This window comes from Alosa sapidissima, chromosome 3 (genome assembly GCF_018492685.1).
Source record: "Alosa sapidissima isolate fAloSap1 chromosome 3, fAloSap1.pri, whole genome shotgun sequence".
NCBI classification, from domain to species: Eukaryota; Metazoa; Chordata; class Actinopteri; order Clupeiformes; family Clupeidae; genus Alosa; species Alosa sapidissima.
The window spans coordinates 21,286,550-21,430,728 of record NC_055959.1 but is presented as its reverse complement, the minus strand read 5'-3'; the positions used below and the strand labels follow the sequence as shown (position 1 = coordinate 21,430,728).

Sequence of the window (144,179 nt, the reverse complement as noted above, 5' to 3'; positions counted from 1 at the left end):
TTACAGTACAGTGGGAGAAGGTGGGGTCTTGATAATGAATGAATGAGGAGGGATTCTACAGATGAGGCTACGCACTTCATTAATCTAGTTCCTTATTCTCAGATTAAGTCCCTGGAACATTCCAGAAGATGTCTGAGGAGAGCTCCAGCATCTGTGATTGGCAGGATGAGGCCTCAGAGGGGAATCAAAGCTTTGGCTCTCGTCTCCCAGATCTGGGTTGGAGATGTCAGTTTTCTGGTCCTGCTGTCTGTCAGTAGTACGCGGTTGCTCGTCTTCCTAATGATCTCTGCATTCCTACTCATTTCTCATCCATCCATTTTATTTATTTACTTATACTTTAAACCTTCTATCTGTCCATCCAATGACCTATTTATTTACAAGTTTATTTATCTTCCACCTGGTGGCCAGATGTCTCTAGTCATATCAATGGCATGACTGTGTCGCTCTACCACAAATGTGTCTTCAGTGGAGCCACAAGGGTCATAAATAAGATAGGAAGGCAGATGAAAGTCTCTGTTCCAGTGCCGTGGCTGTCTTGCTCTCTATCTCTTCCTCTCTCTCTGTATCTCTCTCTATCTATCTCTCTGTCTGGCTTTCTATCAATTCTTCCACTCCATATGCACCCCAATGCCACTGTGAATGACTTAATTCCAGTTCAACTCTTAGGGAAATTTGGCTCTATCTGTGTTTGGGTGTGCTCATTGTAGTATGTGTGCGCACATCTGATCTCTCTCTGTGTGTGTGTGTGTGTGTGTGTGTGTGTGTGTGTGTATGCATGTGCATATGTCTCTGTGTGTGTCCTGCTGTGCCTCTGAACAGTTGAAATGTGGGAAGAGTACCCCGCAGTGAGCTAGAAGATTGGACCCAGGAGAAGAGAGCACGAGGGAGTGAGTGAGGGTTGAAAGAGAAGAACGGAGTTGTGAGAGAAAAGGGAAAGTCTGTGTGACTAAGGACGCGAGTGTGTGAGTGACAAATTGGACTAGATTTGATCATTCCCTTTAATGTTTACCCACATACTGTGTTAGTAGGTGGACACATTGACAAGTTATTTTCATTATTATATTTCATCTGTTCATCTATTCAATCTGTTCTCACAATGATTGTGTCTGTGGCTGCTGATACAAACACTATATGGATATGAACAGTATGTGGATGCTGATATGTAAAGGTCAGGTTGATGTGAAAGATTGCTAGTGTCTCTTTGTGGAGCCTCTACAGACCTAGTTTGTTGTACTATCCATATGGGAATTGCTTGTGCATGTACAGCCCTGTCCACTGCTAAAACCTGAGTTCATCTCTAAGTTTGGCTTCAGCACTATTAGCCTTTAGTGCAGAGAAGATTCTGCACCCTGAGGAGCATAGCATGAAGTATGTGCACATAAGACATAAACCCTAGGAGCAATTATGGGGGATAGGGGCCTGCCTCAAGGGTTCAGCAACTGTGTAAGTATTTTTTTTTCTGTCAGATGCATCTTTTTCCCTACATGCATCAGAGGATTCAACGATATATCAGTTCAGGTTAAGATCCCACACAAATGACTTGGCTAATTCACTACCCATGTTAGAGCCCTTTCGGTGAGAGGCTGGCAGTAGTTGTGTGTGCTCATCCAGCTGTGCAGAAGAAAAGCCTGACCAGTGGGGGAGAGAGAGAGACAGAGAGAGAGCTTAAACACCCTTCTCTCTCTGGGACTGATCTGCCAGAAACAGAGGCAAAGAGAGCCTGGAGATCTCTCTCTCATTCTCACAAACACACACACACATTCACTCATTCAATCTCTCTCTCTCTCTCTCTCTCTCTCTCTCTCTCTCTCTCTTGTCTCTATCTAATCTGTCCTGCCAGTCATAATCATCCTAAATGGCTCCACACTTAATCAAAGGTGCTGGTTCGCCCATTAAGATATTCCCGACACTCAGAGAGATCTCCTCCATTGCACACAGGAATCCTGTATCACCCCCGGCTTCGAAATAAGGATCTTCATGTTTCAAGCTGCCCCCCATGCTCAACATGGCTCCCCTCTGTTGTATGCCTGCAAACCACCCATCCATAGGATCTTACAAGCACACCTCCCTGGTTCACTTTACTTCTCTGCCAGGCTTTTGAATTCCCGTCACTCAAGGGAGCAATCCCAGCGTTGACAGCACTCAATCACTCACAGGATTGATGGCCCTGTGGACTGGGGCAACGCGTGTTTGCATTGGCCACCTTAAAGAGAAAACAAATACATCTGCAGGTCAGACTGTGTGTGTGTGTGTGTGTGTGTGTGTGTAGAGGGTAGATGTTTAGACATTTAGAGCAGCAGTTTAGAGGGCTTAGAAGAGAAGTGATTGGTATGAGGTTGGCTAGAGGTGAGGTGTGACAGCTAGGGTAGTATAGCATTGCATAATGGTCTTTAATGCTACAGTGAGGTTTACTCTCAGATATTCATAAATTCATACATATATACACACTAAATATGCATAATATTGAAGTATAACAACCCCGGGCTGTTTAAGCCATTATGCTTTCAATTAAGTCCAGTACAATGAATAATAAATCATTGTATCAAAAATATTTATCAAATTACACACACACACACATACTGTATAAATGCCAATGGACCTGGATAAAACCTCATCTGTGATACAAGATCTCTTGATCTTATCTCCAAAGTATCACCAAACTGATCTTTTTTAGTTAGCCATGAACATTAGACTGAGAACATTAGAGAGTTCATCTGCAGTGCTGCTAGAAATAAATGAGTCATAGATCTAAGCTGATAAATGTAACAAAGGTGTGATGAATTTGGAAGATTGTACTGTACTGCCTTTCCGATATGCTATCTCTGAAAAATGAGGCTACTGAAATGCTAAGCAGTGACTTGATCCTTGAACTTTTGACACTTTTGTCCTCATATCTGAATTTATATCATAAAGTCACTTAAAAAATATATATTAGTTTTTTTAGAAAAATAAATATTCAGTAATGTAGAGTACAGTACTGCAGACATCCATATTTAAAATTCTTCTTCAGTCATTCATCAATCCAAGTGTCCTTTCTATCTGCGCCTTCTTGTACTTCATTGCTCTGTTAGCTTCATAGTGATCTAAAGGAAATTTGTGGTTTTACAAATTATTATGAATAAGAAGACTATACATGTGTGAGAGGACTTATGGAGCGGTGAGATTGGGGCAGCAGATACTGTAAAACTTACATCTACTAGAGAGAAAGAGAGAGAGAGAGAGAGAGAGAGAGAGAGAGAGAGAGAGAGAGAGAGAGAGAGGAGAACGGCCATTATAAAGTTCCTGTGGCAGCAGTGGTGGAAGGCAAGTCCCTCTCATCTGCTGGGCTGACAGAAGCAGGAGGCGGCGAGTGCCACGGCCCACAGCGCAGCACCAGCAGCCCCCTTCAAAGGCCCTAAATGCGGCCCCCTTTATGGAGCCGTGATGAAAGGAGAGTCAGCGGCGTGCAGGGGACAAAGAGAAAGAAAATTAGCAGCAAGAGTAATTTGCCTTCCAGCTTCCAGAGGAGGAGAGGAACAAGGGATGAGGGAGGGGTAGAAAAGAGTGGAATGGAGAAGGGAGGGAGGGAGGGAGGGGGGTTTCTTTGAAACTAATTGATTTGGGTCTAATGACATTGAAGAATTATGATGGTTATCAGCTGGTTGTTGGAAATTAAATTTCCTCATATTGCCTCCCCCTGCAGTGGACCGAGATACGGCAGGAGGCCTGGACAGAGAATGACAGGCTGTGTCCACTCGGTGCGGTCTGGGACCGCCTAGTTACACACTCACCAGCTGGCTGAGCATCCCCAGCCTGATTTCAACAAGGGATCAGTGGGATCTGAAGCCTTCTGGTCAGCTGGCAGGATCACTCGGTGACCATATCTGGCCATTCCACTGCCCAACTGGCTTGCACTTTGGAAAGGAGAATGGGTGGTAATAAACACTTTGACAAATGCACGGTTCACTGCCTGATGTCTTATGGTTCACTGGTGAGTGTTAAATTAGGGGTCTGAAGGAAGTGTTTATCTATGTGAAGCATTCAGAGCGTTTCAACTTCTTGAATCTCCCCTTGGGGGTCAAAAAAGTATCTATCTATCTATCTATCTATCTATCTATCAATGCTTAAGGAAGACCATGACAAAGTAAAGAGAGTGAGAGTTTCTTACCTTTCACTGGCCTCACTCCCTTCTTCTTTCTCTCCCCTCCACCTCCCCTCCTCCCTTCCCTCTCTCTTCAGCAAGATGATGAGAGTCGAGCAGGGGCGACTGCGTGATGAATCATTAATCCACCACATGGGAAATAAGATTGCCCACCACCACCACCACTACCCCGTCCCTCTGGTCATCACTCCATCCATGGTCTTTCTCCAGCAGCACCATCTCCCCCCTCAGCATCCCACAGCCCACAGCACAGACACAGATGGGGGAAGTAATGATTATGGAGAGTCAACAGTCCTGGTGACCCATACCGCTCCCAGGCATGCAGAAGCCAGCACAGAAAGCAAATAAGAGGCAGAAAAGGTCACAGCGCATAAAAAGGTCACAGACTCTAATCTCTGATTGGTTCTTTGCTCTTTCTGAATTCTCACAACTGGTTGGAGTGTCATGAAGTAATCGATAACAGTGGCTCCATGCCTAAGTGATAAAATTGTTACAACCCGGTCCAGAAGCCTTGTTTCCTAGCCTGTGACTTGAGATGCCTTTGCTGCTCCAGTCCGGGTTTTCCTCTGCCTTGGGTTTTGGTTGACTGACAAGGGAGGCTTCCAATCACCTGTGTTTGCTCTGCTACACCTGCTGCCACTCTCCTCGTCAGCCATGGCTTTTAAGTCATGCCATGTGGAACACTCTTTGCCAGATCGTCACGTCTTTCAGTGTGGATTCTTGCGTTGTCTCATGTTCTTGCTGGATTTACTGTTTTTTGACCAAGGATTGTTTTTGGACTTTGTGATTTTGCCTGAAAATCACAAAGTGATTTTCACTTGAGCCCTGCCTGTACTGCTGCCTGTGCTTTTTTCACCTACTAAGTTGACTCTGCCTACCAAGTGGTTTTGCCTGGCTGCCTATTTTTGTGTTCTTCAACATTAAAACCTAATTAACCTTTAATCAGCTTCTGAGTCTGCTTTTGGTTCCACAGTCCCTTACCTGGCCTCACCGGCCCTGAAAAAAATATGCCAAAGAAAAATGCTGCCAGAATTGTTCAGCTCATCCTTTATTTTTTGAAAGCAAAACCCTCTCCTCTCTTCACCATTTCCATTTAGTGGAGAATAAATGGGAAAGCTCATGAAGTGCCACTCTCAACCAAACCTGTTTCAGTAATGCCAATGCAGTAGCTTCTCAGCTGGTTGGGGCACAATAAATATTAAACTGTGAAGAAATGCAAGGGAAAGTAGATGGTGAAATATCCAGAGAGGTTTACACTGATGGTGCTGCAGTGTTGGGAGCCGGTTAACGTTGTTCTTCACCGTTACTGCACAGAGTGCTAAATCATTGACAAACAATGCACATTGTGTAGCAGCTGTCCTTGTGTAGTGACCCTGATCCCTGAAGCGCTAAAGATAACCGCTTCTTTCCAACGTCCACTCCTCTCCCCAGATAAGAAATCACACAGTCAGATGCCATAGACCAACAAGAGATCTGGGCACCTAGATGCAAACAGAGTGGCTGTGACCTCCCTCTCTGTGTCACTCATTGTTTATGTGTGTGTGTGTGTGTGTGTGTGTGTGTGTCTACTTCTTCTTCTGTTTCATAATTTGTAGCATTGAAAGCGAGGACAAACCACACAAGTAATAAAGATGAAGCACTTACACAGACATTTGACGAAAAAAATGGGCAAAGAGAGAGGAGTGAGGAAGAGAGTGAGAGAGAGCGAGAAAGATACTGAGGTAGAGAGAGATAGGATGGAAGAATGGTTTAGTATCCCGCTGAGAATGCAGGAGCTTGCATACATTTTTTCATGGCACAAAATTGCAAGTGTTCCAGTTGAGCAGTGACAGTCGGATGGCAGGGAAATGTAATAGCCAGGAGCGAGTGGCATGGAGGGGGGGGGGGGGGGGGGTAGAATATTGAATATAAATTATTTTGTGAAACGTTTCTTTGAATGAATGACACAGGCCATGATGAACTACTGGCAGTGGTCACAAAGTTTCCTGGCTGCCTGACTGACTGGCAGGCACACTGGCTCCCAGGGATCTGAGAGACTGTGTTTGCACCTCCTCAAGGTGTGTAAAGAACACACCGTGCAGGTACACAGCTGTAAAAGGGCAAGGTGATCTCTGGGCGATGTGCCCAACCTTTGTAGGGGCCGGCAAAACACCCATCACCCGGAGGATGAACAGTTCAAAAGTTGCAGCCGTGGATTTGACAGTGACAGATTCTGGAGGTTGAAACAAACTGCCACGATTTACCACACAATGTGCGTGAAAGACCTTAGACAGTATTCTAGGTGTACTGGAGTGAGACAGGCTGACTCTTTCTGTATCTTTAGCTTTTTCAGCTTCTACTTCAGTTCACTCCAGAGACCCCCAAGGTTGGACTTTTCCTTGACAAGCCATTCATCATAACATAACTCACTTAAAAGGTTTAAAACTACAAAGTACACTTTTTGTCTCCACAAGAGCGACCCACAGACAAATCCAACATTTGATGAAATCAACATTTCATCACTTGTGCAGTCTTTGGATACAGAATTAGCTGCTGATTCAGTTTATGGATGGACCAAATAAGAAATAAGAAATACCATTTTTATTATCTTGACCATCTCATCCCCACAAACAATACGCTGATGTCACACTGCAACATTCCGAAACAAAAACGAGGCTGAGGGGGGAAGCTGACAGGGAAACTACACCAGGCGCGTAACTGAAGCGTTCCATTCACGTTGGGTCTGCTGCAACAATTATCTTCCACTATAATCAATGGAAGTAGCTACACCAGACATGACAGCGGCGCGTACGTTCTAGACCAGTCTTCTAAAATGTTTTTTACACGTTGCGAACGGAACGCTTCAGTTATGCGCCCGGTCTAGCTGCCAGGTGAGTCTCCCGCTGTAGCGCAGTGTCTGTCAAGTCAAACTACAATTTAGTAAAGCTTTTGGGTTTTACAGAAGACCAATGCACAGAAAACTCAAATAAAGAGGTGTTGAAAATTCACTAAACAAACGGGATTCCAGATAGCAGAAGAAAAGCAGCTGATTGCCGCCCTGTGTGTTTAAATCTCGTGATGTCATACACGCGACACAACCCAGAAATTCACAGGTGCCTAATTAAATAGACTACCACATGGGAGAAGAAGCTAAAAACGCCATGGTAAAAGTTTGCTGGAGGACTTACCACTGCGGACAATCCGTGGAAATTTCATGCAGTAGGCCTACTGACCAATTATACAAAGACTGGAGAGGCATCCGGTAAGAGACAGAACTTAAGTTGCTCCTGCTGCTACCGGAATAGTTATTGCATGTGTGTAATTTAATTAGAGTATCGTTTCGTCGTCAATGTGTTTGTGACTTAGCCTGGCAATATCCAAACTCATTCACAAAGGGAATATAGTCTGGTAATAGCCTGAATGCCAGCTGAACTTAGCCCCGCCCACAACATTTGAGGTCGGGAAGTTCGGTCTGGACTTGTTCCGTTGTGGAGCAACTATGCCTGAACCAGAGCTGTTTAGACCAATCAAATTGGGCTTTGTACGATGATGGACAGGTGAGCAACAGTGCCTCTATCACGTCATCTGAACACGCTTAGGTTGATTTTGTTTGTAACAAAAACACTGTGACTAGAAGCTAGACAAATGGCTTCTAACTGTACGTACACACCGCCGCCGACTTGAGCTTCCAAAGAAGCTCTGGTCGCCCTGTCAAGGACGCTTGTCAAAAAAGTCCAGGGAAGCTTTGGACGCTTTGGCCGCTCTGACATGACAGCATTTTACGTTCGATCATGTTCTATCTTAATACTTCCGTCTGTTCGATTGGTTGCTGGTCGTTGGTCGCTGAACCGAATCATAGCTCATTACCATAAAGTTGACTGACTTTCAACTTTCTGCTTGACGCTCAAGTCACTCAAGATGCCCAAAACGCGACGCCGACGGATTTGACGCTTCTGGCAGCTGAGAGAAACCGGCTTCCATTGAAAATTAATGACTTCCTGACTCTTCCTGAAGCTCAAGTCGGCGGCGGTGTGTACGTACAGTAAGACCCCATATGGAAAAATGCATATAATTTCCATGCAGTTTGGCCTTTCATTTCAGGCATTTGTGGAGAAGAAGGATGGTTTGTGTGTTCTTCCTACAGCTCACAGTAAGCTATTTTGTTGCTCTGGGGGTCGTTTCTAGAAAAGTTAGCAATGACGTTGCTCAACCACCATGGTACGACGCAACTTGCGACCAAATGACATTGTTACACCTGTTTCCAGAAAGCATCGTACCTGTGTCGCAATTCGCTACCTCCAACGTTCGAACACCGTAGTTCCAACAACGTCGTTGATGATTCAGCGATACATTTCATTGGTGGAAACAGTGCCAACATGTAATACCCCACCCCCTAGAAATTTTCTGTTACGGCCTATGTCAACATTTTTCTAATTTAAATCAAGTGATTAATGCTGCCATTGTCATTGCCATCAGCAAGCATATAAAACAGTTAACTTAAGCTGACCAATATGAGCCATAATTATGTTAAATATCTATGTTGGAAAAAAAATATAGCCTGCACGAATTACAAGGTATCACAAATTTTGTTCACTATCTCGTGGCTTAATGGCAGCGCGTCAGCACTCTGCGCACACGACCGGAGTTCGCATCATATCTCTCCTTTTCACTTCTGAGTAAGAGTAGGCCTATGAGACACAACAATAGGTTTTCACCATAAATATTTATGCATATAGTTACTCTACATCGAGAGACCAAGAGGTACAAGACATCAGTCAAAAACAATTGAATCTACGTGTCACACTAGTTCACCTGCAGGTAGCGAGAAACAAGAGGACAATCTCACATCATAAGAAAATCGAACCTACAGCGCTGGGATAACAAGGCACCTGCTTTAGCCACTACACCATTTATCACTGTACTGATTTTTAAGAGTCTGTGAAGATTATAATACTAGCTTATCAAAAAGCAGGGCAATACTCGAATTAACATAAATAGCAAGAATGAGCCAAGTAGGGGAGTCAGTCTCTTAATCAAAATAAAGCTACAGGATAGATCAATCATTGAGTTACGAGATACATCCACTTCGCAGATTTTGGTTAGGCGGTTGTGATTTTTGGTTAGGCGCTCCGGACACCAACAGGAACTACCAAGGAACGACACAAGTGCGACTGCCTAGGGACAGTAGTTCAAACGACCAAACTTTGCGTCCTTGTTTGTGTTTGAGAGTTCAAACTACCCTTTCTAGAAACACCAAATCCAAGAACGATGGAGCGAACTACCAAGGTTGCGACACAAGTTAGCAAACGATGCTTTCTAGAAACGACCCCCAGGAGCAGTAGTCCAAACGACCAAACTTTGCGTCCTTGTTTGCAATTGAGAGTTCGAGCTTCCTTTGCTAGAAACACCAAATCCAGAAACGACAGAGCGAACTACCAAGGTTGCGACCTAAGTTAGCAAACAATGCTTTCTAGAAATGAGCCCCTGATTGGTTAGGTTTATCCAATTGAGTGCAGAATGCAGCCCATAATTACGTCCCAATGGAACAATATCAGACTCTGACTAGAATTTAAGTATGACAACGTCAGGCTAGTCTGGTAACTCTCGATTGTAACTCTTGCATCACGCAGGCACTAACTTTTAAATAATTGGTCCAGCCTAACCAATCACATTGATCAGAGATTCCTAACATTAGGCCTCCTACTTCGCCTAAACTTTACAAACTGACAATAAACTGTACCAACAGTCAGGAAACAATGTATGTGGGTCAAATAAATTTCTTCATTTTTCCAAATGCATTTTTGACGTTTGACGGTGTTGCTGCTTCTGTTTATCACTATAAGTTTTGGTTTCATCTTCCCCTCTTATCGATGATTGGCCTGACATTTTTCTTGTCTGAGGGAAACAGTTATGAACTATGGTGTTCCAGACTAGGGCTATTTCCCAAAATCGAGCATCCTTCCTTGATAGAATGCTTCCTTGAGAGTCAGGTTCTACGAAGATGAGGTTGGAGGGTTCCCTAGCGTTCTCAGACTCAGACTAGCTAGTGTGAACGTGCACTTCACCGCGGTCCGTCTGAGTGCTTCTGCTTTTAACTGCACGCTTCTGTTTCAGTATTGGCAATGCTCCGATGCATCGAGAACCCGAGATCAATACTGATAAAAGGATACAGTAATTAGATAGAGGGTTACATCACGGATATAGAAGGAAAGTGCACTATCTCAGTAAACGTCAAAATATGGTCCAACATCTTGCTTTACTTTGACAATCCACTGCCGACAGATGTCTGTCTCTTGGAAAATGATGAAAAGATAGTTCTTGGTTCTGTTGTTGATAAGAACTACATCTGGTACACAGCAGTAAGCCGTTACTCGCTTCACTCACAGCAACTTTACAAACTTTCTCACACCTCAGCCCACCCAATGGCAACCATGTGACATAAGCGTATAGCCCTTAATTCACTACACAGTGCACTCTATAATGAATAACCATCATTTAGTTAATCACTATAGTGCACTATGTAGTGGAGTTGCTTTCCCAAATGATGGTGGACAACCTAAGACACACCACACCAACCTCTCCTGCCCTTCACTGCGGGGTCTGGTGTGAAATCGGAGCGTGTCTCGCCTGTCGCTTACAATCACCTCCTAATTGCTCCACAATAACACCCAAGCCTGGGCTGAATCGCCATTAGCACCGATAGCAGCCCGCCCACACTTTCCTATTAAAGACGCCTCATAGTTTATTAAAATTAAATGGTAAAGTAAAATGGAAAGAAAGTGAGGGAGAATGAAATGTGAGGATTATGTATGAGACATTGTTTATTTTACCCCCCCAACACAGTGTCCTAGAAGTTTCACTGGGCCCTGCTGTGGCTATACAGGAATCCTTAATGAGCCTTTACAGAGTGGCCTGGAAGACCATTCATTATTCCATGCTGCTGACTGCTCTAATCTCCACTGCATTTTTGTTTTGCTTTGTTTTTATTCTTCATTGCCAAGGAGCCACTGGCAGGGATATATGTACTGCATTTTAATTTGTTGTGGAGGCAGGGAGGCGATCCATCTCTTCAATCCAGGCTGGGGTCTAATTGAAGCCTGGGCTAAACCGGTCTGCGCTAGGCTGGGCTGTTGTCTGCGTGAGATAATGTATGAGGCCCGTTGCCTTCTAACGTTACTGTTATAAATTAATCAGCCGGCTTGTCACTTCATCATGTTCGAGCCAAGGTTGTGTGCTCAACATTTAAATCTTTATCAAGAGAAAAAACACCCGGGCAAGCATATGATGATACATAGTGGTGTCAGACGGGTGCTATCCTTAGCTGCCCTGTGTGTTGGGTGCAAGTAGTGCACTGCTTGTTAGGGACAGGACAGCAGACAGACACACACACACACACAGACACACACACACACACACACACACACACACACATACATGTGAGCACGTGGACATGGATTTTAACTTGTGCTATATATCTCTCTCCCTCTTTTTCTCTCTCGCTCTCTTATGTTCTCTCGGCTGCCAATATGTCCCCATTTCAGAAGTCATCCAAGCTGATAAATGACCTTATTCTCCACCTTTTCCAAACGCAGTGGGAGATGAGATGCCCTGAGGAGAAAAAAAGGGGAGATCCTAAATGCTGTGCCTGAATTATGACTCGTGTGGACGCTTCTGGTGTGTGCGTGAGCGCGTCTGTGTGCAGTGCCCCACACCTACACTTGCAATCACCCAAGAAAGGTGCCCCAGAGGGTCATAATTGGAAAGTCATGCTTTTGGGAGGGTCTTGGAGACGAAGGCTAGCATTTCTCTAACACTGTTATCTCCCTGCTCTAACAATATTATCAGCTTTCCTAAACACGCTCACCCGCTGACAGGGGGGAAGTCGCCATAGAGATGCAGCCCATTCCACCTCCAGCCCCAAAATCGATGCTGAATCGATGTTGTCAGCTTCACTGTGTCTTTGTGTGTGAGCAGCATCTGTGCCTGGCTGAGAGAGACGTATCAGGCCACTCAGACCTTTCAAGCTCAAAGCAAAGCCATTTCTCCGACAGCTCTCTCTGTTTGCAGGATTCAGTGGCTTGTGGCTTGGTCACGTTCTCTTTTGTCATTTTGCTTCTGATTCATTGAATAGAATGCCACATACTGTATTATGAAGATTTTTTTTGTCGGATACATTTAAGTTTAGGAAAATGAGGGGCCAATTTTTAGTGTAGAGAGTATTCTGTTCAGGAAAAAAAAATGTGAAAGGGTAGGGAAACACCTTCACATGGTAGAGAACGGCTTGCAGGAGTTTTCTTTTCTTTTTGTTTTTTTTGGTGTGTATTTTGTCTCTGATGGCTGTTAACCTCTACCAAGCCGCTGGGGGAAGGCTCTCTGTGAGGCAAAGAGAAACAGAGAGAGAAGGAGGGAGAGAGAGAGAGAGAGAGATGAAGGGATAAAAAAAACTGGGCCAGGGTATTCCTGAGGAGGGAGAAGTGCGCAGTTGGTTGCAGCAAGCAGGGCTAAATTTGGGGAGGGGTGTTAATTTTGGCCTCTTCCCCTGTCTGCAGGACCAGCTTGATTAATGTGGCTCCTCGTCACTGGTAGCTGGCAGAACCAGGACAGACACATTCAGTTCAGCCGCCATATTCTTCCTCATCTCTTCAACCCCACCCCCCCCCCAAACACACACACACAACACTTCCTCTCTCTTGGTCCCCCTCTCCTGGTTTCCGGAATATTTCCTGCTATACGACATCCTAAAGCACTGAGAACACAGAGGATGCTTCTGTAACCTGTGCTGTCATGCCAGGGACCCATTTCCCTTCCACTGCAATTAGCCTATGACGCGCACGCACGTTGTGTGAATGCTGCTAGGGCTTTCTGTGAGAGTGTCTGCATACACACGATCACGGGGGTTAATTAGACCGTCGGCACAACTCATAAAACATCATTATCACGGCTCTGTGTTGTCCACATGCTGTAAAGCACAACGATGAGGTCAGAGATTTCTCTGAGCCACCACCACCTCCACCCTGCTATCTCTCCCCTCTCCTCCTCCCGACAGCCTGCCAGTGTTGAATGGTGGCCGAGCTAAAGTCCCTACACTCAGGGGAGCAAGCACTAGAAGCTTAAGTGTATTTACAAAAATATACAAATTGGTTGGTTCCACTTTAGCTCTGTGTGAACAGTAAATTCATTTCTTACATTACATGTTGTGAATCTAAATCTGCACTCTTCTGTGGAATTGTCTTGGGAGGGCCTGTGTTCAATGCAACAAGAAGCAAGATTTTTTATGAAGATTTTTTCATAGAAGAAGAAGAATGATAGAAAGAGACAGAGATTTTGCATTCTAAAGGTAAAATGTTGGACTTTTAGGAATACTGTGCGCTCCACCCCCTCTGTTACCTCTTCCCTTCCAGCATTAATAGGCTTTTTTTAGGGGGTTGACATCCTAAGACACTGAGCCACTTTACATTTTAATTTGAGCATTCAAACTACCCAAGCGCTCTACCCAAGCACTCTACCCAAGCGCTCTACCCAAGCACTCTACCCAAGCACTCTTTATTCAATTCCCCCTTATAAAATTAATCGGCATGTGCCCCCTATTCATCTTTGCACGGCCACAGCCAAACACAACATGGGTAAGAGGTAACTGCTTTCATGGAGCTCTGGCTTCCTCCATGTTTCTCTATGTATGCCATTACATACCAGCCCATTCATTCATAACCAGGCAGTCTCCCCTGAACGCCACGCAGCCTTTGTGCCAGACTCCCTGTTGAGGGCAGTCTGTCCGCTCAGTCTGGGAGAGGGGCAAGGGACCGCGGCACACCATGCTGCTTCTTCCCCCAGCGTGCATGAATATTTAAACACAGACTGTGGGAAAGCAAGAGAGAAGACATGAGAGACGACGCCTGGTACTGCTGACAACTGTGTTTGGAGAGGGCTGGCTGGCTGGATGGCTGATTCCCCGTGTGAGCCATGGGAAGCCCAGACTAAATACGATAGATTTTAGATTCTCTGTTGTTTGTGTGTCTGTCTGTCTGTTTATTTGAGTGCAGACTGTTGTGTGTGGGTGTGTTTGCAAAAGCAACATACAGTACACATAGCCACAGACACAGACACACAGCCACACAGCCACACACACACACACACACACACACACACACACACACACACACACACACATCCAAAGAGAATCAAACAAATTGAAGAATTCAACAAATACATGCCTCTGGCTCGCCACTGTACTTAGCCAAGACATTAAACAACTGAAACACGATGGGGACTAAACAAATGAAACCCAGAGCAGCAATGCCACTGAGATATGCCTTTTAATTAGCCTGCTGCTGAGCAGAATGGGCCCTGTTCCACACCCAAGATCCTCTGCTAAATTGTGCGCTGATGGAATGAGAACATTTAACCATTATTAATGGCAACCACAAACCTACAATAGCATCTTTAAGGGATGAACGCCCAGTGAGTTGGCAAGTCACTATTCTGTCGCAAACTCTTCCTTGCCAGGTCACTACTTTCCCATGTTGTAATCCCAGCATTCTTTTTTTAAAAGGTCTCAGCACGACATTAATCTCTTTCTTTTCTGTTTAGATGTGTGTTTAATGCTTTTGCCGTAAATATACAGCAGGTTGCCAAGATGTCGCTTTGCTCAGGTGAGCTGTTACAGATCCCGCAGCGAATCACGCCGTTATTAAGTCAATAACTTAGGCAGTAATTGAAGCAAGTAAGCGGCTGCTGCTGCTTTAGCACCTGTAGGGGCTGTGGCAGGTTAGAGGTCTGCTCCCATCCATTCCATTTCCTCAACTGTGGCTCGAATTAAGAGCTTGCATCCCGCGGCAGCCATTCACAGGCTAAAGTAGCCTGTGGAAATGGAATTATGAGGATTAATGTGCGCGAGCTAGCTGGGCACCTCCACTCTGTGGGTCACTCCACTCCGCTGTGAAGACGAGACGGGGAAACGTGGTCGGGAGTGCCAGGTGACAGACGGGAGTCTGCCCCCAGGGTACAGTTCATTTGCAGCGCTGACTGGAAAATGAGGAGCAGGAGCAGAGCTAGCTGTCAGCGTTTAGCAGCTACTCAAGTGGCTCTTAGCCTACCTGCTAGAACTACTAAAGTTCACCCTAAGAAATGAGTTTGGCTGACACTCTGTAATGTCCCCTGTTCCACCACATTTGCATTAGCAAGTATTTCATGAACAGGTAATTCAGAATCTGTACCATGCGCATGACTTCATACAAGAACCTTTTATATCAAGCATAGGCCTACAAGATGGTCAAAACAAGCTAAATCAATATTGCTTCAGAAATCACACTTGATTACATTGTTACAATCTATTCATATTCCAATCAGGGATTTCTTACCCAATGTAAATGCCATGCTTGTTTGATATGAGTTCCACGGTAGAGAGCCAGCATCTCATTTATCTGACAACATGAGCTGGTGTAAATGGAGCAGATGGGTCCATGGGGAGGAGAAGGAGTGGCAATAGCCACAGGGCATACAGCATGAACCACAGAGCCCAGGGACTCACACACAGCAACCTGCAACCAAAACACATTGCCGGAAGGATATGTGTTTGTTGTTAAACATTTTGCTGTAAACAACAGCAACAAAAATAGTCTTGTAAGAGTATTGTAGACTCTCTCTCTCTCTCTCTCCTTAAGAGATGATGACATGTAGAGACAAGCTGCTTCCTTTCAGTCTATCACACATTTGGTTCCTGCCTCTATTGAAAATCATGCAGGTGGAAGTGCATTAAGTAAGCACAAGAGGTTCCGGAACTTGCTTAGACTTAGGAAAGAGGTGGGATACACCAGACCTCATAACCGGGATATACTGTATAGTATAAACTGTTTATTACGGGTTACTCATCAGCCTCCTAATGCACCGAGGTGGCCAGAAGAGTTTGGTCCAGACTTTGAAAAGATGGATAAAGCTTCAGTTAAAAGGCAGGTACAGTGGAGTATGGTTCACATGGATACAGGCAGGCAGTCATGATTGTCTTGTTCAATAAATGAAGAGAATTGTGTGTGCTGCTGATCATGTAGGGTTGGTCCAGGTGCCTGTTTGGAGAACCCATAAACAAAGGTAAGGTAACAGGTAGGGATGTAACAGTATGAAAATGTAACCTCATGATTATAGTGACCAAAATTATCACGGTTTTCGGTATTATCGCGGTATTTTTAAAAGTGTGTTCAATATATTCTGAAAGCACTGATAGGCCTACACTCGGTGAAATAGTTTAAAAAAGTGTCCTTGGTCATGTTTAATTGGCTATGTACTTATAGCTTAACTTAACCTATCATGACTTAGAGTTTGCTATTTCTGTTATTTGGATCCAATGAGTGAGACCAAAGTAAGTGTTCAAAATAAAACCGTAGGTTACTGTATTCTCCTAATAACGTGAGTGGTGAGTTATAATGAGATTTCAGAATGTCTATAATAAAGTTCAATGTATTGGGTTTTTTAAATATACATAGTCAAATAGCATGTTGTGGCTTGTTTCTTTAAGTTTGGTTTAGCTTTGTACATACCCTTGGTTGTCATCTCCAAATACAAAGAATTAACCATATATACTCTCCTTAATGTGACAACAATTAAGAAGGTTCATTAGTTCAAAGTTCTTTATTGTTCAAACAAAACTTTTAGTCCTCTCCAGGTGTTCTTTCCCAAAGTCTGTTCCTCCTTGAAGCGTCTCTTCTGTGGTGTGTCTTTCTTTCAGTGGCTAGACAAATATAGCTGCAAGCAGCAATGTGGGGGCCAAGCAGTGCGCTATAGCAGGAATGGAGTTGCCATGGCATGAGCAAACACTCACAGCAAGTTTAGTTGCAATTGGATAAAGAATGGCTGAGAAATAAGCTCATTTACTTTGTTATAGTGCCCCTAGAGGCACAAATGAGACCACTTTCCTTGCATGTCCTCACAATCAGGTACTTTTTCTCTGTATTAAGTTTGGACTTCATACATCAAAGCGTTGCTGAGATACAAGCTCACTTCCTGTATTGCAGCGCCCCCTATAGAGGCCAAATGATGCCAATTTCCTATTGCGTCATCACCATCAGATACCAAGTCCCTGTACCAAGTTTGGATTTCATACATCAAAGCGTTGCTGAGATACAAGTTCACTTCCTGTATTGCAGTGCCCCCTATAGAGGCCAAATGATGCCAATTTCCTAGGGCGTTATCATAATCAGGTAACATGTCCTTATATCAAGTTTGGACTTTGTACCTGAAAGCGTTGCTGAGATACAAGCTCACTTCTTGTATTGCAGCGCCCCCTATAGAGGCCAAATGATGCCAATTTCCTAGTGCATCCTCACAATCAGATACCAAGTCCCTGTACCAAGTTTGGACTTCATACATTAAAGCGTAGCCGTGATGTTAGCCCACTTCCTGTTAGTCGGCATCGTCGGAGGTCCAATATGGCGGAAAGTGACGGGATAGGGGTCGATGAACTCAGGATAGTCCATAGATTCAGACGCTACCTGAATTGTGAAAATCATCACGGTGAATTGTGAATTGTGAAAATCAGACAAAAGAGTCAAGGATCACACGCATGAACGCATGTCCAGCGTTGAACTGGTGGTGGCGCTAGAGTGTTCTATGTATATGCATAAAAATTGCTGTGAGTGATTGGGACAGTGTCCTGACTAATGGTATCGAGTTTTGTTATGTTAACTCAAAGTGTCACGGAGATGTTAGTCCACTTCCTGTTTGGCGGCTTCGTCACCGTATTTGATTGGCTGTCACGGGCAAACAAAATTGAAATTGAAAAATCTGGCAAGTATCGTTTGTGCGGCTCGGGCAGAAGATCATCTCCGCCAAGTTCCGTGAAAATCGGATGAAATTTGTAACCGCTGAAACTTTTTGTAGAGTTTGGACTAAATCCAATATGGCAGAGGTCCAATATGGCGGAAAGTGACTGGATAGGAGTTGATGAACTCGGGATGGTCCAAGGATTCAGATGCTACCTCAATTGTGAAAATCAGACAAAAGAGTCAAGGATCACGCGCATGAACGCATGTCCAGCATTGAACTGGTGGTGGCGCTAGACTGTTCAATGTATATGCATAAAAATTGCTGTGAGTGATTGGGACAGTGTCCTGACTAATGGTATCGAGTTTTGTTATGTTAACTCAAGGTACCACGGAGATGTTAGTCCACTTCCTGTTTGGCAGCTTCATCGCCATATTTGATTGGCTGTCACGGGCAAACAAAAATTAAATTGAAAAATCTGACAAGTATCTTTTGTGCGGCTCGGGCAGAAGATCATCTCCGCCAAGTTCCGTGAAAATCGGATGAAATTTCTGACCGCTGAAACTTAGAGAGTAGAGTTTGGACTAAATCCAATATGGCGGAGGTCCAATATGGCGGAAAGTGACGTAATAGGGGTCATTGAACTTAGGTCGGCCCAGGGATTCCAACGGTGCCTGATATGTGAAAATCGGACGCACCGTTCAATGGTCACATGCGTGAATGCAATCCAGGTTCGACCCATTGGTGGCGCTAGAGTGTTGGGCATAGAGTTCTGGAAATTGGTGAGAGTGATGATGGGACAGTGTTGAATCAATGTGCCAAATTTCATAACTTTAGACCCAGCGGTTCAATTTTCGGCCAGATTTTGACCTGTTGGTGGCGCTAGATGGCTGGGTTTAGAGGTCCGCAAATGAGTGTGAGTGGTCAGTGGAGTGTCCCGAAACTTTCTGCCAAAAAATCTGCACTTTTTAGCCAGGCGTTCTATGGGCTGCCATAGACTCCAATGGCAGAAGTGTAATAATAGGAAAAGCTAGTAACTCAATGGGTGCCTTCGCAGCTTCGCTGCTTGGCCCCCAATTAGGAGTGTGGAATAAATCCATTAAGAATTCCATTTTTCTCAACGCGCGAGCTGAAGCACACTGCACATTAAACATTTAACACGCTGGGTTGAATGCTGTGGTATTTAACCACATAAATAATGTATATTTAATTAATATATATATATATATATATATATATACACGTATATTTGGCCTCATAAATAAAAGAAAAAAGAAAAAAGTTGTGTTATCTGAAAAATGCATTTTAACTGCAGCTGAAATTAAAGTGGAACTACTGCTGGAGTTGTGTTGTCTTGTAGAAGTGCACATAACATGGACCCTTCAGTTAAGGACTAACCACTGTGGAACTATAGGAGCTCAAGGGGAAACTCTATACTCAATCCCAGGTGAGGCCTGTGCAACATATTCATTCTAATCCAATATTTACAATTAGCTCTGACATACACAAGACCCTGGTGAGTAAACATTCTGCGGTTTGTACACGTCTTCACAGGTTTTTTTTTAGCACATCTCTCTCTTATTCTTTCCCTCTATTTCTCACACTCTCTCCTCTAAATTGGTAAACATTATAATGTAATAAATAAATAGAGTAAATATCAGCCAGCATCTCTGCTCATTTGGTTTGAGCCAAGCTGACTTCTAATCAGTGTGCGGCTTGGCCATCCTCAGCCCTGCAGGCAGGGAGAAAGTTGGCCTGGGACCGGGGACCAGTGCTGGGTAGTGAATTATGAAAATCACTGATGGGTGAAATATGAACATCAATCTTGTCCAGGGCCTGTCTGCTTTTATAAATTACTTTCGTAAAGTTCGACTTCATGTTGGGAGACATGGTGCTTGGTTCAGTGCTGCTGGCATCCAGCACCCTGTTTTTATTGATGACGGGAGTCTTTCCTTCACTTCATTATCCTAAAGACTTGCTTGAGATTATCAACAGTCTAGCTCAGAACATGAATGGTCAACCAAGTAGGAGGTGATTTACTTTGTGGCGTCTTTTTGTTTAATTTTCACAAAGCCACAAAGTAAATCATCTCCTACTTGGTTGTGCTTTGAAAGACTGTCAAAATACCTGACAGACACACACGCATGCACGCACACACATGCACACAATTAGGATCACATGCCAGAACTGATATGTGAGGAGCGGAGTGGGTATGTTTCATCTCTGGAATAGAGAGTGAGTGTGTAGTGAGATGAAACAATGTAAAAGCTCACAGAGAGTAGTCTATAGAATACCAATTTTCAATAGTTTCTGATTCAGATCAGCTTTCCCATAGTCACATTGATTCAGCACCTCCTGCAGTATTTTTCAGGGTTTCTTAGCAAGAGAAGGTTATGAATTTTGAAACTTTGAAGAGGTCAAACCAATCTATCTAACTGAAATCTATACATAAGAGTCGGAGCACCATAAGTTGTTCCTTTTTTGTCTTCTTTCCTTTTTTGTCCCCTCTCAGACATGACGTGGAGATAATGGCGGAGTTTAGCCCATCACTTTCAACAGAAAAGGAGACGTCGCCCGGCGATATAATCTGCCCTCGTGTGACGCCTGTCGTGAGCTGGAGAGGCTGGAGGGGTGTGTGAATAGGGGTGAATAAGAGAGACCTCTGCATCCTATCCTGCGGGAGCTCCTCTGGAATGGAGTGCGTGGATGAATACGTCTCATCTTCCTTGGCACCACTGATCTGCTCAACAAGTCAGACAGTCAGACAGACTCATCTGTCATGACGGGTAGTTGCCCCCACTGGGATGATGCACACACATGCTCACACACACACACACACACACACACACACACACACATACACACACAGAGAGAGAGAGAGAGACAGACACACAACTACAACGGCAGACGGGTGGTGTACACACTCACATAGATATGTAGGGCACATGTTGATAACTCCACAATTCCACAACCTCTGTATGCATACACACACGCACATGCACACTCACACACAAAATGAGAATGCAATTGTTTCCCTTTCTGACATTAGCTTAACAGCATCCACAGAGGGAAACATTGCATTGTCGAGCTGTTTCATTCAGTGTGTCATTAAAATGTTAAGAAGATATGCTATGTTCAAGTATCTCATCAAATCCGCATTGAATTCCCATTTCTCTATATAGAATCAAGGGTGCTCTCAAGCCCCAGCTACAGTCACTAATATTCTCCCTACATATACGAGGCACTAGAACTCGGGTCAATCGGCCAACGATAAGGGTAAGAGATATGGTGAGGACAGGATAATACAAGCCAGTTCATGATCTCTACACTGTAGGGTGGATAATGCCCCCCACAACCCCTTACCCCTCAAAGCCCATGGGCGTAGACAATGCAATATGACAGCCTCTTTCTTCTGGTTCTTTTTTTTTATGCCAAGAACACTGCCCACGGACTCTGAAGCCTACAGAGCACTGAGGCGTGCTAAAGGTCCTGGAGCTTTGTCTTCATGGTGGGGGATTGTGATGTTTTTTGGCTTTTGTGTCAGTGTGTAAGAAGTGGAGCAATTTACTCCGATGCAGGAATGAGGAAGCGTGTTGGGGTAAAGGCCCAGCGTCATCGGTAGAGGCAGTGGATAGAGGCTCTCCACTGATCAAACACTTTGATGTGGACTGAAGTTTGAGAAAGAGAGACAGAGAGAGAGAGAGAGAGAGAAGCCTTTACAATAAGAGGCGAGGTAAAGAAAAAGAAAAAAACGAGGTCTAGAGCTTTGGCTCTCATTATTTCCGACAGCTGTCTGAGGACCACGCTCGGTTAGAAGCGATCACGTAAAACCATTTGTCAGACTGGCCAACGGCCGGGCGAACAAGAGCTGGAGAGATAGAGAGAGAGAACAAGAGGTGCAAACTACACAAATGAACGAGTGGAAGAGAGGAGAGGAAGAGAAGTGGAAGAGACAGACCCGCCCCGGCTCCTAGAGCAGTCAGCAGTAACGGTAGTGCTGCACTTCCCTCCCCTGTCAACAAATATGACAAATGAGCTCCCTGTCTCCTACTCCAGTGTTCTACCCTGAGGAAGGGAAGACACCATGAAAAGGAATGTAAACACACACACACACACACACACACACACACACAAAGTCTGCCAGTGGCCACCAGTTCTTGGAACGAAGGAACGTTCCACCGCAGTCCGTCTCTGGCACTCTGACAGGGCACCGGAGCCAGCCTAGCCACAGCTTGCTCTGCTTGGTATGCACCAACGGCAACTTGGCCGCCATTTCATTTAATTTCTCCCTGGTTGTCCCCCCCCCCCCCCCCCCCCCACACACACACACACACCCACACGCTCCTCTCTCTCTCTCTAGATGGTCCTCAATCACTCAGACCTGGGCAGAGATCCAGCAGTGATGGTGGAAGGGTATGGGTGCACAGGAGCTGAAGATGTGGGGGTAGATGGGTGGGGGCACTGATGCGTTGTATTAATGTGATATGCCCGCCGATGGCCGGCGCCGTTAATATTATCACCACACCGCTCCGTCGGGCAGGGAGATTGGAGCCCTCACTCCTCCGTCCGCTCAGCCGTGCTGATCTCTCCATCATCTGCAAAATGAAGCCGGCACTGATGAAGCCGGCACTGATGAAGTCGGACGCGCGGCGCGGTCACGGACCGGGGGACCGATAGAGCGCTGTGAATACAATGTACCAGGAAATGAGGCAGAAAGCTGATCTAAAAAGCATCTGAAAATCAACAGTTATTTACCGTCAACAGTGCCAGTGATGGAACGTGCCATGGTCCGTGGAGAGGAGGTAGACAGTGCCAGTGATGGAACGTGCCATGGTCCGTGGAGAGGAGGTAGACAGTGTAGGTGATGGAACGTGCCATGGTCCGTGGAGAGGAGGTAGATAGTGCCAGTGATGGAACGTGCCATGGTCCGTGGAGAGGAGGTAGATAGTGCCAGTGATGGAACGTGCCATGGTCCGTGGAGAGGAGGTAGACAGTGCCAGTGATGGAACGTGCCATGGTCCGTGGAGAGGAGGTAGATAGTGTAGGGCTTCTCCTTCTTTTCTCCAGCCTCGCTCCGTCACTGGATACCTACAGACTGCATCCTTTTCCACTCGCGTCACTCATGAAATGTACAACTTGATTTTCTGTCCATTGATGGATTAAGCCGAGAGCTTTTTTTTTCTTTTTCTCAATGGAAATCCCCATTGCAGTTCCCTTTTAGTGCAGGACTAGGCTTAATCCATGTATGGGGAAACTGGCACATGATGTGAGACATTAAACACTAGTAGTGTCAACTATTCACCAGGCAATGAGAAACATTCAAACTCAACTTTACACACTTCACGGGCTTTTAAATCAATTTAATATACGTATGAGATCTGCCTATCTCTATCTCCAGATAAAATCGAGAATAGCCACAACCCCTTAGCCATAATCCCTAGTCTCCTGTTCCACCAACTGACATGAGGTTTGGTCATGTATACAGACCTTTAAATGTCAGACGCAACTCAAGTCATTATGCTGCTTTTCTGTTTAAAGAAGCCTTCTCCCCTCTCGGGTTTTCCCAGTAAAATGGGGCTGGGACTCTTGCCATAGCTGCCAGAACACAACCCATCAAATGAGCTCCTTTCTCCGCATTCTCTCCAATCACGCCTGGGGTCTGTCAAGACTCTGTCAGCATCACCAGTGCCAGGGAATTGTATTACAGCTGCCTAATCCACTCCTGAACAACGAGAATCTTACTCTTTTCCTTTCCCCTTTCTTTTTCTTCTCTTTAGCTTGCTGTTGTTTTTGTTCCCAAGGGATGACAGAGCATATGTCAAGCTGACTTATGAACTACCAGCAGGGAGAACATGAATGAGCTGAAAGAGGAGGCTATTATCTTCACTCTCCAGTCACTCTCTGTGTGTGTGCACGCGTGTGTGTGCATGTTTGTGTGTGTCCTGACTCTTACAGGCTGTAGAGAGGAAGGAACATCTTGAAAATTATAGAATGCTGAAGCTGCAAGTTAGATAAGCCAGCTGCTGATAACAAATGTAACTTATTTGCAGGTAAAAACCTTGAGTGCCCCAACCCTGTGATCTTCAGTTGAGCTCTCCATCCCCTAAGGGCCAAAGTCTGAGACTAAAGTTAAGCATTTTGTTTTAGATATTTCTGAAGGGAATACTGAGGTCATTTTTGCCTGTATTTACCTGTAAGTATGATTCAGGGACTGACCACAACAAATCAACAAATTACCTAGTATGCTTACTGGGGCTAGATGTTAGAATCCCTTGTTAATTCAGCACAAACATTGTTGTTGATGTCGTCCTCTTGGGCAGGGTTGGGGGATGACTGCCTGGTGCCTCCAATACGATACATCATCAGTTGTGCACCCCGGCCTCATTGGGTGTTTCAGCCTTTTTTGTCACAATACACCTTCACCCTGAGGATGGCTCACCGCAGGCTGATCAGACCTTGGCAGCCCATAAAGTCTCCTTCCGCTTCAGCCATAGCCAGTGACTGCTTCTTTCGGCAGCAGTTGCAAGGTCTTTTATGGTCTTCCAGCTGAGCCTGTCCTCTGATTCCAACCTCCTTTAGTAGCCTTGTGGTGGAACTAGCTGCAAAGCCCCTGCAGCCCACTTCCACTGGACGCACGTTTACCTTCCAGCCCCGGTCCTCTGCTTCGGCAGCCAAGTTTGCATATCGCAACCTTTTCCTTTCAAATGCCTCATCGATGTAGCCTGACCCACATTAAAATGTAGGGTCTGGGCACTCACCGTTGGCAGTGCTCAGTCCGAGGGGCAGGATGATTGGTTGTCCCATGCGTTTTCCTGCCAGCGGAGCTAGTTGGCTAGTTCAAACTTTTGCCAACTTAAAAAAAGCTTAACTCGTGTCACGCTGTTCACCAACAGCAACATCCATCTTCTTTGTTTTCAAGTAGCAGGGAATTCAAGCAAAACCGTTGCAACTCTGCCATCAATCATTATGTTAAGCCCGCCTAACGTCTCTATACACAAAGTGATTGGCCCTATCGAAGTTTAATTTTTCCAGCTCGCAAGCCAACGGAGAGTTGCTAGACTAGCCTGGGCAGCAAATTACATTACAAGAAATTGAGAGTCTGTTTCCAAATCGTACACATTAATAAAGAGATCAGGGATAAGTTCATATGAATGTATAAGGTATAGGTTGACATGAATGAGGACTATGTGTTTTCCCCCTCTGAAAACTAGCCAGGCAAACTACTTTTCATCATGGCTATAATTAGCGTGGGAAATTAGCCATCGGTGTAAGCTGTGCCTTGCTCAATTACACATAATTCTCGCCGGTGTTGGCTGGAGCAAATTTGTCGTGGTTTGGTGCGCCGAAGGTGACGGAAGTTCCGGGGGCATCTGTTCAGTCCTGTCACTGGTGCCAGGGAGCCACTGAGTGGACATCTGTTCACCGAGTCAATCAAGATGAAGCATCAGGCCTGATTTAGCAGGAGACCTACCAGGAGTCTGGCCACTGGGAGATATCGTGCGGCGGGTGATAATGGCTGATTCACATCACACATGTGAGCAACGATGAGGTACGATAAGAAACTCAACGAGGAGACTACTAACTTACTTACAGTTGTGTGTGTGTGTGTGTATGTGTGTGTATGTGTGTATGTAAGTGAATTCAATGTCTATTATCTACTGGACCACAGTTCATCACACACACACAAACACACACACACACACACACTGTGTGTGTCCTCTGATCCTCCTGTGTGCAAATGATCAATACCTAGACAATTGACAATTACCCACACCATCCCTGCACAAACATATGATCTTCAGTTCTTCCTGTGAGCACAGAGGCTCCTTACACTGGTCCTGCTCTCAGAGGGAGGGACGGTATGCCACGTACGGCACGGTATGGCACAGTGCGGAACGGTATGCCACGTACGGCACGGTAGGGCACAGTGCGGAACGGTAGCCCTGGCTCCTCTGAGCGGGAGGGTGGTGTACAGTACGAGGCTGTGGGCCTCAGAGGACGAAACCCAGATACTCCGGTGGTGATAACCTGTATATCAAGCTCTCAATCTGCCATGTACCGAGGCAGGGAAATAAATTGCCCTCATCTCCAGGCGAGTTCTCTCCTCGTTTAAGGAAGGAAGGGAAAGTTAGAGAGAGAGAGAACGAGAGAGAGAGAGAAAAGCGAGGGGTGAATCCTGCCCGCCGGTGAAATGGGGCCATGCGCAGGCAAGCCATTAGGGAGCTGAGGCTACGGCAAGGGCACTGGACCAAAAAGCAGAAAAGGGAGAGGGTGTTGAGAAGGCAAGAGGAGATGAATCACACACACATGCACACACACACACACAGTGTTTTTTCTACTCATTTTCTCTCTTTTTCACACTCATACACATATGCACACACAGATACACACACATAAAAATGATCATACACACACTTAAATCCACACTGCGGTACTCTGGCATATGCCCTTGGTGCTGCATGGCCGTGTTTTTGACTTTTGGGTGGATCTCTGCCCAGGTTTGACCTGTCTCATCTGATCCAGCATGGAGGTTCTGTGTTGACAAGCAATCAGCGCAAATTGGACAGAGTCTGGGATGTCATTGCTGCCCTCGCCCTCCCTCCCTTCCTCTCCCTCCCTCTCTTTCTCTCCTTCCCTCCCTTCCTCCCTTCCTCTCCCTCCCTCCCTTCCTCTCCCTCCCTCTTTTTCTCTCCCTCCATCTCTTTCTCTCCTTCCCTCCCTTCCTCTCCCTCCCTCCCTCCCTTCCTCCCTTCCTCTCCCTCCCTCTCTTTCTCTCCCTCCCTCTCTTTCTCTCCTTCCCTCCCTTCCTCTCCCTCCCTCTTTCTCTCCCTCCCTCTCTTTCTCTCTCTCTCCCTCCTTCCCTCTCACCTCCAGAGCAAGCTATTGCCCCCATATAGCGAGGGTGCTGGGCCAATTCCAAAGTGTCCAACAATTATGGACTTGTCAGTACTGATCTCCATCAGCAAGTGAGTAAATGTGTGTATGTGTGTGAGAGTAAGTGCCTGTGTGTATATGTGTGTGTTGTATGTCCTTGTATATGTGTATCTCTAGTCCTTTTTTCCCCTCACTCTGTGTGTGTGTGCATGTGTGTGTGTGTGTGGGGGAGGACACAGCAGGAATACTAATGGGTCCTGAATTGTTGTTAATCAGGAGTAGGCAGTGGTCACCTCAGCAGCACCGTAGCACTGCTTAGAACAAAGAGATGGACATATTTTCACAGTTTATTTTTTTTTCTCTCTCTCTCTCTCTCTCTCTCTCTCTCTCTCTCTCTCTCTCTCTCTCTCTCTAACACACACACACACACACACACACACACACACACACACACACACACACACACACACATACATACATATACATACACATATACATATACACATACACATACAGATGAACTTTCTTATAAACATAAGGATGCATACAGTACAAACATGGGAAAACCGAAAAATCTTGCGTGTTACAGTAGCTGGGAAGAGAAGCACACAAACATCAGCATCCAGGATGTGGCAAACAGACAGCATCACCACCACTATCTTAAAGCATCAGCTGCACTTCATACGGATGCCTGATACTCGCCTCCCAAAGCTGGTCCTCTATTCACAACTACTACAGTAATTGGCCAGCAAGCACCTGGTGGCCCGAAAAAACGCTACAAGGGAAACATCAGAACAAATCTAAAAAAATTACACATCAACAATGCAAACTGGGAAGACACTGCTCGACGCAGATTCATCTGGAGAAATAGCCTGCAAGAAGGTGCCACTTTGCATGAGGACCAACTCCAACAGGCTGCAAAACTCAAACAGCACACTCTTAAAACTAATCTGTGTTTTCAGTGCAATCTGTGTTGTCCCTATCAAGACACAGAGATTGTTAAAAATCGACGCAAGTTGTGTTGTTTTCAATGCAAGTTGTGTTATTTTCAACACATATTGTGTAACAAATAAAAAAAGGAAACATCACTAACTATGTTGTCCCTATCTGGACACAGAGGTGTGTTAAAAAACAATGCAAGTTGTGTTGTTTTCAAAGAAAATGCAGCAAAGAAAAGAGAGGTTCACCACCAAACAGACCCCCCCATACCCCTGGCACCTCACATCCATCCCCACACTGCAAGAAAGCTTATGGCTCCAGAATTGGCCTCTTCAGCCATCACAGACACACAAGATGGACACCCTAGGAGGACCACCATACTAGAGTGATCGCCGATGATGGTGTGTGTGTGTGTGTGTGTATGTGTGTTTGCGAGGACACAGCAGGAATACTAATGGGTCCTGAATTGTTGTTAATCAGGAGTAGGCAGCAGTGGTTACCTCAGCAGCACCTCAGCACTGCTTAGAACAAGAGATGGACATATTTCTCTCTCTCTCTCTCTCTCTCTCTCTCTCACCACACACACACACAAACTTTCTTATAAACATAAGGATGCATACAAACATGGGAAAACAGCCTAACACATAAACTCAAACACCCATTTTATATAGTCACCGTCAAACACACACCCACAGAACTAGAAGAATGAAGAAAGAGAGAGGAAGAACGCAATAGAGAACAAAAGAAAGGAAGAAAGAAAGAAAGAAAGAAAGAAAGACCACAGTGAATCTGCCTGCTGGCTCTATCTTGGCTGTCCTTCCCTACAGAAGATCAAGATCTCCACAGACAGCAGTAGAGGCAGCAGTAGCAGCGGCTCACCCGTGTGCGTATGGTTTGGGTTTGGGACTCGCCCCTCTCGCTCCCGCTCAGCACTGCGTCCCCTTTCCTTCTTCTCTCCTAATTAGAGCCAGAGCCACATCCTCACAGCCACTTCCCTGTAGGTGAAGACTCAAAGGAAATTTCTCCAGCTAATAGGCACATGGATCCACTTTGTTCATAATAATGTGTTTTCACCAAGCAGGGGCCTCTGACATATTCTTTGAGAGAGCGTGCATCAGAACAGAGGCTTCTGAGGGTGTGAAGTGTCAGCCGGGGCACCAATAAACCCCAGCCCAAATTAACTCTAACAGGATACGGCTGGTCTTTATTAATTCATAAGCCCCCACAACAAAGCTGCTGCTTTTTTCTCCACGGGTCAGACTTTGTTTTCCATTGTCACACTCATTTTAGAGATGTTTTTGTCAACAGATGCGGAAGGTGAACAAAACACTGGAAATGTGCTGCTTCCTTTGAGACTATGATGGTCAATAGAGATGCAATTCTGATGAGTCACCATGTTGGGTATTACTGTCACATCCAGACAAACACGATCGGTAGCGGTAATCACGGAGAGACTCCTACACTTAAGCAGGCTAATAACGAAAAGCCACCGAGGCCCTTTTAAAGCAAGCACTGATTAAAAACAGTGTTTCATCTGTCAGTGATTCTTACGGCCTGCCTCGCTCCCTTTTCATCTTCAGGCTCGATATTGCTTCTGAAAAAAAACACAAAACCAAACTGTCATCCATTACCCAAACTCTCATCAAGCAGCCTGGCTGTTTATGTCCTATTAAAGGAAGTCACTGTTTGTAAGCAGACAGGAGAGAGAGGAGAGAGAGAGAGAGAGAGAGAGAGTGAGAGAGTGGGGGAAAGAAAAAAAGAGAAAGTGAAAAAGAAAGTGTATATGTAGGTCTCTGTGTGTACATGGGCACATATTTCAGAGTGAGTGAGAGTGCAGGACTGTGTGTGTGTGTGTGAGAGAGAGAGAGAGAGAGAGAGAGAGTACAGCAGCACAGTACAGCACACAGAGCCCCAAGGCAGCAGTCCTGACACTGAATTCTAAATAGGATGCAAAGCCTACATAGCAAGTCCCAGAAAGCTGGTGCTGCAAATTTCTCTCACACACACTCTCTCTCGTTCTCTCTCTCTCTATCTCTCTCTCTCTCTCTCTCCCTCCTTTCTCCTGTTGGACTTCTGCCCAACAGCACGCATGTATGGGCAAGGCGAAGCAATGAATCATAATCTCCTGTTTCTCCTTCACCTACTTTCGCCTCCATACAACTGCTCCAAAGGTCCCCCACTGCATTCACCTGTTGCTCTTCAAACCCAAGCCCTTGAATAACTTCCTCTTTATGTAGCCTTCAGGGTGCCCAGGTTGCTCGGCAGCACCTAAATGGTGAAGATATACATTGTTCCGTTCGTTCTGGAATGGAAGTGACAGCACAACAATTACAGTACTGTTGCAATGCTTTCTTATCATTTGCTTTACGGTCATAAAGCTTGACTTAGGATGACGCACATTGCCCAATTAAAATTTCATGGCTTGGTCTGTGTGTTATTGAGCTGCCCTCAGAGCTGCCCTCACTCTCTGTGTGAGGGCATTGACTCGGTTCAGGTCAGCCTAAGAAGACTGAAACAGGAGTTTCACAGTGGGGGGGGGGGTTGCGGAGTGTGTGTGCGCTGTGTGTGTGCCATGTGAGTGTGCTGTGTGAGTGTGTGTGTGTGCTGTGTGTGTGTGTGTGTGTGTGTGTGTGTGTGTGTGTGTGTGTGTGTGTGTGCGTGTGTATGGGGGTTTGGAGTGACTTTCCATAGGTTTTGCGTGAAGCCTGTAGCTGCTGAAGAGATAACAGTCCCTTGCACTCTGTAGCCCATAGCCTTCACACATGCGAGAGATAAAAATGTAGAGAGAGAGAGAAGAAAAAAGGAGAAAGAGAGAGAACAAGAAAGCTAAATGTGAGATAGCAAGGGTGAGCGACAGAGGAAAAAGAAGATAAAAAACAGAGTTGTTGGTAGAGAAAGTGACAAGTCTGAAGACACTGATAGAAGGAGAGAGAGAGAGAGAGAGAGAGAAGGGGGCATGAGCGTCACACAGAGCGTGGTGTTTTATCGTCCGTCTGCAGATGGTCAGCCTGTGGAGCCGCTGGCGGTGAGCCCTCGCCTCCACTCTGTGCTGGAGCAGATTACTCCAGGCACCGGAGCGCGTGCTGATCAATGAAGCCTTCAATCAGGCTCTCCCCTCTCTCTCTCTGTCCCTCTCTCTCTCCCTCTTCAAATCACACGCTGGTGTCTTAAATGCTGCGGGGGTCGGCTCATGTTGGAGGGGGAGAGTTTGTGGCTCGTGCGGAGATCGGCAGTCGAACACCTGGCGGCTGGCGGACAGTGTCCGTGACAAAGCCTGGCCAGCCTGCAGCCCCAGCGGGCCAGATTAAATGGAGCAGGAGCATTTGTTTATTGATGGTATATGAGGCTCTGTTTGGAGATGTTCAACGCGAACATGAAATAGACCACTGCGTGCGACTGAAGTCATGTCCTTGAGAGAGGGAGGGAGAGAGAGAGAGGGAGAGAGAGAGAGATCGTTTATGCCAGGAAGAGACTTTGCCATTTATTATGAGGAATGACAGGTGGTGGGACATCTCTTCCTCCCAGCTCCCTAACTGTGAAATGGCCCCCAACCCTTTCCGCAGTGGCACCTCTAAAATTAGAAGTGGAGGACCTCGCATGCCTTCCAATTAACATACGCCCTCCCTGTCGCTTTGCGTTAACATTGTCATCATTACATAAACATGAGGCCTGCTACGGCTAGCCTTAGCATATAGCAAGCAGAGGGCCATGCACCGTTCCCTTTGGTTCCTTTGATAAGACATAAGCAAACAAAACACTCTTTTGTGAATAATGTTGTGAGAAGCAGTGTGTGGCTCATAGACACCACCTCTTGTGGTATAAGAGAGAGGTGAGCAGTGTCACATACAGGTAACCAAATTCAGCGTACAGAGTAGAGTGTGTTCTTGATGGTGAAGTGGATCAGAAGGTTGGCCTGCATAGGAAAATATAATACTGTTTTTCAATCCAGTCACTGGATAGAACCATCCATGAGTCTCCTTTTAAAGCAAGATGCATAGCGCATAGCCGAGCATTAAAGCTGCAGTTGGTAAGTCTGACAGATTGAGGGGACTTAGCCAAAATGTTGAATGTTTTACTCTCCTGCCCCTCCCCCACTACCACCGAGCACCCTCTCATCGAGTTTGTGCTCGTCAGTGCGCACCAGATTGCAATTGACAGTCAGATCTCACACAGCCCTGCTCTGATTGGACCAGAAGAACCGGGAGCTGTGGATCTTTGCAAAACAAATAACAGGCTCTTGGTGGAGATAGAAGTGCAGGTTTTTTTTAAAAAAACTGGCTGATTTATGTTGTTTTGTCAGATAGTGCCATGTTTTGAAAAATGTCCCATTTGGATTTGTGCAGTATATTCATTTCTAGTGCAGTATATTAATTTCTAGTGCAATACTGTGCATGCCAGGTGTTGCAAGTCAGTGAAGCAAAGGAGACCCATATCATATTACATTTGAGAGTTTTGAGAAACTGCTGCACAAATGAAAACAGGATTAGTCAGAAAATGCAGTAGCCATTAGAAAGCATAGTGTTGGGGAAAAAACAGCAGCACAGTTTACTACTATTATGGACTTATAAAGAAACATTACTGGTGGCAAATGCATTGTCTTTCCTGAGGGGCCAACTACTACCATTTCCCTAGGTGTGTACTGTGACTAATGTCCAGCCAATCATGACTTCTAGATCTTACCCACAGCCCAAACATCAAAACAAGCATGAAGGCATGTTGTAGGAGGAATTGCTGCAATGCAACTGCACAATATGTGTCTGTACAGACACACATTTTTGTTTGCGTGTGTGCCTGTAGATTTTGTGTGAAACTGAGGGAGGGGATGCAAGGATGTAAGGAGTTCAAAGGGGTGATGTGCTAGAGATCTGGTGAATAGACAAAAAATGCTTGCGGGTCTAACATCAAGCAGGTCGCATGAAAGGAGACACCCCTTCTGAACTCATTTGAAGTATACAATAAACCAAGCAGACCTGGTCGTGTCTGGTTGAGGGAAGAGCTCGGTAATCAATCAGAGCCAATTCAATGCAGCAGATTGGGCAGAGAAAATGGTCTGGGATTCGTTGTGACTCCTTTTCATGATACTGATCTTGATCTTGCCAAACAATAAATGAAAATATTTCCATTTCTTTTGCAATTCTAGAGATAGTCCGTATTCCCTTTGTTCCACTGTATTAGTATCTATGATATGGCCTCTGGTTCTGAAAAGAAAGAAAAGACTGTTGAGTGAAAGAAAAGTGTCTGTTGAAAACACAAAACACTGTGGCTGCCGACACTGTTGATACGATCACTTGCTTTGTCTCTCCAGACTGGTTTTAACTACCAATTCTCTCTCTCTCTCTCTCTCTCTCTCTCTCTGTCTCACTCTCTTCCCCTGTCTAGGAATGGAGAGAAAGAAGAATAGTCCCCTCTCCTAATCGATCAGCACTATTCCAACCTTCTTCGAAAATGAGCCTGCAAGGTGGAATGAGGCGGTGTGTGTGTGTGTGTGTGTGGTGGGGAGTGGGGGAGCAAAACAAGAACACTAAACATTATTTCCTCTGCCTCCTCACCCTTCTCATGACGAAAGCAACACAGCAACCCATCCTCATTGATTTTTGTTGACTTCTGGGAGGTTTTGTGTTTCTGTGTGTGAGTGAGTGTGTGTGTGTGTGTGTGTGTGATGGGGGTAAGGGGTGTGTTTGTTTTTGTGTGTGTGTGGGGGGCGGGGGTCTTAATGAGCCATTTTTCCCCTTGCTTCTTCTCGTTAATGGAATGTGGATTGCATTATGGATCATATGTTGGACATGAATAATGTATAAGTCATAAGCACTCCAGAGACAGAGAACAGCGATGAGAGCGAGAGAGGCACAATAATTCTGAGCGATTGTTTGATGGCGTTTTCTTTCAGACCTGGGCAAAAACCTAGGTGACACATCGCTGATTGGCACGCCTTGGGAATCCATTACTGGAGAGACAGACTGGGGCTATTTGCCCTGAAGCCAGAGTGTTAGAGAAGGATTCTCACAATCAGTAAACATTGGAGAACCTCTTGCCCAATGCCATTTGAATGAATCTCTTTTCTGTTCTTGTCAGAAAAGGAGGTATGCATATAACAAAGAGAGGGACCCTGAGGGCAACATTTAATGAAATCCAAAAAGGCATACTTTTAACATTCAACAGGAAAATGAAAGCAGTCACTTTTTTAATCAAAACTTGGTGACATTTATATTTTCCTGCCGTACAGACAAATAGCAAAATGTGCTATGCTTTCCAAGACATTCTGTTCCAGACAAAGGATAAAGCATATTTTATAAAGGTCCTCACTATTCCTCTGATATATGTCTGTGGTGTGTTTTGGCAGTAACAAAAGGAATTCTTGATTCTTGACCGAATAACTTGATTTCCATGTTTTTGGAGAAAAATAAACAGTTGTATTATATGTGAAGGGATTCTTTTTTATAAGAAGTTTGTTTTTTTTGTGTGTGTATATACACACACACACACACACACATAATATTGTGCAATATCAGTTGTACATTTGTAACACTTGTTGCACCCCCCAAAAGGCAAGGATTGTTTCTCAAATATTATCCCGACAAATATTATATTATACAGGTGTATAAATGTTGGAAAATGAACGTTCTAAAGAATGGAATCTTATGTTAGAATGTTCAAAAACCCACACCTTTAACGATAACTATAAACTAGATGTACCGCAGAGTGGTACAAAATATGACCACCGCCCAGTCCAGCACATTTTTTCCACAAAAATAAATCATGCTGAAAGGCCTATATGATTCTAACTGTCTCACTAAATTGCATTATCCACACTCAATTCTCACTGGTATCTGCTAGACAACAAGTACCAAAACATGATTAGTTCATAGATTTCACATGTAAAATTGATTTTATACAACCCCACCCCCATCTTGCCTGTTCATAATTCTGAGAAATTCTTGAATTGTGTGCATGTGTGCGTGCACACGTTTATGTTTATGTGTGTGTGTGTGTGCGTGCTTGTGTGTTTGTCTGCGTATGTGTGTTTGTGCATGTGCATGCATGCGTACATATGTCTACTGTGTGAGTATGTGTCATACGTATGATTACTGTGAATGTATGTGTGTGCGTGTGTATCTGTTTATGCACATGTGTGCACGTGGAATGGCTTAACATGACCCCTGGAGGCAAACATACGGAAAAAATTGGTCATCCTAGGCCCTACGGTTCTCAAGATATTCACAGAAAACTGTGTCTGCCCTACCCTCCTTTCGGGGGGTCCAGTCCAGCGGGGGGGCTACAGATCAAAACGAAAAACGATGGTTCCATGCTATCCATATGGGGTTACATGCCCACTAAGTTTCGTGTACCCCGGTCTTTCAGTGTCCCAGGAATCCTTGTTGGTGTACGGTCACTAAATGTACACATAAATTATTTTATTGTAAGGCCCCCCATGAACGAAAGTTCACAAAACTTGGCATGCATTCGGAAGGTGTCATAATGATCCTACACTTTCAATTTCGTGCAGTTTTGACCATGTCAGCCAGAGATATTGTGATGAAAACACCTAATTTTTTGCTTTTTCATTTTTAACTAGGTGGCGCTATACATGAAATAAGTGGTAATGGGATGGGATGACATGCCCCCTTAAGACCAACATACATAAAAACGGTGGACCTCCTAGGCCCTACGGTTCTCGAGATATTCACAGAAAACTGTCTCCGGCCACCTACAGGCCAGTTGGTGTATAGTAACATAAATTAATTTATTGTGTGGCCCCCCATGAACGAAATTCCATGAAACTTGGCGTGCATTCACAGGGTGTCATAATGATCCTACACTTCCAATTTCGTGCAGTTTTGACTATGTTAGGTCACAGATACCTGCGATTACAACACCTCATTTTTTTGTGTTTAACTAGGTGGCGCTATACATGAAATGAGTGGTTATGGAATGGGTTGACATGGCCCCTTGAGATCAACATACAAAAAAAATGGTCCTTCTAAACCCTACGGTTCTCGAGATATTCACAGAAAACTGTGTCTGACCTACCCTACTTTTGGGGGGTCCAGTCCAGCGGGGGGGCTACAGATCAAAAACGATGGTTCCATGCTATCCATGTGGGGTTACATGCCCACCAAGTTTCGTGTACCCCGGTCTTTCAGTGTCCCGGGAATCCTTGACGGAAATTTGGACATGCGAAAAAGAAAAAAAAAAAGAAAAAAAAAAATCTGACTAAACCTATATGACCGCCGCTTCGCTGCACGGCGGTCATAATAAATATCGTTCTCATTAATATGAATGACGACGTTCACACATAAACTATAACGATAACGACATGAAGAACGATATCATTGGGGATCACTTTCAGAGCGATTTTCAGAACGATAAAAAGCTAATAACCAATCAGAACCCATTGAATTTTAACCACATTCATTAACACAAGGAGAGATTTTGTTTATTGTTGTTCAGTGTGAACGCTTTTATCGTTATGCTTATAGTTATCGTTATCGTTATTGGTGTGAATGGGCCTTCAGTGACTGACAAGGTTACAAAAGCACCCCTCCACCTCCAATACAATCAGTATCACCTGCAAAGACATACTGTCTTCTTAAGATCATGATGAAGCTTCTCCTCAGAAATTCATCTTAAATGAATATCTTACCCGGAGTGTCTATTTACACCCCTTGTACGAATAGCCTTGGCCATTAATACACATTGCTGTGTGCAACGGGGTACGAATAGAATTCACTTCTAATTGAACCAGGGTACGAATATCAAACACTGCTAATTGTACTAGGGGTGCAAATAGCCTTACCCTATATTACCATGTATTTATTTCAAAATATGAGTACAATTTCAATATTGCCCACTTTCATAGACTTTCATGCAAGATATCCAAATATATGTTGGGTGCCACATATACTTGCATACATTCTTGTACTATATATTTATTAAAATATAAGCTGGATGCAGCTGCATATACAGTATGTAAGGGGAAATGGCCACTGAAGCAGCAACTGGCACAACCAAGGTCACCACTACAGCCAATTACTCCGAGCTCCACCAGTTGAATCCACGCTTGTAACGATTACAAAAGAACAAACTAACCTTACCCATATGTCACACGTCATATCAAAGACGCACCAGGGAGAAAGACAGAGGTGGGGTAATAAAAAACGTTCAGAGGTGGGGTAACAAAAAACGTTCACATTTCTCAACTTCACAGCTATTCTTTTGGGAAGGTGAGTCACCAGATTCAGATTTCCAAGAGGCCATTAGTGTGTAACGGTATCTTGCCCTCCAAAAAACAGACACTTGAGAAGGAAAGGTAAGAAGAAGAGAAAGATTTAGAGGGGGTTGTGTGTGTTGAATACCAGAAACAGATCAAGAAATAGTGAAAAAATGAGATCCCATTTGTGATGCTCAGCTTTCAAATTGAAATACCAACAAGTAGACTCCAAATGACTGCGGCACTGAGAAATAATTTGTGATATTTCTTCTAGCTTGAATTGAAAATCCAATTGAAAATCCCCAAATCCTCATGATTGCAGCTTAGAACTCTCTGAGAGGTTCAGCTTGTTAGACTGTTTTTGGCTCTTAATAACACAAAAATATCACCACAAATCCACTGGTGTAGTTATTTGATTATAACAAATGCTGACAAAATGTCATGAATAAACATTGTTGTCTTGTCGATTTCATCTCTTCCTCTGTACTTCACTTAAGTGTAAGTCAGAGCAAGTGACAGAAATCCACCATCACTGACTGCAGAGTTTTCTATGTTTTCTCAGAAGTCAGGACAAGACTGATAAAAGCCTTCTCTAAGAAATAGATGCTGCAATCATGGTGCACTCTCAGTCATCTAAATAATAACATACATTCTATTTAAACAGACAAAATCTCAACAAATTACCCACAGCACACACGCACGCACATACACACACACACACACACACACACACAAATTAGCAGCTCTTTAGACAGCCAGTACGTTTGACCCGTTTTCTCAGAAGATTCCAGATGTGGGAGCACTGATGGCTTGTCCTCATGAGTATCTCAGGGACAGAGAGACATGAATGGAGAGGGAGGGGGGATAAAACACATGGGAAGGGCTGCACATGCATGGGAGGATGGCAGGGGACTGTTTACTCTTCAGGGGTGCCATCATCGTCCTCCACTGCCATCAGATGATTGACAGAGGCAGATGCTCCTGTCATTGCATGCGCTGCACCATGTCCTTTTCAGAGTGGGAGAGTGGGGAGAAGGGTCAGCCCAGATCAGAGATGCTAGACAATAATAACTACCTTTAGGGACTCACACACACACACACACACACACACACACGGCTCTGTAACCCATCCATCAATTATAATGTGTTAAGAAGGACTGGAAAAAGCAAGTGAGGTAAGGTAAGCGGATGGTTACAAACATAAACATGGTCAAATATTTTATGTTAGGGGAGGATTTTACTCCAATATCACTGTATTTCCTATAGGTATATGTAATTATTGCATTACTCAATGTTCCCAGTCATACCTAACTGCAATGCGATTACAATAAGTAATAACTATGTAATTACAAAATCACACAAATTCACAGTAAAGATATAATATTGTCAGGACAATCATGAAATGTTCAACTCAACGCATGGCAGATATGTGCAAACATTAGTTCAAACATCCTGGCATTTGATGTTGAGACATCTGCAGTGTCATTTGAAATAAAGCCTTTTGTGTGCCCTTTCAAGCAATAACAGTAAAAACATAATACCTGAACCATCAGACAATGTGGAAGCATTTTGTTTTGTTTTGGTATGGTGGCTTAACTTAATTTAGTACACAGTTGTTTCCTTTCAAATTCTCACTTTTTGAACATGTACTGTATCAGTATGGACAAAATTGAGTATTCATGTTCTGCGCATAGATCTCTATAATCTTTGGTTCTATTTAAGATTGCAGGCCATATGAATTCAATTATTTTTTTTCAGTAACTTGCTACAGATAGTGAGATCACCACATCACTTTTTTGGTACTTTCACATCCATTGTCATATTTTTACAGTTTTTTGCCCCTTTGTGAAGAAAATGGCCTCAAGCAGTTTGGCAGTTGCGCACATCATTATGCATTGAGGAAGCGACTCCAACTCCATTTTCAGGATCTCAACAAAGGCCTGTTAATGCAAGGATCACACAAGCATCCGAGGGCACTGAACAAAGATGGCAGGTTATCTGTTTTTACTCTTTCTTTCTTTCTCTCTTTTTTTAATTCAAGACTCTGGAGTGACTGAGAGGCTGAGTTGGAAGCTGACAGCACATGGATAAGCATGAGCGATGGAAGACGCTATGTCTCACGACATTCCAGTGGGAGAAGGGGAAAAAAATAGTCACATAGGCTTATAGTTAAACATTCACATTTGGGACAGCGAAATCACAGGACGTGTGTAACGTCTCGCCTGAGGAGATGTGAAGAGAGGAGAGAGACTGCAAGCTGACAGAGGATTTAGAGACTTCTGTCAATGGCAGACAGGGCAAGGCCGGGAGAAATTCAGCTCATCCCGTGCGTGGAGGCAGAGATCTGGGGGGACGCACTAGCGCGTCAACTCCCAGTCCCACAGACAGGCAGAGATGAATGGGGTGAGCTGGGCTGCGGAGGAGAGAGGAGGGGAGAGCCTGTGGTCTTACTAAGCCTTTCTGTGCATGGTGATGGGGGTAGGGAAAAAGGGAGAAAATCATCAGCTGTGTTAAAGACTTTCATCAGCCCACATCCAGCTGTGCAGCTGTATTCTACATAACGAATACTGAACAGAAATCACAACAACATTCCATAATCAAGCCATCAGCTGGGGTGGCAAGCTGACATGACACTGATGATATGATTAATGTTTGGCGACTGCAGCATGATTCTGCTTGCAATTGTGCTTGGACCATTGCAGGGAAAGAACTCAACATCAAAAATTGTCTTTATAAACTTAGCATTGCTGAGTTTTCAGGTGGCCAGCTTGTGACCTAGCCAGTGATAGCTAAACAACTGTGAAGAATTCCACCAACTTTATATCCAGGTAATTACACATCTATTAGGAGAGTGACAATGAACAGGCTCTAGCCAGCAGCTGGAGAGAAGGTAACCAAAGAACATTGAATCAGAATCAGAACATTGTTACAAAGGCAGTCTTCCCATTTTACAGCTGCACCCCAAACCAGCAAGATTAGCTCTCTGTGACTGATAGATACATCATTTATCTTTACCAGGGAACAGCATTATTGGCTTCTTCGGGTAGGATCAGAGGCTGTGCAATGTTAACTGCTGTAATCAGTCATTTCCCAAAGAGATCTGGAAACATTAAAGGGAATGTCCCATAATTCAGCTGGTGTTCCTTTTAATGCTGTAGCTTAACCCTTAGAACCCTAAGCTGTTTTTAGGGCATTTTCAGTACCTTTATTCATAAGGATTTATTCTGGTCATTGTAAGTGCCACACACATACATATTACATATTGTTTTTTTCAGCAGAGTCTAGGAAAGCCCCACTCCTTCTCTGTCATGCAATAAAGGTTTCATCTCCCTGCAAAGAACAGTTCCGGGGCAATGTAACAGAGAAGAAAGGGTGTGTTTTTTGACGCACTTTGCGTCAATCAGGTTCTAAGGGTTAAGTACTGTCCGGGCCCCACTGGTTGCCAGCGTGAGGTGAAAATGAGGTGGGGAGAGGGGAGCTACATCCCCCAAAATGCACGATGGAGGAACGTGTAAATTGAATTTAATGATTTTTACCACTGTGGACAGTTGCAATCATCCAGCAATTCACACACACACACACACACACAAACACACACACACACACACACACACACACACACACACACACACACACACACACAACTCTAAGATAGAGTGCAGAAAAAACAGGTGAGAAGCAATAAGCTCCATTGTCCTCAAATATCTCCAAGACGGCTGGTCGAAGAAATTTCCTCACAGCAAAACCAGCAATTATCTCCCAAAACACAGCAAGCACGAAGCTTGTGATGCACTTTGCCGAGTAAAATGCCAGCTGCCCTGCCATCAATCAAGCAGGTGCTGACGCTTTCAGGCAGACTGCGGCACTGAACCCCCACTTTGATCTGACCTAGAGAAGTATCTCACAGGTGTGTGAGCACAGCTCGCAGAATCACGCTGTCCTCGAGCACTCACACTCCCGGAGACTCCCTTCACTTGTTTTATAATGAAAGCAGAGCCCTCGCTACTTTGACTGCTTAACTTTTATTTCCAAGATACGCAGTAATAGTACACACTGTTTGTCACGTCCTTGAAGGGTGAAGTATTATCTGACATTCACAGCTCCAAGCAGCTCTCCTTCGTCCTCTTCATCATTCTCTCTCTCTCATCATTCTCTCTCTCTTCCTCTCTCCCTTTCTCTCTATATCTTATTTCGCTGTCATTGTCTTTCAGATCTTCTTTCTCTCTCCCTCTCTCTCTCTCCCTTAGACACTCATTGTGTTTTTTCTGTCATTTTATGTCCGCCTGTCCCTCCCTGACTGAAGTAAGACACATTAAACACTTCTACTGGGCGCTGTGTTGAATTACCCCTCTCCCAGACTCTTCACAGCAGGCAAAGCAGCAGGGGCCCGGATGCCATCCACTCCACCTGCGGCACCAGTGTGAAAGACACACACACACACACACACACACACACACACACAGAGACACACACATACACGTTCACACACACACACACACACGCACAGACAAACAGACACACACACACACACAGATACACACAGGGACACACACACACACATACACACACACACACACACACAGAGAGAGAGACACACACACACACACACACACACAGAGAGACACACACAGAGAGAGAGAGAGAGAGAGAGAGACACACACACATAGAGCATTCCACGCTCACTTCACACACAGAGTTCAGACCAACCAACACTGTGCTTCTCCCCACTAACTCTTGGCCTGACGACAAGGTCACCCAAAATGAGTATGTTAAAAAAGCGATAATTACCAAATGGGATCTCAGATGGAGCTTGGTGAGTTTTTTCTTCACAGTCGGCACCATAATTTCAAAACCCAGTCAGAAATAAAGGGAAACTGTAGAAAAGGCGCAGAGAGATCTATAGCTAATATAAAGTTTACAGTGTACAATAGGCTAAGATTTATTAGTTTAAATGAAATTCTAGGATAGAAAAGCTCTCTCAGAATCTTGTAAGGTTAGTCCATAGTGTATTGCAGATGGTATGACTCAAATCATCTATTTTATCTCCAGCACTTTAAATAGTAAAGACCCTTGTCATAAAACTTCATCTAAAATTGAGTCTGTCACTCTCTCTCTCTCTCTCTCTCTCCTTCGCTCTCTTACATAAGCTGAATTTCACAAAGCGAGGGTTTAGAGAGACCGGAGGTAATGGAAATTCCCAAATCCCTCAGAATTCAAGTGCGGTGGTATCCTTTAAAGGGCCTATTTAAACCAACGAGCCATCGAGCCCTCCATCCTCTCTGTCCACTGCAGCGGCTCCCCCTTCTATTTTCGTCAGAGGATGGAATCTGGGACGGCTTCTGCTCTGCTGGCCAGCGGCTGAAAGCCCCCTCTGTCGTCACAATGTGGATTTCCAGGACAAAGCCCACAGCACACACAGCAGCCGGTGTGGTTGTGTGAGGGAGAATGATAGATGACTGGCCTTAGAGGGATCGGCTAGCAGATGTTACTGACTGCTCCCGAGCAAATGACTATGCTGAAGGACCATTTCTGCTCATTCTGAATGCAAGGTTGGTCATTCTTTTCTCTCGAGGAGAGGTTTTATTTAGTGCATGGCATTGATTAGACCCACGATGAGATATGCTCATCAGTCACACATTTACACAGTTGGAGGCCAGACTGTAGTAGACTCTGAGCCTGGTAGCCTCTACAATACCTTCCCAGGACGTACATGAACATATTATTTATGCTGAGCATAAATAATACATACCCTTTTTTGTCTGCATGATACACACACACACACACACACACACATGGTTTGGCCCCTACATTGGCCTTGTCCCTTACCCTGGTGCTTGCGGAGCTGAACTGCCCAGGCTGTCCATCCCCAGCAGCCTGTTTGCATCAAAGAGGGCATCCTCATGACACTTCCACAGCGAACAGTTGTGGGAGCAGATGGCTGACCAAAGCAGCAACAACAATGAAAAGACAGACAAATGAAGAGAGAGAGAGAGAGGGAGGAGAGAGACAGAGAAAAAAGCTACACATGCAAAAACATAAGGAGGGCACATCAAACTGTCTAAGGTGACTTTGGCACTCTAACTTTTTCCTGGGGTAGATAGCATTTTGATAGAAGGGGCTGATGTTAGTGTGTGTGTGTGTGTGTGTGTGTGCGCTGGGCACTGTAAATGGTCTGGAGCTGGGGAGGGGGGATTACTGGGGAAATGTTGACGACATGCAGGTTTTGTGCTGAATTATTACTTTACCTCCCTCAGTGGCCTGCCGTTGCCTACCATAAACAAAGCTTACTTTGCATCCAGCACAGGAGCACACACAAACACACACACACAAACACACACAGAGAAACAAACAAGTCATTACCTGCTCTCAATCTTGCCAATTTATCCTGTATTATTGAGTAATGAACAGCAGACAGTGTGCATGACTGTGCTCAATGTTTGTGAACATTAAAGTAAACATAACATGGTTACAATTACCTAAAGCATAAAGCACTCAGGTGTTCTTTCAACACAGTTCACCCTTTCAAATGTGAGAATAAACCAACCACAGAGTTCAGTACATTTGATTGAACATTTTTGGCAAGGTCTTTAAAAAGTTGAATTTATTTGATCTGAGCAGAAACTCACTATATCAAAGATGCCTATTGTCTTAGTATCACTGACAAGCCATGTTTGCTGTAATTTCACAAGGCTTACAGATGTCCCCTCTGAATAACTGAAACTAAACAGTTGGTTAGTACAGAATAGGACACCTCCTGAGAAGGGAAAAAACGATGTTGCTGCTGGAAGTGGTGTTGGTGGACAGCTAGTAGGAAGGAATCTTCCCTCTGACTAAATATCAATCTCAATGCCCCAGTAATGGGGACACTGTGCTGTGGGAGATGCCGTCCTTTGGATGAGACGTTAAACTGAGGTTGTGACTCATTGCGGTCATAAAAGATCCCATTGCACTTAAAGGAAAGAGTGTCCTGGCTAATCAGCCAGTGTAATTGACTCAGTCATTCACTCCCTCTCTCTCCACCACCTCTCTCTCCACCTCTCTTCTGGTTCATATTGACTACCATCACTCAGGTAGGTGCTACACATTGGTGTTGGTTAGTGAGGTTCCCCCCTCACAGTAAAGTGATTTATAGTAGATGTCTTGAGAAATAGTTATATAAATGTAATGTGTTGTTTTGTTGTTGCTTCTGGTCAAATCCCTGATGAGTGTGAATTTGCTGACTGTCTCCATATTCTGCCATTCTCTACCATGAAAATGAGTCAATACCTCTTTGCAAAAGATAGATAGATAGATAGATAGATAGATAGATACTTCCCCAAGGGGAAATTCAAGGCCCCAATAGCTTAAGACATCACACACAACATACGCTACAACATACAGTAAACAGGATGATACAAAAACAAATCCACATGACTAAAGGCCCATTCACACCAAGAACGATACCGATAACTATAAATAAATATCGTTCTCGTTAATATAAATGACGACGTTCACACATAAACTATAACGATAACGACATGAAGAACGATATCGTTGGGGATCACTTTTAGGGCGATTTTCAGGACGATAAAAAGCTAATAGCTAATAGCCAATCAGAACCCATCGAATTTTAACCATCACATTCATTAACACAAAGGAAAGACTTTGTTTATCGTTGTTCAGTGTGAACGCTTTTATCGTTATGGTTATCGTTCTTGGTGTGAATAGGTCTTTATAAGGACAGTAAAAAATACTAAGTCAAGGATCCACATGAATGTACTAAACATGAGGCGCTTGCAGTGACAGGGCAGGGACTGACCCTAACCCTGTGTTTCAGTATGCAGTGGTAAGGTGCTCTATGAGGTGTGTGTCATGGTGGTAGTGCAAATAAGTCCAGCAGTGCAACAGTGCAGGGATAAAGTCTAGAGACCAGCAATAAATATGGACAATATGAGACCAACATTAAATATGGACAATGTATAAGAGAAAAATGTAAGCATAGTAATAAAACAGTTATAGCAGCAGTGCAAGGATAGGTTTGAAGTAATAGGGTATTAGCCACTGGTCAAGTATGAAGTTAAACCACACTCCAGACTGGGAGTTGTGGGCTAATATAGTAAATATAGTATTGTAAAGTGCTAATTACCAACCATTTTGTTTGAAAATTCTAAAACAACTATGTTTTTTAATACTTCAAAATAACAGTTGCTAAATGAACCTTACATTTTTCAGTAGCCATAGGTGTGTAGATTTGAATAAAATCTAGTTTGGTTCTTACCAGGGCTTTTACTGACTGAAATATCCGATTTTGTTTACCACGCTCATTTAGTGCTGTTTAGTGCTGGGCCTATTCCCAACCTTTCTCACGGCACATCAGCGGTTAGCCCGAGAATTTTCATCGCAGCTCAAAATTCCACTGGAGCTCCAAGCGGATTTGTACACGCAGCCTTACAACACAGTTTACAGCTCTTCGAGTCACGGTAAAATGTAATTTTTGGTACATAGCTAATTTAGAGACACTTATGGTGTGGGTGCTTGTGTTTCTTTAGGAATCCGCTGTCTTGGTTTGTATAGAAATGAATATTAAGTGACACATACACGTAAGAGGTTGGAAATACGGGACAGTTGGTAATATGTGACGTTCCGATAACAGTGTAGACAGTGTAAGCAGTAACACAGTGGGCCAGTGGACAGTCAGTAGCTTACACAACATTGTCAGGGGCGGACCTGGACACTTTGAGGCCCAAGGCAAAGGATTCCGAGGCCCCTCCGAGCACCCCCCCACACACACACACACACACACATACAACAAATATTTTTTGCCATAGATGACAATCAAGAAACAGTAGTAAAAACCTTTGAAAGTATTACTATGAATGGTGTGTGTGTCTGTCTGTGTGTGTGTGTGAAAGAGAGAGAGAGAGAGAGAGAGAGAGAGATAGAGAGAGAGAGAGAGAGAGAGAGAGAAAGTGTAGGCTAGGGGTTTGGCGTTTCTGTGTGTGAATATACTCTATGTAGCTATGTACTGTATGAGAGTCTGTCCGTGTAGGCTATGTGTAGAAGAGAGGGAAACGTTTCATGGCTGCTGTCAATCGCTCAACTCCACACCTCACCAAGACCTCGTTCAGACTAGCTAGTTGCTGCTATGGTGACAGGAAGCGGACCTGCACTGCAGTCATTTGATTTTATGATGAGTTTATGAGCAATCATGAGGCAAAATATTTTTTTCCAATCTTTATTATGGATTAGAATATATTGTTTGGATGCTGTGATCATTTATTTAAAAAAAAAAAAAACGATATGGGGATGACGAGGCCCCCTGGTGGCCGAGGCCCCAGGCAATTGCCCGACCATGCTTAATGGCAGGTCCGCCCCTGAACATTGTTATAGGAGGTCATGGAAGTGTAGAAGAGGGTGGAGAGGCAGATAGACTATGCAGAGAAGAGTTGTATGGCCCTGGGGACAAATGACTTCCTCAGTCTGTCAGTTGTGCATGGCAGTGAGCGTAGTCTCCAACTGGTCAAGTTCTTCTGCTTAAAAGAGAGAACACAGCAATGGCAGCCTTTTGCTTAGCTTTTTCATTGTCAACCAATTAACCATTAGATTACTATGGTTTTGTCCATTTGTCCATTTAATCTGACACAGAGCATATTGCCAAAATTCCTGAACATTTTCAAAGACTCCAGGTTTGTTTTTTCCCTTGAGGCTCGAGCACTCTCTGTACTCCAGAATGCCGATGTAGGTTATTGTATATGTGTGAATGAGCAACCCCAATTAATTTCAGTATTCGGCACTTACGCACCCAGGGAATTGAACCACATATTTTAAACAGTGACATCCCCATGGTCTGCCAGTCGGGTCACAAGACTACACAAGAGAGAAATGGTTTACCTCCTAAGAGGCATGTGATCTGTTTGCCATGGGATACGTGAAAAGATTGGCCAACTTGAGTCATTTGAGGAGATGCTTTCGTTCACCTTGCCCTGACATGAGTTTTGTGAAAATTCTAGATGGGCGATATAGTGGGTTAGAAAGAAATGTTAAATGCATATCCCATTTGCAACAAGGCTGGGTTTCTGAGGGGGCTATTATGCGGGCGTTGTGGGCCCAATTAGTCCAAGCTCAGAATACTGATGCAGATGGACCTCTTGTGGGGCATTCATTTAAGCAGCAATTGATTGTAATTGCTCTAAATTAACCAAATCATTTACCTTTACCCATGGCTAACTATGACCACCTTCTAGAGTCCTTGCACACACACTAAAGTAGCATACATAATATTGTAGCATGCATAATATTGTATGTAATCATCTTAATGCAAAGCTCAGTCATCATTCATGTATAATGAATGAATTATTATTATTAATCTGTAACATTTGTAGAGAAGGCATTTATATTTCCAAAGTCTTATGTCATCTCTCAGCTCATTTGACAGTAGAAAACAGAAAGGGTATAATTTATTAAAAGTTAAGCCTTCATTTTTCTGCTATATATTAAACATGGATTGTACAAGCTCTGTGTAACAACGACAGGGAGTGATGATCGCAACCATCTGTGCATGACATCATGATGATCAAATGTTCAAAATGAACCACCTAATGCACAGACCCTCATTCTATTGGATGAGCCAGATCTACTGTACCTAATGTACAGACCCTCATTCTATTGGGTGAGCCAGATCCACCTAATGCACAGACCCTCATTCTATTGGGTGAGCCAGATCAGATCAAAATTCCAGGCAGCTTCATTAGACATCCATGATGGATGTCTCAACTTTTTCACCGTCATCTCAGGTAACTAACATCTCTTGGTTAATAAGTATTTGTAATTTGGTGATTAATTGTTGTTCCCCTAAAGATGCCAGCTGCAGCAGCAACATCAAAATCTGCTGCTGCAGCTGCTGCAGCTGGCATCTTTAGGGGAAAGTCCGTAGTCCGTAGGGAAAGTTTTGACTAAAAACGGTAAAATCGAACTTTCTCAAAACACATCCGAATGACATGATTTTGATGTCAACTCAACGTATGTACTCCCAATCATCCGTAAATTGATCTAAAGTGCATTTTACTCCGGATAATTCCTTTAAGGGTTTATCCAGGCTAGGCTCCAAACGCCCTTCATACATTTGGCCCGGTATACTTTACTTGCTTTTAGTGTTGTTCCATTGGTTATTGCCTGATACTCAAAATACTGTTAGTCATTAAGTTGATCCATTATTCAGAGAAAAAAACAGTCTTTCTGTCCCTCCCTCTTTGCGTACAGGGTTGGGATCTCTTAATGTCTCAAATCTCAGAAATGCAATAGCATTGTGGAACTCATTAAACCAAAGCCTTGCCCTCTGAGTACTAACTGTGTGGGTGTGTTGCCATGGCAGCTATAAGAGGAAACATACTACATAACATATGCACTGACTACAAGGTCTACTTGAACGAATGAATAAATTAATGACTGAATGTTTTACCCCAGCTCCATTTCAGTACCATGTGATCATGTTAGAGCAGACCAAAGGAGAAAGTCATTCACTAAACCCCTTTCATAGGCACCTAGCTAGGTCATGAAAAGCTGTCTAAAATGGCAAAAACCTCTAGACTAGCCTGGGTTTTCCCATGCTGCTTACGCGCACAATTTTATTCATGCTGCTAGGCAGCCTGGGGCCTATTGCACAAAACTAGGATAAGAGATTAAGCCGGGATATCTTGGTTATCCTGGCTCAATTTATCCATGATCCAGTTGCACAAAAGCGGGATAGGGGGCAGCAGGATATGTTATGGTATAAGTTACCATGGTGATTTATTCTGTGGAGCTAGCCTGCTCCAGACCAGGCTAAGTTCCAGGATCTATTTAATCTCATCCCTTATCTCAGTCAGCAGTCACCACAAATGGACACCAATAGTTATTCCACTGCCCACTAAACATTGTTATCACATATAACTAGACCCACTGTCATTATTTAAACGTTTGTGATCATTAATTAACTTTTACATATCGCCATTCCTGACCTGTCATGCGACAATGTGACGTCACGGGAGTGACGTCACATTGTGACAAAACGGAGTGACAAAAAACCATTTTGCGCGTGGTGGTCGCGGTGCTAGTTGCAATATTCTCCTAAACAGAGGTGTTGCTGTTTGTTGCTGTTGTGAAAAGGCTATCGCTACCTACTTCACACCGTAGAAGAACCAATGAAGCCACTCTAGTTGCCATGGTGAATCAGTGAATCTGTGATCGGTGGCGGGGTCTATTTAAGTGAGCCGTGAGCGCGCACTTATCCAGGATAGGTTTCACCTGGCTTGATGAATCCGTGTCTGCTCATCCTGGCTTGCTCGTTGTGCAACCAATTAAGCCTGTGCACTCTTGTTTTGGATTCATTGAGCGCAGCTCAGTAATTTATCCCGGATGTCTTAATTCTGCTTTTGTGCAACAGGCCCCTGGATTCTATGGACTTTGTTTTCACCTCAACAAAGGAACTAATCACAGAGGGAGGGCAGCAAGACGATGACGACACACCAAAGCCGTTATGAGCTATGTACAGACGCATTTAATAGACATTCGTAGCGCCCAATAAACGGCTCTGGGCATTTGTAAACCACATTTCAAATACGAGAAAATGAATGTCTAGTTCCCAGACCCCATCTCAATGAGATGAGGTCTGATGTTAGCCAGGCTACCTCTAGACAACAATAAACAAGAGATGTTTCCTGGCTGGGTGAGCTGATGAGATGTCAATGGCACTATGGGTGGATCAACTGAGGTTCCTGGTCTGGCTATTTCATCAGGACCTCCCACCTGACAGACCTCAGATCAGCTCTAGGCTGTTCAGCAGGGCGATAGAGGCTGAATGACTGGCTGGCTGACTGACAGAGGTGATCCACAGGCGTTCTCTGTCATGGGCGTCTCATGGTGGGAGGGTTTTCAATTCCACCCAGCCTCTGCACCTTCTTGTGGAGGACAAATGATGCTGTCACCACAAAGCTTTAAAACAGCCACTGAACATGACTAGGATGAATGTCCAAACAGTAGCAAAAAAGTCTCACTTCACAATCCTGTTGGCATTCATGATATGATCTCTCAGAACTTCAGGAAATATTTTTTACTCAAGAATTATCCATGAAGATTCATTCATAAAACATTTGATTATATCCTCATGTTTTTTGAGTTTACATAATTCAGTTGACGGGCCTGCATGGTCTGTTTGCTGCCAGGTGTGAGGTTTAGAGCTGTGCCATAAGCTAACTCACCATGTCCAGGCCCCACAATCCTGGTGTGACTGACGTGTTTGAATTATTAATCACCGCTGTGTTTTCATACCACTGTGGAGAGCGGAAAAATCAATTCTTCTCGCATAACACTGGAGCCTCTATTTCCCTATTCATCGCAAGGACATTTCTAGATGGTATTTATTATCTATTATATATAATTACTGGGAAATCAATGAGACAACTGGTTTTGCAAGGGAAAAGAAAAGTGGGATGGTTCGGAAGGGCCCCTGTCATGAATGAATGCATATTGTTGTACAAAATGCATTCTGTCTTTGAACGCTTGGATGATGCAGTCACATACTGTACAAGACCACATGTTGCCATGATTAGAGACAGGGTGTGAAATAAAGGCTTTAAAATGCTTTTCACTGTCTCCTTGATAATTCATTTGTCACGTTTCATCAGAAACAGCATGAGACCTTATGCAGGAACACAGGGCACAGAGAGCCACCTCTCCTCTGTGGGCCTGGATGTGATCAAGCCCAATAACACATCAAGAATGTTTCCCTGAGATCCATTTCCCCCCCAAAATGCCGCAAGCATATGTCATACCACAGAGGATGCGCAGAGACCTCAAAATGCCTCGGAGTTCAGTTGTCGTGGAGACGACATAGATCAGGCTGCCATGGTAACTGACCCCTTGGCGCCAGAGCGGTGTCTGTAGCCACAGCTGAGAGGCAAGGTCCTGAGGGCTTCTATGTGATAATAGAGAAGACCGTTTGTGGAACGAGGGGGCAGGCCAAAGTAAGGTATCTCTTTTCAGAAATCTTTTGGTGGGTAAGAGAGCTAGGATTCAAGCTGACAAAAACTGTGAACAAAACAGTTCATTTAGCAACATAAAAACATAAAAGATTACTAATGGAATGAGCCCTTTTTTGGTTTTTCAACATTAATCTGCTCTCAGAGAACATATCAAAAAGATAATTCAAACTATGGTCTGATTTACATCAAGTTTGTTCACACCAAATAAATCTGAAAATTAATACTGGGATCTTGCCACCCCTGACCACAGAGGTGTGAAATCCTGTACATCTTTGCTATTCTCATTATGTTTTTCATCAGTCGAAGGCATTTTCCAGATTACAGAGATTCTTTTGCGTTCTTGGTCATTCTTGACAATGTTTTACAATGCCTCAGATCACTTCCTAAAGGCCCTTGTACAAGAACCGCAGGCTAATCAGTCATGTTGAGGCCCTCTGTGTTCGGCATCTCCTCAGCTCTGAACATGGAGGGAGAGGCCTTGATGTGGATGATGTCACGATTGCAAGGGCCTCCTCTGATGATCAGAGGGAGTTAAACTGCTGTCCACCACGTCTGCAGGGTCCTTGATGGAACATTACTCAGGGGCCGTTTATACGAGAACGATTGCGAAGGAAGACGACAAAATATTTTATCATAAGTGCCTTTCGTTTACACGGCGACCCCGCCATTGGGGGTGGAAGACGCAAAAATCTGAAGACTCCTTCCAGAGTGTAGAGTTTTGAAGACAACCCGGGTTGCGTCTCCGTCTAAAGGGCTAAACCAAAGATCCTTGATTACCTCTCTGGCTAAACTGTCAAATTAGAATGTCTGCGCGTGACGTACCGGGGTTCTACAGTATATCACCACCACCCAGCGGTCTGGAATGCATATCCAATTGAATATCACATACTCTTGCGTCTTCATATAAACATATAAAAGATTTCCCCCTGAGAATGCTCGTCTAAACACGAATAAAAAAATGAAGACGAGACGCCACTTCTGCGTCTTCTCTTTTCATCGTCACCGTATAAATGTAGCCTCAAACTGTTTCTCTCTCTTTTGCTGTCTCTCTCTCTGCACTCTGCCTTCCTGTTACTGTTTCTACATGATCTGTGTCTTGCCGTAGTCTCTCAGTCAGATAATAAACACAACACAGACACGTGCATGTCGTTTCTCCTCCTCTCCAGGCACTGTCTCTATCACACGCTCTCTTTTCTGTCCTTCTCTCTCTCTCTCCCCCTCCACTCTATTTGTGTTTCTCTGAGGGCTTAGACCTTTGCCAGTAATTATCCATGCCACGATCACGGTAGAAATTACCAGCAAACCCATTTTATATATTTTCTTGAGGACGTGCGTTGCAATGATAAATGCAATAATTAAATTGCCTTTTGCACACTCACCTCTGTGATAACATGCTTCAGAGCTCCCCCCTTTAATATCAGTCCTGCCACTGATGTTAGGGGTACATTATGTGGAGGTTATAGTTACGATCACCCCCAATGGTTCGTCCAACTACAGCAACAAAATGACTTTATTCTCCTGAAAGCCCAAGTGGAAAAAAATCTGAAAGCCTATGCAATCCATCAACCGAACCGATATTACAGTTTACAATTAGATTATCTCTATGTAATCAAATCAGTGTCTAGCCATAAAGCCATATAGCATCAGCTATACATAAAAACCAAGCCAGCATTTCTATGAAAAATGCCTATGTCAGTGTAAATATGTCACTTACAATGACAAATGGCCCAGCATCTAGAGCATGCTATCTCTGATCAGTTCATCTTTGCTTTCCAATGTGCCTGATAAACTCTTTCCTCCTATGGAAATGGCCCTGCTTTCTGTACGATGGCGCAGTCTCCTCTGGTCCAGGACCTTCACTGAGGAGGTGGGACGCCTCAATCTGTCTGTTTTTTCTCTATATGAAGTGTCAAAACAGCCGGCAGGTGGCCAAACTCCATAACCTCCTATACGTCAGCCCTGAGGTCACTGTTTGTCTGTCAGCTGTGACAGAGGAGCTTGCCCTTAGATGGCCTGTAGGTTTGCTTTTGTCAACAGCATCACAGGTCAGGGAGGCAGAGAGACATATGTTTGAGATGACATAAGGACTGTGGTTTCATGGCCTTGAGGACTTCGAGTGGTTATCACTCCAGAGAGAAGTGGACATGCATATAGGAATATTGATGTTGAGCTGATAGAGCACTAACGTGAATCTGAATGCGAGTGAGTACAAAAACCTGAGCACAGTATGTGTATATCATGTCGTATGATGGGTAACGAAGCCCACAACTGACAAAGACAAAAACAAAAGAAAACAAAACAAAACAAAAACAGCTGGCCAAGCAACTGAAACTAACCCTGTGGCAGTTTGGTGTACAGTGCTTACCCTGGCTGTCGCAAAGCCTGAATTGATTTATTGGGTCCCTGGGCCTCCCCCTCCCACTGGTACACATATAGGATGCTGTCTGCATGATGAACTCCCCCGGGCCCTACAGTCCCAGCGTCCCAGGCTCCGCTGCGTATGCGTACGCTTACGCAAACGCGGGACAAATGATTTATATTCCCTACACGCCACCCAGTCGTGTTCCTATATGCACTGTACTGTCTGTGCTGTTTATTCGCCTAACCTCAGTGATTCATGGGCTGTGTTTTGTTTCCATTTAGTGAGCGCATCCCGCTGCCCTGTCAAGTTAACAAATCAAACTAAACAGTACTTGCAGCTTCATAATTGTATTCAGCGTTCAGAGATTCATGCAATGAAAATTAGGGAGTGCAAGAGTGGTAAAAGGGCCTTTAACTCTGTTAGATTTTTCCAATGTCTAGTTTTTAATCTAATAATAATTTGTAATATGAATGTCTTAGTGTGGGAAATGTACAATACTGAACATAATTGAATTCAATTCAAAGCATTACATTAAAATGTGTACATACAGTGAAAATAAAGCATTCAATGCAAGTCCATAGGCATAAACCATGGTCCTCTCTGTATAGTATGCAATATAGCATTCTCCATCCATACCCTTTTCTGGCAAATGCATGTCATGAGGGCACTTCATCTTTCTCTGGCTCTTTCCTATTTGCTCAAAAATTGTAGATGACTTGACATGAGATTCAGGGTTTTGAGTCAAGACAGATTTCTTTTGTGGCATTGTTGTCAACAGACTCCAGGGCCACCAGAAGTGTGCCCTCCCTGCTGCGAAAGCAGCCAGGTAAGTGTTCTCACCTGCACATCTGTTAGGAGAACTGGAGCAGCATGATTGCCCATGAGGTCCAGTGGGAGCCTGCAGGAGGGTTTAACAGAGCCTCCATCTTCATGCCCACGGGACACTAAAGAAAGACATAAGACGTTGTGTCATAATAGACCCCAACACCCAAAGGTGTGTGTTAAGTGAGAGCGCAGAATGATGAGGTGGGGTGAGCTGCTGGAATGATTGCAGCAGCAGCAGTCATCCCCAACAAACTATCCCTGGAGTCAGGAGCAGATTACTACCCCCTCGGACATCTGTGTCATCTGAGGATTAAAAAATGCCAGACACCAAATATGGTCAATTCCGGCATACATTTTGCTGACCATATGTCTAGGAAAACCCTTCACATGGTGCACTCGAAAATCCTTTATTTTTGCTCCATTTCATCCCTCCCTGGATACTCTGAAGATTCTGATACCATCATGGCAACATTCTAGACACTGTCCTCTAGCAAAATCCTGGATACCATCCTCCCAAAATCTTGCTAGAATGGTATCAGAATCATAAGTTGGTAAAATTGCACCATTTGAAAGGATTTCCCAGATCCCCCATGTTCTCCATACTTTCTACATTCATTGGTTTCAATTTATATCCATCTAATGATACTTAAACTTATAGTTTTAACAGATACATACAGCTTAAAGATCATTGGGAATGCATAGCACCTTTATTTCCTAAATTAGCCATTCTTTACTGAAATAATTTTTAACAACACATCGATAAGAAGTGGGATAACAACTTGATAAAAATAGGATAATCTGGTTTGGAAAGGTCCATAAAAGTGTGCTTTAACTCTTTTGCAGGATTTGCACAGCATCACTTTTCTCAAGTCAAGTCACATTTATTTATATAGCACACTTAAACTAACCTGACTGCGCCAGATTTATTGCTTCAGGGAGGTATTATATAGTGCCAGACTGATCTACGAGTGAAAATCTGAAGCTCGCAAGATCAGGATGGTCTCATGATGGTCTACACTTAAACGCAATACAATTGACCCAAGGTGCTCACAGAAATAGAATAAATATAATAATAAAAAACGAAAATAGAAGTGACAAAAAATAAATAAAAATACAAAAAATATTTATATAGATTTTTTGACTTTATATATTTTGAAAAGCACAAACTCCCCCTCACCTCTGAGAAGGGAATCTGACAAGAGAGGGAAATGCAATCAGAGAATCCTCCTCTCAAAGTGTTGTGCCAGGAATATTCTCTTCATTAAGAGAAGATGAGACTCATTTCACTATTCATAAACACACATCTCTTTCTCGGCTCTCTCTTCTTGTGTTTCTCTAAAGCACATTTTAATTAAAATACCTCAGTAAATGTCTGTGGACTCGTGTGGAAATGTGTTACGGTAGGTACAGCTACGAAACAACCCTATTGATCAGGGTACATAGACTTACACTTCATGGGAACAGCACTGAATGCATCCAATTACAGGTCTCTCTAAAGTAGCAAAAACAGACAGGAAAGGGAAGCCATGGAGGCCTCCTCCTTTTCTTGCCTCGTCCTTTTGTGGCTGCTGATGTCTGTTGTGGAGATTAATTGCCTTCGCTCCAAACAAATGACATTGTAAATGAACAGGCCCTAACTGATTCCATCTACCTCCATGGAAAGAAAACAAACTGCTATTTTCCAAAGAGCAGAACTGCACCCTACACCATCTCTTACACAAACACATACTAAAACATAAACACAATATAGAGACACAGAGATGCATGGATGCACAAATCACGGGTATACTGTATGAATAAAAACGCAGAATAGCTATGCACTTCAGGGGGGATGAGAAGGAAAACAGACTAATGAGAGAAAATCAAGGAGAGATGTTTGGAGGGACAGAAATGACTAGATTCACATGCCAAACATCTTATTTCATATAAAAAATATAAAGGCATGTCATTTGGACAGATGAACAAGACTATAGATTATCACAACCCTAGAACACCCAAAATGTGTTTGAGGTTTGTTCTGTATTTGAGGTTTGTCCTTCCCCAAACACACACAATCAGTACTCTCTCTCTCTCTCTCTCACACACACACACACGCTCTCTCTCTTTCTCTCTCTCTCTCTCCCTGTGTGTGTGTGTGTGTGTGTGAATTGCGAATGGAAGTGTGTGAATTGTGAATGTGTTTGTGAGTTTAAAAGGTAGAGACAGGACAGAGAAACACACACCAACAGAGAGGCAAACAGATATAGACAAACCCCAACCAAAATGCACTTAGACTATGATCCATTTGACAAGAGATAAGCCTGCACCTATATTACTGTGTCGAGGATGGAAAACAATAAGAGCTAAGGCCATAGCGGCAGCAGTAGCAGTAGCATCAGTGCAATGCAGAAGCTAGGCCATTAGAAGCCCATGTGTCCCATTATCTGGAGAAAACAAGCAATATCCAGCAGTGCAAATTAGGCCGGCCGAGGAACCCCCCGAGTTCCTGGGAGGAGGGAAAATGGCTTCTCAGTGTCAGCCGCACAGGCTGTAATTGCTTTAAAATAGACTTTCACCTCACACACAGAAAAACCCTCACACAAATACACACACACACACACACACACACACACACACTGAAGCTGTGCCTCAGTAGATTTAAGACAATTGACTGCTTGTTTGAGGTCAATTCTGCAAGAAAAATATCGGAGAAGAAACAACATGGCACGACAATCAATTTTTCAACTTTCGGATTTCCTAATGGCTTCCGTGAAGAAACGTCTCATTTCCTGTCTGTGTGCAGTCACTAGAACAGCACCCTCTAGTGTCACACTTGGCTGAGCAGACAAAATACAGTAGCTTATGGCTAAATCTTTGTTTCTATGACAGAATTGTCTAATCTATACAAATGATATGATATCATTTTATGATAATTTATGAAAACATGTAGAGGATGCTTCTTTAAAATGTATGTGGGCTATGGCACAAAAAACAGTAACTGCTAGAGGACAGTGTGAAGGGCATGCAGGTTTAAAACACGGTTGCAGAAATGAGACAGGGCATGTTGTAGTGATTACCCCATCAGTAGATTTTCCCTCCAGGTAGGATAAGACAGCGGGTGTCCATCCTTTTGTCCTCTCAGCTCTGAGGATTAACCTGTACTGCAACACGTCATCTTGGGCATGTGTTCCTCTGAATTGAGGTGGGACCAAATGCAAAATGGTCTTCTAATTTAACTTTTAAAACTTCAACTTCCCAAAACAAAGGACTTTTATCTTGTTTATTTCCTTAACAAATGAGATGGCAAGAAGGAAACTTTCGAAAGGTTTGAGGACATCACATGGCAGTGCCTAGAAGATACACAATCCAAACTGGATATAAACTAGAAGCTGCAGCAATTCTTGAAAGAGGAGATCATGTTAAAAACACCAACATTCCTAGTCAACACCTGCCAACACCATTCATGGTCACACAGTCATGGAGCAGAGGTGCATCCAAACTCTTTGATTTTTTTTTTTTTTCAAAGCAAACTAAATTTGAATGTTTTGTGTCAAGATTTTTGATGATCCCAATTTCAAAAGTAACCAGAACTAATATTTTCCTACAAAGAACTACCTCCTCAGACCATTTTTTTGGGGAGTTTGCATTTGCCTTTGGGAGTTTGCACCTCGGCTCTTCCTTGGAGCTGCTCAGCTCATTAAGCCCTGAGAGACTGCTCTGCTCTCAAGACAGGTACAGAAAACCCTCAAAGTCAAACGATACTTGTGAATGACTCCCTGACCTGTGCCACCCAACCGCGTTTGTCAGACAATAAACTTAGCTCTCCTTTTTTATTCCTCCAGAAGCATATGACAGTCCCCCCCTTGTTTGGACAGGCAGTGCAACAATTGGCTTTGAGTGCCATTGTAACAGAGAGCCCTGTCTGAACGCTCCCGGCTCAGGGTTTTTTGTCTTCATTAGGGCTGCTGCACAGCACTCTGTATTTTGTCTGAGACGAGTGCTGCACTTTGGAACAGCAGTCCTCTGGTCTGCAGCTGGGAGACATACTGAGACTTGTGTGCAGAGGTTCAGCAGTGTTCTCATGCCAAAATGTGTCTCCACCACTCCTGGTGAATATTGTTTTGCTTTTAATTTCCTTAGGGGGGGTTGGGTATAGGTTTGAGTCATCGTCTCATTCATTCAAGGTCATGCTGGAAATTCTTTGTGGTTCTATCGCTACCGCATAACAATTCCATGGACGGCAGTAGATGTTGTAGGGGAATAAGATCTAATTGCAAACAACATGGCAGGTCTGAGGTCTTCACCATTCATCATTAAAGACATGGTCCATGATTTTTTTTTTTCTGCAGGAGTAAAGAATATTGTATGGATTACATATAAAGGCTACTCTTTATATAAAATATAATTTGGGTGTGTGCAATCTACATGAGTTTTTTTTTTATTTGGACATGGTTCAGACCTTAAAATGAAGACCATTTCTGAGCCTGAATTATGAGGCATTTTTGAAGATGTCATAGGCCTTATGGACACCTATTAGCATAGCCTAATAGAGTAAGCATGATAAGATATGCATACTTGTTGGAACAAATAAGATAACAAATAAACTGGCTTGAGACATGGCATTTTGTCCAGGCTAACATTACACATGCAAGCCTAGTCTACCCAATTTGAGTTGATCTGAAATGTTTTAACCTGCAGCCTAGGCTACTAGATTGTCCTTTGTCTAACTAACCATGTTAAACTGTGCCCTGTAGGGAGAAATACTCCAGATGAAGATATTTCTAAAGTTTCTTAAAAAATACATAATGGCAATTACTGATAAAGTTCCCTGTTAAAGTTGTCTGACTTTGTCTGGCAATTACTGATAAAGTTCCCTGTTAAAGTTGTCTGACTTTGTCTGACAAACTTCATGTAATCGAAACATTTGTTGTAGCCTATACAGTTGAACACAGTAGCCTACATCTATTTTTTGTCATATGCAAAACTGCAACATAAGGTTGGTCTTATATTGATAACGTTCACAACATTAGAAGAAAACATTACATTGATAATTGAATCGTTGTTTTTTTTGTTTTGTTTTTTTAATTCTGAAAGTTTCAACTATTCCACCTGTGACATCCCATTTCCCACATCACTGAAACTAGGCTTATTCGATGGGGGGGCGGCCGTCTACCTAGGCCACTTGCATTGTCTTGAAGCAATACATATTGAATTAACTAACTTTGTTTGCAACTTAGGCTATAGCCTATACACGTAGCCTACGTTTTTTTTTATGTTGGATAGGCTATATGCAGCTTCGGTGCATGCACATCTCTGGACTCCTTTTATGCATTCATTGTCATTTCCAAAGCTTGAACATGAATGCAATGACCTGTATCCTTATAGGCTAGGCCTACTCGCGTCATCACAATTCTTGAATTTTACCTATTTCATCCGGTTGTGTTGTGTGTAGCCTAAAGTCAATTTGCTGTTTAGCAGCTTTACCTGGCGTGTTAGGCTACTTTGTTTCTATCTGAATTTTCCGGTTGTAGGCAACGTCACTGCTAAACGTTCTAATCAATGACATCCTTAAAATTCTGCCTCGCACAGAACACCATAGAAACAAGCAAACATTCCATCATTTCACTGCATTCTATCTATCTTGAGAAAGAGACTCCAAACTAATTTCAGGCTCGGTTTGTTTACTTTGAATTCATCAAATATTCATTTTACGACCCTCTTCTTATTGAAAGGTAGACCGTTTTAATCGGACTCATACATGTAACAAAAATATATTAATACCCAGATCGTTTCGAGAACAGCATTTTAAAAAATCGTCGAGTGAAAGTGATGATGCCTAGACTGACGGTGCTGGAGATTCCCGCCACGCCACATAGCCTGTAACATTCCAAGTGGAAACTGATTAGGCTCCACAGTGTAGGCCTAGGCTAGGGGTATTCTCTCCTAAGCTTCATTTGTTTCTGTTTCTGGTTACAGACTTCTGAACTTCTTCATGGCTACCAACATAAATAAAACCACTCCATCAGCCATTATGGAGAGAGCAGAAGGTGATGGTGGATATGAGGTGGGAACCCAGCATCACTCCAAACTCTTGGTTGAGCAAGCTTGGTCTCCTCACAAGATCAGAGAGAGCCTGGGGAGAGATGATGCTGAGGTGGAGCTGGAGGCCTCTGACCTGAAGGAGCTCAATGAGTACTTCACCGCTCTTGAGAAATCCCGTAGGAACCTGCAGCAGCTCCTGCAGGAGGAGAGAGAGGAGCAAGTGATGGAGCTTAGGGCTCTGGAGAGGGAGCGGGTGCAAGAGAGAGCTGAGTGGGAGAGAGAGAGGGTGGAGAGAGAAGAGGCCCTGCTGTCTGCTCTGATCTCTATGGCCATCAGCAGACAGAAGCTGATGAAGGAGATCAGGAGCCAGCCAGCTACACTGGTAATAATAATAATAGCTTTATTTGTATAGCACCTTTCATACACAGAATGCAGCTCAAAGTGCTTTACATTTGGAGCATGTAACACAATAATAGAGTCAATCAGTCATTATCAATTACTTTCACTTTTCTTCATTGCTGTGGCCGTTTATGATCCAATCAGCGACATATCAGAAATATTTAAAAAAAACATGCAACACAATTATAGAGAAGAGTCAGTCATTCCCCTTTGTTGCTGTGGCCGTTTATGACCCAATCAGCAACATATCAGAAATACTATTATACTACTATAGATATATAAAGGCTTTGCTAACAAATGCTTAGGCTAACAAATGCTTAGGCCCCGTTGATGCGGACTCCAAGCAGCCAGCTTTAGCATAATTATTTGACTTTATACACAGACATTTAAGACTGGCAGCCTTAACCCTTTACCCCCCACAAGGGAAAGGGTGGTGAGACATGACTGCTTGCTTTCCTAACACTGATAACATTACTCAACAGTGGCCGTGAATTGATATAAAGTATATGGAGAAAGTGCATAAAGTCTAAAGCACCCTGAATGACCACTGTGTATGTTAGTGGCTACATGAAGAACTAAAGTCTCAGAATCTCTTGATCTAGAGCCTAGATGCATGCTTAGCATTTTGTGATCATTAAGGCTACTTTCACAAACTCTTAGTCAGCTGTCCTCTGATTTACCAATATCTAGGCGATATTTGTAACATTTATTTTGTATTTGGCCCGTTATGAAATCATGTGGAACAATTTAAACACATTGTAAAACTTAAAGCCCAAATTTGGAGACATCCATGCATGTCGAAATTCAATGCACTGCAAATTCAAAACTGGATTACTCTGGAACGGCTAACTGTACAGGGGACTGCTTTACACCTTTGTGTTCGGTAAGGTCTGCTGTTTATTCTGATATGTGGTTTGTCGGTTTGTCATGTGTTAAAAGAAGGGTTTGTGAAGTATTCCACCAAGATGAATGGGTAGGGAGATCATGGACGCAAAACCTTCAGTAGAATGTATGATTAAATTGAATTATATTATTTACTTTTCTCGCGAACCGTTCAACACAGCAATTGTCGGCTAACATCGTTTAAAAGCTGAGAAAAAGCTCTTTCATGAGATACTTGTGATGTCTGTGTGATGAATAGGCTACTTCGCGAGTAGTTCAACTGAGAAGAATGGGTGAATTTGGACGCACTTTCTTGCGCTGTCACTTTCTCCACTGCGTAAAAGACTAAATTAATTTGCGCTGTGAATGCTAAAATTATTTTGACAGGCCACAGGCTAAATAAAAATCGCTATTAGTGGGACAAGGCCACCGTGGCCTGTAAACCTATGATTTTCAAAGGGGCTTCACGGCCAACGCAAGGGGCTACGACGGCCATTGCCGTCGTGAAATTCCTACCCTGGATGAGAGATTGACTTGCCTTACTAAATGTTTGAAAACTTCCCATATCTGTAGATTTTGATCTTCAATTTTTGTCTTCTACTTCAGTATTCTCCCAGCAGCAGTGCCTGTAAAGACATGGAAGCAGATCAGCTAATCCTGAAGCAGCTCATGGAGCTGGAGAGTAAGGTCAGGGAGGCTGAGGGAAAGAAACAGCTGAAAGCTCTCGCCAAGGCTGAGAAGAAGGCCAGGAAGGTAGAGAGGCGCAGTGGAAAGAACAAAGCTAAGAAAACCCAGAAGAAGGATGACCAAGTGAAGGCCATCAAGCCCAAGCGATGCTGGCATCGCTGCATTTTAACACTGGGTTGTGTCACTTCAACTGTTGAGAACTGACCAAGCCTCTGACCAGGCTGTGAAGGAGGCTCACATTAGAATTCTTATTTATATTCTAAAAATACTTTTCACAGACTATTAATTATTGACTATTAATTATTATTTTTAGTTAAAATAAATACTCTTTTATATATTAATCACATGATTGTATTTCTATTATTCTATTACGTATATGTATATTATGTATATGTCTGCCTAAGTTTATGGATGTGTATGATCACCACAAGAGCCATACATGTAAACAATGAAGTGCCTCCAAAAGGCTGTCTTACCATATATATAAAATTAATGATGAATAAGTAAACTTTTACACAGTTCACTTCCAGTTGAGGCACTTGCTTCAGGGCCTGTGGTGCTTTCATGGATCCTGTTAACTCTTGCAAAATCCCTGTGAGGCATTTCAGCACCCTGGTCAGAGACCTTGCCAGACATGCTCTATCTACTTTGCGCCATCAAATAGTTTAGAAAAAATGACAGTGTGAAAGGTGAAATGCATCAAGAGGAAAACAAAACAAACTCCCATGCACACTTATTTATATATTATTAATTCAGTATGTCTCGTATTTGTAATACGACTTTATGGATACTGAGTGTGTTCCTTTCTAACATTGACTTCCAACCTCTGTCTAGACAGAACAGATAGTAATTCCAATGGGTGTACCATTACAAATCGCATAGGGTTTTTAAGAAATACGGCACTGGCAGGTTTCTCCAGCCAATTAGCTTGCTGAACCACTCACAGGCAATTACAATAATTACCTCAAGTCTGCCACAGGTCAAAGTCACAAAGGATATTTTTCATTCGACGCCCAACTTCTCAAAGCTCAAAGACAATTAGTTTGACCAACCCAGTAGCTGACTACCAAACACTCCGCCCTTCACTGGATTGAAGAACACAGAAAATCAAAGTTAATCAGTAAAAACATAATCTTTTTAATGCATTGACTTTTAGGGATAAAGGGCGAAAAAAAGAAAGAAAGGAAGAAAGAAAGAGAAAAAGAAAGAAAGAAAAAGAAATTTCCTTGTAAATAAAAATCTTTCTAATGGTCCACACAGATTTCCTGTGTGCCCTCGGGAGACCCTTTTGAGCATAATCCACTTCCACGTTGTGAAGAAGCCATGAAGGATAAGTAGAGATAAGATGTGTGCCTGCCCCAAGGTCATGTGTAATACATAATTATGGGAAACTTAGGAGGCCTGGTCCTGTCAATTTATCAAACACTGCTAAATCATCTGGGGAACCAGCGCTGGCATAACTCTAGTGTTTGCTGCTGAGCTTGTCATTCCATGATAGGTTTTGCAAATGATGCCGTTCCATTGTGTTCTAGGAATTACATAACCGTAATCTACTGCTGTGACACAAAATGTAATAGAGATTATGTGTGGCGCCATTCACAAACCTTGCAAAGTCACGGCGGAATTGTAAGCCGTGTTGCAGTGTGCAGGGAAATTAATGGACTTGAATAAGCTTCGGTCCCAGAAGAGTTGCTAGAGATGTGTAGAGACCCGTGGTGGACACAAATCAACACTAGGCCTCCAGGAATTTCACCAGTGTTTCCTAGTTGAATGGCTGAAGAATAAGTAAATGGAAGGATTTCAGTTTAATAAGATCACGATCCCAAAGCCTTTGCTCTCAATAAGAGAGACAATGAGCAATCAGTGGCCATCAAGGAAAAAACTGTGTCCCCACCAGCAAGACATGGTGGCAGAGGGAATGGACTGTAAAGCTGATGATGCACAAGGCACCTTTTTGAGCAATGTTGCAGGGCAATATTCCTAAGTATTGTGTTTTTTTCTAAAAAAAACTCAGAATCAGTAGGCAACCTTTCATGATCATCCAATCAGAACACATGGAACTCAATACAATGTCTCAATACATGATGTGATTATGGTTATAATATGACTTAGAACATGAAGAAAATAAGAGATCAGTCAAGAGAGCACTAACAAATATTTTTGATGGGTAGCAAAAACAACAATTAGTACAATGTACACACTGTACATCTTAAAGTACTACTAAAGTCTACTACTAGTCTTACTAAAATATTAATCTGGCGACAGAACTACAAAAAGAGCACAGTTAACAGAATTTACAGCATTAACAACAACAAACTGTTTTTTATCAGTGAAACACATTTTTGTTAATTCCTGCTTATTAACAATTATTCAGAAGCATGTATCAGGAAAACATTTCTTTAGCATATGTTCTTGTTCTTACAAGTGCAAAAGCAATAGCTGGTCAGAAACTTTGAAACAATGAATTCAGCTCTGCTTTGAGTTACATAACTGACAATGTAGCAGAATGTTCCAGCACATTCCAAACATTGCACTCACAGTAGGATTTAGAACAGGTATTTAAAAAGATAAACAGTTTTTTCCCCTTCCGAGCGTTTCCTCACATCTTCAGAAACGAATAACCACTCCTAATTAGGGGAGTCTGGTGGGCCTATTGTTCCAGACGTCAGTCATTAAGGTAAGGATTAAGGTTTCCCCTCATTGTGGAAATTGAATGGCTTTCTGCCACCCCGGCAATGGTGTGATTCATATGCCACTGTCGCTCCTCTTTCACTGTTAGCCCACCACTGAAGCTATAAATCATGTCTGCTTTGCCCTGTCTGAGATTCATCACCCCGGGGGATTAAGTGGTACTTTTCCATCAAAAAACTGGCAGAAGCCAAAAAACTGTGTATGTCCACACAAATAGTAATTATTGCTCAATTAGGCTATGTGATGTGTTTTGGGTTGGGTTCATACTCAAATGTATACATGCAAACTGGCTTGTCTGAAAGACACCATGTCATACATTGGATATTATTGTTTTTGCTGCAAATTAGTGAAATATAAAGAAATTGCAAACAGCTCTGATCATTTTTTATGACTGCTGCAGAGCTACAGTAGCGCAGCGTTGTCATATAGGTTTGGTCAACGTTTTTTTCGGGGGGTTTTCCCCAGTAATTTAAGGGAATTTACTCACAGGGGCACATACGTTTTGGTGGGCATGTAGTCCCACTAGGCTGTTAAAGAATAGAAGCTTTTGGCCCCCAGGGGCCACACAGATGCACACACACACACACACACACACACACACACACACACCGAAGAAAACACTCACATACAAGGAGCTGCAGGAGTGGAGTATGGAGTAGAGTATGAAGGAGTATGAAGAGAAATTGAGAAGTGTGTTTAATCTTCTGAAGAGAGAACATGAAGGAATATGCAGTGGTCATATTATGTACCACTATGTGGTACATCTAGTTTCATAATGAGGTATGAGTATGCCAAGCTTTTAGGCATCTTCAAGGCTTCTAAATTATTAACAGTGTGTGGGTATTTGTTGTGAGCCAACAACTAGAGTTACATTACAATTTAAGCATTATCATCAGAAACTCTTCTTCACAATGAGCACAGGAAAGACCTGAGGAAAGAGGAGAAATGTGCTTCAGAGACTCTCACTAGAGCAGCTCTTTAAGTGGGAACACTATTGTGTGTGATCTGTCTGTATCTAAGGTAATGATCAGAAAACTCATATCATTTCAGTAATTCAGTTAACATGACTGCCTGACACCAGGCAGTCCATGACAGAGAGACATCTAGTTATGCAACAGCCGTCCCCATTAAAGCCAGTTTATAAAAACTGTCACAGGAAAGTGTGTTAAATCGACAGTCTGAGGACTGACGCTTCCCCATGTCACAGGTGATATTGGCCCACAGTTTGAGTACAATGAGCCTCGGTCCATTTCATCTGGCCTCACCAAAAGTCCTTACGGCAGCAGAGGGTCGCCATTCATTCCTATTGAATAGCGGCAGTGTGACTCCCAGTCATTCATATTAGCTCTGATTCCCACTGCGATAAATTTATCCGCTCCCATTCTTCTTGCTGGCCGGCCCTGCTGAGTGGATCTCTCTCTTCTAATGAGCGCGCACTTCAATCTGTGAGTCGACAAAAACTTTCGGCCTCCTTAGCTGACAGCTACATTGTTTAAATTTCCGATTTCATTATGGCATACATTGTTATCAGAAATCACCATTGACCGCCACTCTAATTCAAGCCTTTGTTTGCATAGTACTGAGTATTCAGGGGGACCAAATTAATTTCAGATTGAGCTGAGCAAGGGTATTTATCAGAATGACAGTACAAGTGTGAGATGCTGAAAGAATGACTTATGCAAAGATGTCAATCTACATCCCAATGAGGAAGGAAGGCAAACACAAATAACAAAGCCAAATATGCAAAGTCATTCTTCCACAAGTGCCTGCTGTAGTGTCTTATTGGCCACACCATAATGTCCAGGTTATATCCTTTAAATATCTAGCTCATTTTTTACTTGTTATCTCAATAGTGCTCTTGTTCGGGTTTCTTCATCATACATACAGTCTTAGGGCCCTATCATGACATTCTAAAGTGCATCGTCACTCGTCAAAAGTCTATTCAAATTTAGTAGGATGTCCAGTTCACATTGGGAGGGGTTTCGTTATCAAAAGTGGAGCGCATGGCGCAACAAGGTGTTCCTAGGTTTTTTAATCAGTCATATGGGTGTGTTTGGGGCGTAATATCATATGAACAACTCGCTATTGACTTCTGACCAGATTTAGGTGGTGTATGATAGCGATTTTTAGACAAAGCGCCAGGCCCCTCCCTAGGTTGTTAATTGCCACACCCCTGGGCGCAATGTTTAAAAAATAAACGTGCAAAATACCGAATAAAACTTTGCGCAGGTGGAAAACGAACTTTACGCCATGCGCTGGTGCCCAAAATACAGCCCCTTGAAGAAGAAGTACCTTATCAAAGAAGATCCCAATCTCTACAAAAACACACAGTGCAGTTACATGTGCAAAACTATTTAATTGAATTACCAATCTGATTATTATCAGAATAGAGAATATTCCAGTTTAGACCTACATACTAAGTGAACTGGTAAAAATGACATATCTGCATTCAGGAATCATAATGAACTTCAACTAAAATGAGTATTTGTTACATGATTGAATACTCCAGGTTGAACTGCTATCTAATTGTCTATTTGCATGTAGCTGCACTGATTTATGATGCTAACCACTGATCACATTCGTGCAGTCTACCTGGACATAAAAAAAACAGAACAAATGGAAACCATAAGATGTTTTTGTCTTCTTTCCACAATGGTCTGAGTCATTTGTGCTAAGAGGTGATGACATATTCAAAGACATGGGGGAAAACTGTAAAACCACCAGGTCAGTTACAAGTATGCCAGAGTGGGAGGGTGGGAGGGTGAGTGGGTGCACGGGAATAGAGGAGGAGAGGGAGTCTGTACTCCATGGCAGTAATTGGACTCCCTCCAAGAGGAAAGGAGAGAGATGGAGAAGGCGGAGGTGCTCGACTGATCGGAGGGAGAACTCAGTGTGTCCATCCGGTGATGAGTTCAGACCCTCTCTATACAGGGGTACTGTACATTTTATATTAAATGAACTGTCAGGAATTCTGGGTGACGCTACGTCGGTTGGTTGATATTTGAACCAAACACCAACAAAAGACCAGAGAGTGAACTCACCAATCCCCTCCCCAAACTCCCCTTGTAATTCCATTGTGTACGAATACCAGGTTTTTATTTTAACAGTGTACTCACGGAACGGTGAGCGAGCGAACCATGACGAGATGTTCGCTGAATGTGACAAAAAGTGTTAGAAATTGCTGAGAATCACAATACCTTTCATGTACTATTTTTTGCTCATTATGCTCAAAACACAATATAAATAGCAACAAAAGCTTTTTTAACATTGACTGAAGACTGAAAAGAAACCTACAGACCAATGTAATCAGTAGTAGCTGAACTACTATAAATAAATAAAAAAAGAGTCGATTTCTCTTCTCTGGTGTCCCTTTGCTACCTGCAACTGTAGTCTGTATTTAACTGATGGAAGGCAGTTAGCCTCAGCCTAAGATGATTTGTTGTGAGTTTGGCAGAGGACACTGGGTGCTGAATGCTGACTCCCAAACTTAGCTGTAACAAATAACCTGACAGGCCAAGGAAATACCCCAAAATATCAGATATAAACCAGATGAATGGTCAAATAAAGTACTTAATCATGACAAAGCTGTTATCAGTCCATATGATCAAGTCCAAGCACCAGCAGGATGACAGAAATGTAAATTAGACTATAGGGAAAAGCCAATGTCAGCAGAACAACTAGCTTACGGATAAAAACCCAAAAATCAAGATAAAACTCAGGTAAGATCATACTTAATGTTCCCATGTGGGGTTTTTCTTAGTATAAAACATCCAAATATGACCTAGAAATAGCAACAAAATGTGAAGAAACGCCAAACACGCACTAGGCCGGCTCTCCTGTAATACCAAGTTGTACCCCATGTGGCCGCTATATTAACTACAATGTATCAGTGCAAGAGTGCTGTGTGGCTGCGTTCATGACAACTCATAACATGAAGCCCACAGAATTCCACAATTAGAGATAGTAAATTATAATATAAGCACTTACATTTCTAACGAGTGCCTTATCATAGCATTTGTATAATCTAACTGTAGCCAAGCCACTGTAGCCAATGCATAAAATATGACAACAAGCCTACTGTATATCACAACAGTAATAAACTGTGATGCCAAAGGTCTTTATCCCCCTGTGTGATAGTCTTGCTAGCTTTGCTGTCTTGCCATTTCCATTTAGACACTGAATCAATCTGACCATACAGGAGCGCCTCAGCCTGTGATCTCCGGTGTGTACAGGAGAGCTCTGTGTTTAATACATGTTGCCTTCATGGGCTGACCATGTGCTCCCTCAAATCTGCCGTGCGAATGATCTCTTCACCTCTCCTGCTCCACTGCTCATCGTCTCACACTGATAATTACCTCAGCAGGTTGCTGCTCAGTGGAAGTGTCGGTCTCAGCCAAGCAGCTCAAGTAAGATGGAGAGAGAAAGGAGGAGAGAACGGAGGAGAGGGAGAAAGTAGCACACTGTTCCAGCGACTGCACAGCAAGCCAAACTATTTCAGATAAAAGTTTAAAAACGTCTGACCATTGCACCATTCTTTTTTTCGTGTAGATGTAGAAGATAATGAGACTGTGGCCAAACATGAAGTTTGACAAGCGGAAAAGTACCCAAGGGGATGGCCTTTAAGAGAGGCTTAAATAGAAAACTGAAAGGATGGCCCTCAACTGTAGTAGGAGAAGGGAGATGCTTCAGTAGATCACAATTAGTGGGTGATTCTTTTTTATTTGTAAATTGTGTTCTTATGTGAGTGTAGTGGGTGGTGAATTGATCTAGCAGCCTAAAGTGGTATCTATTTATTTATTCTTCTTGATCTCCCCATAATCTGGCCAGGGAACCATGTAGAGAGCTGGGAAAACAATGGAGCCAAAACCATTCATTCATTAGCATAGACACCTCAATCAATGTTGTCCATACCTATTGCATGTGGTTCATAATAATTACCTTACTTACATGCTGGTACAAAAACATGTCTGGGCACTTTAACCCTCCTGTTGTGTTCGCGGTCAAATTTGTCCGATTGACAATTATTTTCTTTAAAAAAAAGTTTTTTCTCATTTTCATAACAATTTGGGTGTTTTATTTAACTTTAGAACACCCATTGTGTTCCCGGTCAAAATGACCGGCCATTAGAAATGAATGGGTGAGAAAATGGTCAGTGTATAAAATTGAGTCCAGGAGCATACCAGATGGACTGTATCTGTGCTTCTGTAATGAAATTCACACACATTCACACAAACCCCCACTTCACGCTCCCTCTTTGCTTCTATGCCAGCCCCCATTGGAATCTTTCCCCAATAGTATCTTCCCCTTTCTGACTTGCATGAGCTCAGGTCAATGAGGCCTGCAGGCCATAAATAGCAAAAGGAAGTTCAAAACTGGTAATATCCAATAGAACATAAGTTGATACAAAGGTCTATCACAACATTAGATGATAATATATGTGTTGCTATGGATTTATAACAAATCATAATGCAGCGGTCATTTTTGACCGGGAACACAAAACTAGTGAACATAAAACAAACACAACAGGAGGGTTAAGCCAGGCCTAGGCCTACTCCATGTAAACATCAAAATGACAACGCCTTTCCAGAAAGGCTGCCTTGCCTAAGGCCTAGTCCACACATAACAAACCGATCTTTTTTTCCTCCGTCTTCCCTGGAACCGTATCAAGAATATTTGCGTCCAAACGGATCCATCTCAACACGACTCAACACGTTACTTCATATCCCAGGCCTATAGGTGGCACTGTTTCTTTACAGAAATTGACCAAATCTTGCGCTGTAGGCTATACAAACAGACAGAATAGGCTACGACGAAATGGCTAGTGCAAGGAAACCAGAATTGTTTGTGTGGACTTATAGTGAACTGTCAACTGTAGTCAACTGTAAAACTAATAAACTTAATTTTTACGGTTTGTGAAGGGTGCAGTCCCGTCCTTTATTTGGCTAACGCAGGTAAAAATAATCTCCTTTACTTTCTTTGGTTATAGGATAGTCCGCGATTCACATTAGTTTTGGTTATCACCGCAAGTGCAAAGGCTAGGCGTACCAAAGTTCTAGGCCATTCTGTCGCCACATTTATAATATTGCTATAATACCTTTGTTAGTAACAGTCGATACTTTTGCTTGCATCAAATCGCGCATTCGCATTTAGTGCGCATCTATAGGCTTAGCATGAGTTCTAAGCATCTTTGTATGCTCATATCTGACTTCACTATGAATGCATTTATTTATGTTGTAAGACATGTAAAATAAATTAATGACACCGGCACTACGTACAAATTAATGCAAACTTACACCGCACTTCCCTAATAACTTAAGTTCTCTGGCGTCACTGACAGTAGTTAGAATGCATTAAAAAAAACACCGGGAAAAACAGTGTTCAGTCCATCAAGTCATAAGCTCGCTGCGCAGCATCAGTTGTGATATTTATCCTACGGAGTGTAATCGTAGGTAATGTCATGTATGAATGGTATGGTTTCAGATTTTTCCACTCTGGGACCAGGTTTCAAAAAAGTGCGGTTTCGGGCAGTGTGTTTACAGGATTCGTTTGGACGCTCGGCCAAGACGAAGCAAAACCTCTGCGTTTAACCCAAAAAGCGTCTCCGTGTGGACGGGCCCTAAACTACACATACCCATTTGATTATTCCCCAAAGTCTAACAAAACCCTACTAATCTTCAACACTGTGGCTCACAGTACAATGAATGCTCAGCAAGTTGCTAACTACAGACAATTTGACTGAAGTGGTCATTAGCATTTTAAGCTCGAGCAGCGAGGAACTGCTGTGGCCTGTAGCAATGTCATTAGGAACGTAGCGAAACGGCACCCTGGGATCGTTCGGCTGCTGAGGAGGCAAAGCCAGGGAGGGGTTTGGGGGGGGGGGGGGCATTACAAGCTTTTCCACCCAGTGCACAGCTCTTTAACAAGCAAAGGATTTACTAAAGGCTTGGGCCGCCTGCCAAATCATTTAAAGCTGCCATCCTTTGGAATTTGCTTAACAATCTGGAAGACGTTGTGAACATGGCTGATGTGTGTTGTTCACGGTGCTGGCTGACTGTCTGTGCCTGGATTCAACAGAGGATACGACCCCTTTTTGAGGATGAAATCTGTCATTCTCTATCTATCCAGGGAGCCACCTTGCTAAGTGCTATGAAAGAGAGTCTGTTGTTCCAGTATGCATCTCAGAACATCAGGGGGAAAAATCGAATTGAAACAAATACAGCCACTTCAGTGAAGAAGCTGTCACAATTTTTGACTTGTATTTGCAGGCAAGACACAGCTCAGCCTCACCAAACAGCCTGAGCGAGATGGTTTTACTGTGAAATCTGCCCAAATGATTCCACACCACCGAGGAGCAGTTCATCCAATAATGCATTTTTACTGCGGCACTCCATCCCAGGCCCCGCTCACTCGCTCGGCCCGGGCAGTACACCCCCCCCCCACACACACACACACACACTCCCCCTCCCTCTGTCTGCACCATGTCTCTATGCAGTCCTCGGTTTAAATAAGAAATCAATGCTGCGCTGCATCCCCCAGAGCTCCGGTGGCTGGCACTTCATGCAAATGCGTTCGCTAAAAAAAGTGAAGCCCTTGTTAAGCGCCTGCCAATCCCTAGGCCGCCGGCTCACGTCGCAGATCTCTTGTGTGTTCTTCAGTGGCGTCTACCACAGGAACATGGCGGCTTTACATTATTTGGGAGACTGTGAATTGGGAGCCTGTTTGTGAATTGCAGTTGTGTTTTTATTTTCTGTGCTGGTTGGTTTTAGCATGCAAAAGCATGATGGGCTACTATTATGCCATGTTCAGCCCTCTAGGCTTTCAGTTCTCCGACTGTGTCTGTTGATAGCCTGGGTGTCCCATGCTGCCTTGCGCGCGATTTGATTCACGCTGCTAAGGCAGCCTGGAGACCATTTTCGCCTGAGATAGGGGACCAATCACAGAACAAGGGGGAAAGCAAGACGATGATGAGCTATGCACAGACGCATTTGATAGACATCCGTGGCACCCAATAAACGGATCTGGGCATTTTTTTCAAATACGAGAAAATTAACGTTTGGTTCCCAGACCACGTCTCATTGAGAAGTGGTGGTGCTAGCCAGGCTAGTCTGTTGATACAAATGTATCGTATCAGAAGGGGGGGGGGGCAGTCCTGGACTGGCCTTGTGGAATACAAATGCCCCCTGTTATACACACAGAGCCTTTAAATAAGGTTGGCTCACCTCTCACGCATGCACACAGACAAACACACACATACACACACACACACACACACACACACACACACACACACACACAAAATCACTTCTCCCCTTTGCCTGGTCTTTCCAAGGCTGAAAAGCTATTTTCACAGAGGTGCAAATTTATCAAAGATCTAACTTGGAACTTTGATCTCAATTTCACAGTCCTTTCTCTCTTGCTCCTGCTTTATTTCCGAAGGGGTGGCTTTGGGGCTAGATCTGGGGAAACTCATCCAGACTCTCCTTGCTGCTTTCTGGCCACCAGGCATAGGACGGGGGTGACGAAAGAGATGAGAGGAGATGACACATGGCTTTGATGAGGCCGGACAGGTGAGTGACAGGAGACTGGCAGGTGAGGCAGGGGGGCAGGTTTGCGCTGGTCAGGGCGAGGGAGGAAGGGAGGTTTTTTAGGAGGTGTGTGTGTGTGGGGGTGGGGGGGTGCATTAGCCCAGAGATGTCATCCTGCCAACAATTACCGCTGCTGTCCAGACAAGCTGCCACGCCACTTTCGTTGCGGCTATGCGCCAAGCGTAGCCGGTAGCCAGCCTCTTTCACAGCAGTCCCCTTGAATTAGCGCCCACTTTGATACCTGCAGAGGTGAAGAAGACCACCACCACCACTCCCCCTGCCCAAATCCACCCTCACACTCACCCCTTTACATCAGCAGCCAGGCAGAAAACACGGGAGGAAGGGAGGGGAGAGAAACGCATCATTAGCTCCGATATGCAACTGACCATGGAAATGGCCTCTTTTGGCATCAAGGGGGACCCGTAAAAGCTCACCGCTCTCCTGTTTACTGCCTCCCATCACCTCCTCATAAGCATAAACAGTATCGCAGAGGAAGTGCTCAAAAAAAGGAGCATGGACACACCATGGGACGAAGCTTCTTACAGTAGATTTGATTACTCTGCGCTTTAGTGCTTTGTCCTTTTATCTCGCAGTCTATTTTAAGGTGTGCAGGGCCTCCTTAGCCGTGGAGTGAAGACAGAGGAGAGGCTCCTCTCCATTAGACTGGATTTAGCTGTCGTCCCTTCAGGGCCTAACCCACATCCACAAATAACCGCCACAAAAGAGACTACGCAGGAACAACACACCTGCCAATGAAGGAAAACGAGACAAAAAAGACATAATGAATTAAACAAGAGCAAGATCTATTCCGATTAAACTAGACTAGGGAGGGTCATTGTGCAGGCTACACAATGGCAACTACTGGAAACTTCTAGAAGGAGTCAGTGTGTACCAGCATCAGAAGGAAGATAGAAAAAAAGACAAAAAGCTGATGGAAATCCTACACTTTGTCAGAACTTGAGTGCCCTTTGTTTTGGCCTCAGCTGCTCACTACCAGACACACACATACAGACACATTCAGACACTTGCACATACGCACACACACCACACATAAACACACCACTATCAACCATCCAAAGGCCAAACAGGGCCTCCGACTCCAAACCAATCCCTCATCCTTGGATCACCTGTCATTCAAACGTCCAAAGGCTGCCATCCACCAAGGCCGGTGACAAAGCCTAATGCTCCCTGGAGCCCACCAACTGAATCGAATCAGGGGCCTTCACACCCCAAAGAGAACACTAACTGCTTGCCACAGAGGGGTTAGGAGAGAGGCCAGGAGAGGACACTTCTACCCCAAGCAAACTTTTGCTCAATCTTCTCACAAGAGTTCAGGACAATCTATAAATAAGAAAGTACAGCCTTGACTCTGGGCATTCACTGTGGTCTAGGTTGTGAATTACCTACAGAGACATCTCACTTGAATGTAAATTGCTTCACCAGTTGGCTTACCCACAGTCCAAATGGACCAAATGTTCAAATTGTCTAGTTTTCACTGCAGTCTATTATAAATAGGGGCATACCAGTTTTAGTCACCCTCACCACTTTTTGTGTCTAAATTATGTTATTGAGGACATTAGATCTTTAGTCATAATTCATGGCCCAGAGTTGTTGCTTATGCTATTTGCTAATAGGAGGCTGGCAAGAGATATCACCATGAATATGTATGAATTCCCAGAAACAGAGCTCCCTCAAGTGGTGCTTGGGTCAGAGTGGTGATTTAGAGGAATATGAGCATCTTCTGCATCAACTTAGTAAACTAGATGTACCGCATTGCGGTACAAAATATGACCGCCGCTCAGCATAAATCACACTAATGAATTTGTATCAATCTTCTCCTCCATCCCCTACTCTTGAAACTTTTGTGTATGCAAGTAGCCTACTGGTGCTGCGAAGGTGAATAGATTTGTAGCACTAGCCAAAAAATGTGTAGCATTGTTATAAAACCTTAGCCTGGGAAAAACCCAGACGTACTTCCGGCAAATTCGAGATTCGACTGAGAAGGGTCTGGTTTTAACCGGGCTAATAAAACCTTTAAAATCTCTAAACAATCACAAGTAGGGCAGTTCATCACAGTTCATCCATTGCAACTGGACTGATGAAAGGTCATGTACACCTGTAGGCTACATTCTATTTGGGGAAAGCAGAAGGTATCAGTTTTACATTCATTTATTAACAAACAAAACAATCCCTGTCATTTCCATGCAGTTTTCAACAGCTATCAAGAAGAGAGGTCATGCCATGGATTTTTGTGAATGTTTCTTCTTATATGCACGATTTTAGTCATCTTTAGTATATATTCAACTTTATTGTCAATGCACAAATTAAATACCAATAGTTTAAAACGAAATGCAGTTTTACATCTAACCAGTGGTACAAATAACTGACATGTCCAAAAGGGCCTTCATGAAATGCGTCGCTAGACTGTTCACATTTTAACGGGCCAAGTTGAGAGCTGCGTCCGTTATTGTTCGTGGGAAAAATACTGATTTCCACATTGCAACTACTGAATCCATGGTCAGGGACCACCAGCAATGTCCTCACGGACCACAAGTGGGCCGCTGACCACTGGTTGAAAACACCTGGCTTACAGTATCAAGCGGACTTAAGCTGCCACCTCTTGGCGAAAAGTTGTAATACATTTCACCCATCTGCGTGAATCACAGAAAGCGCGAATGAAGTGGCCACTTATCGTTGTCTCAGCGCTAGTTACTTTACTTTGAGCCATGCTCTTCCTTAACGTTACTTGAAACACCTTTGAAAATATTGTTTGGGAATGAACGTTAGCTCAGATGCTTTTTGAGACTTTTTGTGGTCTTAATGCAACTTTACAAAGCACTGACAGGGCCACCAAGGACTGTGAGCGAATCAACAGCAGAAAAACCTATTTAGCAAGCAGAAATGTCCCAGCCTGTTTAGGATGCTTCATAGACAAGTTCTTTCAGGTAGGCATATATTTTTCATTAGAAAACCATCACGTTAGCGAACTCGTTGTGGCTAACTCACTTAACTCCTGTAGGCTATTGTCAGAAAAGAAGATGACAGTCGAAAGATACAGTACAATTACAACGCTGATATCAATTTGCTTGGTAACCGCATTTATGGTTTTCTACAAATACACTGGTCAATAATCAAATTGGCCTCCATCACTCAACCAATGCTAATGGTAGGCCTAACATTATTTTACCTAGGTCGTAGGCTATTAATACAACTTGTATAAGATTAACGTACCTACTACCTGCAGTTAAAACCAAGCATGTCCGATAAACATTCTCAAATTTATTTCGGCTTCAAGAAGAAATGGGAATTACATGTCATGTGAAAATCATCCTACCCTTATTAGACGTTCTCTGCGGTAAACTAGAGTGTTGTCCTTGTAGGAAGCGTCTTTCCAACCCACTTTAGATTAATTTCCAACAAAATTACGTCTCACTGTAACGATGCGCCATCTGGTGGACAAACGACTACGCCAATACTGGAAATGCAGCCAAATGATGATGATTAATATTTGATTTTCCTTTAATATTACTGAATATGTAATTGGGTATTTCCCAGAATTGGGGCCTATTTCTGTCCACAGGGTGTAATTCTATTAAAAACACATCAAATCTAATAATGTTTAGCATCACTAATTAGTATAAAGAAAAACAAGCCTAGACTTTTTTAATGGTTGCTCCTACTCATGATTTAGACACACAATACATTTTATTGGTGTTTTATGGTAAAATATCAGTGTTTTGGTGTTGTCCGCAACCAGAGTTTTCACATATTGTGCCACATCAACATTATTTATCAAATATTAATTTATAAAATCATGCATATGAATTAAATGTTTTCTGAACTAATGAACTGCATGCACACATTATGCATATATATGCATTTCCTGCTTTATTTTGCTTAATGTTTACCTGTCCCATGGTTTAGCCGTCATTACCAGCACACTCTACATAAAGGCACTTTGCTACTGTTTTTTCATCAAAAAAATATTTGGTAACCATGGTCACCTAATATCACAGTGGAATACATTGGTGCATATTGGTGCTTATTCAAGAAGAAAGATTGATGCCTTGATGTCCAGAAATAAGAAAATCTACTCTTTATCCCTCGTTTTGGGCATGTACACTTATTATGTGTCATTACCATACACATTGTATTTCTGTATTTTTGAATATTCCTGAAATTTTAAAATGACTTTAATAGTTTAAATGATGTACATTACACGTAGAAAGCTAGCTACACTTGCATGGTGATCATTTTTGCTTCTCAGGGTAGTTTTTCGGTATAAATGTCATCACCCAACACAGTCATTACCAGCACATTATAGCTTGAAATGTAGTAGTAATGACAACTGTGTTGGTGATGACATTTTTGCAGATACATTTAAAGTACTCTTTTTAAAAGAAATATGTTTTTTTTCCACAAAGTTAGTTCAACTTGGGTTTCTAAATTATAAAAATTTAATTGCAATAGATTACGATCAGTGATTTGTCATCACCGCAACAAATGTCATTACCAGAACTGCAATGTCATCACCATCACCATGCATATTTTTGCCAATAGATTATGTATAAATTACAATAAGTTACAATAATTAGATATTTTTGACAATGTTGGACAGTCTAAATTGCCACTGGATGAAAACAGATATGATATATGGCATTTATTTCAAATAAATGAAATTCCAAGCCAGGGTCGAGTGAAAAAATAAAATAACTAGATGTACCGCATAGCGGTACAAAATATGACCGCCGCTGAGTCCTGTACATCCTTTCCGCAAAAATAAATCACACTAATCAATTTGTCTCCATCTTTTACTCCATCCCCCACTCTTGAAACTTTTGTGTATGCTTGTTTGGCATGCCTGTGTGTGTGTGTGTGTGCGGCTGCACAGAAAGTAGCCTACTGGCGCTGAAAAGGTGAATAGATTGTAGAATAGCCAAAGAAGTTGTAGCAATGTTATAAAACCTTTAAAATCTCTAAACAATCACAAGTAGGGCAGTTCATCACAGTTCATTCGTTGCAACTGGATTGATGAAAGGTCACTTACACCTGTAGGCTACATTGTATTTGGGAAAAGCAAAAGGTATCAGCATAATGTTATATTTTTATTTATTTATTTATATATTTATGTATTTATTATTTATTAATAAACAAAAACATCTCTGTCAGTTCCATGCCGTTTTCAACAGCTATCAAAAACAAAGGTCATTTTTGGATAGCTGGATTTTTTGTGAATGTTTCTTCTTCTGCATAAGATTTTAGTCATCTTTAGTTCATGTGATAGGCCTACTTTATTGTCAATGCACAAATTAAGTAACAGTAGTCTGAAACGAAATGCTGTTTTACAACTAACCAGTGGTGCAAATAACTGACATGTTCAAATGGGCCTTGATGAAATGCGTCGCTATACTGTTCATACACATTTTAACGGGCCAAAGTTGAAGAGCTGTTGTCCGTTGTTGTTCGTGCAAATATAGGCTGATTCATGTTCCCTTGCATTGTGTAACTGAGGTGCATGGCTTGTCTGGCTTTCACCAGACCAAGCTCAATCTTTTCTCATATCGTGCGAAAAGTTGTAATAAAATTCAAGCAGCTCCATGAGTCAAGGAAAGCGCGAATGAAGTAGCCACTTCTAAATGGAACCCACTACACAGTAGCTTAAGGTGTGTTGCTAAAGCAGCCATAATGAAATGAACGTGTCATTGTTTAGATACTTCACACACACACTACAACTACCAAGCTGGAATCAAAGCACATCGATTCCCCTCTCACACCCTGCACGCACTTCAAACAAATAAACAGGCGTCTCAGTCTCACGCATGTATATGCAAAACTGTATCAGACCGGTGTAAAGTTGGCAAATCTTCCATTGCACAGAATGATTTTTGTAGCACGTGCAACAAATGACAGTCGAAAGATACAATTACAGTGCTGCTATCAATTTGCTTGGTATAACCGCATTTATATACAAATGCAATCAAATTGGCCTCCATCACTCAACCAAAGCTAACGGTAACATTATTGTACCTACCTAGGTCCTTATTGATATTATAAGATTAACGTACCTGCAGTAAAAACCAAGCATGTCCGATAAACATTCTCAGATTTATTTCGGCTTCAAGAAGAAATGGGAATTACATTTCATGTGAACATCGTCCTATCCTTATTAGACGTTCTCTGCGGTAAACTAGTCCTTGTAGGAAGCGTCCATTGTTTTTCCAACCCACTTTTAACTTCCAACAAAATTACGTCTCACTGCAACGATGTGCCATCTACTGGACAAACGACTACTTATCGCCAATACTAGAAATGCAGCCATGATGATGATGATGAATATTTGGCTTTCTTTAATCCTACTGAATTTGTAACTATGTATTGGCCGTTCTAATACCGATAGTATGTGCGTACCTGTGTGTGTGTGCTATGTATATGTGTGCACCGCCATCTACAGGCCAATGAGTGTACAGTCACTAAATGTACACATGACCTAAATTTTTTTAGACCCCCCCCCCCAAGGATGAAATTCTACGAAACTTGGCATACCCCCAGAGAATGCCAGGTCAATCATACACATACAATTTGGTGCAGTTCTGAACATCTTAACTGAAGATAGGGGCGATTAAAGCAGAATGATATTGCATTTTCTTTTTTTCCCGGGGGGGGGGGGGCAAATCACAAATGAGTGATTATGGGCCAGGTTGATGTGGGCCCTTGAGACCAACATACCATAAAAGATTCTTCATCCTCAGTGCCACGGTTCAGGTAGTTATTTAGGAAAAACTGCTTTTTTTGCGGTTCGGGGGGCCAGCACGGGGGGGGGGGGGGGGGGGGGAGTGGCCCCGGGGGACGAAACGAAATTCTTTCGTAAAAGTCTAGTGGGGCTACATACCCACCAAATTTCATGTGCACCGGTGTTTCGGTGTTCCGGGTATCGTTGACAAAAAATTCAGGAAGTAGATAACGAAAAAAAAGAAAAAGAAAAACTTTGACAATCATTATATGACCACTTCGCTAGCGGCGGTCATAATAAGATACTTAAACGACTATAATTCATGTTGTAAGTAAAATTCAACAATTCTAATAAGTTCAAGATAAAATAGACTTCATGTGAAACCATAATTGATCATTGATTGATCATTGATTGACCATTTCATCTTTAAAATGTACATATTAGATGTAAAATAAAAAATGAAAAAAAACAATCATAAGTTCCCTTATATTGTGGTCTCAACCAAGCTCACAAGGTTACTCCTATCAAAATGACTGATAACTTGATGCATACCAATTAGTACAATTTTGAATTTTATTTTTCAAAATTTCAGTAACCCAAATAGGCCCGAAATCTGAGAAATGCCCAGTTATGTATCGGCCGTTCTAATTGCCGATACCGATAGTATGTGCGTGCCTGTGTGTGTGAGCGTGTGTATGTGTGCACCACCATCTATATAACTTTTTATATAAATTTTACTATATAAAATAAAAACTATATACATTTTTTTAGACCCCCCCATGGATGAAATTCTACAAAACTTGGCATGCCCCCAGAGAATGTCAGGTTAATCATACACATTAAAATTTGGTGCAGTTCTGATCATCTTAACTGAAGAGAGGGGCGATTAAAGCAGAATGATATTGCATTTTCATTTTTTACCGGGGGGGTGCAAATCACAAATGAGTGATTATGGGCTAGGTTGATGTGGGCCCTTGAGACCAACATACCATAAAAATGCCTTCATCCTCGGTGCCACGGTTCAGGTAGTTATTTAGGAAAAACTGAACTGATTTTTTGGGTTTCGGGGGGCCCAGTGCGGAGGGGAAAAAAACTGAAAAAATTGTCAATCCCTATATGACCGCTTCGCTAGCGGCGGTCATAATAAAACATTGGCTCTCTTAGCTATGTTCAATACCACGTGTGCAGGGAGTAGCCTACACCCAGATGCATTTGTAATAAATTGTGGATTTCATGGCATGAACGGGATGAAAATATTCTATTGAGTTCGGTTCATACAAATGGGATCAACCCAGATCACCGGCAGAAGACCAATTTGGTGCTAAATTTGGCACTGATCTTTGGCCCATCATGTGAGCCATGTTCATAAGTTAACGTTCAACAAGGCTAAATCTACAGTAAATGTTACCATTCATCCAAATACTGCACTACCACATAAGCTACTAAGTAGCCTATGGTCAGCTGTGCTGACACGACATCCCACTACAAAAACAGACATGCTGCTGTCCTTCATATCTTTATGAAGGACAGCATAAAAGTGAGCATAACGTTAGTGTTAGTCTGTCACCCCTTACAGCGAAAGACTCTGACTCCAACACAGTTCTCATCAGGTCATTAATATGATCAATTCATCTAAGAAATTAAAATGACAGATGACAGATTTGTTCCTTCAGTGTACAGAAGTGGCACACACACACACATGCACAAGTAGCAGAGACAATGGATTCAAGCCTGTTGACAGAGACCATGTTGTTTGGAATGTGTCAGACCCATCAGTCCACTGGTGGCCAATCCCCAGTGCAGCTCATGGCTACCCATGACTATCCAAACTTCCCACTGAAGCCTGTGATGAATATTAGATCAAAACGGCATTCTCATGCCGAGCAGGAAGCTGGCCCTGCACGCTGGGGTGTCTTGTCTGTATACAAAGATCAGACACACACACACTCCCTCTCTCCCTCTTTCTCTTTTTCAACACATATCAATGTGTATCATTATCAGACAGATGGTAGAAACATTCGTTAATTTTTCATGTCTCACAGCTATGTCAATGTTTTTTCCCCCCATTCCCTCGCTCACATTTGATGACTTGCTGAATCAAAGCAAAAGGAACATTTCAATTGTTCCATCAGCTGTTGCAGTATGCGAGCTTACCCCTGGAGAGAAGTGACATTTTCATTAGAATTTTCAATTGCGACTTTCATTTAAATACCCACCTCCCACCCCCCCTGCTCAGTTTGACCCATTGTACTTTACAGACAAAATAACCAAAGCCAGCACTGCATCTGGGATTCACCATTTTTGGATCTGGTTGTTTATTATTCCTGGAAATGGCAAATGATGATGTTCATTTCATGTTTGATATATACAAAATAAGGGTGTGAAGAAAAGAGAGCAAACAAATTAGCTCCATCCACAGCAATGGATCCAAGTCTGAAAATTAATCCAGGTCTTAAATCCAACTGATAAAAGCTTTCATCTACATTCAAATAATAATACAAAAAATGCTAATAACTGGCATGTCAGCACATGAAGTCTTACACACACCCACACAACCAGTTGAGCTTTAGAGGGCCTTCAGCCGTTTGCTGTTGGCCTCCCCCGTAGGCTCTTCCTCCTGCTCACGTTTGGCTCCTCGACCCGCAGCAGCATCGCCCCCTGGAGGTGAGGAGGTTTCTTTGTCTTCGTTCGCCTCCTGAGCCAGACCCTTCACTCTCAGCTCTCTCCTCCCTCTCCTCTCCTCCATCTCCTCAATCTCCTCTGCGAACAGTGCCTTGAGCGGAGGAATGAGCCGGGGAAGGACTCGGAAGTCTCCCACACGGATCTGGAGAGTGACAGGAGTGAGGAATGTGAACGCAGTTCAGTTGTGAATCTTGACACCCGAGGCAAACAGAGCCAGCCTGCTGTGCACTCATGCAGTACAGGTGGGAACAGGTGGCTGAGACTAGTTTTTACAAACATTCAGCTCTTCCTGTATAACACCTGACCCCCCCCCCCCCCCCCCCCCACCCCCCCACAGGCCTTTCCAACAAGCTAGAAGTCAGTCATCAGAGACATGGTAAGAACCCCAGCTGAAACGTGTCTGAGTGCATCATTCTTAATACAGTGAATTTGTGATAAGCCCACAACAGCATGGGTGATGACTACAAGGGGAATGTCTATTGGCAGGAAGTTGCATCAGAGAACTGAATAGAGAATACTATAGATGCGGGTGCGGGAGAGGTGTGGGTGATGGGAGTGAGGGGTTGTCTGATCTCAATGACCTCATACCCTCTGTAAAAAAAAGCTCCACGTTCTTGTGTCAAGTTTCATATCATTTCTTATATGACCTTATTGCAAGTTCTCAGAAGTTTGTACTCACCTTCATATGGTCAAAGGCAATTCCCACCTTCTCGTTGAAGTCGGCACTGAAGAGGGGGATCTTGGCATACCTCTGGCTAAAGTGGTTCAGCATGATGAACTCGGCATTCATCTTCATGCCAATCCCAATCGCCTGCGAAGTCGTGCTGTGAATTTTATGGAGAAGCAGGAGTTAGCCACCTGACAGACAGAAGCCTGGCTTTCTAGACATTAATGTGCCATTTTCTTTCTCTCTACGAGAAAGTGGCACTTCAATCAATGTTTAATTCTTCCTTCTCATTCAGTTCTTCTGCTTGAAGGGGCTTTTGAGGGAAAGATGGAGAAACTTAACATTGAGAGCATCCCCTATTGTCTCTCCTCTACTGAGCCCCAGTCACAAATCAATGGCAATTTCTGAGGGGAATCCAGCGAGAGAAAATTGTCCTTCAAATAGACTAAATTTTTTTTTTTTTTTAAAAAGGCTGTGATTGCGGAAAAACCCCAGCTCCTCAAACTATTTTACAATTTCTCCTGCTGCTTTCAGGTTGTGTTTTTTTGCCCCTTCCATTTTGAAATTGCCATCGGAGCAAAGTGAGGGTTAAGCAGATACCATGACTTACTTTAACCCTTAAATGGCAAGTAAAAGTTTTGGTAGAGTGGAGCATGCCTTGTATCATCAAATCTTCATTCATTTATTTATTAATTTTACTTCAGACAATCTATGCTAGTTGGTTGAAATATGGTGTGTAGAAAATAATGCTGCTCAAGGAGATATGAAATTCACAAGATGATTCATCTCTCTTTTTCTTGCACATCTCTCTGAGGTAATATTATTAGTGTCTGCTCTGCATACTCACCTGTGTCGTTTCTCTACGGCCTCCTCCTCCATCCCATCTTCCAGCGTGGCCTCGTGGATGAGCAGCGTGGCGTTCGCCCCTGCCAACACAACAGGAACCAGGTCACAGCAACGCATCTCTACCGGAAAGCCAAGCCACTTACGGCCACTCACCACAGTCCCAGAGGAAATCAATCACCGATTCAGCCCAATCACTCAATCCGGTAAGCAGGGCGCATTTGTAATGGAGAGAGCTTGGAAGTGCAAGCACCCCTTCTCCCTCACAGGCTTTTAGAGAGCCCAAGCGCTGGACGGGCTCCAGGACTGTGTAGTCTGTGAGAGCTGGACAAAGGAGAGTGGAATCTACATCCTCCTCCACTCCAGCTCGTTTAGCCAGGCCTTGAGATTCGCCGCGAGTGCCGTGGGCGAACAGGCGGATCGATCGGTGGGGAGGAACACAAGAGCGGCGAGACAAATGAGCCTCTGCTGCCCGCTCCATCCCAACTGATCAATCATCATCTGCTTGACCAGCGCAGGGACTCCTCATCTACATCAGGTCATTTAACTTCTGCTCCTATAAGAGCCACTTACTCGGCTAACCGGGAATGGACACGACCTCTGTTGCCGTCGTGTTGCCCTGAGTTGTCCCCAGATCTCGACCCCTAATGCTGGCATTTCAACTGCACGAAGACCTTAAAGTGTAATTTGCTCTCTGATTGGCTACAGCTACACCCTTTTATAACACTCATCAAGGATGTCTCCTTCTCATGTGTTGAAGCATTGACAACAGCAGACTACTTAATTAATGCCGAGATCACTGGCAACACAGCACACTATTTAATCAATGCTGGGATCACTGGCAACAAAGCACACTATTTAATCCATGCTTGGGATCATTGACAACAACAACATATTGCTTAATCAATGCAAGGGATCAAAGAGATCAAACTGCAATAGGGTCTCCGAGACTATGGTCCCTTTGATACTATTTATCATGCCTCAATGGTCATGCGTCTTGCATCTTGGCATCAAAGGTAATACATTTCCCATTCCATCAGGCAATCCTTAAAAATATTTTTGTTTGCAGTAACAGCCAAAAAAAAATAAAAATGGGTCGGTAGGTAGGTCAATATTTTTTTTTTTCAAGATTCAAAGTAAAAAAAAAAGTACAATTTTGGTCATGGTGATTACGTAGGAATGAATTTACACAAATGTGCATATCTGACTGGGTCTTCAACCCGTGCCTTCAGGCGCACCATTGCAAACCTCATTCTGATGCAGATTATATAGACCAGCCTTTCTCAAACTTCTTTGACCTGAGGCCCGGTCATGGCAGACTTTTGGGTCATAAGGCTAATCTACATGTACCCAGAAAGAAGGCTACAATAGCTCTTGGCCACGTTATATTGAAATTTGACTATACAATACTCAATGCTATACAGTGTATTATACAGTCTCTGCTCTGTTTCTAAGGATGTTCCAAAAAACAACGTCGTTCTATTAAGTTTCGTTAAATAAATAAATAGCCTTCCAACAGGTTGAAGCGGAGCTTTGATACCAACGTTATCGATTAGTTTCAGTTTCTCTCGCGCAGACGCGCATTGAATGAATGCTCATACCACCACTTAATTGTAGGGCTCCATGTTTAATGACATCGATAGCAGAAACGTTTGTTTCCTTTTTTCGTCGATCCGCGGTTTCTTGATCAACTGCGCAGCAAATTATCAGATGAAGCACCGGGCCTAATTTCACTCCACGACTCCGCGGACCAGCAGTCTCCATGTTGCGGACCCATATTTTGAGAAATGCTGAATAGACCACAACCAATTTCAATACTCCGACACGGTCACCGTTAGACTAGGGGGAGAAGGGATGAGAAAAGATCTGGCCACAGTTCTTCCAGAACTTCGTGCCAAGTAAAAGCGTTATCAGTTTGTGTGAATGAAACGAAGCGTAGGCCATAGTGTGACATGCGTAAAACCAATGGTGTAGAGATGACGCCACAGGTTTTTTTTTAAGTGAGCCACGTTTGCATGTAGGCAATTTATATTCACAATACTTGGGCCTACTAAAAGAAATATTATTTTATTGCATTTGTATTGGTTGTTTAGAGTAAAAAAAAAACAATCGGTCGGTATTAACGCAAGTTTACAACCGGCAAGTCGGTCGGACTAAAAGGGGAAAAAAATAAATATTTGGGTCGGTTCTAAATTGACAGGGTCGGTCGGGTTACGGCAAACGAAAATATTTTTAAGGATGGCCTCACTGACGCAAAACCTTTAATAAAAGGTCTGTTTCCAGCATTAGACTGACACAGGCTGAACTTGGTGAACTTGTGGTTTACCCTGGTGGTCGGTCACTCACCCATGCGCGCCAAGGCATCACAGGGCATGGTGTCTCCAGAGAAGACCACCTGCCAGCCAGACTGGTGGGTAAGGCCACAGGCGAAGGCATTCTTGCAGTGGCGCACGACACAGGTCTGGAACTAAGAGCAGAGCAGGAATGGAGAGAGAGAGAGAGAGGCATTAGTGGAGAAAGCCCATGAATTAATGAAAGATTGGAGGAGATGAGGCTGGCTCCCATTTTTTAAAACTTTAAAATCCAATTTCAAAAACAGGAAATGTGACCTAAAGCATGATCTGGCCAGAAAAGCGGCGAGATTAATGAAGTGTGTGTTTTCTGCTGTGGAAAAACCTGGTGGGCAGAGTGTACACATACCCGTGTTAGATCGTTCTTCTTCAGCATAGCTTGGAGGAAGGACTTGGTTTTGTACTTGGGCATCTCTGCACCTTCACACAGGACCTTTGCTGGGATGATGCTAAAGAAAACAAAGCATATGTGCCAGAAAAACTCTGTAATTCCTGTGTGCATTTAAAGAGAAAGAGCAGGAATCATCTCCTTGTTAAACCCTTACAGTTTTAAAACGTTTAAGAAGAACCAAACAAGTGCAAATTCAAAACATAAAAGACAATTTCTGTAATTGCCATTTCAACGTTGTCACTGTAGTTAAAAAATAACTCCCAGTGAGCCTCCACTTACTTGATGTGACTGAGGATCTCCTGGCAGTGGTCATGGTACTGGTTAAGCCAAGTCATGATCTGGACTGGAGCCACCAAGTAAATAGGCATAAAGGATTTCCCTAGACTGTTCTGAAAAATTGAAATAGGCAAGTAATATAAATATGTTATATCAAGGAATCAATTATGTCCAGTATAGATTATGAATAGGTGTAATTCATTTAATTCATTTTCATCATCAAAGAAATACACATACCATTGCTCGTTCTCTTTGCAACAGCAAATTCAACAGTCCCTATTGGAGGAAAGACAGAAAAAATGTCATCTCCTATGTCTTCTTAATGTACTTCACATACGTAGTTCTAACTAAGGCACACTTACTGTGTGGTGGTCCGCATGCAGATGAGAGACGAATATAGTGGACAGCCTGGTGAGGACCTCATCCACACTGTCCCCATAGTGACGACACAACTGTCCAAACGTCCCCTCCCCGCAGTCCAGCAGCACTGACTGAGTGGAGCTGTAATATAGCGGCAGGTCAACCTCACAAAATCAACCTCATTTCAATCAGATATCCTCATCTGATCAGTCTAATTGATGCTAAATGTATATGTATTTACAAACTACAAGTAAAGTAATTACAAGACTTTGATCACAACTGAAATGCAAACCCAGTGAACGGGACAGTGTTAACAGTGAGAAAGGATATTGATATGGCAGAGAGCAACCATGGCAACAACCATGCCTACATCTACTCCTGATGAGCGTCTGCTATCTGGACCTTCCATCAACACCAAGGGGTCACAGTCAAGATTGCTCGTTGCTGGAATGATTTACCTAATGCTCTTTGTTCTGGGGATAGTTTTGGGATCTTCAAAAAGCATTCATAGACTTATCTGTTCACCTTGTATCTGACTAATTACTTCTCTGGTCGAGTCGTGATTTGTTAATGTTTATGGTTATTGTCTCTGTTCTGTTAATTTCTTTATTTAGTCTATTACTAATATTGGTTATATTTATTCATTTTTACTTAGGCTATATGACATGACTTTTAACTGGTCATTTTAATGTTAATGTCATGTTTATTGAAAGTATATTTTTTTGGCCTTTTATGCCTTTAATTTACAGGACAGTAGATAATGACAGGAAGCGAGTGGGAGAGAGAGTCGGGGTGGGATCCGGAAAGGACCACGGGGCGGGAATCGAACCCGGGTCGCCGGCGTACGATGCAGGTGCCCCAGCCAGCTGCGCCACAGCTGGGGCCAATGTCATGTTTATTGATATCAAGTTGCTTTGGACAAAAGCGTCTGCTAAGAACCATAAACATAAACATCTACCATTTTATCTACTACTATTACATGACAAAACCAATACGCTGGAATGTACCTGACGTTGACCAGTGTTCCACTGACATTCCTGATCTTCATGGGGAGCGCTGATCCGGTTCCCAGAAACACCACTTCTGGATACTTGTCCACCTTCGCTGAAATCAAAATCATTACCCTCAGTACATAACCCTCTACACTGGCATAAGAACTTCAATTTGATTTAACACATAAGACACGGATAAAGGATACGGTGTCATTCAACATGTGCTGTCAAACATATTACAGCAAGATCCACACTGAAAGTAGTCAGTAGTAGTTACAGTATCAGTAAAGCAGGACTCCAGAGTCTACCACAATGAAATGAAACACAGAAGATAGGCCTGTGATATATGGTGGATGAAACACTCGAGACCATGCTGCGGCTGAGAGACCGTGCTTAAGTCAGACTGAATGGGCAACTCACCCGACTGGACCTCCACATCAGCGGCCAGGAGCCGCTTGCATTGCTCCACTTCCTGCAGGAAGCCCGGCACCTCGCCCGCCTCCTTCACAAACTCCTCCCTATCGCACACTGGGATGGCATCCCTGCAATCCCACCACAGGCAAGGGGGGGGGGGGGGGGAGAGAGAAAAGAAAACAAGCATGATGATGAATGGGAGGAGGAATAACCACTCGGCATGACTATGCCAGGGTTTAGCTACCAAGAAAAATGCCTTGTAGTGCCTTGCCACGAGCGTGTCTGTCTCTGCTACGGGTTCGATGTTCATCGGTTGGAAGAACAGGCATACAGGGGGTCAGACCGTGGGCAATCAAGCTCTGAGCTGTTTAGATTGCCACCCTTAGACGGGGCGCTCTCCCTGCCCTGGGTCAAAAACTCGTTCGGCGCGGTAACTGAGTGAGGGCGAGAGGTGAGGGACGACAGACCTTTGCCACTCTTGTTTGGGTCGAAGCTGAAACTTCAGCAGGCACTCAGCTCTCACATTGGGGACATGCAGGGCAGCCTGGGGCTCCTAGAGAGAGGAAAGAGAGGACATGGTTTCTTTTTCTTTTTTCAATGTGAGTAAAGTAAGCTAATCTAAACAGTAACGACAGGAATTAGCAAATTCAATGTCAAAAGAAAAACTCTGGCAATTCTTCACATAGATCTCGGTTTCTCAAAGTCACAGAATACTGACGGTATGAATAAAAATGAAAACAATCGGTGCTACCTAGCTCGAGCTGCTGCAGCCAACAACTAGAGCAGAGAGGCAGCTACAGTGCTACCCTCTGGGGGTTAGAGAAACAGAGATCTATGGGAAAAATGGCTGGAGTTCTCCTTTAACACACCAGCATTATAGAGTAGTTGTATTTTACAGTTGAACTTGCATGGGTGTAGGTATTTTATTGCACCTTGGTTGTAAGGGGCTTCAGTTCCGGAAAGATCTCTGGGTGGATGAGGTTGAGTTGAGACTGGATCTTGTGGCTCCTGACGTTGTGGGCCGTGCACGCCTGCTCATTCATAATCAGATGCTCCGTGCTGGATGGAAACCTGCAGACCGACAAACCCAATGAAACCAGCACAGAGAGAGAGAGAGAGAGAGCACAGGAGAGAGAGAGAGAGAGAGAGGTGCTTTCAGACTTGTAACTCAGACAGACAGCTGACAGCTTTCCAAAGGCATACCTCTCCATCCACTGCTTGTACTCGTCCGATTTCAGTACAGATTCTGGAGTCATGTGAACCACCAACATTGCAGGATCCTCGGAGCCTCCGGTCTGATACCTGCAATAAATTAAATTAAACACACAATGCAATTTCAGCATTGAATTCCCATTATTATAGCTATACGGCAAGAACACTTTCTGCTATCTTCTAAGAGACTAAGTAGTTGGTGAGTTAACTGGCTGATTAATGGTTTGATATGTGTGTGGAAGAATCGCTTCAGAGGGAAATTAAAATGTCACTTTGGATTACCAATAGCAGGCACACACTCTGAGAATAAAGCTCTTGGGGAGGAACACAATTTAGCATTTTACATTTTATAGCACATACACATGGACACCCACACAATTAGCTTATCAATGTTCCAAACAGAGCCCTGGTGTCTCCTGGGGGTGCTGACCGGGTTTGTTAAAAGGAGACACTGCCCCCTACAGGACTTTCACAGCTGGCATCCACATACATCACTAATAATCCTTGCAGTAAGCACTTTGTCCACTCTCATTGTGTTCACCTGTTCACAGCTGCCACGTCCAAGGCATAGAGCAAAAGAGTGATGGACACTGGCAGTAATGGATCACTCTGAGTGGGTTCATTGACTTCATCAGTGGGTTCGGGTGTCTGAGAGATTGGCTCACCTTTGGAGCTGCTGGTTGCTGCAGAGGGGCTGGACAAACTCCTCTGAGGGGCAGTCCACCACTAGGAAGACTGGTCCAGGATCAGCGGGAGTACACATTTGCTCTGGGAGGATCTGGGTGGAGGGATGTAAAAGGGTAATGAAACCAAGTTATCCCCATTTAGGATTAGAGAGAGAACTGACTTTCTTTTAGTTGCAGCAGGGTTTGCACAGTTTTTGATTTGAATTTCCTTTTCCAAAAAATTCAAGGACCCCACACGGCATGTTTTGAGACATGGATCAAGGTAACTTTTTATCAACGTGAATATTGAACTTCATGATGATAAAATTGGCACTATTACTAAGGATCCCCATCAGCTGTTCAATAAAAGGACAGACCCCATTGTGACCACAACATTGGTGGTACAGTAGTTGGCTTTGCAGACTTCCAAGCAGACTGTGCGGGTCCCATTCTTGCCGGATTTTACACAATTCGTGATGGTGAGTAACTTGTACAGCCTATGCTGACTAAGCCTTGTCAAGGAGCAGATAGGGCTGCTGGGCCACGCTTCACAAGGCCCAGTGGAGCAATAACAACTTGAGCTGTCCACGCCAATCAAAACTCAGTTGCCCCGTGTTGATTCAGCACTGCGCTAGGATTCACCACAGCAGGGAAGGCTGTCTTGTCCCTTTCATTTACAACTTTGTCCAAGCACCTTACAAAGTTGTAAGTTTACCCACATGCTTGCCATTGTTACAGGTACAGGTAAGTGTGTGCAGCAGAATCCATAGGAGTGAATTATACATCATATTAGTACCTCTTTCCCTTCATAGGTCACAGTCTTTCCATCCTTCAAAGCAGCAATAATGGGGCCGATAGCAGCTGTACCCCTGTAACAATAATAATGGCAATGATGAAATTAAATACCATAACATATTCACGATAACTGTGATGGCAAGCAATATGGTGACACATATGTACGAATCCTTTACAGATCATTCCGGTGTTGATACTTACACTGGTAAACCAAGTTCTTTAGCTTTTGGCACCAAAAAGTTTCCTTTTTTAGGATGTAGCTGTAAAACGATATGAGACATAGTTGTAGATATTGACTCAAAACCAGCATGTTTGAGTAAACAGAGGGGAAAATAAGGATTCTTTACCTTGCAGACAAAGGCTATAACCAAAGATGGGTCTCTAGTGGATTTCATTCTTCCATCTCTGTTATCTACGAAAAAAATAAACCATTTTAAATGATAATTAATGCATTGTTATTAGGGATCCATGATGATGGATGTTGATATTTTCAAAACTTATTGCCAATACTGATAATGCAGATCCCTTATTGTCGTCACTGACTAGACTAGAGCAAGGAGGTTTGATTTAACGGTCATACTGCAATTACACATCGACAAATAAGCTAAATAAATTGATGCCGTTTTCTGTGTGAATATCTGAGTTACACTGCATAGTATGAATACATGTATGTTCTTGTCAAATAGTTTTCAAACATTACGTGCATCGTTTTCAAACATTACGAGCTTGTGTACAGAACGGTTTCATGTGGCCAGTGAAGCAACCTTCCCCAATGAGCACAATAGCATCCAAAGTACTTCACAGCATGTTTTCAAAACCCTAAAAGGTACTGAGACCAAATTCACAGAAGTGTATATAACCACAGGGCTTTCCATAGCCAACTAATGTAATGTCTACACTCAGTGCGATCCTTACTGCCCACTATCTGTGACCAAACACGATCAGACAAAAGGGTTAGGTCCTCATCTTTACCTGGACTGCCCCTCCCTTCCCTGCTATCCTCTGAGGGCTCCTCTCCTTCCTGTGGTCTCCACAGCTCCCTCCTCTGTTTAGTAGGAGGACTGGCAGATGGACTTCTACGCCCTGGTGATGACCGACTTGGGCTCCCTTCCTTCACAACAGCTACAGTATAGAAAGTGGGTACAAAAGTAAGGCATTTGCTGTGTGCCATGACATGCAAAAAAAGTATAAACTAATGCACATATTCGTCACTTCATTTCCCAAGGGATGTGTAGGAGAGCACTCACCAAATATTGGGATTTGAGAGATTGTCATTGTGTCATCTGTATGCTGTGGAGCAGTGTAAGGCCGCACAGCTTTGTGCAAAAGATATAGGCAACACCATTACTGCTTGCAAAATAACATATTAATTTAATTTAAAATTGCGTTTAGTGACTATTTCACTATAGTTATATATATGATATGACAAAAATATATGATTCAAACATAAAATAAAATATGATAACTCACATAGCTTAATTTCATCCAATGGTCCAGAAAATGACCTGATAGCATTGATGTACTTTTCCTGGGTTACAAAGAAACATTGTACTGAATACATGAACACACATGACTTGATAACATAATAATTATGGAGCAGAGTTAAACAAACGATAAACAAAAACAAACTAACTAACTAATAAGGATTCAAGTCACTCACAAGCTGAGGTGGTCCACACAGAACGCATTCAGGCACACCTGTGTCTTTTAGTGTTAATATCATACCTACAGAGGAGAGAAATGCATTTTATAAATGCATTTTAAAATGTAGAGGACTCCATGAGAACATGAGAAATTTTGTATGAAATTGGATATGTAAGATTATGTTACAGAAAATTGGACAGAGGAGTGTTTTGAGCATTAATGTGTGTGGTCATACCAGACAGGCCTCCAACATTTTTCCAGTTCATTCTGGTAATAAATATATTGTCCAACCGCGCAGCCTTGAGCCTGTCAAAATAATTAAATCTATTATTACTGATAACTTTAACAAAACCATTTTGGATGACAATGGAAATATGCAAACTTAGACAAGATGATACAACGTTTTGGTCTTTGAGTAATTGTCATTAGGTGCTTGTGCTTACTTGTGTTCCTGCATCAAGCGCTGTGTTCCCTCCCCACAGTTGAAGAGGTATCTGCAAAGATATTAACGAATATGCAGCAACTTCCACAAGACAGAGAACAGGACAACAGCACAGTACAGTACAGTACAGTTTTGGCTCTAACCGCCTCTCCGAATATGTGTAAAGGACAGTGGTGTTGTCAGCAAAGCTCAGCTGAGCCATATAGCTACCATGACATCAATGTTAGCTGTGTAGAAACACTCACCTATTATACTCCGAAAACACATACAATGACGCATCGTTATCTCGGCTACCAGAACCAACAACTTGTACGTAAACTGTTGCGGGTCCAGGAATGTCTGTGCGTTTCCTATTTTCTTTTGATCTGAAATGTCTCAAAGTGTCTTTGGGCGGCTTCTGCTTTTGGCCCGGTTGTTTCTTACTGCCCGCCGAGTTCGAGGCCATTTGATGAAAATACAAAACTCCTACATAGGACAGGGGTTCACTAGCATTCACGTTACATGTGCCGAGCACAAGAGATCTACGAGCGAAATTATGGTTTAAAAAACGCCAAGCAATCGATTTACAGCATGACGCCACTGTATTCATAATCTAGATTTGTTGAAGAACATTAGCGAACAAACTATCATTTTAATACAACTGTAAGCACAGCATCCTAGCTTTTGCTTATCCTCGCACATGACATTTGTAGGACTCTGAAGAGTTGACAGTAGTCACACACACGTGATGCATTCATATTACCTTTCCGGCGCGTGTTATTGACGTCATCGCCCTTGCTCTAAGTGGGCTGGATCCCATAGATATATATACTGACAGTCAGTATATATATATCTATGGCTGGCTCGGGCTGGATGGGCAAGTTCATCATTCTTATGGTGCAAATGTAACCTTAATCAAATAACCATATTAAACCCACCTACTAAGGGTTATCCACATGGATCCCAATGAAAATGTCAAGTTTTTGCCTGAAATTGCACTGTGCCTATTTACAAGGGCATTGTTCCCACCTCTTTTGGGGCCTACCATCAAATGTTGGATCTCTAGAAAGCTGAGAACCTGTAGTAGTTTTCGTAGGAAACAGTCAAAATAACTGTGTGATGTACTCACAGTTACAGAGGCTAGAATATAGTTTTTTCTTTCTGCCGGATTACAAGCATCTCTGAACTGACCACATTTCAGCCCTCTAGGTCTCTTGATATCACCTAGAAACACAACTGAGCCCTAGCACCAGGTCTTGTGAAGCTGTGTGCAAAAGTAGATAAATATAGAATGAAAATATGAGTGCTTTAGTTCATTATTTGCCAAGGTATGCTCATGCGTTTTGTAAAATGCCTATGGAAACTCCCCATAGGACTGATAATCAAATGTTTACTGCACATGAACCCCTTTGTGTAGAAGCATAATCCTGGTCTCAAATGAATGGTAACACTTTGAGGTTTCTTGTGGACTATTTAGATTGTATGTCAGGTGTTCTGATATAGACTGACTACACAAAATATGGAATAATTACAAAAAAGTCTCTATTTTTGCATTTACTTTGTTGGTTCAATGAGTGTGTATAAGATAAGACTATATACCTGTACAACTAATACTGGATAATACAACATTAAGATTAAATTTCTATGGAGTCTTGTGAATATTTCAGTAACCATCTATGTTGCATCTAATTATTGTGCTGCAGCTACACTACAGCCAAAAGTCAGGGTATCACCAAAAGCGGAGGAGGGGGAGGGGGGCATTTTGGATCAAATTTAATTGAGACATATGATTAGTCTGAGAATGTAAAGCACTATACAGATTGTACATGAAAAAAGTTTTCATTTTTGGATTCCCAAGAGTCAAAGCTTTGAAATGGTGTATAACATTACTATGCTACATAGCAATATGGTGCATACAATTGATTTAGAATGTTGGGGGTAGGTGGGGGAGGGGGGATAACCGTCCCGCCGGTGGGACACTGATCATTTTACAGTACATTTCAAATTAATGTATCGCTTAATAAATAGCATATAATATTGTGTGTTACAACATTGTGTAAATTACTGATTAAACTGTGTTGCTGACAACACTGACTTTGCACTGAAAAACAAGCCACAAAAACACATGCCAACACAATTCAACATCGAGTAAACACACGGGCCTTCTTCTCGCTCTCGCTCTTTTATTTATATCAGTACATATTTAATTGTACAGTTGGGACACTTTTGGCTCCCCTTAAAGGAGCCTGGCACAACATTCCTCAAATGCACTTTCCATTATTTGACTCTGCTGTACACCCTAGGAAGCAAGGTTTCATTAAGATACAAAACACAATGCTTTAAATCACACATACATGGAAAGAAGTGGGACAATTCACAAAAGAGCATGATTCCAGTATGCATATTGAAATATTCTCCAAATCATATATTCCACAAGAAAATTGACATATAAATAAAATTCCAGATTTGTTTTTATTTTTCCTTTTAAAAAAAAAATCACGATACTGCATCCACATATGAGATGAGGTCTCACATCGAGATGAGCCAAGACCATAATATATTCATTCAGTTACTATTTATACTTAAGTATATCTGTATCAGTGTCTGAGAGAATAGAGCAGAAAAAGAGAGGGAGAGATAAATAGAGACAGAGAGGGGGAAAGAGACAGATGTCAACAGAGGTGTGAGTGTTGATATTATACAATAATGAACTGAAATGAACACCAATCGCATTGCACCAGGTGTTGTTGCTGCCGCACTGGATGTCTTGTTTAACACTGCAACTTGTGATCAAGCGTTCCTTACACGGTCGCTTCGGTGTCGTTTGTTGTTTTTGATCAGAATCTCCATGGGGCGGAGACTCCTCTGTGTCTACCCAACGTTTGGGAGAGTCAGTCCACATACATGGGGGAGCTTGGAGAGGTGGGCATCTGATCAAGGATCCGGCACACATAGCTGGCCACATCCACCCGACGCTCTTCGTACATCAATATGAAAGGGTGTTTCTACAACACACCAAACACATAAATCTGAACAAAAGGCTAAGATCTGCAAAATGGATAGTCATTAATGAAAGATCAAAACAATAAACAGGCAGCGACATGTAATTCCAGAACTTACAGAACTTACCAACAGCTCTCTGTACTTTGGCCTTTTTGACTCATCCTTTGTAAGGCTGCAAAAAATTAAAAAAAAAATATATATATATATATATTTGTCTGGTATGAGGTTGCCTAGGCAAAAGTTGTGATATCAGAGAGGCTCATTTTCAAAATGGATATAAAGCACTACTACAAGCAATGGAAACTTTTTGTTGGTAAGCATTATGAAAGTCCTTTTAGGCAAGTCCCTCCACTCGGCGGCCATATAGCAACGTTTTTAGGGCACTCGTTGGGCATCCTATTCAGCAGAAATGCGCGTGCGCAAGGCTTTCACGACACCAATCTTGCTCCAGCGGCAAGTTCACAACACATGATTGGGAAGATGTCTTCACAACACACCATATGATTGGCTCAATGTATTCACATCACATCACATGATTGGCTTAATGTATTCACATGTCGACGTTTTGCCGAGAAAGGGGTGGGATATGTGTAGACAACGGCCATATTGGCGTTACAAACTAACCCCACGCATTTCTATGGATGATTTTTTGAGTGCTGTGTCTCCTCATTAGAAAGTCTCTGGCATTATGGCGCAGAACGAATCATATGCCGAGTCAGTTCCCCTTTTTACCAGCAGGTGGCAAACAAACTCTGTACGATCAGGCAGGAAGTTGCAGTCACGAGCACACACAGCAGACAGCAACATCCTACAATCATTTCTCATTCAATTCCACAACATAGAACTTTTATGCTTCACAAAGCTACTCTGAGTCAGACAGGGGAAGTTGCTTTCTTGTTCTCGGGAAACAGAATGACCCATGACAACAACGCAACAAAATGTCTTTACAGTAAAGGGGTGTATGCTTTTACCACAAGTTGACAAAGTTGATGAACTTGGGGGAGAACTGCCTCTCCTCGGAGTTGCTGAGATGCGGGGGGTCCCCCTTCACCACCTGTGTCAGCTGGTCAAACACACTGCTCCACTTTGGGTATGGGAACCGGCCTGTGGCCAGCTCGTACTGCTCACCGCAAACATAAACAGGAAACACACACGGCGAAAGAAAGGCTGCTCTGTAAGTAGGCTACACACAGATCTTATCCCGCTATAACAACGCTCTCAGACTATGAGAAGAAATCAACGTGCTTGTCACACCGATATATTGTAAACACAGTCCCCTCTTGGTGATAACCAGAAAGGTGCTTACCAGCGTGATGCCCAGACTCCACACATCCGAGCGCACGTCGTAGCCTTGTCGGGAGGCGCTGGGGTCTATTCGCTCCGGCTGAAAAGGAAGCAAAGCAGAAGAACCTCAGAAATTAGCACCAACACAACATCAGCTAATAAAGACCGCCATGAGATATACTGAGCAGCCAGGGATTGGTTCTGGTATTAAAAATGCTATGGGCCAGTAGAGGAGGATAGTTGTCACTACCAATGGCTGCTCTAAATGCCTCAGTTTCAAACGATAGGGATGTGTATTCTCTGTGAAACAGACTAATCAACTTCATGTAAAACCTTTGTTTTCAAGTAAGACGTGTTTACTGTACTTAGGAAAGCATTTGGTAAGAATTTAGTATACCAACTTAACTTTAATTTCACTGCTGGTTACGCTTGGAAATTAGACGTGAACCAAGGATTTTCAGACCAATTCTCTTTTCAGAATCGGTCTGGTGTCAGTCAGGCTTGAACTTTTAGAATCAACTCTAAACCTTCAAGCTCTTTCAAATCCCTGGGTCAGCATTACTTCTGACCCTGAACAAGTTTTGACAGTCACTTTAGACAGCATCAGTATAAGTATACTCTTTTGATCCTGTGAGGGAAATTTGGTCTCTGCATTTATCCCAATCCGTGAATTAGTGAAACACACACAGCACACAGTGTACACACAGTGAGGTGAAGCACACACTAATCCCGGCGCGGTGAGCTGCCTGCATCAACAGCAGTGCTCGGGGAGCAGTGAGGGGTTAGATGCCTTGCTCAAGGGCACTTCAGCCGTGCCTACTGGTCAGGGTTCGAACCGGCAACCCTCCAGTTACAGGTCCGAAGTGCTAACCAGTAGGCCACGGGTGCCCCATCATAATCCAGTTCAAATGTATAGCTTTTTTTGTCAAGTGATATCTTACAGTAACAATAAATAAAATGATCAGGAAGCCAATTCCAATAAAACGGAGGTGACCCTTCTCGCCTAAAATAAATTAGCCTCTTCAGACATCGGCCTGAGAGAGTGGATCCTGAGGCTCATCTGCGAATGCTTGTCTGTATGACCTCAGTGTCCAGTGAGTCGGCCAGTGCCGTGTGCGGGTTTAGCAAGGTGCCGATGACGTCAGTGGAGTACTCCAGCCACGCGCCGCATGACCACACCTCCTGCTCTTCCCCCGGTGCCCCCACCTTCTCCACTCCATGAGCTCACCCAGACGCCTGCTTTAGAGGCTGATGTCACCCCGCAGCACTGGGGCAGACTGCGGGCCCTGGGGGTGTTTACGAGCTGACAGCTACCGCACGGCTGTCTCACCGCTCCGTGCCAACACGGTCGTGATATAACCGTCCCGCGCTGACTCACACTCCAAAGGAGGAGGGGAGGGGAGGAGGAGAGGGGAGGAGGAGGAGGACGACAACAACATGGCCTCTGCATGTCTCAGACCCAGCACGTTTTTTTTCCATTACCTAACCGTAGGAAGTTTAGAGGCGAATCAGGGCTAAGGGCTGACGGAAGCAGACGGTCGCGCCACAAAAACACCGCGTCCTAAGCGCGCTGGCACAGCGAGCAGTCTCTTTTGTAACACTGGTGAGAATGCAGCACCAGGCGACTACAACCACCTACACCCACACCAACCTCATCCCTTGAGCTTGACATGGACCTAACACTTATGCTAGATGCACCGGGTGTCAAGTAAGTACAAGCAAATATAATTAAACATGTGAGCATTGTAAGATTACTCAACGAAATTCTGACTAAAAACCAGGCTACAAGGCTATGAGGAGCACTGTCCTAAAATGATTTGTAACCTCAAGCAACCCTCTGACTCACCACAATGAACAATGTCTCTATTTGTACGTGAGTGTGAGTGTGTGTGCCTTTTAAGTATATAAATGAGATACTTGAGATAAATAAACCTATTCAATGACTCCGAAACCCAAAATAAGAATGAGGCCTCTGATGATAAGAACAATGAGGAAAAACTGAAGCCACATAGTGAGGGCTCTGAGAGACAGGCGCCCCGTGCGTGGTCTGGGCTGCCTTTTTTTTACAGCAGGAGGCGGGCTGCTGAAGCCATGTGTCTGAGGGATGCCTGGGCGATGAGCTCAGAGCTGGGGGAGAGCCCAGACTCCACTGGCCCATTCTCCAAGATCCATGAATGAACCGGGCGGCGATAGGAGGGACCAATGCATGAGAGAGAGAAATAGAGAGAGAGAGAGAGAGAGAGAATTGCTGTTCTGGCAGCCCTGCTACCAAATTTAGCATGGAAACTGTTTGGGGGGGGGGGGGGGGGGGGGATGGGTACAGAGAAAGAGCGATGGAGAGTAAGAGAGAGAGAGAGAGAGAGAGAGAGAGAGAGAGAGAGAGAGAGAGAGAGAGAGAGAGAGAGAGAGAGAGAGGTGATTTGGGGTGCTCCCTGACTTGCGTCACGTAGTGCCGGGAGAAAGAGATATATCTGGCGATGACGAAGACCCTCTGAGCTCATAGCTTTGGCTTGTTGGAGACCTCCACAGTCATGTCACACACACCACACGAGGCTCACACACAAATAAACATATCAAGCACCCTGTACATACAAACAAGCTTGACCTCCATGCACCCTCCAAACCCAAATACCACAGGTGGCTGTAAAAGACCCTGCATATAACACACACAAAAATATATCCCCTTCAAATTAAGTAGCCACACACACACACACACACACACACGGCATTAAGAGGATGTGTGCAGTGGTACTTTTTTTGGTGAATGGTGGTGCCTCTCTGCCTTCTGTGGAGGCTGACGGCAGTGTGGAAACTCCCTCTGGGGATCTACCAGGAGTGGCCCAGATTTGTAAATCTGAGCTGCATCTCACAGCAGACAAGCCACTCGCCTCTATCTTTGCAACCAACATCTACCTCACTTACCAGCAATCTGTTCCTTTACTCCCTAATCCCCTATTCGGTTGTTAAGTCCGACGTCACGGGCCCAACAGCTTTTTGGTCAAAAAACGTTTACTAGCGCAGCCATCCGGTTTTTGCAACCCGTAAACCTAGTCACCATCACCTCCGTTTTATTGAGGGTAAAACAAAATCGGTTAAGTTTAATAGAGCAATTGCTGTAGCTGTGCAGCCAAATGATACAATCAAGGGTTACGTGCAGGCTTCCGCGAAAAATAGGATTTTATTAGGTTGAGGCGTAGCGAGTAGTGAGTAGTAGGATGATTTCTTAAAGACTACACTGAATAGCGGAAAAAAAATGTTTTTGTATTTTACTGAGAAAACTGAGCGTCTCTAAAAGCTGTTGGATCCAGAAAAAGATTTATTAGCCTATTATTGAATCATTACTTAATAACCAAATATTATTATAACACTTACCACCTACTCCATTACACTGTGAAACACTTACTATGGGAAGGTGTCAGTGTTAGTTGAAAGTGTGATTTGAAAAAAGGGAGAAATGTAAAATATAACACTTGTGGGGAGGATACATAAACCACTTACAGCCATGTAAGGTCTGCAGCCAGCATCTCTGGTTTTGGCTATGGAGTCCACCAGCTGGCCACTGATGCCAAAGTCACAGAGCTTAATGTTGCCATTCCGGTCCAGGAGAATGTTGGATGGCTTTATGTCTGAGAGAAAGTTAACAATTGAGAGAGAGAGAGAGAGAGAGAGAGAGAGAGAGATAGATAGATAGATAGATAGATAGATAGATAGATAGATAGATAGATAGAGAGAGAGAGAGAGAGAGAGAGAGAGAGAGAGAGAGAGAGAGAGAGAGAGAGAGAGAGAGAGAGAGAGAGAGAGAGAGAGAGAGAGAGATGAGGTCCGTTATGTTCAGAAAGTATGACAATGGTCAGCTTTACACTCCCATATATACCACTGAATGACTCAGTGGATTTACAGATCACAAGACAAGATTAATTTGAAATGTCTAGCACATAGATGAACCAGGCATAAGCAACAGTATGGGACAGAGGAAGTCCCATATCTACATACCGAATGAGTCAAAGTGAATAAGTCACACACAGCAAGATAAGATTTAGATTCAGAACATTTTTCCTACCTCTGTGAATTATTTTCAAGTTTTCTTTTAAGTGGTTAAGTGCTTTCACAGTCTGTAAGATAAGCATATGGAAGACATTGAAAAGTGTTTCATTTGAAGTCGCTGTGCCAAATTCACTATGAAATAGTTCAATTTAAATGATTGATTAATAAAAAAATATATATGGACTTACAACTAATGTTATTTTGCCTAAAATTTCTTCAGGAATAACATCATCTAATTCACCATATACATATTTGTAGAATTTGTCCAATGAGGTAGACATGAGCTCCATACAAATCCAACAGTCTCCCTGGAAGACAAATTTGAATTCAAAAACACAAACAACATCCACAGCATAGACATCAGATAATACGGTACTCAAAGGGTCAGTCTCCCATTCCCTACTCCTTGCCTTCAATTAAAATCTCCACTGAAAAAAAAAGCCTCGGACTAGGCTTAAAGGTGCCATGTGTAATTTTTGCCAAAAAATCAATTCAAACTCCACATTCCATAAAAGATGGGGGCAGTATACCTCCAGAAAGTGAGTTGGCCTACCCTAGAGTAACAACTGAGAAAAGTGTATTGCAGTTTGGCTGGTGGTTATGTTGCCCGCATACCGCCTCCCATGGCTGAAACTGGTATTATGACACCTGTCGGGCTGTGGGTAGTAATTTAGCATGCTAATTCAGGTTGATATCTCTGCAGCACTATACCTTGTCATTTTTTTAATTACATCATCACCCTTATTTCTTCTCATTCTTTTGATGCGTGTAGCTCATTTTTTGGATATTTTTACCTCAATTCTTACACACGGCACCTTTAAACCATATACTGTACAGGACACCAACCCAGAATATAACATACAAACTCATACCTCATACACATAACCCATGGACTTGGTCAAATGTCTTCAGTCCGTATTAAATGCACTATTATGAGACTACTGTAATATACTTCATAGTAGTGTGACGGAGTACCGTCACTACATTGTGTATGCGCTCTGACTGCCATACCACCGAGCCTGGCTCTTTGCCGTTGCAGTCAAGTTGCAGGTTTAGTACCCCGGACACCCAGGTTCAAGACCGGGTGGGGTCACTGCTCTCTCCCTTCGCTACATATGGTGTCAAAAATGGGATGGCTTGCCCAATGTGTGAATCGTATGAGGGACCCCACAGGATGGGTTTACCCCAGAAATGGGTGAAGCATGTGTGTGGGGCACCCTGGGATGGGAGAAGTACGGCTGGTGGTTGCGTGAGGGATGCCAGTGCGCATGAATTACATTGGCAAGTTTCCCAAAGGGGAGGGCAGTGTGACGGAGTACCGTCACTACAATTGTGTATGCACCCTGACTGCCATACTACCAACTGGCTCTTTGGCGTTGCGGTCAGTTGCAGGTTTAGTACCCTGTGGGGGCATTGCTATAGACATCGCTATAGATAGCATTAGTGGTAGATACATGCAAGAGTTGAGTGCAAGTTCTGCCTGACCTCTCTGAAAAGTGCCCCATAAAACTGGACGATATATGGACAGTCGCTGCTCCTCATGACCACGTCCAGGTCCATCAGCAGCTGCTTTTGCTCCTTCTCATCCACTGTTGACCTAATCCTCTGCCATTTGAAGTGCACAACATCAGTACAACATTAATGTTTCATGAACATCACAGCTGACCCACACAGCAATTCCACAAAGCTAGCATTGCTTTAGCTGAAACTAAACCATGCAGCCTGGGCGAAGGGTTACCTTGACAGCCATGATCTGGTTGCTGGGCTTGTGCACCATCTTGTTGACAGAGCCATACGCACCCCGCCCAATCTCGCCCAGGTCCTTCAGGTCCTCTGCAGTGAAGTCGCAGAGCTGCTCCGAGATCTTCAGCTTCCCCGAAGACTCGATGCTTCCCCTCAGCCGCTCTCTGAACCCCACAAAACCAAGCAGGAAGGGTGAAGAGAAATACAGTTAGCAAATGAAAGGTCCCTTCTGATACACAACACTGACTGATGGAGTTACAGTGAACATGGTAAACAAGAAAAGAATAAAGAAAAGGCTGGGGATATGACGAGTATGGATGACAGGATAAACAGATGGATAGATAGATGAATTGGTTCAGGGGAGGGAATAAGAATGAATATGGACCCTTTCAAGAGAGTTCCATTATCAGCATCATAGTTGGCCCCACAAGACTTCCTTTTTAACATTCCATATGTTATCTTAATGCAGAGGAAGTAGATTGGGGCCCAAATAGAACGTTCAAGCATTGTTTTTGTTTTTATTGTTGAAAGGGTCTATATGAAAGTAAGAGTAGAGGGAAGGAGGAGGACAAGGAGAAGAAGAGGAAGAGAAGAGAAGAACAGCATGGGAAGAAGATGTAAGCTGAGGTTTTACTTACATGTGTGGATTCTGGAAAGGGGGCGGAGCAGTGTTGAGCGTGAACCTGGTGCTAGGTTTGATTGGCGGATTGGCAAAATTTAGCTTCAGTGCTTTGCGTTTGCCTGACAGAGAAAGCACAGAGCGTTAGCTACGACTCTTCAAGAGCACTGAGAACTTATAGGGAAAGAGTGTAGCAAACAGCAAACACCATACACCAATCAAGAAATAGTGAAGGGGGGGGGGGGGGGGGGGTCACTTAACTCAAGGTATGATAGGTGTGAATAAAATACTACAAAAGAATACCACTTGCATGGCAGACTACTTGGTATTTGGGTGACAAGGACAAAACTCATGCAAACTGAACCACCAAACACACAATGATTTGAAAGGACGCCACCCAAGTCACCCAATACCAGCATGCACCGCCACCTCCACCACAGCCATGATACAGGCTTCCCCGTGCTTCAGGAGAAAACATGGCCAATTAGTATTTCTCTTCAACATTGCAGTTTTCCAACATGGACATACTTACCCACTCCAAGCAATTATAAATGACCAGAGACAAAACAAATGACCCTTCTCAATTTTCCACTTCCATCACTGTTGACAAGGAAGGTCAAGTTTTGTAAATTGTCTCGTCAAATTCAGTGTGAGACAGGTTGCAAGGATATGACTAATTTGTACACAGCAGAACAGCCTGATCAGTTAACTCACTAATCAATGCAGAGCCAATTAACATGAAGAGGAAAGCTGATTTGATTCATGTCAGGCCACACCTCACTAACTTGTCAGATAGTAAAACTTGGCTAAATATGACAAGTAGAAGAGAAGGCCACATTACTCTGTAGGGGTACTGTACACAAGTAATCTCTATGGCCTGTGGCATAACATAACAGTGCTCTCTATGGCCTGTGGCATAACAAGCAGTGTATTCGTGCTTATGACTGATCACTTCTCTCTGGTTGCTAAGGTTGTAGAGGTGAAATGCTAGATTAAAATGGCAAGAGTCTGAGAACGACTGGTTCAGTCAGCCGTGTAGCTGAGACAATCACTCACAAGTGTTCCGATATGTCTATGATGTAAATGTATTTCTCCACTCTGGTATAGCCATATGAACCTTGCAGACAAAGCTCATATTTCAGCGATTTCTCTCACAAAGTCATCTTAACCCCACATCAATTCCAAAGGCAGATCAAATTAGGGCCTTCTCTGCAAAACAGAAACCTGCATATATTTTGATATGATATAATAATCTGACATGCACAACAACGGTCATGTTCAATCAGGTCCGTAAATACATGACATGGGGCATGGGCCTACCTAAAGGAATTAATAATCCCTCTCAAAGTATAACTTGCAGCCTCTTGGTATTCTGTAGATGCACCCATCGCCTACCACAGAGGAAAATTCTGTCCCATCTGGCAATGTGTGTTTTTCCAAAGCAGAGGTTAGGCTAAGGTAATAACAATCTGGTCTGTTTGGAGTGGGGGGTGTCCCACAGAGAGACTCAGAGGAGCTTTGACTTCACCTTGAGAGCAAATAATGCTGTTTGTTCCCTTTCCTCCGGGGGCATGCCACAAGAATGCATGGGTTGGACTAGAATCTCCACTGTGTTGCTCTGCTCTGCAAGCACCTCCATGTCTCAACAGGCCAGGGTTTGTTTAGTGCTCATGCCAAATACTCGTTGTGATGTTTGAAAGAAAAGGAAAAAAAACAACAAAATGCAAACTGGAAAGAAGGGGAAAAAAAAACTACTTTGTGACAACTCCCAAGCATTAGCCTACTTGCTTTGCTGGTTAGTGTTAAGCAGTCTAAAACTGAGACCAAGGGTGAAAAAAACCTCTTGTAGAGCTTCCATTACAAAGATAAAATGAAAGGGGGAGAAAGCCCTTTAGATCACATGCAGATTTGATCAAATTATTTCATTCGATGGCAAACTTGGTCCCATGGAGATCTACTGGCATGTCATTGGTTTAATCAAGAGGACCATGTCACCATCAGATTATCCAGGGCTACAAATCAGGGTGGCCCAATGTCAATGGAAGCTCTTTGCCCTAGGCTTGTGCCGATTTCTGATCATACCACTGAAACTATTTGGCGTAATGGAAAAATGGTAAATAAAAATTGGTCAAAGATTGATGATGAGCTTTCATATGCAACATTCCTGAAACAATACCTGCTCTGAAAATAAGATGCGGCCAAAAACAAAAAGCAGTCCTGCTGATTGCCTTGTCTAGCTAAACCTAGATCTTCAATCAACACACTTGCATGTGTTTTTCAGTAGTATTTCTTCTAAATTCTTCAGTTTGGAGAAGACAAAAAGCTTCTAGCTCAAAGGCTTCCGAGCACTAACTCTGGAAAGTGGGTAATTGTTACCATTCATCGTGTGTCTCTTTGGTCACATCTGCACCGGCACAAGCCTACAAGATCCCCAGATCGTCACTTGGATTAGTGTAGAACAGAGACCAGACTCCCCATACCAGGCCATCAGGCGAAACAAAGTGTTGACAACTGTGGGTACTGTAGCAACAAAAGGATTGGCTTACTTTGGGGAGCTCCAGACAGGTTTATCTGAAACCCTGGAGGTGAGAAGAAAACAGTTCATTTTGATCTTTTTAAAAAATATTTCCCAAAACCAAAGTAACTTATTTCAAGTTACAAGCCTCTGTCCCCTTGTCCTCTGGGGAGGTAATACGGTCACAGCTAGCCACCTACAAAATTAGGCTAATTAATTAAAAGAATATTACTCCATGTAAACACATAAAAACGGTCAAAGACAAACTTCATTTCATCTAACCCTGGCCTAACCATATTTTCAAGGTCATTTGACTGACGTTTCCCAGGGCCCAGACAAAATGTAACTATTTTGTTTCATCAGGCTGTCGTGATTGGTGAATATGTGGCAGCTGGGTTGAAAAAACTGCACAATAGCTGGCAGCACAGCACGGGAAACACATCCCTAAGGCACTTTGTTCAATGACAAATACTATTGGTAAAAAGAAAACAGTATTCCAATGGCCTGGTGTCAATACTTGGTATTCAACTGACTACATAACTAGGCCCACCTGCCCTAGACTATGAGGTAAACTACCTTGTTCAGTCCATTATCCTACAGCTAGAGCACTGCTTCATTTATCCTATGCAGAGGCAGTGGGCTAGTTGACCTATCTCACTCTGGGTTCTATTTAAAATGATGGGCAAAAGAGCAAAGTCATTCAGTGAGCAGTGTCTCGTGCATGATCTAAAGCTATTGTGAGGCGTGTGGGAGAATGGAGCTGACCCGCTGACCTCCGTGCTTAGGATCTTGCTCATGATATTAAATTAGCAAATATATCTTGCCTAGTTATTAAATTAGCTTTATTTTTTTTATATTAAGGCCCTCTGTGTTCCGCCGGTTCCAAATCTTAAAATTTTTCAATTTCAATGTTTAACTTTTGGGTCGGTGAATCAATTGGCATTTATGTTGGGTGTCCACATCAGAGAGAATGTATCATAAATATTACATGCAAAACAGAGAACACACATAACAAACAAAAACAAATCAGGAACTACTTGAGCTATGACATAACTTGCATTCAGCAGAGCAAGTGTGCAAGGGAACTACATAAGACTTAAAATGAAAAAAGGTGATGAAGAAAAGGAACCATGGTAAAAAAAAAAAAAAATATATATATATATATATATATATCATGACGGGCAAGAAGAAAGATGTCATAGCTAAGGTTACTTTCTTGGGGCAGCTCACCATTGTTCAGCATCAAATCAGGAAGGTTAGGGTAGTCAGTAGCAAATAAGTAGGGGAAGAAAAACATCATGGAGGAAATAGGTTTCAGTGCCGCTCACACACGCACACAAAAAATCAGTGACATAATGACGCAAACATGAAAAGACAAATCAGTCAAGTAAAACAGCCCTTCTTGGTTACTATTGGCACAAACAGAGATTGATTTTTCATATCAGTGCCCTAACAGCTAAAAAGCATATTTATATAATATTTGTAGATAATCTGTAAAGTATATTCTTTTTTACAATCATTTATTGTGACCACTAACACCAACATAATTTTGAAATGCCACAATATTTCATTAAAATTATCTAACAAGCTTAGCCTGAGTAAAGCTTATAGGCCTACATGTTGTAGGCCTACAGCATCCCATGGTTAAACATTTACCATAACAAACTCCAATGTGTGTTTAAATTTGACATTTATCTAACAAACAAGCAATCATAAGTAAGGAATGGGTGAGTTGAGTGATGCCCTCTTGTCAATCTGAGAGATGGCCATTTGAATGTCTCACATAAGTCAGAGCAGAATTACTTTGAAAGATGTGTAAATCTTTTTGTCTGAAGTTACTAAATCACTAAACTAAACCACTATCACTTGCTCTGGACAAAATTCATACACATATCCAGAAATGAAGAACATCAGTTCCTGGGATAGGTAGCCTATAACCGCAGACATCCAGACATTCTGAGAACACTTTACATAAAGGAGGTTAGCAACCACGACTATGTGAAAGCCATGATCAGAACTCTCTAGAATATTTGGTGAAAACATTCTAAGGAAGGATTACATGCAATGAATCTGATAGATTTCAGTAAACTAAATTACACATTATATGGGGTTGTTATTCCCTTCCTCCTGTGCCATAGCCTACTCACTCGTCATAATTACAAATGCACTATGAGTAACTGCAAGTGCACATTGTGTTTGTTAACATCGAGTAAGTCACTGATGTCAAATATTCAGTCCTCATAGCCAAGACTCTATGAGGCCAGTCTGTTTTCAAAATGCTGCGCAAATATAGCAATATAACGTTTTGAGTGTGTGTGGGAATGGTGGGGTGGCTCAAGGATTTAAGGTATAGCCTGGGTGAACCCAGATGAACCTGTTAGCAAATTTGAATTTGCTCTGCAAGTCACTCTACAAAGGATCCCATTGATGCCCGTTTCCGAATCACTGAAAACCCAGGATCCAATCACTAATCCGGCACGGAGGCCTTATATTATTCAGACGGGTAGAACATTCAACACAATCAATGGCAGCGCTGCTGGGGACAGGAATAAACAGATATGGATGTGTATTTTCTTTAGAATTTAGTAAATAACTGCATCTGAAACCTTTGTTTACAAGACAGATGTGTTTGCACTTCTGAAATGATTTGATAAAGAGTTTAATGCACCAATTTATGCGCCCCTGGAAGTTGTCAATGAAGCCTTCCCAGACCCATTCTCAATCTAAAATGAGATTTGAGAAGCGGTCTGGTGTCAGCCAGGCTATGCCAGCCAGGTATGTTTTGTTAACATGTTTACCTTGGTGAAGTTAGCTCCCAAGTCCGAGCTTGGAAGATCCATAGCATGAAAATATGAAAATGTATGGGAAAACTTCCAATTATGGCACAGGAGGTAGCGAATAAGGAAGGAAGGAAGGAAGGACAGAAAGTTGATGAAAATCTCCTATGGGTAATTTCCATGGGCAGTTTACTGGAATATCAAATGTGCTCAGCTTTCTTTTGCCGTTCTAACTTAGTGGTTGCTAACCTCGTTACCACGGGGAGTTCTCAGAAAGCCCGGATGTCCACGGTTACGAATAAAAAAAATACTCCTGGTGATTGTTTGCTCATTAACCTTTTCCGTCCCAAATTTGCAGACATGCTGTTAAGCTGCAGTACTATGTAATGCTAAAGTGACCCCATGCCAATTGCATACAGTCTGGGACAGTCACTGTACCTCTACAACTCTAAGCTGCTTCTAACGTTAGCTATGAAAATTAACATTGACAGTAGCTACCTGTATCACACTGACATCTCCAGCATGTGTTGGTTTCTGTAAGTTAAAATGAAACATTTATGTTGTAAAAACAAACAATTTATTCTCAAATGAATAATTAAATGCTAGTTAGTAACCCTGGTATGCTTAACGTTAACTGTTAGTCACAGGTAGGAAAGTACCTGAAAGCTTAATCTTAGCCTTAACAAATTTGCACTTTGCAGGGGCGCAAACCATTTAAAGATCTAGCCCTAACTGATAAGCGTTGAGTTGATTCCACTCAACCTTGTTAACTAGCCAGCATGGTTTAAGTATGGTGGTCTTTTGATGATATATCATAACATTGGCCATGCATTTCTGAGTAAAAGGTGTGCTAAAAAATCCAAAATAAACATCAATGTTATTAACGTTAGCATGCAAACGTTACCTAATTGCATACTGTTCGTGGTAGCTAGTAACGTTAAGCTAGCAAATGTAGTTTATCCTCTGAATGGTAGAATAATACCCATCATTGACGTTAATAATGCCTGAATGTCGTTGATGAATTATTTTGCTAATTTGCAATTGCCACTCTTCATAATCAAGCAGATAACGTTAACGTCACTGTAGCCTAAAACCTAAATCAACTGATTGGAATGCCGTAACGTTAATGAACAGTGTTGGGTGAATCAGTATCTACTAGCTGACGTTAGCGGCAAGGTAAACTGGTCAACCAAATATGGTTTGCTAGAGATGACTGGCCGAAGCTAGCTAACTTAAGTATATTACTGTAGGTAGTTTTGCCTATCTTATGTTACCAAGATCCCAGTCCATTGGGTAAACTGTGACATTGCTGGATAGCATAGATAAACAAACGAGACAGCAATTCACCGTAACGTTAACACCCTAACGTTACCATCGTCGGCTGTCATAACGTACCTAGGCTAACGTTAAAGAATAATAATAATAATAATAAATGATAATAAACAGTAACGTTAATATTAACGTTAATCCTAGCTACATAACCATTAAGGTAATAGTAAGTAACATAGCTAAAACACATGAAGAATCTATCTAAATGTAAGGGTAGCTGGTTACAGATGCTACTTCGTGAGGTTTCTTATGACACTATCAACGTAATTTCTGCTCAGCTAGTAGCAAGCTAACATACATATTGGTGTAACGTTAACGTTAGCAGAAGCAGAGTTCAACAACTTCGCGCGTTGTTATTCATAACATGATCATAGCCTCTTTGTTTCCCTTCATCTTACCCTGCATGCTGCTCATAGTCGTTATGTGTTGAGACTGGGCTTGGTGGTGATGTATTGTTGCTGTAGATCCTGCGTTATTGCTGTTGTTGTGGCTGGAAGATGTTGAGTTGCTGGGGCTGGGAGTCGCCATTGTGTATGAATTCCAGCAGCAGCACTAGGCTGCAATGCAGATCCCGAAAGTAACTTCACCTCCTACGCTCAAGACAGGAGACAAGACACAGCAAGAGAGCTCCACCGAACCTAAGTCCCACTGTTGTTACTACTAAAGCTATAAATGTAACCGTATCTTGCCGCTAAACGGGGTCAGATGGTTTGGTTAGCAAGCTTCCTAGCTAAGACAGTAATAGCATGGACTGTAATCCAGTTTCAGTCCATTCCATAGCAGACACAGGACACCTAGCTTCAACACTCAGCACTGCACACCCACGAAGCTCAGTCATTTCAGTTATCCAGAAGTGTATCTTCAGTGTGGGACGGGAACACCCGCGCGTGACTTGTTTATGGAGGACAGTCAAGAGCTGCCACACGTTGACATATTTTTTGACCTTTAATATGTAGGCTACTAATGTCTGAATGCTGCCGTGACCTCACATTTTATATTGAGTATATTATGATTTAATCTCTAGACTCCAAAAAGAGTGCAAAGCGTGACAACTAAGAAATTAATACATTTTCTAGAATTCCAGTTCTGTGCGGGTAGTTCTACAGCCACATCACCTGACTTCAGAAACTTCAACTCCCATGTTCCTGGGAAAGTTTTTGAACAGATCCGGGTTTTCCATGACCGTGGGGAAAGTGAACTTTTTTGTCAAACTTTGTATCAGAGCCCGTCTACCTAAACGCGATGAAGCACCGACCGTTCTTGCTTCAGAATGTCTGGAGGATCTGCAACTTATTTATGTCGCTGTTTTTTGGTCTAGCGACTTATGTGCAGGCAAGTAGCCTACTTCGAATCCCCCAAACAGAAGGATTCACGCGTTAATCGTGAATACTAATTCATCATTCAACTTTTATTTAGGTCTCACGTAACATATATAGCCTTCACTATGGCTGTGCTTTACTTCTTTTAAAATGATCGAATAGGGTGTCTGTACTCTGTAACTATCTCACCTTTTAATGTCCCGACAGATTAACGACCCAGATGCAGGACTGTGGATGGTAGGCATTGTTTACGTTGTAAACATTTATTAATTCTTATCATCAATCAATTTCGAAAAAAAAAAAAACAACACTTAAATAACCTGACCGACTGGCGTCCGTGTGGTTTAGGTCGGCTATGCCATTCCAGCATGTTTGACCCCAATCGTTAGCTGGCATCCACACATAACAGGTTAGTAAATACTTGAATTAATTCAGAGAAATCATCCCCTCATGCATGTAAAATGACAGTGAAAGGTGCACTGATGATAGCTAGCCAGCCTACTGAACCAAAGTCCTCTGAATACCAGTCAACAACAGCCATGGGTTTCCTAGTAGCCTTAAGGATATACTACCATCTAGTGGTATAATTGCATAGTACAACAGCGTCGTCTTTTAGGGCAGGGGTTCCCAAACTTTAACCGTGCCAGAGAATGGCGACCCCCACTATCCCTGGATGTTACTCAAAAAATACAATAAAATGTCCGCACCGGCCATACGCACTAGGCTTTTCCAAACACGGGCTTAACGACAACATAAAAAAAGAACAGAGCAGCCTGTTATGATTTTACATATAGAACTTTACTATATGATAAAAGCAGAATACCTTAGTCAAAAAATAATATCCATGTAATATGAGTGCAACTTTGAAACATTACTTTAATTTCCATTTTAAAGCAACACCAAAGCACTTTTCCTGTCGCACGCACGCTATTTGTTTATCCAGCACTGGATTTGGAAATAATGTCTACAGACAAGGTAGAGTACGTTGCATGATTTTATGAAAGTATTATGTATTGCGACATCAGAAGCAAGTCAAATTTGTAGTTTCTTATGTCTCATTCCATCGAACTACATACAGATCCGCTACCCGATCTGGCAAAGTTAGTGCGGTTATAGCCGATAGAGGGTCGCGAAGAGAATGCAGTGCCGTTCATCCTGATTTTGGAAACATATTTTAATGTACAAAAACTCTTTGGTGTTGCTTTAACAGAAGAATATCTCAGTCAGGGTAATATCCACAAACTGTTGTAAACATATATTGTTGCTTCGCAAATTTACATTTTGGCAATATGTTTCATCGTTAATCTCATCTCATGAGATGGATGGAACACAGCAAGTCCATTCTTGGTTTAATTGTGGAGACGGCCACACGGAGATCATCCTCCACATTTAGACGCGATCTGTAGGCCTATTTGTTTTTAATATAGTCAGTGCAGAGAAAGTCTTTTCGCACAGGCATGTGGAGCCAAACGGCGTCAGTACGTCCATCGCGGCCTTGGATAGCTGTGGATATTCCCTCTCGACTGAAATCCAGAACTCAGCAAGCGTCTTGGAATTAAAGCAACACCAAAGAATTTTCCCTCTGTCGCACGCATGCTATTTGTTTATCCAGCACAGGCTTTGCAAATAACGATGTCCACAGACAAGGTAGAATATTTTGCATGACTTATAAAAGTACGATGTATTGCGACATCAGATGCAAGTCAAATTTGTAGTTTCTTATGTCTCATTCCATCGAACTATCCGCTACCCGATCTGGCAAACTTACATAGTGCGGTTATAGCCGATAGAGGGCCGCGAAGCGAATGCAGAATTGCCATTCACCCTGTTAGGAGTTGATGAACCACTGAAACGATTTTGGAAACATTATTTTAAGGTATAAAAAAACTCTTTGGTGATGCTTTAAAATCTGTCTTTAAAGTGCGGTCACATGACAGCTCCTCCATGCCGGCTGACAGATGACTTGCGGTGGTTACAGTGAATGGTGATCTTATCCAGTCATACATTTTTCTGAATTTTATTTTTTCCAAATTTATTTGATTTATGGAAATCATTTCGCAACCCCTCGCCGTCGCGACCCCCACTTTGGTAACCCCTGTTTTAGGGTGTAGGCCCAACTGTTTAGGATGGTTTTGATTCTGGTTCAAACTGTTCTCAAATGGATTAAGAATAAGTAATATTACTTTGCAGAGAATTTAATTTGGCGACGAGTATCTGATCTCTATGTCCTTATTGGTACTACTTTTTGTGCCATGTTGGGATGGATACTTTTCAAAGAAGGCATCACAGATATTTTCCAACAAGAGGAGGGAAGGTAATTGTTGTCATTAGTTAAATTTATATTTTGATAATCAATGTATTATTGAAACAATTGACATTGTTAAGTATAGTTGAAAGATATTTATGTTTTCCTTTGTACCCTCTTAGAGAATTTTCTGGTCTCATGTTAACGGTTACTTGGCTTCTCCTATGTAGACATTCAGGAAGGTAAGGGTTTCTTTGATACACAAAGATGTCTTTAACTTAATTAATGCAACTTCTCTCAAATTAGTATTTCTGAAGTATAATTTTCAAGGGCTGCCAAATGTGTTGATTCTGTCTTTGGCAAGAAGAACACCACAAAAGGCAGCCATTTTAGCAATTTGTTTTAATAACCTCTATTTTTTTCTCTCTTTATATGTAGGGATGGAATTGGAATAATCAGATTGTCCACTGCTGTTGGTATCACAGTATTTCCATTTGTGGCATGGCTATACTACTACATTAACACAGAGCTGAGATCCAACTGGCCCTCACACTGTAAAACAGCACTCTAGGTCTGAGTGGTACTTCACAATATGAAGCACTTTTGTACTATGTGATGTGTCCACATCATATATGTTTGTAAAATGGACATATACATGGTATTGCATATAAAGCTTTTGACAGGATCATCAATAATAATTAAAAAATATATAACCCTACAATAATACTTCAGTAAATGTTCGATGTTCTGGCACTCGCATACTTTAATAACTTCAGAAAAAATAGAATATTAAAAAATAGAACATAATACTATTAACCTTTACCCCTCAGTAGATAGGGAATATACTGCATGATGGGGATGTCACGTGAGTCTGTAGTTGCCTGACTGAAGATTCTGGACCTAATTACCAAACAAGCTGCTTTAGCCTCAGCCACCAGAGCCGGTCATCTCGTATTTGGATAATCATGTTGACTTTTAAAACATGTCACAAAGATCACAACACAATTTCAGCTCCAGGCATATAACATTCTACTCCTTGTCAATCACACTAACAGGTATGCGGTGTCGCCAATTAAAACATGTCTTCTTTTCCATTAGGCTTCTCTGTACAGTTTACTGACAGGTCTAATACTTTGGTCCATTGAGCATTTTCCAGCACCAGATCTTAGCATTATTGGTCAGTATTTGCTGACATTACTGGACTCCAAAGTGATCTCACACCCAACTACAGGTGGCAGTAAACATTCACTTATTTGAAGTTGTGTGTGAACAGAGGTGCTAACCTGCAGGATTTCAGGAGTCTGCAACAATATACTTCCCTGGATCTGTGAATAACCTTGTACAACATTTAATTAATATTATACATGTAATGACTTTTCAGAAACTTTCTGATTTTTTTTTTTCCATTTTGTAGCAATTGTAAAAAATAATTTGTGTTAACAAGACTCTAAACACTGGCTATGGCATACAACCTATGCACATTTGAATTAATCTGCATCGTTTTAGGCCTACTTGCTTTTCTTTTCATGACAATACTGGAAATAAAATCACTTTTAGCTGTTGCTTCAAAAGACAGAACTAAAGTGGTACTGTCATACCAAAGCTAATTTGGCACAACACTGCTGCCCAGTTGTCATGAAGTATTTGAGTATTTCATTCAGAGCTGCAAGCTCAAACTGGCTGTTAAACCGGTATTCAATTATACGCCTGTCAGAAAATGCATTTTTGCTTTTGGACTCCGTTTTAGCCTGCCAACAGCTATACCCTGCAATGGAAGGACTTTGTTATTAAAGAAAAGCATGAAATAAGTAATCAAGTCTTTTAGTCTTTATTTAACAAGCTGACAGCTTGAAAAAGAAGAATGCAAGAGCTGATATTAAATATTGGAAATCAGGGAATTGAAACCAAGTTTTTTTTTCTTTTATCAAACTGTTTTTTAAGTGAGTCTGCAATGGCAGTGCTAATACAATGGCAATGCAATACTAAGTACAATACTCCTATTCTGTATTGGAATAGTTGATTGAAAGTTAGCTCATGCTAATATCACTTTCAGAATTGTCATGTACATAGGCCCCATTATTTTCAGCACATATTTACCTATATGTATATACTCATGACACATTTTATTAAATAAAATATTCAACTATGTATACCATCTACAGGTTGAGAGCGGATGAAAGTCCTATATTATTTGGTGTAATCCAGTGGATTCACCATTTTGCAAAACACCTGAAACAGTAAGTAGATTACAACTTTATGCTTTCAGCACAAGCGTGAAGAACAAGCAGGGAGAGTTTTTCATTATGTATTTGAGCAATTAAAAAAAAAAAAACACATGATGTACCTAAAGATTCACATTAACATAGCTGAATATGGTTTCGTGTTCTGCAGTTGTTGCTGAGTCTCCAGTTCCTTACAACACATTTTAATCATTGACAGACATGTTGCATGTTACAGGCTTTGTTGTGGGAAAATGAGTGCAGTAAGACAGAATGGGAAAAGAGGAAGGGGATCAAGGGTTTATGTGTTTGTGAGTTGCAACACGTGGCAAAGCAATAGGACATCCTCAGTTGTGTCCGTATGAAACAAACTGGGAATTCACAAGATGTTGCATTCTGCAGACTTTATTATAAAGTCTGTCATTAATCTAACATAGTGTATTGCTTATAGAGCAATTATACCTGCATCCACTTGTGTGGTCTGCAGACTATAAATTACTATTTTATAACAAGTCTGTCATTAGATAATCATCATTGTGTAAAACCTTGGAAGTAGGTTAAACATTCAAGCCTGCAAATCATCTGTGTTTTCAAATTCTTGTTTAAATACCCCAAGTTCCCTTTTTGTGTCAGTTAGGGGGAAAAAGAAATTGCTGATGCTTGTGAGTTCTGTCAAGAATGTGTCAGTATGGGAGGCTTATGGCTTGTTTCGCCAATAAGATAGGATCTTTCTGAGAAAAGAGGAAATCAAGCAAGAATGGGGTTAAATAAGGGCCAATTGTGTGTGTGTGTGTGTGTGTGAAAGAAGGGGTGTGGCTGCATGAGTGGGGGTGAGAGGGTGTGTATGCATGCAAGCATGTGTATGATAAAGAGAGGGGGAGAGAAAAGAGAAGGAGGGAAGTGGGTGGGTACTCCACACTCTCCTCTCTATTTATCTCGCTCTCTCTCCCTCCGTCCCTCCCTCCTTCTCAGTCAAGTCTCTGCAGACACACGGGCTGAACGCTTCTGAGGTCTCAGTGCAGGGGGAAAACACAGAGTGAGGGGAATCCAGCCACTGGACACCATCTATGAGCAGTATAGCCAGTATAGCCTGAGAAGAGAGAGAGAGAGAAAGGAAACAGTGCTGCTGGGAGGCAAGGGGCCACTTGGAGAGCTTTGTGTGTTTTTTTTTCCCCCTCCTCTCACTTTCACCGCCGTCTTGTGGCCTTGCCTCACTGCTGGGAGTCCTCAGATGGAGAGGGTCCAGATGAATGGAGAGGTACAGGGGCAGCAGAAGGAGGTTGCCCCACTCTCTGACCAGGACAAGGATGTGATCCAGGACACCTGGGCTGTGGTCTTCCAGAACAGCGAGGCTGCAGGGGTCGCTGTCCTAACCAGGTGCGTCTGTTGTTTATTATTAATAGCATCTCTATTATGCTTTCCACACCTTTTCCAAAATCATCTCTCACTTGACTTGACAACATTGTGATGAACATCTTGGTTTTGTTTTGGGTTATTAACTAGCAACAATATGTTGCATATCTCATGTTGAGGTCTAACAGCCTAGGGCACATGAGGAAACTCCTTTTAGCTGATGCTTGTGCAGACCTGTACTTCCCTTTCAGTATACTGTACAGAGATAAGCTTCTACTGAACTGTTCATGTCTGTCATAAAGTGTATACTGGACAACTATACACATGAGAATGAAAGAACGCTTTCAGTTACTCTATCTGAAATGTTTCACTATTCTTCTAAACAAACTATTGTACAGCGGGACATCAGGCGTACATTAAGACATGCATTGTCTTCTATGTGCTCTATATCTCACATATGAGATGGTTTGAGATAATTAGAATTGGCCTGAGGCTGGAGACAATATGTTTCTAGTTGGCCAGTCTGAGTGCTCTGCATGCCTCTGGCTAGGGTGGCGTGCAGGGTTCAGAGACCAGAGGTCAAATGTCTTCAGTAGCAGAAGGGAAAGAATGAAAGGCAGCTGCATTTATCAGTTTATACCAGCACAGTGTTTTTAATGAGTGTTTCTGCCTGGAAGGCCTTCTGCGTAGGTATGTATGAAAGGAAATGTGACACACAGGTTAACATGTGAGAAATTCAGAAATTACAGGCAATGCATGTTATAACTGTTTTGTTTATATACCGTAATTTCCCAACTATTAGCTGCGGCTCATGCATCGATTTTGCAAAATTTCTTCAGCTATGAGGTTAATACACAGAAGCAGTTAATATGGTATTAATATGTTTGTTTGTTTTTTAAACTTGTATAAAACACTGTCCTGCAGTTTATACACAATGCGGCTAATACACAGGAAATTACTGTACATCAAAATAAAACAGTTATGAAAGCATATGATATAAATTGTAGTGATAAAGACAAGGCTGTTGTATATAAAATGAACAGGGTCTTCATGAGTCCAGACTTTGACTCTTAGTTCTCAGAAGATTCTTATTGACTCTCACAGCACAGTTAGGGGGGGTCATTAAATGTTCAAAAACATCAAATGTTCAAAAATCAGTTCTAAACATCTTCGAAATCAATAGATTTCAGATATATTGGCAGCATTGTATTTTCGAATTGCCTAAAAACATATCCGTTCCTAAAATAAAGTATGAGTTTTCACAGTCGGTCTTGGAACTCTGGCATTTAGGAGCTGGAGGGAGCCGGGGAAGGGTCATGCCATCCCGTCCAATTCTCCCCTTGTTCTTGGCTGACAGCTTTGGCAGTGAAGGTCTTCCCTCCCTCGGAGAGTGGCTGACATCTCTCCCAGCTGGAAGTTTAACGACTCCTGAACTAAGCCGTTCCCCCAAAGATGATGGTTTTGTGCTCATCCATACATGACAATAAACTGCCATTCGTTACTTCAGAGAGGTCCTGACTTAAATCTGTCAAGCAAGATATATATATATATATATATATATATATATATATATATATATATATAACTTTCGATAAAGGAAATTGTACAATGTCCGAATATCCCAGCCTTCCAGCCAGATAGAGTATTTTATTCTGCCTTGTTGTAATGATCCTTCCTGTAGTATTTCAGTGGGTACACGAGAAAGGAAGGAAGGAGAGGTGTTCAGCAGGACCATGGGAAATTCTTCACACATTTCATAGGGCGGCTTCAGCCAGAGTGACACAGCAGGGGTTTGCCAAGTTAATCTCCCTGTTCTACTCAAGTTTAAACGCTTGGTTTGTGATGTGATCTAATTACAGAGAACTTCCAAAGCAGCAAATTGCACCGTAGCTTACTAGGAGCACCCATGGGGGAGCACAGAGCATGGATGTGCTTGCATGGAAAAGCATTACCTCCCATTCACTCAAATACTATGTCAAAATGTTTCATTAAAGGTTAACGGCATCTTTTCACTAGAGGTGATACTATAAAGCTGCATTCTCTCTCAAACAGTGAAAGTCCATACACCAGAGGATTTGAGGAGGAAGTCTGATCTACTCAGTGAAGCTGGTCAATTCACTGAGTAGATGAGAAAAAACAATGCCTTGGACTAATGAAGCAATTTGTATGCGGCATCTGTGGTAAACACTTCAGCATTCCAAGCTTTGATTCCAAGCCTATGGGTCACCAAGCATGTCCAAGTACTGGTGTCGCATTACTGGATGTTGGCGGTCAAACATGCTCTTGAATTCCTCCACCCTTCAGTCTATTAGTTTCTTGTGTTCCTCCACCCAGGTGTACTTGCCAGAGAAAACTGAGTTTGGGGAGGTGTAAAACTGACGTGTTTTTCTTTTCCATAAACCATGATGTTTCTCTCATGTTGCCAGTGAGATAATTTTGAGGGCAAGAGGAGGTGTAGAGAGTCTTGGCTGAACCTTTGGGCAGCAGAGAGGCAACATCCTCTTGCCTTTAAGTCTGCATCGACTTTTCCTGTTACATGCGTTATTAATTATATGAGTGCCCTTGCCAAAATGTGTACACACACATGCACGGGTTGAGGTGTAAGTATTTTCCAAGTTTCCACAGTCAGATAACAAGACTACTGAGCCACTGTTGACCACACTTTAGTATGGAGGAACAACTTCCTACCCACTAAAACAGAGCCTAATGAATCATGTTGGTGAATAGCTTCTTGCTCTTTCACTCCAACCTTCTCTATTTCTCCTTCAACACTTCTCGCTTGTCTAACACTATTGACTCTATTGACACTATTTCTCTCTCTCTCTCTCTCTCTCTCTCTCTCTCTTCCCCTCTCTCTCTCTCTTCCTCTCACACACAGTTTAGAGACAAGCGCTCCAAAACGCTGAGCCTGTGTTTGTTTTCCCCAATCAGATAAGTAATTGTGCGGAAGGTGACTTCACCAATCCCATACTCATTAGCACACTTCACTCTGCTCATCTGTGAATCACATGCTGCAGCTCAAAAGGGCCTTTCAGGTCATCCTTACTGTAAGACCTCATGACAGACCCACTGATCTTTAGTGGTGGGGAGTCGCTATAGTCTGGTCATTCTGACCAGGTATGTACAGGGCCTAACATACACAACAATATAAGAGAGGAAGTGGCTAATCATTATTTATTCAGCTGCTATCCAAATGGTTTTATAGGGGGGGGGGGGGGGGACTGTAAACAGAATATCTTGCCAGAGATGAGTTTTATGTTATGAGATTGTTGTCATTTGGCAAATGACCATCCTTTAACAGATAAACAGGAAGTTAGAAAGAATTTGGACACAGCAGCAGCCCAAATACAATGTTGTTTCGTAGCAGCTCCCCACAGGTACGCTGTGAATGAGTCATGTTCTCTCTCCCTATCGATGCAAGGAATGTTAGGGGGCATGTGGACATGGCAATATGAGCTTGGCTTTCTTTGGCATGTCTCCATGGCGTGGTAGTTAAATATTACAAAGGCAAATATTTATGGCTCACCCCTCTCAGATGTGTTTGTTTATGATATCAATGGGGCCATAGGACAACAGCCCTTTCATACAAGTGGTGTAGCTCCCTGAAGGTAGATAGAGCAGCACTCCAGGTGCTTGTCCTCACAGAATCTTTCTCTATCATTGACGCTGAAGTATAATTTGTTGAATGCCAATAGCATCCAAACTAACTTGCATGAGAGGAAAGAGAAATGTCTTATGTGCATCAGTGTTTAAACTGCCTATTATTTCAGTTAAGCGTCATTATGAACCACAGGACATTATACTCTTAAATCTGAAAATAAATTAATTGTCAGGGTATGGAAAAGAATGCAGTATTTCCAGGAATGCTTGGTTCCCGGATGTACTTCAAATTAAGTTTTCATCCAAATTGAAAGTGTGCTTGTATACAAGGACTGGCTCAGTTAATAAACAAAGCTACAAACTCAAACTAAATCTGCTTTCTCACCCCGCTGCAGGCTGTTTGTGAAGTTCCCTTCATCCAAACAATACTTTAAGGACTTCAAGCACATGGAGGACCCTGAGGAGATGGCCCAGAGCACCCAGTTTAGGAAGCACGCCGTGATGGTCATCAATGCCATCAACACCCTGGTGGAGAGCATCCATGATGCTGACAAGGTGGCCTCGGTGCTGAAGCGGGTGGCCAAGGCACATGCACTCCGCCATAAAGTGGATCCTGGGTACTTCAAGGTAATTTACTTTTTGTAATTTTGTAACAGGATTTATATTTGCATTGCATCAGACTAAACAACCTCAACCTGTCATTGCCTGGCTATAATCTCTCTGATATCTGTCGTTCATGTTGCCCCAGATCCTTGGAGGAGTGATTCTGGAAGTGCTTGTGGAAGCCTTCCCGGACACGTTCCATCCTACTGAAGTCCAGGGCGCCTGGTCCAAACTCATGGGCATCCTCTACACCAGCGTGACTGGCGTCTATGCTGAGCTGGGGTGGGTATAGACCACCTGCCCCGCTGACACCAACTCAGGCATGTTTTGTGTGGGGGCCCCTGAGGCAAAATGACACCAAAGTCTCGACAGACTTATCAGGTAGATGTCTTTGATCCCCCATCGCTCCTACCATGGGAATACAGGACAACCATGTTCAGTGTTGGTGTATAGGGTCAGCTTCACATTCCTTCCCACCCATCATATACTTCTGGGGAACTTTTCTCATGCTACTGACCAACAGGGGAGCACTGACATGGAATGTATGGCCATGTTCCTGTGTTATGCAAACAAACTTGTGTGTGTGTGTGTGTGTGTGTGTGTGTGTGTGTGTCTTGGGACTGACTGTACATAAGGGAGGGAGAGTGTTTCTATAGTTGTACTGAAATATAATCTTTTGTTTACCCTGAAGAACCTAAAATGTACAGGAATCCTTTGCTGTCTCCTCTTTTGCTTTGCTTTTTGCTTTGTCAAGCAAAATCATTTATTTGTATGGTTTCCTTCAATGTGATTGTCATGATGACACACTGACAACAACAAACAAAATCATATCAGTAATCTACCAAAGTCCTGCCCTCCCCCTTATAAGTTGCTTTCTATGGATATCTAGTGATAATGTTGATGAACAGCCAATCACTCATTTCACATGGTAACTATTTTTGTTATCAGTTCTTTGTGCACTGGGCTATTTTACTGTATCTCTTATATCAGTTTGTGCTGTGATTAAGTAAATGTTTGTGTGTACAAACTTGTCTGTAGCCACATTCCTACAGCTGCAGTGTCAGCTGAAGACAGATAAACTTTGGAATGGATGAAGCATTTTTGCTTTGTCATAAATTTGTCTGCAAAGTGACCACTATCATTTTTGTGCAAATAACTACAAGTCTTTTTGTATCATCATGGAACATTCCGTGGCTAAGTAAGTGGCATAATTCACCTTGCGCAACAAAGCGCTAGAATCTCACTTTAGGATTTTTTATTGACCGTGTAGATCTTACAGAAGCTGGACCCTTACAAAACATGTTGATTATATTGCTGTTCTCTGTAATTTATAATATTTGTATTAAGAATCATTCATGTATTATGAGTCATTTGTAGCCTATATGCCCCCTGAGATTAGTTTTAGAGGAAATGTTGATGTACATGTATTGTTTTCAGCTTTTGATTGTGAGACGCAATGTTTGCCTAAACATTAACAATGAGGTAAATTTTTAGTTATTACAGATTTCTGAAACATTGACAAATATTCTACAAAAAATAGCCTGTGTTGCAATATGGTTTTAAAATTGTTGATTGCCATTTAGATGATGAGCACAGTATCATTGTCTATATGGCATATACATATTGTCTATATGGCCACTCTCTCTCTGTGCTGCAAATGTGTATGGCAATATATTATCTCTGCAATAAAACAAAAAACAGTGTTGTGGTGTTTAACTACATTTCAACAGTGTACACTTACTTGTAATGGAAAACTGAATAGAGGAGTTTTACAATGAAAAGCCCTGCTTGAAAGTCATACAAGAACATAATACAAAGAGCTTCATAGACTCCACAACCAGAAAAAAATCCTATTAAAATGAGAATATTTCACAATGGCAAAACTATGTGCAGAAGTTTTTCCTCTGAATTTCTACATGGTGCATTTTTTACACCAACAAACTGATTCCCATGTAACCCTTAATATACAGTACAATTACACAAACTTGAAATACCACTCATCTTGAGTGTCTCTGACCCTGGTGAAGAGCTGAGTCAAAATGATCAAAGGACACAGGAGATGCAATTAGCAGCATTGTAATCAGGGCTTGGGTGCCTGATATAATCAGTCCATGCAAACAGTTCAAGCTGGGAAGCTGTGGTGTGACTTGCTTTTTTGGCCACCCGGGCAGATAATGTCATTGACCATTCATGTGGATTTTGCCTTACACCCCTCTTCCCCAATCCCACCCACCCACCCACATCATGCCTTGGATACCCCACTCAGCCCCCTCATGGGGCAACAGTCATGTAGGCTCATCTTCTTGCCCAGTGCTCTATACTGCTATGCTGACTCAAGGGGATTGCGGGATTAAGGAATACCCTATTTATACCCACATGCCAGGAAAGAGATCCACAAAGTTTACGTAAAAAAAAAAGCCACCCCGTTATGGAAATTGTCAGACTAATAGGGCTGTGGTGATACCAATACAGTTGGTCATAATTCCAATCAAGAGCTCAGCAACACATTTATGTTATTCAAATTCTGACATTTGAGTAGCAGAAAAGAATGAGTTTGATTTGAGTCAGAAAGCAATGTTACTTATGCATCACAGAGTTTCTGGAGCCCAAAGTTCGGCTGGTTTGGGAGCGGGGCTAACGGGAGGCTGGGGTCTGATCTGGTCTAATCCCCGCAGAGTTAATCTGCCTCACGAGCTGCCCAGTGACGTGGCCGGCTGGGGCCCAGTCGAGGCAGGGGTGGTGGTGGTAGTGGCGGCGACAGTGCGAACGAGGGGACCACTGTGTTGCTCTTCACTCAGCTTCCCCCTCCCTGCACCAGGAGCCAGGCTGCTTTCCAACTCGCAATCTCCCCAGCAGAGGCCCCGTGGTGGGACAGGCGTGAGGGGCCATGTGCACGACCTTCATGGTCCTCAGCACCCTGGCACTGCTCCTCCGCCGGAGGTTCTCAAACCGCGTCAGACCGTGAGTAACCCTTTCCCACTTAGTCTCATTGTCTCCTTTGCTTTATAGATCTCTAGTCTGTTGTCTCATCACAAGTGTGTTTCGTTATTATACTTTTTCTCCGAAAAATCTTCTCTTCCTCATTCCTTTTCTCTGCCAATTCTTTAAGCTCCACAACTGTTTACGCATGTCTGGCAGCTGGATATATTTGTATCTATTGTTTGGATATGGAATATTTGTGTTTATAATAAAACAGCTCTCTGACATTTCTTAAAGGCTCTCGGAATTAATCAGTGATCATTTAAGATCTTACTACAAATACTTCTAGAAAACTCTCAGTTATCAAATCTTCAAAATCCACACATTTTATATCTAAAAAATTAAAAACAGCAATATAAGTTTGTGACTAATTTTACCAGCAGTTTATCCCTTCGTGTGTGTGTGTGTGTGTGTAACTGATGGACTCATAATCTCTTCACACCTCAGCTTTTTGTAAACATGACTCAATGGTGTAATCTGCTTCTCATTCAGGGCAGTCAGGCAGTCACGAGAGAACAGTATACTGCACAGCACTGCATGTAGTATAAACTGGTACATACATGCATGTGTTATATCTAAAGTCTAACAAAGCACACTGTGTTTCCTCATTTAATATATATATATATGATTATTGGTAGCCTACTGAATATTACAAAATGTCAATATAGACATTCATCTATGATTTTGATTGTTATCCTATTTAAACATTACTAAGCTATTTACAATTTGGCACTGACTGACTTGTAAGTGAAAGGCAACACCTATCCAAGACAATGAAAGAAATAAGACTTATCTCAGCATGACTAAGCTAAGCAAGTTATAAAATGTTCTAAACTGAAGCTGAACCATGAATGTTAACCTTAATCTCGAACGCTCCACATAACTCTGAGGTCATACAGCTGGGAGGAGGTTGCCGTGAGGTGGAGTGCAAATAAAAGTACTCAGTGACAGTTGAAGGTCTTACTACAAATACTTTTGTATAAAACATTCAGTTATCAAATCTTCAAAAAACATGTCTGGTATAGACTGGTACAGAATATGCATGTGTTCTATAATAGAAATGCAATGTCCTGCATAAAAAGCACACTGTGTCTACTCATTTAATACAATGATCATAGCCTACTGAATATTCAAAGATGTCAATATAAAGACATTCACCTTTACGACTTAGATTGTTGTGGTTGGGTATCAAAGTTGTATAATGTACACTATTTGAATTACTTCTCATGGTGAGATATCAAAGACAGGCTGATGACCTATTTAAGCATGATTAAGCTATTTTACTTTTTAGTGTGGCACTACCTGTAGGTGAAAGGCAATACATACTTGTCTCAGCATGACTAAGCTGAACCATGAATGTTTACCTTTCAACCAATGTACAAATCAAATGTACATATCATGAAGTTTGATCTGGAACGCTCCACGTGACTCTGAGGTCGTACAGCTGGAAGGAGGTTGCCGCAAGGTAGAGTGCAGATAAAAAGACTGGGAGTGGGACAGCAGTGCGTGGCATGTTTAACCCTTAAAGGTGTAGGTTTTTGAACATTCTAAGTTCCGCAACAATTGAAGGTTCTAAAATTCTATGTTGAATTCAATGAACCCAGATATTCTTTAGAACGTTCATTTCTCAACATTCCCATCACACCGGTGTGACGGTACTCCTTTAAGGGTTAATGGGGGAGAAAGGGGCCTGAGCTCTTAAGGCCATCTCTTTAATCGACTCAATGCACTATACCATCAGCCTCCTGGCTCCAGACCAGGCTACACATGCAAACAACGAGCAGTGGGCCACATGGCAAACATGTTGGGTTGCATGAGTCAGTGTAGAGGGGAATCCCGTAGGCAGTTACCACACACGTTGAAATAGAGGTGAATTCAGGGCTATGGGCTACCAGTGAGAAACATGCAGAGAAGCGTTGCAGCATTTATAGGCCCTTCCTGTTTGTCTCCATCCCTAACAGGCACACGGACGAGCCTGGAGAGAAAAACATGCCCTACGTCAAGGCCGACACGTCTACAGCACCAAAATGATTACCTTAATCAGCATCACCAACAGCCACAAGGTGTGTGCTCATTTTCAGTCGTTAAGAGCACTATTAGACTATATACTGTAGGTTTTGTGAACACCCAAGGACTGGATTATTTAACCATTCAGTGAGAACAGCATTATTTAAATATCTCTGAAGAAGTCAAAGTCAAAGTCTGCTTTATTGTCAATTTCTTCACATGCCAAGACATACAAAGAGATCGAAATTACGTTTCTCACTATCCCATGGTGGAGACAAGACATAATTTTACCTAAGTAAGCAAGTGGCATAGTGGTGCAAGTTATGTAAGAGCAGCAGAAGTATGTTGTGTTTTCAGGACAACAGGACAAAAACAACAAGTTGCAAAGTGTGCAAAGTGTGCAAGTGTTCAAGTGGAGTAGTGCAAGTGGAGTAGTGCAAGGCAGCCATTGTGGGTCCAAACTCCAGGATGTTATGTAGCTGAGGGTGGAGGGGGGAGAGGGGGGAGAGAGTTCAGCATCCTAACAGCCTGGTGTATGAAGCTGTTGGTGAGTCTGGTGGTGCGGGAGCGCAGGCTTCTGTATCTCTTCCCAGAGGGCAGTGGATCAAACAAATTGTGAGCGGGGTGACTTGCATCACTCACAATTGTGGTCGCCTTGCGGGTGAGGTGGGTGGTGTAAATGAAGAGTTCAGATGCAAAACCCTCTAAATCCGTCTGACTACTTTTCTTTTAAATGAGCATTTAAATTCAGGCTCCTATAGGTTTTTGCCTATAAATCGATATTTCAGACCAGGAAGAGAGTGGTATTTAGTGGGTTTAGAAGTTAAATTATTTGATTAGCGTATACTATGTGTGGAGAGCATCCCCTCACCATCTTTATCTCATTTTTGACATAGGTGGCATTTAGAGGCTTTTGCATCTGAACCCTTCAAATGTCCTTCAGGGAGGGGACTGAAGCACTAATAATCCTTCCAGCAGGGCTTTCCTGTTGTATTCAGTGCAGCTTCCGCCCCACACAGCGATACAGCTGGAGAGGATGCTCTCAATGGTGCCTGTTTTGAAGCTAGACAAAACAAGCAAGAGTTGACCTAGACTCAGAGCCCAGTGAAGCACATACGCTACAACTATAGCCTTAGTCTTTGGCTGAGTAATGATAGGAAACATACAAACCGGTGTCATATTGGAGCTTATTAAGATAAACAAGGCAAACAAAGAATGGAATGTGGAAATGGGGAAAAGAATGGAAATGCTCCAAAGCCATCCGCCACACATGCTTGCTCCACTTTAAGCTTTTAAGCATGCTCTCCACCACCAGGCTACTCCCACTAAATAATTTAGAGGTGCAACTGCAATCCATCAAAGGCTGGATTGTGAAAGGCTGTTATGAAAACAGGGCTGTGGAGGCGAGCGCCTTCGGTCGAGTCGTCGACTCCGAAACCTCGTATAAACACGTCCATGTTTTGAAGCAGCGGAGACGGATAGCGCATCGCACATTGACCGCCGCATCCTCTGGGAGCCAGCACTTGCTTATAAGCACAAACAAGAACCTAGTCAACAGGATGGCAATAAGCCCATTTGCTGTATGCTTTGTCACTAAATGATTTATAGATTGCATGCCAGCTCTTACATCCTTTTTTCACAGTGCTCTGCACCAAGACAGAAGAAGTCCATGGTTCAGCGCCCAGATGGTGGTGAGTCCTTTCGACTATACACTGATGATTTGGACCTTCACATTTAGACACATTTCGTATAATCATATCAGTATTCTGTTTTCTCTTTCAGGGTTTGGTATTAAGAACCTGTGAGCCCTTTTTTTGGCCAATCATGTATCAATCAGCATGAACAGAATTCGAGCCGGGCATTTATGATTGTCTGGACAGGATGCAAGTGGGTGGACTTGCATCCTGTCCAGCAAATGGCAAATATGGTGGCTTGTTCTCCCTAGCCACACTCCCAACATCTGTTACCACAGAGGTCCTGTCCTTGTTGTTTCAAATGGAAGATCCTCAGACCCTATACCTCTGAGCAACTCTGAGTCCACAGATGGAATACAGTGCACATATTGGTCGCAGCTAAATCTACAACTCTGTGGGCTGTTTGTTTATGTCTGGATGGTCAGCTGTATACATGGCCTGTGCAAATATGAAAGAAAGTGTTGTGTGCCTAATAAAAACATCCTGATTTCTCTTTTCCAGGTTGTTGGGGTTTCTTGCTACCAATTAACCAAATATGTCCACACCTAAGCAACAAAGCAGAAGGTTGTCGAATAGTGAGGAAATATTACCAGGAAAATGCCAGGAATATGTTTCTTTTTTCTTTTACAGTTTTTTTCAATCGCTAACAAGCGCTTACCCATACTTCAGATACTTTTTCTAAACTCTTAACACAGACTCGCACCTACAAAACACAATGGGCCAAATGGATAATTTTCTTCTCAAAAACACATTTTGTTAAAAATATTACTAACACATCTTTCTCTGCACACACTAACTTTACCAAAACACTGGAAATCTGACTCAAAATGAAATTATTCTGTCAAAGAATAACACTTGTTTTCACTTCACAAGGTACATGCAGTCAATCAAAGTACACCAGGTTTCAAAATACTGGCTATTGTTGACATTACAAAAACTGCATAGACTTTTATGTTTCAGTTTTACAGGTATTTGCATGCAATTTGTACACTAAATGTCTTGGTTGGGAACTGTATGTCCACACATTATGTTCACATTCAAAAGCATTCCAGTAAAAAGCAAATCATTTTTTTTCCCTTTACTGTTTACTACAGGAGGTACAGTAGAAATACTGTTTACAGTATGATAGAACAGAAAAAGTTTTACAGTATTGCAATGCTGAACAAAATATCCATGAAACAAGCATTCTGAACAACAACAAAAAACAACAGCAAAAAGCCCAGATAAAAAGGGGGGAGCTTAAAAAAAGCACAACATTACTGTATCTAATCTCTGCAATTTTCAGGGTTAGGCCACATGTTTTCAGCAACATCGCATTGATTACATGGTCAATGATAGTGGCATCATTGACAACCGTTCTTGCAGCCAAATGGAATGCCACCACCACGCATTCTTGGGCCTGCTCTTCTCCCTGGCCCTGCTCCTCTCACTGCCCCTGCATCTCTCACTGGGCCTGCTCTTCTCCCTGGCCCTGCTCCTCTCACTGCCCCTGCATCTCTCACTGGGCCTGCTCTTCTCCCTGGCCCTGCTCCTCTCACTGCCCCTGCATCTCTCACTGGGCCTGCTCTTCTCCCTGGGCCCCTTGCTCTTATTCTTCCTTGTCCAGACATTACAGTGTTTGTCTTTTTCTGTTTCTGAAAACAGAATTCTAATTCTAATTCTAAAAATTACTCCTCAAAGTCCTCCTTTTACTGTGTCAGTGTAATAGAACAAAATAACCCCTGCCACTGAGTCTAAACCTGACTGGAATCAGCTGTGGTTGGCCCAATTTACCCAACATAAATCGGTTGTGTGTCAATTATTGAATTGTTTGTTTATTATCAGCTGAGATATATTGTTTTTGAACTGATATAATTGCAGAAGCAGAGGTTTTTATATTGTATCTAAGGTTTGGAATATTGTTTTTACTATTGTGGGATGTTGTATGTTAACATTCGTAAATACTGCAAAAACAATCCATAATTTTGTTGGGAGGTATAGCTTGTCTGTTAAGAAAATGTAAGCATTGTGGAAATGTGTTCACTGACTGCATATCGTGTGAAAACGACATGAAATGTGTAAATGGTATAGCCACAAAGGACCGATGCTGTGCTAATTGTATTTAGAGTTTTGAAAATGTGACAACTGGTTGGACAAACGCTTGTTAGCAACTGAAAAAAACTGTAATATCACACATATACAAGTTAAAAAATAAATACAATTGGATATAGTCTCTGTTAAAGAGGTTGTAAACTGCATTGTTTTGAGCATAATATTTTTCTCTCACGGCACAAAGGGGAGTTGTTGTAAATAGTTATGGCAGTTATATTTTCTATAACGGTCCTTGTTACAGCTAAGTTGGAGCAATCTCCAGCTGAAAACACTCTGTTGTTTGACCAGTAGTTTGTTCAGTGGATGTGAGGTGTTGTCCATAATGTTTAGGAGCTTTTGCTCCTCCTCTCAACAACTAGGGTTCAAATGTACTTCCAATTACAGAGCCAGCTCTTTTAATAAACTAAAATACAGCTGCAACTACTAGACAGGTTTGTGTAACTACAAAGTGGAGTCTGGGCTGGGTCATAGTTGTGTTTGTGTGGCAATTGCTAAGTAATAAGGTAAACCATTCTGTTGCCAATCAACAAAAAAGATGCCTTTTATGTCCATGTATGTCAAAATGATTTGATGTCCCATAAACACAACCAAGAAGAAAACCAAATAGCAGCAGAAGAAAACAAAATGGTTTCATTTGAAACAACAAATTATGATCAGAAGTTCATTTCCACCAAAAACAGAGACAATTCAATTTGTGTCCCATAAAAGATTATTAATTACACTTTTAAAAATGCTGGGTTGAGGCTGTTGGGTCATTTTGTTTGGTTGTTTTTACTCATATTGGGTCATTTCTGTAACCCAGCTTGCTAGGTTGATAGTTTATCACTGCTGGGTTGATAGTTTAGGCCTGTGCTCCCTCCTGTCCCCCACCTGACGTGGAGTACACTACCCAGCAACAGGGTGACTTCAACACAGCTGCACAGTTATTTGAAGGTTGAGAAAAAAAAATCGTCAGGCCGGCAGGCATATTCTTTCAACCGTCAAGTCCAGCAGTTAACTGTCTCTGGTTAGGCTAATGGTAATGTTAGTGTTATCAAGCTCATCTGTCATAAACGCACGTTTTGTAGGCTATTACCGGTATTATGTTTAAAACAACTCCATAATAGAGTGCGTTGGACTAATAATTTGTCTCCTGGTGGATTTTTATGTCTGTCAATATCATTCACTGGTTCATGTAAGTCTTGATATAAAGTTCTGTAGGCTAACAGTGATTAAAATGCACTCTTTTTTTCTTTGATTGACAGGGCTGACCCCTAAAACGGACTTTGGAATCTGCCTGCCTTCATGGAAGTATCACATGCATTTTATACTAGGCTATCTATTCAAAAATAAAGAAAACTATCAAATAAATAATATAAACTATCAAATAAATAATTGTGTCGAACTGTTTTATTTCATTGCATGGCTTTTGATGGCCATTAATATAGACTTAATTAATATAGAGTTCAGGCCTAAAGCTGTTAACAGAAGGTGTGACTTTCATGTAAGTAAATACAAACTTTGAGTTATTAAAAGTTTGTACCAGTAGACTATTTTAAAAACCAGTAGTTTTGGGGGATTTGGTTACATAACCCAAACATTACGTAACTTTAACTAAACAGTTGTGTCAACATAACCCAACATATTGGTTAAATTTCAACCCAGTTGTTGGGTTAAATTTAGTAACCCAATTTGCTTGGTTAAGATAACCCAATGCTGTGTTGGACCCCATTTTACTCAGCGGCTGAGTTGAAAACAACCCAGTTTTTTTTAAAGTGTATCCAGGACATTTACTGAAAAGAGTGAACAATCCTAGAAAATCCAGTAGGCTTGCAGTGCTATGAAAACGTATTTACTCCATTCCATCTTCTATTTTTGCATATTTGTCACACTAAAATGTTTCAGTTAATCAAACTAATTTTTACATTAGACAAACTCAGATAACCTGAGTAAACACGAAATACCGTTTTTAAATGATGTTTTCATTTATTTAAGGAAAAAAGCTAACCAACCCTACCTGGCCCTATGTGAAAAAGTAATTGCCCCCTTAGTTAATAACCCGTTTAATCCCAATTTTTTACCAGACATGAAACTATTAAAATTGTGTGTCTTCAGTAATCCCATGAAGTAATCAACTATTTTTTCAAATTTTCACAAAAAAGTAGAAACTAAAGTGTCTAGGGAGATGAGTGTTGAAGAATGTGTGTATGCGTGAATGTAAATGGTAGTATTGTAGCGGACTCAAAGGCTCAATGGTCTCGATGCCACATATTTAATGAATCTTTGTTTCTGTAGAAACATACAAAATAAACTCAGTAGGATGACACAACGAACATTCACGCTTGCTTCAACAAAGAACGCAGTTACTCTACTTTTCTTACATCGAAAACTCATAGCCAATGCGTCACTAATACATGTAATGGAGGGAAACCATACGCGGGCTATTCACGACACACAACAAGCTAGACAGCTAGCATGGCAAACGGCACATATCTCACTTCTAAATTAAACATATGAAACGGATACAATCTCATTTCTGTATCATTACATGTCACTTACACTAATAAGGTTATATGAGTTTGTTTTTAACACCAGCTCACATGTAGAAACATCAAAATACATTCAGTAGGATGACACAACGAACATTCACCATAGACAGTAAAAGAAATGGACGAACAGACTCCGTCGTTTTCAATGGGAGGGCACTGAGTCAAATAGAACGATTTTTCAGTTGGTCCCCCCAGTACTGCGCAGACTCACACTTAACTTCGTGACGTTAGCCATCGAACTGAATCTTGTAACTCATATGATAGATACACAGAAATTCTTCTCACACTTCCTTCGCCTTCAAAGTCATCAAAGTTAAACATTTATTTATGTATTATTATTAATATCATCCTCACCAAGTCGTGTTAATGTTGAAGCTACCATACATGATCATCTTCAAAAACAGTCATGCTAAAACAAAACAAAAAAGTTACAGCCTTGAAGCTAATCTTCTTTCCACTTTCCGACCTACGGTCAATCCATCGAAAACCTCTGAAATGATTAGTGCCGTTTTTTTAAAAATTAGGTTTACTTTTTTACTATTATTAGGTTGCCTCTGTGTAATGCTTTACCTTAACATATGGTCGTGTATGCTAGGTATTGCTTATGAGTTACCGTCATAGACAGTAAGGTGGACTGAGCTTCTTATCCAAACAATACGGTTATCTCCCTACGGCGCGAAAGAGAGATTACGTCAAAGCTAGCTTCCCTCCAACCGAACAAGCTAACCATTCTTCTTACGGGTAACCAACGTTACGGACGAGGTAGTGGAGTCTGTTTTGCCTTTGTAGTGTTTATGTAGATTACACAGAAGCTACAATATCGGCACAGGATATATGTTATATGAAGTTATGGTATTTCAAAAAAATCTTAGAATGAATGGACTTCTATGGGAGTTAGCAGAGAGGTGGTCCCTCCAGCCTACGTCGATTCTTCTACTTCCGGGAATTCGCCTGCCCCCTTGACATTCACGCTTGCTTCAACAAAGAACGCAGTTACTCTACTTCCCTGCTGAGATTCTCGTGAATACAGACTGATTCCACAGCGCTCTGCTGTCACCTACTGGCGTGGCTGATGTAGTGAACAACTAAATACAACCCAAACTCTTGAACAAACACCACATACCTGTTATCTTTCTTTTTAAATCACTCACATTGAATTGAGGGCGCTACAGTATCAGCATGTAAGATGAATAAGTGAAAGGCAAAGGGGGAAAATAGAAATAAAGAGGAGCGAAAGAATAACGTGCCAGTGTAAAGGACTATCAAAGTGCCTACAAGAAAGGAGGAAAAAGTGCCTACCGAGAGAGAGAGAGAGAACCCCTTTTATAGCCCCACCCAATACAGGTGCACCTAATAATGTAATTAGCCTAACCAGGCCCAGTCCTGCCCGTGCACTGACAGGCCAGGACCTGAAGGGGGCACAGGGGGTCGTAACAATGACCCCCAAGATTTTAGGGATAATATTCTGTGGGCTGATGAGTCACAGTTGCAGGGGCGCCACCAAGTGGTGGCCAGGGGTGGCCGCGGCCACCTCAACATAAACTCTGGCCACCCCTGATCACATCATAGTTTCCCAGGTATGGGTAGGCTACACTGTCTTGAAAACGATATAGCCTAGCTGTCACAACCCGGTCCAGAAGCCTCGTTTCCTAGCCTGTGACTTGAGATGCCTTTGCTTTTAAGCCATGCCATGTGGAACACTCTTTGCCAGATCGTCACGTCTTTCAGTGTGGATTCTTGCGTTTTCTCATGTTCTTGCTGGATTTACTGTTTTCTGACCAAGGATTGTTTTTGGACTTTGTGATTTTGCCTGAACCTTTTTGGAAACCTTTGCTTGGACTTTGCTTGCTCTTTGTTACCGACCTCTGCCTGTTCTGACACGTGAGTCTTGCCTAGCCCCTTTGCTTAACTGCCTGCGGCCTACCTGTGTACCAAACTCTGCCTGTTTTTGCCACTCTGGAGATCTGCTTGAGCCCTGCCTGTACTGCTGCCTGTGCTTTTTTCGCCTACTAAGTTGACTCTGCCTACCAAGTGGTTTTGCCTGGCTGCCTATTTTTGTGTTCTTCAACATTAAAACCTAATTAACCTTTAATCAGCTTCTGAGTCTGCTTTTGGTTCCACAGTCCCTTACCTGGCCTCACCGGCCCTGACAGTACGATCTGGCCATCATGGAACCAGCAGAGATGGAACAGCTGAGGGTCGCTGTGGAGAAGCAAGGTGCGATGCTAGGCACTCATCAGCAGGAGCTCGTACAGGTGAATCAGAACCTCGTGACATTCCTCGAGAGATTCAACACCCTCTCTGGTCAAGTGCAGCAGCTGCTTATCCCTCCTCAGGCTCCAGTGCCACTTAGTCCTGCACCTCCAGCTCCTGGTCCAGCTCCCTCTCCATCACCTTTCAGAGAACCAAGGCTCCCTGCTGCCAGCCATATGATGGAGATCCAGGTACCTGCCGTTCTTTCCTCTCACAATGTTCTCTCTCTCTTGAACTGCAGTCCCTAGCTTTTCCCACAGAACGCTCCCGTGTAGCTTACGTCATCACCCTCCTTACTTGAAAGGCTCGAGAGGGGGGACAGCCCTGTGGGATTCCAATGCTCCATACTGCTCCAGCTACAGGGACTTCACTGAGGAGATGAGGAGAGTTTTTGACCGCTCTTTTTCCAGAAGAGAAGCAGCGAGGGAGATCACGGGACTCCGACAAGGCTCACGGTCAGTTTATGATTATGCCATAGAGTTCCGCACGTTGGCAGCGTTGTGCGGGTGGAATGATAACGCCCTGTTGGATGTTTTTTTAAATGGCTTGTCTGATCCTGTCAAGGATGAACTGGTCTCAAGAGAATTGCCCTCAGATCTCTCTAGTCTAATGGATTTGGCTGGTCGAATCGATGCCCGCATCAGGCAGAGAGTGAGGGAAAGGACTCCCGCTCCTCTCCGGTTTCAACCTCCTGCCTCTGATTCACTCACTGCTCCACCTGTGGAGCCCATGCAGGTGGACCGTGCCCGGATTACAGCAGAGGAGCGTCAACGCCGGCGGGACATGAAGGCATGCTTCCACTGTGGAAAGGTGGGCCATTTTTGTCAGGCATGTCCTTTAAAAGTAAATGCCCACCAGTGAGAGTAGGGGGCCTGGCGGGCACAGTCCAGCATCACTCCCCTATTAAGCGCTCCTATCTTCCAGTCACGCTCATTCATGAGAATCAGTCCCATGTCCTTCACGCCCTCATTGACTCAGGTGCCGATAGGAATTGAATTTGTTCAGCTGCGGCCTACCGTTTTGGCATTCCTGTAGTTGCTCTTGATCAGCCCCTCACTGTCCAGGCCCTTGATGGTAGCTGTTTGAGTTCGATCACCCACAGAACAGTTCCTGTTTTGTTGAGAATTTCAGGAAACCATTCTGAAATAATATTTTTTCATGTCATTGAGAAACCCCATGTCCCTATTGTTCTTGGATTCCCCTGGCTGTCCTTGCATAATCCCCACATTAACTGGTCAGATAACACCATCTTGGGATGGAGCCCCTTCTGTCTGTCCTCCTGCCTCAAGTCTGCTTTCGCTACTGTCTCTCCTACCCCAGCTATTGAGGAGTTCCCTGACCTGTCAAAGGTTCCCCACGAGTACTTGGACCTCAAGTCTGTATTCAGTAAATCACAGGCAGTCTCCCTGCCCCCCCATAGACTGCTTCTGAGCTCCTTCCAGGCACCTCTCCACCTAAGGGTAGACTCTACTCCCTTTCTCCCTCAGAAAGGGAGGCCATGAGCAAGTACATTTCAGAGTCACTGGCGGCTGGCATCATTCGTCCGTCATCATCCCCTGCTGGTGCTGGCTTCTTTTTTGTTGGGAGGAAGGATGGTTCCTTGCGCCCCTGCATCGACTACCGTGGACTGAATGACATCACTGTTAAGAACAGATATCCCCTACCTCTCATGTCAGCTTGACTTAAGAAATGCCTACCACCTTGTGAGGATTAGGGAGGGGGATGAGTGGAAAACAGCCTTCAACACCCCGACAGGCCACTATGAGTATCTTGTGGTTCCTCTCGGATTAACCAACGCTCCAGCTGTTTTTCAGGCTCTGGTAAATGATGTATTGAGAGATTTCTTGAATATTTTTGTTTTTGTGTACCTTGACGATATTTTAATTTTTTCACGCTCTCTTGCTGACCATAGGATCCATGTCAGGCAGGTTCTCCAGCGGCTTCTGGAGAACAAACTTTTTGTCAAGGCAGAGAAGTGTGAATTCCACAAGGACTCAGTCTCTTTTTTGGGCTACATCATCTCTCCCTCCCGGATCCAGATGGATCCCTCGAAACTGAAGGCAGTGGTTGACTGGTCCACTCCTTCCACACGGCGAGAACTCCAGCATTTCCTGGGTTTTGCTAATTACAGGCGGTTTATCAGGAATTATAGTTTGGTTGCTGGCCCTCTCACTGCTCTTACTTCCACCAAGACCTCTTTCCACTGGAATGAGAGGGCAGAGAAGGCTTTTGCTGATCTAAAGCAGAGATTTACTACGGCCCCTATACTCGCTGTTCCCGATCCCACTCTCCAATTCGTGGTTGAGGTCGATGCCTCTGAGTCTGGGGTAGGGGGCATTCTGTCTCAGAGATCATCTAAGGACAACAAGCTTCACCCATGTTCTTTTTTTACTCGCCATCTTTCACCAGCAGAGAGAAACTACGACATAGGAGATCAGGAGCTGCTGGCTGTTAAACTGGCTCTAGAGGAATGGAAGCATTGGCTAGAGGGAGCTGACCCTCCTTTCCTGGTGTGGACCGACCACAAGAATCTTGAGTACCTGCGAACAGCCAAGCGCCTCAATGCGCGACAGGCCAGGTGGTCCTTGTTTTTTTCCCCGTTTTAATTTCTCCCCTCTTATCGTCCAGGATCCAGGAACACCAAGCCAGATGCTCTTTCTCGACAGTTCTCTGTTCAGGACACGCCCTCCTCGGGAACAATCCTTCCTTCCCATTGCCTGGTGGGAGCAGCCTTATTGGACGTTGAGACCCTGGTCCGGGAGGCTCAGGATCAGGAACCAGGACCAGGTAAAGGACCAGCTAACTGCCTGTTTGTACCTTTCTCTATTCGGTCTCAGGTGTTGGAATGGGGGCATAGCTCCAGAATTGCTTGCCATCCAGGGGCTTCTCGAACCCTGGCACTGGTCAGACAGCGCTTCTGGTGGCCGTCCATGAAGAGGGATGTCCAGAGTTTTGTGGCAGCCTGTGACGTCTGCACCAGGAACAAGACAGGTAACAGGCCTCCTGCTGGCCTCCTAAGGCCCCTTCCCATCCCTCACCGTCCCTGGTCACATATTGCCATTGACTTTGTAACAGGGCTCCCTAGTTCTCATGGTAATACATGCATCTTGACTGTGGTGGACCGCTTTTCTAAAGCAGCTCACTTTGTTCCTTTGCCTAAGCTACCCTCTGCTAAGCAGACAGCTGAGTTGCTGGCCCCTTATGTGTTCCGTCTGCATGACCTTCCTGTTGACATTGTATCTGATCGGGGCCCACAGTTCTCTGCTCAATTCTGGAAGGCGTTTGGCAAATTGATTGGTGCTTCTCCCAGCTTGTCTTCAGGTTTTCACCCCCAGACAAATGGACAGACCGAGCGTGCAAACCAGAAGCTGGAAGTAGCTCTCAGGTGCATGACCTCTCAGGACCCTGCCTCTTGGAGCAAGACTCTTCCCTGGGTGGAATATGCACACAACTCTTTGCCCACGTCTGCCACTGGTCTCTCCCCATTCCACTGCTGTTTGGGTTATCAGCCTCCCCTGTTCCCCACCCAAGAGGAGGAAGTGGCAGTCCATTCAGCTCAGGCTTTTGTACGTCGATGCAAGAAGACTTGGTCTCGGGCCAGGACCCAGCTTTTGCGCTCAGTAGATGCCTTCAAGAAACAGGCAGACAGGCATCGTTCAGCAGCCCCGGCGTACAGAGTGGGTCAGAGGGTAATGCTCTCCACTCATGATCTGCCTCTCAAGTCCACCTGCCGCACGCTGAATCCCAGGTTTATTGGACCATTTTCCATCTCAAAGGTAATCAACCCCTGCTCTGTTCGACTTACCTTGCCTCTGACTATGCGGCGTATTAACCCAACATTCCATGTCTCCCAAGTAAAACCCCTTATGTCTAGCCCCCTATCCCCACCCTCCAGATGTCCTCCTCCTCCCAGGGTTGTTGATGGTGGTGAGGTGTTCTCGGTGAGAAGGCTCCTGAAGGTACGTCGTCGAGGCAGGGGCTTCCAGTACCTTGTTGACTGGGAGGGTTATGGTCCAGAGGAGCGCAGATGGGTTCCTGCCCGGTTCATCATAGACTGTACCCTGATCACCGAGTTCCACCAACAGCATCCAGAGGCCCTGACTGGGACACCTGGTGGCGTCCGTCGGAAGGGGGGTACTGTCACAACCCGGTCCAGAAGCCTCGTTTCCTGTGACTTGAGATGCCTTTGCTGCTCTGGTCCGGGTTTTCCTTCTGCCTTGGCTTTTGGTTGACTGACAAGGGAGGAAGGGTACTGCTGCCTGTGTTTTGTCTACCTACCTGTGTACCGAACTCTGCCTGTTTTTGCCACTCTGGAGATCTGCTTGAGCCCTGCCTGTACTGCTGCCTGTGCTTTTTTCGCCTACTAAGTTGACTCCCAAGTGGTTTTGCCTGGCTGCCTAATTAATTGTGTTTTTCAGGTAATATAAATAAAAGTGCAGTTGTGTTGTTTTGATTGAGTAAATAACAATTACCCAATTACAGATCCGAAAAAAAATAAAAAATAATTTAATTTAAAAAATGAATTATGAAAATGCATTAAAATGGAGAATATAGTGTTTTGGAGCTAAACTCTTCTTATGTGGCCCTAATATATTATATATGATATATTACTGTTAATTTAAGTTGAAGTACAGAAGTACTTGCTTTTAAGAATATTGAAGTATTCAAAAATCAAAAGTACAACTATTGTTTCCTTTTTAATGTAATAAAAACAGTAAAAAATAAATAGGACACTTTTCGCCCTCAATGATCGCATGAGCATGATAGAACACTAACTGATTTTGTTTATAATTACTAATGGTCTAAAAATGAGTCTGCATCAGTCCTCTTTCCTCAAATCACCCTGTGGCACTGTTATTATAGTTTTGGTATAACAAATGACTGATCAGTTGTGAACAGGGGCATCACTACCCTCATTTATAAGCTGTGCCCCAGTAAAGTCTCACATAGCCTAGTCTCACGTTCAACTTTAAAAAAAACCATGGGCGTAGATTTAGGGTGGGACGCTAAGGACTAGTCCTAATCAAAATTTTAAGATGACAAAATTGTCCCCACCAATATTTTAGCGAACTTATTTGTACTGCTGATCATTCCGACAGCCAGCACGACAATACAAGAAACGTCAGGGTTATCTGACACGCAGGCTACACGCATGGAGAATGCCAATGCACAGGCTACTTTGCAGTGGCAGTCAAGCGAGCAGGTGCGTCAACGACAACGGTAAGTTACCAGGGCTGTCTGCTAATACATACCCCATAAAAGGCCAAAGTAAAACATTTTGATATTGAATTTGACTGACAGAGCTTTCAATTCGGCAGCCGTGGCCTACTGGTTAGCGCTTCGGACTTGTAACCGGAGGGTTGCCGATTCGAACCCCGACCCCTCATTGCTACCCGAGCGCTGCTGTTGTTGCAGGCAGCTCACTGCGCCGAGATTAGTGTGTGCTTCACCTCACTGTGTGCTGAGTGTTTCACTAATTCACGGATTGGGATATTACATTACATTACATTACATTACATTACATTTAGCAGACACCTTTTGACCAAAGTGACTTACATATGTCAAATACAAGGGATTACATTGTCCCCGGAGCAACTTGGGGTTAAGTGCCTTGCTCAAGGGCACAACGGTGGAAGCCGGGAATTGAACCGACAACTTTTAGGCTACTGCACACTAGCCCAGCTCCTTAACCACTACACTACCACCGCCCCCGGGATAAATGCAGAGATTATATTTTCTTAAATGCAGAGATTAAAATATACTTATACTTACAATTAACCACATTATAATCAATAGGCCAAAATCATAATTGTGTATCTGTGCCGAATTTCGTAATTCAAGTCCAGTGTAGAACTGAATAAGAAAATCATAAGGCTGTATATCTTGAACTTCCAGTATGTGAGAAACTTGACTTGCCTTAATATCTCCAACCTCAAGTATGCAGCTAATAAGGAAATATAATTGTTATTTAATTAAACAAGGTGAACTCCCCACTGTGCAATGCAGAAAAGGATGCTACAAGGAAGGGAATTCAAACACACTCAACACCTTACCATCTATTGATGTCATTGTGGTTCATTGAGATATCTGAAATTTTTGCCTTTGTCGGTGTCCTTATGTGAACTTGCACAGGTAATCTTGCTCATCTTTACTTGCGTACGACTTCACACCAGTGCTTCAGGGCAGCCGTGGCCTACTGGTTAGCGCTTCGGACTTGTGACCGGAGGGTTGCTGGTTCAAACCCCGATCAGTAGGCACGGCTGAAGTGCCCTTGAGCAAGGCACCTAACCCCTCACTGCTCCCTGAGCGCCGCTGTTGTTGCAGGCAACTCACTGCGCCGTGATTAGTGGGTACCTCACTGTGTGTTCACTGTGTAGTGTGCTGAGTGTGTTTCACTAATTTACAGATTGGGATAAATGCAGAGACCAAATTTCCCTCACGGGATCAAAAGAGTATTTATACTTATACTTCAGACCAGAGCTGATGCTTCAGCAAAAGGCCGTCACTGAAAAGCTGTGAATGTCGTTGAACACAGCTGTTCTCACATTAGCTGATTGCGATAAACATTAACCATTGTTGCCTAATTACCAATTATTCATCAAGTAGTATCTACTTTTTTTAGTGTTTTTCACATAGTATTTTGCAGTATTTTTAAAATACAAAAATACACACCAATAAAGTATTTTGATACAAAATACAGAGCCATTTCCTTCAACCCAATAAAATAAAAATTACAAAATACTATTTTGTATTTGAAATACATATTACATGTTTCAGAAATCTTGACATGTCTAAGTTTTGGGTTGCAATATACAGGTAGTGGGCTCTCTGTTAATTTTAATGAGTAGGCCTAAGCCTAAGTTACAGCATTTCTATCACAATTGACCAGACTTTGACCTTTGGTCTGCTTTTAACAAAATTCTGGCTATGATTGTTCCTTGTATTGCATCATGAGCCATCACTGTGCCTATTGCATTCTACTGTTGTTAGCCTTAAGCCTAGCTCAGTCATTATGTTATACCACATCACCCTCCATTAGAAGTGCAATGAGCTGCATTGAGCATAATAAACTGCATTTAGAATTCCAAATTCATATTTCTAGATATTTTGGTGAAAGTAACTCAAAAGTAATACAATAGTAGTGTAATGCCTTACAATTCAGATACATATTATAATGTAACAAATTACTTTGAAAGTACAGTAATGAGTAATACATAATACAATTTTGAAGTAACTTGCCCAACACTGATGACAACCATCACTTTCTATGTATGTCTGTGTTTGTGTGTGTGTGTGTGTGTGTGTGTGTGTGTGTGGAGGGTCAATCAAATTCTATGATTGCCACTGATGTGAATGATCTCACAAATCACACAAACCAAATCAAGTTTTAAAAAATCGCAAAAGTATCGAAATTGAGATTCTTCACTTAGTATTGGTAATGAAACACTAATGTTGGTATTGTGACAACAGGAGTTGGGGATGTGTCCCCACCAAAGCTGAGACCAAACCTACGCCCTTGAAAAAAAAAAGGGGGCAGTGCATTCATGTAGATCAGGGATGTCAAAGTCAAATACATTAGAGGGCCAAAAAAACAAATTTTCTACAAGCCGAGGGCCGGACTGTTTCAATGTTTATTAAAACATATAACGTGGTCGTGGGACAGTATAGCGTCTGCATAGTAGCCTACAGTAGGAGTTTTTGCTCCAACTGATGATCGGTTTCAGTTAATTTAGTTTTCAGTGATTTTAAATTTCGTGTTGGTGTTCTTGGTGTAATAATTTTGATTGCTTTGTCTGCCAAGTAATTTGTCAAATACATAGCGCAGTTTGCATGGAAGAGACTGACGTGACAAGAGGGCATTGGCTTTCATTAGGTCAGTGATCTTTGTAAGTAGGACAGCCTAGTAGGGGCAGCCGTGGCCCACTAGCACTCTGGACTTGTAACCGGAGGGTTGCCGGTTCGAGCCCCGACCAGTGGGCTGCGGCTGAAGTGCCCTTGAGCAAGGCACCTAACCCCTCACTGCTCCCCGAGCGCCGCTGTTGAAGCAGGCAGCCCACTGCGCCGGGATTAGTGTGTGCTTCACTTCACTGTGTGCTGTTTGTGTTTCACTAATTCACCGATTGGGTTAAATGCAGAGACCAAATTTCCCTCACGGGATCAAAAAAGTATATATACTTATACTTAAATGT

The 144,179-nt window shown here is 42.9% G+C and overlaps 5 protein-coding genes and 1 long non-coding RNA gene across 18 annotated transcripts; 4 read left to right on the top strand and 2 right to left on the bottom strand.

Moving 5' to 3' along the window:
• The first annotated feature begins 59,685 nt into the window (after positions 1-59,685).
• LOC121705614 lies at positions 59,686-62,369 on the top strand. Its single transcript, XM_042086687.1, has 3 exons — positions 59,686-59,788; positions 60,033-60,480; positions 61,986-62,369. The coding sequence occupies exons 2-3, from the start codon at positions 60,049-60,051 to the stop codon at positions 62,268-62,270; spliced, it is 717 nt and encodes a 238-aa protein (XP_041942621.1). The 5' UTR covers positions 59,686-59,788; positions 60,033-60,048; the 3' UTR covers positions 62,271-62,369.
• Positions 62,370-82,358: 19,989 nt separating this feature from the next.
• elac2 (elaC ribonuclease Z 2) lies at positions 82,359-94,523 on the bottom strand. Its single transcript, XM_042087176.1, has 24 exons — positions 94,052-94,523; positions 93,808-93,858; positions 93,600-93,670; positions 93,381-93,445; positions 93,191-93,248; positions 92,968-93,036; positions 92,693-92,842; positions 92,068-92,132; positions 91,922-91,980; positions 91,722-91,794; positions 90,926-91,038; positions 90,252-90,350; positions 89,981-90,119; positions 89,516-89,601; positions 89,055-89,176; positions 88,650-88,746; positions 87,645-87,783; positions 87,520-87,558; positions 87,286-87,395; positions 86,965-87,064; positions 86,611-86,731; positions 84,269-84,347; positions 83,434-83,578; positions 82,359-82,896 (listed from the first exon to the last, which is right to left on the bottom strand). Exons 1-24 carry the CDS (start codon positions 94,393-94,395, stop codon positions 82,639-82,641), a joined length of 2,652 nt encoding a protein of 883 aa, XP_041943110.1. The 5' UTR covers positions 94,396-94,523; the 3' UTR covers positions 82,359-82,638.
• A 1,425-nt stretch (positions 94,524-95,948) lies between these two features.
• Positions 95,949-111,908, bottom strand: map2k4a (mitogen-activated protein kinase kinase 4a). Of its 10 annotated transcripts, none has more exons than XM_042085144.1 (13): positions 111,498-111,907; positions 110,269-110,304; positions 107,025-107,057; positions 104,498-104,600; positions 103,855-104,023; positions 103,602-103,721; positions 102,305-102,424; positions 102,133-102,184; positions 101,571-101,698; positions 98,095-98,172; positions 97,760-97,908; positions 96,906-96,960; positions 95,949-96,790 (listed from the first exon to the last, which is right to left on the bottom strand). In XM_042085144.1, exons 1-13 carry the CDS (start codon positions 111,625-111,627, stop codon positions 96,677-96,679), a joined length of 1,287 nt encoding a protein of 428 aa, XP_041941078.1. In that variant the 5' UTR covers positions 111,628-111,907; the 3' UTR covers positions 95,949-96,676. The 10 variants fall into 10 exon arrangements, with proteins under 10 accessions (XP_041941078.1, XP_041941079.1, XP_041941081.1 ...); XM_042085145.1 differs by having other exon boundaries at positions 96,915-96,960; positions 111,498-111,903; XM_042085147.1 differs by lacking the exon at positions 110,269-110,304 and having other exon boundaries at positions 111,498-111,908.
• On the top strand, positions 99,516-124,141 carry LOC121704731 (cytoglobin-1-like). Of its 2 annotated transcripts, XM_042085156.1 has the most exons (5): positions 99,516-99,780; positions 116,826-116,900; positions 117,855-118,259; positions 122,231-122,462; positions 122,584-124,141. In XM_042085156.1, the coding sequence occupies exons 3-5, from the start codon at positions 118,114-118,116 to the stop codon at positions 122,728-122,730; spliced, it is 525 nt and encodes a 174-aa protein (XP_041941090.1). In that variant the 5' UTR covers positions 99,516-99,780; positions 116,826-116,900; positions 117,855-118,113; the 3' UTR covers positions 122,731-124,141. The 2 variants fall into 2 exon arrangements, with proteins under 2 accessions (XP_041941090.1, XP_041941089.1); XM_042085155.1 differs by lacking the exons at positions 99,516-99,780; positions 116,826-116,900 and having other exon boundaries at positions 117,784-118,259.
• tmem220 (transmembrane protein 220) lies at positions 110,930-116,471 on the top strand. Of its 3 annotated transcripts, XM_042085158.1 has the most exons (7): positions 110,930-110,946; positions 112,322-112,431; positions 112,626-112,655; positions 112,767-112,827; positions 114,609-114,732; positions 114,846-114,905; positions 115,102-116,471. In XM_042085158.1, exons 2-7 carry the CDS (start codon positions 112,342-112,344, stop codon positions 115,232-115,234), a joined length of 498 nt encoding a protein of 165 aa, XP_041941092.1. In that variant the 5' UTR covers positions 110,930-110,946; positions 112,322-112,341; the 3' UTR covers positions 115,235-116,471. The 3 variants fall into 3 exon arrangements, with proteins under 3 accessions (XP_041941092.1, XP_041941093.1, XP_041941091.1); XM_042085159.1 differs by lacking the exon at positions 110,930-110,946 and having other exon boundaries at positions 112,032-112,431; positions 114,699-114,732; XM_042085157.1 differs by lacking the exon at positions 110,930-110,946 and having other exon boundaries at positions 112,032-112,431.
• A 4,830-nt stretch (positions 124,142-128,971) lies between the features above and the next one.
• Positions 128,972-129,614, top strand: LOC121704733. Its single transcript, XR_006030633.1, has 2 exons — positions 128,972-129,115; positions 129,207-129,614. It is a non-coding gene; the product is annotated as an uncharacterized LOC121704733 (long non-coding RNA).
• Positions 129,615-144,179: the final 14,565 nt, after the last annotated feature.

Bases quoted from the DNA above. Each gene is read 5' to 3' on its own strand.
- tmem220 (XM_042085158.1), top strand. From the start codon at position 112,342: ATGAAGCACCGACCGTTCTTGCTTCAGAATGTCTGGAGGATCTGCAAC. The intron at 112,432-112,625 runs GCAAGTAGCCTA...ATGTCCCGACAG, and splicing joins GTCTAGCGACTTATGTGCAG to ATTAACGACCCAGATGCAGG. The intron at 112,828-114,608 runs GTTAGTAAATAC...ATTACTTTGCAG, and splicing joins CTGGCATCCACACATAACAG to AGAATTTAATTTGGCGACGA.
- map2k4a (XM_042085144.1), bottom strand. From the start codon at position 111,627: ATGGCGACTCCCAGCCCCAGCAACTCAACATCTTCCAGCCACAACAAC. The intron at 107,058-110,268 runs GTAGCTACTGTC...TCTCACCTCCAG, and splicing joins GAGATGTCAGTGTGATACAG to GGTTTCAGATAAACCTGTCT. The intron at 104,601-107,024 runs GTAAGCCAATCC...TTTCTCTGTCAG, and splicing joins CCTGTCTGGAGCTCCCCAAA to GCAAACGCAAAGCACTGAAG.
- LOC121704731 (XM_042085156.1), top strand. From the start codon at position 118,114: ATGGAGAGGGTCCAGATGAATGGAGAGGTACAGGGGCAGCAGAAGGAG. The intron at 118,260-122,230 runs GTGCGTCTGTTG...ACCCCGCTGCAG, and splicing joins GGGGTCGCTGTCCTAACCAG to GCTGTTTGTGAAGTTCCCTT. The intron at 122,463-122,583 runs GTAATTTACTTT...ATGTTGCCCCAG, and splicing joins TGGATCCTGGGTACTTCAAG to ATCCTTGGAGGAGTGATTCT.
- LOC121705614 (XM_042086687.1), top strand. From the start codon at position 60,049: ATGGCTACCAACATAAATAAAACCACTCCATCAGCCATTATGGAGAGA. The intron at 60,481-61,985 runs GTAATAATAATA...CTTCTACTTCAG, and splicing joins GGAGCCAGCCAGCTACACTG to TATTCTCCCAGCAGCAGTGC.
- elac2 (XM_042087176.1), bottom strand. From the start codon at position 94,395: ATGAATACAGTGGCGTCATGCTGTAAATCGATTGCTTGGCGTTTTTTA. The intron at 93,037-93,190 runs GTGAGTTATCAT...TTTTGCACAAAG, and splicing joins ATTGGATGAAATTAAGCTAT to CTGTGCGGCCTTACACTGCT. The intron at 86,732-86,964 runs GTATGTGTACAC...CTCTGCTCTTAG, and splicing joins AGAAGAACGATCTAACACGG to TTCCAGACCTGTGTCGTGCG.